The 144,179-nt window shown below is 43.2% G+C and overlaps 3 protein-coding genes, 1 long non-coding RNA gene and 1 pseudogene across 4 annotated transcripts; 3 read left to right on the top strand and 2 right to left on the bottom strand.

Annotated features, from left to right (window-relative positions):
- Nucleotides 1–13,884, bottom strand: part of LOC120716283 — a 14,758-nt pseudogene extending 874 nt beyond the window's left edge.
- A 6,463-nt stretch (nucleotides 13,885–20,347) lies between these two features.
- On the top strand, nucleotides 20,348–21,234 carry LOC120716249. The gene is made up of 2 exons (XM_040003702.1): nucleotides 20,348–20,558; nucleotides 20,648–21,234. Exons 1-2 carry the CDS (start codon nucleotides 20,373–20,375, stop codon nucleotides 21,191–21,193), a joined length of 732 nt encoding a protein of 243 aa, XP_039859636.1. The 5' UTR covers nucleotides 20,348–20,372; the 3' UTR covers nucleotides 21,194–21,234.
- An 11,810-nt stretch (nucleotides 21,235–33,044) lies between these two features.
- Nucleotides 33,045–75,353, bottom strand: LOC120716250 (voltage-gated potassium channel subunit beta-2-like). Its single transcript, XM_040003704.1, has 4 exons — nucleotides 74,687–75,353; nucleotides 68,384–68,504; nucleotides 68,058–68,146; nucleotides 33,045–34,052 (listed from the first exon to the last, which is right to left on the bottom strand). Exons 1-4 carry the CDS (start codon nucleotides 74,768–74,770, stop codon nucleotides 33,978–33,980), a joined length of 369 nt encoding a protein of 122 aa, XP_039859638.1. The 5' UTR covers nucleotides 74,771–75,353; the 3' UTR covers nucleotides 33,045–33,977.
- On the top strand, nucleotides 39,594–57,646 carry LOC120716251. Its single transcript, XR_005691851.1, has 3 exons — nucleotides 39,594–39,648; nucleotides 43,584–43,753; nucleotides 57,636–57,646. It is a non-coding gene; the product is annotated as an uncharacterized LOC120716251 (long non-coding RNA).
- Nucleotides 75,354–82,946: 7,593 nt separating the features above from the next.
- LOC120716282 lies at nucleotides 82,947–92,066 on the top strand. The gene is made up of 5 exons (XM_040003751.1): nucleotides 82,947–83,409; nucleotides 90,407–90,597; nucleotides 90,697–90,852; nucleotides 91,306–91,395; nucleotides 91,791–92,066. The coding sequence occupies exons 2-5, from the start codon at nucleotides 90,496–90,498 to the stop codon at nucleotides 92,064–92,066; spliced, it is 624 nt and encodes a 207-aa protein (XP_039859685.1). The 5' UTR covers nucleotides 82,947–83,409; nucleotides 90,407–90,495.
- Nucleotides 92,067–144,179: the final 52,113 nt, after the last annotated feature.

The following is a 144,179-nucleotide window of genomic DNA, read 5'->3' as shown; positions in this document are numbered from 1 at the left end:
GGTTCCACACAAGAACATCTATAGGAGGAGGATAAATAGATTCAATTTTCTTGAGTAAACACAACAGGCCAAGATAAATATACTCTATCTGCAGTTCATTAGCGGTGGCTGTGTATTTTGTGTATTTGTATTTAATATGTTCTGGCGCCACCTAGCAGAGAAGGCCATGATTTCTTCTTAAAAAAAAAAGAGCCTTTCTAGACCTTAAAGTCAACTAAAGGATTGAATGAAATTAATCTTTAGTCGCTTTTATATGACGTAGCAAAGCAAATGTAGAATACGACATTAATATCAATGTACAGCTTAAAATGGCTGAGATGTAACTGTACACATCCAAGCATACACAAATTATTTCCTATTGCCCAGCCCTCCACCACTGACCCTTGACCTAATATTAAAACGCATCAAACCCGTTGAATTTTTTAACTAAATGTGGTCATAAGTTACAAAATGAATATCATTCTCTATTAAAGACCTGAAACTAGAAAACCAAGAAAAGTGTTTACAGGTATCATAAATTCATTTAGAATAGATGTTTTCTTTGTACAGACTTCTACATATCTTAATGACCTTGTAGTACCATATCACCCCATTAGAACACTTCACTCTCAAACTGCAGCTTACTTGTTGTTCCTAGTGTATTTAAAAGTAGAATGGGAGGCAGAGCCTTCAGTTTTCAGGCCTCTCTTGTGTGGAACCAGCTTCCAGTTTGGATTCAGGAGACAGACACTATCTCTACTTTCAAGATTAGGCTTCAAACTTTCCTTTTTGCTAAAGCATATAGTTAGGGCTGGACCAGGTGACCCTGAATCCTCCCTTAGTTATGCTGCAATAGGTGTAGCAGCTGGGGGATTCCTATGAAGCATTGAGTATTTCCTCTTCAGTCACATTTCTCACTCACTATGTATTAATAGACCTCTCTGCACCAAATCATACTTGTCATTAATCTCTGTCTCTCTTCCACAGCATGTCTTTATCCTGTCTTCCCTTCTCTCACCCCAACGATTACAGCAGATGGCTGCCCATCCCTGAGCCTGGTTCTGCTGGAGGTTTCTTCCTGTTAAAGGGAGTTTTAACAGAAAAAGTGCTTGCTCATGATTGTTGGGTTTTTCTCTGTATGTATTATTGTAGGATCTACCTTACAATATGAAGTTACTTGAGGTGACCGTTGTTGTGATTTAGGGCTGTATAAATAAAATAAAACTGAAACTGAAAAGTGAAGCCATTTCAATTTCAAATGAAATTGAAATGGCTTCACTTTTCATACCTGGAACCTGGTTCATCTTTTAAATGATTCATCACATTAAATAAACTGTCTTCTAAGTCTAAAACTTGGTGAGATTGGTTCCTTGGATTTGTTATGTTTTTGTGATTGTTAGTGTTACACTAGAGTTTCTCAAGGTTAAAATGCTTAAGCCTCACTGAATGCTTGTTTCACTCATAATATGTCGTAAAAACACTGTGTGGAGTTGTTGGTAACATTTTTCTGAGCTTAACTCATTCTGCTGGCATTTATCGAAACTAAATGTCAGCCTACCCTGCTGTCCACTACACCAGAATAGAAACTCACAGAAGGAGCTTTTGGCCTGACATAGCCACTAGCCAGCTTAAAGCACGATGATCCATCCTGACACACACTCAACATGGGATTATTCATCATAAAGCACAATCCATGTCTGAAAAAAATGAACAGCATGCCCGAAACAGTGCTGTACCATCTGCCGTTTCTTGACACAGCAAAAGACTTGAGCACATGTGCTGAGTTAAGCACACCGTGCATGAGCTGTAACTAAAATGTACGTACGAGTACAACGTGAGTTTCTGAAGGTTGTTGTTCTTGTTGATGGGGTAATGCACCCCCAGGTGAAGTAGCTTCTCCAGGGCCTCATAGATGAAGATAATGCAGATCAGTGCAGCAAAAGCTTCCTCGGTGAAGCGTGTGATGTAACAGACAAGCGAGCTGGCATCCGTGGCTACCAGCAGCAGACAGAAGAAGGCTGTCCACAGGCCAATACAGGTCCTCAGGGAGAGGTAGGAGAGGCCGTATTCCCTGACGGACACAAAAAACACAGAAAAACATAGCAGTGGCAGAAAAGCAGGATACATAATTCAATATGACATTTCAACTGAAGCATAAAACACACACACACCTATCAAATAAACAGAAACATAATATATAAAAAAAGCACAAAGGTGTAGTGAATAGCCTACTTGCAGAACTTAAAGAGGATCTTCTCAAAGACAAGAACAGGCCCTGTGCTGCCCAGGATGGTGAGAGGCTGCCCAGCAAAAAGAGAGTAGGCTATTCCAGTCATGGAAGCCCCGAATAAGGATTCAATAGCACTCTGGAAACACACGCAATAATGCTCTGATTCATTTAGTCAAACACATGTTGTATTTGGAGTGTTCTAGTTTAAATCAGCATTTACTATCATATAAGCTATAACGCTAACTTTATCCTGTTCACACATGCAAGGAGCCAACAGGAAGTCAGACAACATAAGTGAGGCTTGCCTGGGGAAAAAAAGCCAAAGAGCTTTGTCAGTGCCTGTGTCCAATAAAAACCTTTGCTACACAGAAGCATCAGTAAAAGTCATCTTTAGAAACTGTTTTGAAACTGCTTTGGATATGTGTTAAAAATACATCTCACTGCATATAAAGAACATCTGTAGCTGTGCGCTTTTGGCCGGAAGCACCAATAAACTGGTCATTTATCCAATCTGACTATGGATAAATGGACTACCAGCACATAGCTGGAGATGCATGAATGTGATCTGGAGGATCCAACTGTCTCTCAAGGTAATATCATTTTTGTCATAAAACTAAATAAAGGAGGACATGTGAGCTTTGACCTGGTGATGGTGCTTAAAGAAAATTTTTGATGAGATCAAATCCTTCAAATTCCTTCATTCATCTACTGGTTTCAAAGGCTTTGAGTTTGATGCGGTGTGCAGATGATTGTGTATATTGTTCTTGAATGTAAAGAGATGCTTTTGGGGCGTGTTTATAAAGGCTTGAGAAAAAAATAACAATGATCTTACCACACGCCCCTCTGTAGCCTCACCCAAGAGTCCTCCAAAGGTGATCACAGGGGACATGCAGGCACAGTAGAGGAAGAGAAATGAGGCTAGACACTGCAGACTGACAGCGTCTGTGTAGTCAGAAAGGTAGTGAGAAGCCTTTCTTTTGACATCCAACATCAACCCACCACAAAACCTGTGGAGAAAATGGGATTTTATGAAAGAGCTGCACATACGCATAAAGGTAACAAAGAGCAACTTATCTTACATCTTATTGTAAGATATTGTAAGATTCATAAGAACATCAACATGCCTTTAAACAAGTTATTTTCAGGGCACCAACACTAAAATTACTGTAACTCCGTGCATCCATATGAGTGATTGTGTTGACTCATGGCTCTATCTTTGTATACTTTCAATCACAATGAGCAGGCTCTACTGCTGCTGTGGACTGGGATGGTGGGGAACAATCTGGAGGTGGTTGGTGTGGCAAGCGCGCAAGTTGGTGGGCTGTTGTTCTTATTTCAGGCTAAGCAGCCAGATAGCTGAGCCTGGGTTTCCAGCCAATCTTAGTTGGCATAAGAGTCTGTACCGCAGTATACCGCAGCTAAGCAGACGTACATCACTCACTCTTCTGCCGCTAAACCCTTCCTGGGTGCTGCACTCTCACTTATTCTTTCAAGCTTGGGTTAAAAAAATCCCTGATGGCAATAAATTGAATCATTTATTGTCATCAGGGATTTTTTCTGGGGCGATAACAAGATGATAATCTTCATTTTTAATCCCTTCTTTAAATCTCATCTAATCTCAAAAACAGTTTTGAAGGCATATGAAAGTAAAAACTAAATTCATATTTTGAGATCTCATGCTTATATTATCAGGTGTTCATTGCTGAGACTTCAGACTCATTAAAAAACTATTAATAAAATAAGGTAAATAAATAAAGCATGGGCCCTTGGCGGCTTGATTGCTGAAACTGGCTTTAGTTAGATGAAACATCATCCCTCTGGTGAGGAAGGAGTCCAAGGTATTGGCTACGTACAGTCGGCCTCTCCAGGATTCAGTGCCTATATGTTAGTCTTATCCCCAGGGGATGAGAGGTTTGCTTCCCTGAATTCTTGCATCAGTGCTTATACGTCCCATCTGATTTGACCTACAAGGATGTGACTGGGAGGATTGGCCTGCCCAACCTGAACCCAAATGGCCTTTTGTTGTTGGATTTCTACTAAACATAAGGGTTTCCAAAAGTGCACCAACACACTCTAAGACAAAATTGTAAGATGGACACATCCAGGAAGGAGTGCAGAAAGATGGACACATCCAGAAAGGACTACAGAAAGATGGACACATCCAGGAAGGAGTGCAGAAAGATGGACACAACTAGAAACGTATACAGAAAGATGGACACATCCAGGAAGGACTACAGAAAGATGGACACATCCAGGAAGGAGTGCAGAAAGATGGACACATCTAGGAAGGACTGCAGAAAGATGGACACATCCAGGAAGGACTACAGAAAGATGGACACATCCAGGAATAATTACAGAAAGATGGACACATCCAGGAAGGACTACAGAAAGATGGACACATCCAGGAAGGAGTGCAGAAAGGTGCAGGAAGCTTCCAATCTTCTTAAACAGCAGATGAAGAATTTTCTTTTGGTGGTGGTGGTCAAAGTCACAGCACACTATTTGTATGAGCTGATAATGAATTAGAACCTAAACAAAAGGTCTCAGTGTGGAATTGATGTATGAGGAATAATAGGCAAGTAGGGCACTGCCTCTTAAGAGAACTAAATTTACAGTTTGAGGACTGGAAGGAGGCTCACAGGCGACAGGAAGGTTCCAGGCACAAAAAGCAGTTTTGAGAGATCAGGGCTCTCAAAACACAGCAAATCATGATCTTTCTCTCTGACACTTACTTCCCAGTGCGCTGGAGCTCTGGGCCACCATGCCCTCCGTGCTCCCCAGACTCTCCAAGATCTGTCACTTCCGTTGGGAACTGGGGGAATCTTCCGCTTTTCCTGTGTGTTTAAGATCACTGTCAGTCAGCTGTCTGCTGCCCACATCACTATAACTCTTAGTTGGAATCAAATCTCCACCAAATAGACTGCATTTGGTACAATATAATTTTAAAAAGTCAAATAATTAAATTCTTATGGATCATATTCTGAGCTCATCAGTATAACAATCTAATTGCTCAGTGGTCTGTCATTAATCCACTGCAGGAGCCTAATGATAAAGAGAAATGGAAAACAATACCTGAAACAACATCTGTATTTTTTCAAAATGTTTCTTCTGTATGACTAAAAATTTCCCTTCAAGATGGCCTCTCTCTTTTCAGAGTAGACCAGAATAACTAATGGAGGGAAATAACTAATGCTTTGGAGAGGATTGAGAACAGAACCCTGGGGAGTCGCATCAACGCGCAGAGTACAACGCAGTAGAGATTAGAGGAGAACACAGATGTTTAAAAATTCTTGTCAGGCAGTAGGTCACAGAAGGGACTCACGGATATTTGTGAAAAAAAATCATTATGTGCACACAGACTTTAAAACTCTGCATAGGTGCTCGGATTAAAGTCCCAAAAAACTGTCATTTTTACTCACTGTTTACCTGGGAGGGCACATTTTTAGGGGGCTCTATTCTGATGGAGGGGTCCCACTCTCCTGGGGGTAACACTGTCACCTGATCCAGAAACTCGTCAATGCCTGCCACCAAGTCATTCCTGTCTTTGGCCTTGTAAGCAACATCATGGAAAATCTGCGGAGAGGCAGATTAAATATAACCTAATGAAATGTAAACTCATATAGCATACCAGCAATACAGTCAGCAAATTATTATTTATAACCTAACTTCATTCACAACAACAGCATCCAGTGAATCTACAGAGGAATAAGACACATTCATGCTCCAATTTCTGTTGTCTAATGTTTATTTTTTTTATCCAAAGAATATATGAAAAACAGTATCATTCTTGTTTGCACTGGCACGAAAGCAAATTATAGTGACACATTCAATCCATTTCCATATATGATGTAGGTTAACATCTCTGCCTTCTGTTTTCATGCATCCCAAAGGACTGCTGCCAACAGACAAGGGGAAAAAAGAGATAACATCTGGCTCAGATGATGGCATGTAACATTAGCTCATAGCTACACTGTGGGAAATCTCCTGTCAAGGTTTTCATGTCATAGTTTACTGATTCCCAAAGGCTTTTTGTTGTTGATGTTTTTCCTTGCTTTTTTGACATAAGTCAAAGGTCAGGCTCAGATATAGAAAAGCAACGCTGAAGTGGGTAGTTGGGCTTTATTTATTGAAGCTTCTCAACTCCCCAAGCTACACTAATATCACGTATAAGAACAGAAAGCAAATCTCACGTTGATTTTTCTAGGTTCAGGATACAAATGTGAGTATTTGACCCAGAATAACTAAGAAACCACCCAAGGATCATGGTATGTGTTAAGGCAGATTTGGAAAAAGACACTTACTCCATTACTGAGAACAACTTTAAGATGCTTTAGTTAACACTTTCCATTCCAATGACTTTAATCTTGACATCTTAAACTTGCAATGCATGATTTTCTAGAAAATGGATGGATGGATGGATGGATGGATGGATGCTTTTGTAAAATTATCCATGTAAAAAGCTTCTCCTACAGAGTGGTGAGCCTCAGCCCATCAAATATGTGATTCCTTGACTTAAAAGGCATGACAGTATGACAGCTAAAAACAAAAGACAAATGTGTGTATTATAAACATATTTGTAAAATGTTACAAAAAATGTTTGGAACAAAGCTTCCCACAAAATGCTCACAATGCAGTTTAGACGAATTGAAGTTTTAGAACACACAGCCATTTTTCCTCAGTCTGGCTGAACTTACACATTTATAATGTACATCAGACTCTTCAAAGAATTGTCTGAGACCTGAACCATTATAACTTGTTGTCAAAGGAGCTTGGAAAGAAAAGCGTCTGGACTTCTTTAAGTTGCTTGAAGACGTTTCACCTCTCATCCGAGAAGCTTCTTTTCATGAATGAAGCTTCTTCAGTTCTGAACTGAAGAAGCTCTCAGATGAGAGGTGAAACGTCTTCAAGCTATTTAAAGAAGTCCAGACGCTTTTCTTTCCAAGCTCTTGACTACGATGACCTGGATGACTGAGAACCTGTTTGATTTGAGAAATTGTTTATATCAATCAAAAATGAGCTAATGTTTTTCATTAGAGAGTAAGATGTTAAAATGTTGTAGTTTATGCAATTTTTGTTTTCTATTTTTTAACTGTAAAAAATAAAAATTGGTTCATGAGATTTGTAAACCATTTCATTCTGTTTTTATTCACATTTTACATAATATTCCAACTTTTTAGAATTGGGACTATCCTGATTGCAGTTTGCGTTCCTATTCCTACTCTACTGTATTTGATCAACTAAGGAGATAATGTTTATGATAATTAAATTAAACATTATTTCACATACACAAGCAATTCCACTTTAATAGTAAAAACCTATAATCTAGAAAGCTTTTTGCGTTTTATCTCACTGTGCCTAGAATCACTGCATGAGGAAAAATATCCTAAAACACAGCATTAAACACCTGCTACTTTCTTCAGATTCTTGCCTCACCTCATCAGTCATCAGTGTAGCAATAGACCGGCCAATTTCATGATACTGTGGACCTTTCCCCAGAGGGCCAAGCAAGATGAAAAGAAACCTGCACAAGACAAAGAACAAAAGGTTTTTGGTAAAAGTCAAATCCTTTTTTAATGAGAAATTCAAAGGTTAACCGGCTCATCTATCCAGCCTTCACACAGAATAAAGGAAGAAGGAGACAGAGGCAAGTTAAGGGCTTTGCCAACAATTTGTTTATTACCTGGTGGTGATGGGAACTTCAGCCAGGCCATTTAGCAGTACAGCAGGAGCTAGGCGGACAAAGGCCACCACAGGGCGCTCTAGGAATTCCAGCTCCCCTACCAGCACATTGGATGCCTCAGCACCAGGTGGGATTTCTTCATGAAGTGGAGGTCAATCTGTAAAAGAAAAAGAAAACCACCACATTATTATAAGTAAAAATGTTTATTGGTCTGCTTTAAAAACACAGTGATGTAGATGCAGTCGTACTGAACATCTTATAAATGAGAATCAACAACACAGCAAGAATCAGGCTCTGAGAAGAAAGAAGTACTCCTGTTAAATTCCACTCAGTTTCCCAGGGTAAGAAGGTTGTGATTTCGTATGTAACCCAGGCTTGGTTAAATATACAGCACTACTTATGTGTCCAGCTATCAATGCCCGTAGATAAACAGCAGGATCAGTGGTGGGTCTGGTAGCTAACCTTGCTGAAGTCAACAGTGCTGTTTTCTCGGCTGACGTCCTGTTTGCCCTCATTGTTGGCTGGCTGGGACTGAGGTGAGACTGTTTGCCCTGTCAGGTAGAGCAGGAAACCAACATCAGTTTTCACAGGGGCTCATCCTATCCCAATACCTCTTTCCCACACAAAGACAGAGATTTCCAGGGAGTGACTACAGGGTACAGTTACATTCTCTGAAAAAGGGTTACAGCACTGGTCCCTTTTGTTGTAGGTGCTGAGTCTTTATTGAGGACAAAAGGTTTGGCCCCAGTGATGAAACAAATAATATTGTACCCATTTTCAGAGTGTACCTGGTGAGTTAAAGCTCAATATATAAATTGTTGCTAGACCATTTAAAGAGAGTTTAAAATAAGGTGCAATCTTTAACTTCCAGTTCAGATTTATGTGCATCAGTTAACCAGTGCTCATTTAAAGCACCTTATTCGTTTTGTTTTATTTAAGTCAAAGATTTCACCTTGCAACTGTGGGCATTAATGAAAACAGTTAAAGAAAAAAGCTAAAAATATGCCTTGCTCAGAATGTCAACTCTTTAAGTGAGTGTGCTATGGTGCTGCTTTTAAAGGAGTTCCAGCAATGAAATGTATATCTGTTCGATACGACACTATAGCTAAGAAACTGTAGCTTTAATATGGAAACTAGTGTGGCTCACAGCTGGCTCCTGGCCTACAACACTCCCATCACCACATTTTGATAAAGCCCATTGATTAATGCGCTATACAATATTTATTTAATCTACAATTAACATATTAATTTGTAACATTTATAATCCAAGTTGTTTCACTGTTTCCAGCCTTTCCGACAAGGGAAGATAACAGCCTGTGGGCTTTGGACTCATTTTTAATAGACAGAAGTAACAATGATATTATGCTGAACTCCTCCTTTAAAGGAATCATTTTAGCATATCATTTATTCAAAAGCAGTGTCCGTGTTTTATTCAGTTGCCAAAAAGGAGCACAAGTGTATTTCCCAGCTTTTATAAAGAAATGTTTGAACATTTCTTTATAAAAGCTGATCCCCAAAAGCAGCAAAATAAAGACTAGTGAGCATTTACTGCAGTTAGTCATTACTGACTGTTTTTTAGAGTTGCTCTACAAGTTCTTATGGTTTCTGTTTAAGAAACATATTGATGACAGTGACAAGGAGGGGAGAGTATTATAGAAACTTTTGTGATTCTGCAGTTCAATTAAGTCTATTCCCAGATGTGGAAAAACTCACAAAACCGCAACAACGTAAACATTTCAACTCTTTATATTGCTTCACTTTGAAGCCTCAACAGTAGAAAAGCTGGAAGAACATTTTGACAGTGAGCCTTGGACAGGGAGAAAACTGCTTGAACTGAAGAATGTTGAGCTTTTCTTTTCTTTTTGTCATGATTATTAACCAGCCATATCCAACCAATCACAATGTTACTCTCCTATCCTTAGCACGTTCTTTTTATACCACTACTACTGTCTACAGACTTTCTAATCAGCCTACAGGATATCTTGTTGCCCGTGCAGATTTCCTGATGTGTGTCTTCCAGTAAGATGGGGCAGTAGCCTTGTGCAACTGCCTAAAGGACACTAAGACATGTGGTTTTGTTTTCACCAAAGACCATGTCTGGAGTCATGTGATCAAAGCCCCTGCTGGAGCTCAAAGGTGAAGAAGGAGTGGACAAGCATAACACACAAGAAACACGCTGCCTACAAGCCCTATAAGAAAAGGCCTTTCTGGGTGAAGTGCTCGTCAGGAGTGTTTTTTCAGGTGAACATTTAGGAGATTTTAAAGTGTGATAACAGAGGCCATTTACTGGGTAAGTTAAATATACGCATGCACACATGCATGCAAAATACAGCAGACAGGAAGAAAGACATACACAAACATGGAGAAACACAAACAAGAGGAGAAAATGAGATATCAAACAGCAGTAAAACAGCATGTCGAGAGGGATAATTATTGGATCGTCATGCAAAGGATAATAGCATTAAACAGAAACATACTGCATATATTTGTTTACAACATCAACACGTGAGTAGCTGAGGACATTACAGAGTACAGAAAAGCTTGCAGTCTCATCTACAGACAGGTGTATGTGTGGGTGTCCTGTACATGTTCTGTGCTCACCATTCTTGTCCATGGAGTGAGGCTCAGACTGCTTCTTGCCAATATCAGCAAAGGAGCGTACAATAGGGATGCGGTTGGCCAGTTTTTTGTGGTTTTGGTGATGGTGTTGTTTGAGAAGAGCCTCACGGATCTTTCTCCTGGCATCTTCACCTACAGGGCCAGATGCCTCATACTGATCCAGAACCATGTCTAGGGAAGAAAACACACACAAACGCCATTGTGTTTAACGCAATACCCCTTAAAATGGTTGAATTCACAAAGGCTACTGGTGTCCGGTGCTGTGTGGCAGCCAGCAATACTAAGCTGATTATTCCAACAAAAAATGACCTGATTTAATCGCACCAAACCAGGTTACATACAATAGATTTGTGCAGCAGAACAGTTTTTACCACAATCAGATAAAGCATTCAGTTTGAAGACCTCTAAATCTAAAACACGGTTTGAAGCAGATCAAATGGTCCTCTGTATTGTCCTTGTGGATGAACTTCTTCTGGCATATTATGGTGCATGCTAACCTGGACTCCACCCCAATAAAACCCATTAAATCGGTGATTTTAATAATTAAGAGACCCTAACCTTAATATACAAAAACAGGAAATGATGCAAAGATCACAAATTAATAAGCAGTTGCAAAATAAAATGTATAAAAGCCAATGGCAAATAGAAATTAAAATTATTTGCTTGAGTATAGGTTTAGAACTGAGAGTTGGATCAGTAAGCAGACTACAGTGAGGAGTTGTACCATGAAGGCCTGCTAAAAAAGAGTGTAATTGCTACACAACAACTTAAACTCAATTGGAGGTCATATCATGGTTATACAGCAACCTGTCATCTGGTTGGTTAAAAAGATGACAATCCATTTCCTAATCTTATCAATGTAGGAAAAATCCTAAAATTCCATTCAATTTTATTTATACAGCGTCAATTCACAACGACAACAGCGCTTTGTCGTTGTGGTAGACCCCACAATAATACATACATTAACCCAACAATAATATGACCCCCTATGAGCAAGCACTTTAGCAACAGTAGGAAGGAAAAACTCCCTTTTAATAAAAAGAAACCTCCGGCAGAACCAGGCTCAGGGAGGGGCGGCCATCTGCCAGGACCAAAACAGAGTAGTGCTGCTGGTGTAAATATCCCAAAGAGAATGAGATCAACAGATCATCAAAACGTCAAACCACTGAATGAACATTATATTACAACATATGGCATCTACAGCAGTATACCGTAAGCTACAATTAAAATTAAGGAAAGTTTCTTCATCCTTCATCCTGAGTAACCTCTGAACTGTGATGTGTTTGGTTACTGTAGATTTAAAGGTGCTGGTCAATGTGAAATGGAACGTGCCAGCTAGTCAAGCATTGTACAGTATAAATACTCCATCATTCTGTTTGCGCACAATGTGGGTAAACTGTTAGAGTGAGGATCAAGTCAAGCAGGCGGTTTCTATTGAGATGATTTAATGAATTTGCAGCTCAGTGCACCGCTCTCTCTGTTGATATGAATCAATGGAGCTCACTCAATAGTCTCTTTCTTGGTTTCATTTTTTTTTCAACAATCATTCAAAGAAGACAATATTTATTTAATTACACTTTGGATCTCTGTGCTTTAGCAAATAATGCTTTAGCAATTAACAGCTAAAATAATAAAAAAAAAATACATGTGATATGCTGTGAACAGTTGGGTTATGATCTTAGATTTAAATTATGTAATAGAGTTTAGCTGGCAGAGGTAAAGTGGTAGTAAGTTTCAGAGAGGTGTGGAGCAACAAAAGCTTTGGTACACAATTCTGAAACAAGGGACAGTCAGAAGAGCAAGTGAGGCTAAGCCTAGAGCATGTGGAGCATCTGGATCAGGAAAGGGTGGATTTGGTACTTAATCATGGATAGTGGCAGTGGCTGACATCAAGACATTCTATTGGTGGATGGAAAAGGCTAGCATGAAGCACAGCACAGAAGCAGAAGTCTGTGCAGGCATAGTAGCAGGAAGTAATATGCAAGCTGGGACAGCATATGCTGAGAGGCATAACCAAGTCACTGGGATATTGTACAGGAACATCTTTGCTGCATATGGATTAGAAATCCCCATGTCCCAATGGGACATGCCATCAAAAGTGGCTGAGAACACCAACACAAAGTTCCCGTGGGACTTCTAGTTCCAGACAGGAGCCAGCAACCAGACACAGAGGTGGCTGTCAAGGAGCAGAAGAGGGCAACTGTGTGGAAATCCCAATTGACAAGCAACATCAGAAAGAAGGAACATGAGAAAACTGTTGTACCAGAGACTGACAAAGTGTGGTCCAAAAATAGAGCTTGACACTGGGAGAGTGGCTCGAGTATATTAAGTACTTGAGCAAAGAAGCTTTCAAGAGAAACACCACGAAGAGCTTCACAACAAAAGCCAACATAAAAACAAAAAGTTAACCAAACACGAGTCTAAAGATGAGGTTTTAGCTGGGATTGTTTTTTTTTATTATGTTTTTATTATGTTTTTATTTTGAACAAATGTGCCTGCTGCATGTTTTTGTGCCATGAAGGTCGCATAAACCCTTTTAAAAATCACTTCATCTAGTGTTTACCTGCAATCTCTTCCAGTGAGTTTGCCCTCATATCCAGCATCACAGTGCCATTCATGATGCAGCTTCGAAGTTCAAAGAGACTGTGTAGAGACAGAGTGGCTACATAGGGTTTACTCCACCGCTCACCACCATCCTCAACGTCTTCCTCAAACTTAAGCCACCTGCAACCAAAAGAAAACACACAAAAAAATTCCTTGATTTTGCCTTGTATTTTCTTTTTAGTTTTGATGTGTACGTTATGTTTTATCACATTGCTAACTCATAGTCGTCTGGTCACATCATTTAATAAGCTTTTATTTAGATAGAAACAATTCAAAGTCTCAAGCACAACAGGGGAGAAAAAATACAAAGGCGCACCTTGCTGTCTCCTTCCATTCAGCATCCTCACCCTCCCTGAGGCAGATTTCGTCCAGCTCAGTGAACAGGGCGTGGGGGATGTGTTCCTCATCGCCATCCTCAGTCCCCAACAGAAACTGCACCCTCTGAGCTGGTGTGTCTGCTGCAGCAAGTTTGATAGGTGGAAGACAAGCACAGAAAAGAAGAAAAATGCCAAAGAAATTAAGAATTTGAGTACCACTGGAAGACATGGATTAGAAGCACATAACCCAGGTTCTGTAAAAATGTGTAATCTAAATCAGCATTTTAGAACCAAAACCTACTGTGTGATGGGGATTCTCTTCCATCCTCAGCTGTGGAATCCCTCTCTTTGGACCTCTTCCTGTGTCTGTGTCCATGGTGACGATGTCGTCGGTGCGACCTCCTGCCTAGAGGAACGTGAACCCCAATGTAGAGAGTGCGGTGACCTAGACAAAAGATGGAAAAAGATGAAGATTAGCTGTGTCCATCCATCCATCCATCTTCATCCGCTTTATCCGAGGCCGGGTCGCGGGGGCAGCAGCCTAAGCAAAGAGGCCCAGACCTCCCTCTCCCCAGCCACCTCCTCCAGCTTATCCGGGGGAACACCAAGGCGTTCCCAGGCCAGCCGAGAGATATAATCTCTCCAGCGTGTCCTGGGTCTGCCCCGGGGCCTCCTCCCGGTGGGACATGCCTGGAACACCTCACCCAGGAGGCGCCCAGGGGGCATCCTTGTCAGATGCCCGAACCACCTCAGCTGGCTCCTTTCAATGTGGAGCAGCAGCTGCTCTACTCTGAGCCCCTCCCGGATGGCCGAACTTCTCACCCTATCTCTAAGGGAGAGGCCAGCCACCCTTCGGAGGAAGCTCATTTCTGCCGCTTGTATCCGCGATCTCGTTCTTTCGGTCACTACCCACAGCTCGTGGCCATAGGTGAGGGTAGGGACGTAGATCGACCGGTAAATTGAGAGCTTCGCTTTTACACTCAGCTCCCTCTTCACCACGACGGACCGGTGCAGCGTCTGCATTACTGCAGCTGCAGCCCCAATCCGTCTGTCGATCTCCGGCTCCCTTCTCCCATCACTCGCGAACAAGACCCCGAGATACTTGAACTCCTCCACTTGGGGCAGGAACTCATCCCCGACCCGGAGTGGGCACTCCACCCTTTTCCAGCTGAGAACCATGGCCTCAGATTTGGAGGTGCTGATCCTCATTCCCGCTGCTTCACACTTGGCTGCGAACCGTTCCAGTGCGAGCTGGAGGCCCTCACCCGATGAAGCCAACAGAACCACATCATCCGCAAAAATCAGAGATGAGATTCTGAGGCCACCAAAGCGAAAGCCCTCCGCCACTTGGCTGCGCCTAGAAATCCTGTCCATAAAAATTATGAACAGAACCGGAGACAAAGGGCAGCCCTGGCGGAGCCCATCACCCACCGGGAACGAGTCCGACTTATTGCCGGCAATGCGAACCAAGCTCTTACAACGGTTGTATAGGGATCGAATGGCCCGTAGCAATGGGCCAGACGAATGGGCCATACTCCCGCAACACCTCCCACAGGACACCCCGAGGGACACGGTCGAATGCCTTCTCCAAGTCCACAAAACACATGTAGACTGGTTGGGCAAACTCCCATGCACCCTCAAGTATCCTCGAGAGGATAAAGAGCTGGTCCAGCGTTTCGCGACCAGGACGAAAACCGCATTGTTCCTCCTGTATCCGAGGTTCGACTAGCGGACAAACTCTCCTTTCCAGCACCCTGGCATAGACTTTCCCAGGGAGGCTGAGGAGTGTGATCCCCCTGTAGTTGGAACACACCCTCCGGTCCCCCTTCTTAAAGATGGGGACCACCACCCTGGTCTGCCAGTCCACAGGTACTACCCCTGATCTCCACGCAACATTGCAGAGGCGTGTCAACCAGGACAGCCCTACAACGTCCAGAGCCTTCAGGAACTCGGGGCGGACCTCATCAACACCAGGGGCTCTGCCACCAAGGAGTTGTTTAACTGCCTCAGTGACCTCGCCCCCGGAAATTGGCGGGTCATTCCCCTCATCCCCAGACTCTGCTTCCTCCTCGGAAGACGTGTCAGTGGGATTAAGGAGGTCCTCGAAGTATTCCTTCCACCGCCTGACAATTTTCTCAGTCGACGTCAGCAGCGCTCCGCCAGCACTATACACAGTGCAGGTAGAGCATCCTGAGATGCCTGACGGTTTGCCAGAATCTCTTCGAGGCAGTCCGAAAGTCTTTTTCCATGGCCTCTCCGAACTCCTCCCACACCCGAGTTTTTGCTTCAGCCACTGCCCGAGCCGCATTCCGCTTGGCCTGTCGATACCTGTCGGCTGCCTCCGGAGTCCCACAGGCTAACAAAGCCCGATAGGACTCCTTCTTCAGCATGATGGCTCCCTTCACCTCTGGTGTCCACCATTTGGTTCGGGGATTACCACCAGGCACCAACCACCTTGCGGCCGCAGCTCAATGCAGCAGCTTCGGCAATGGAGACGCTGAACATGGTCCATTCGAACTCAATGTCCCCAGTCTCCCTCGGAATGCTGTTGAAGCTCTGCCGGAAGTGTGCGTTGAAGATCTCGCGGACTGGGGCCTCTGCTAGACGTTCCCAGCACACCCTCACTACGCGTTTAGGTGCACCAGGTCTGTTCAGCGTCCTCCCCCGCCACCTGATCCAACTCACCACCAGGTGGTGATCAGTTGACAGCTCAGCCCCTCTCTTTACCCGAGTGTCCAGAACATATGGTCGCAGGTCTGGTGATACGATTACAAAATCGATCATCGACCTACGGCCTAGAGCGTCCCGGTGCCACGTGCACTTATGGACACTCTTATGTTCGAACAGAAGTCCAATAGCAAAGCACTGTTCGGGTTCAGATCAGGGAGGCCGTTCCTCCCAATCACGCCCCTCCAGGTCTCCAGGTGGAGCACCCCCCCCACCCCCCCACCCCCCAGGGACTCTAAGAAGGCTGGGTACTCCGAACTGCCACTCGGCGCATAAGCGCAGATGACAGTCAGGACCCGTTCCCCGACCCTAAGGCGCAGGGAACAAACCCTCTCATCCACCGGGAAAAACCCCAACGTACTGGCAGCAAGCCGAGGGGATATTAAAATACCCACCCCAGCCCGCCGCCTCTCACCAGGGGCAACTCCAGACTGAGACAGAGTCCAGCCCCTCTCCAGGAGACTGGTTCCAGAGCCCAAGCCATGCGTAGAGGTGAGCCTGACTATATCTAGCCGGTACCTCAACCTCACGCACTAACTCAGGCTCCTTCCCCACCAGAGAGGTGACATTCCATGTCCCTATTGCCAGTCTTGGCAGCCGGGGGTCAGTCCGCCAGGGCCTCCGCTCCTGGCCGCCACCCGGCCACACAATGCACCCGACCCCTATGTCGCCTCCTGCGGGTGGTGGGCCTGCGGGAGGATGGGCCCATGTCTCCTCTTCGGGCTGGCCGGGCCCCAAGATTAGCTGTGTCATTGATCTAAAATTTTACAGACCTAATTGGTGAGTCACTCACCAGTGACTCATACGCAGGAATACTGCCAATGTGGGATGTGGCAAGATTAAGAAGTAGCTCAGTAAAAGCCCAAAATGTCACAAGTTAATTCTTAGAGACAAACTTTTATTTATCAAGAAATGTCCTGATTATTTCAGTGAATGTTTTTAATTATTCATGTAAAATCTGTATTATCTTTTCAAAATCAAAATGCAAAATAAAACAGCTGGGTTGCATTGTGCAGTCTTACATTACTCTATAACTGCCTAACCAAACACTTTTACCATCTGGGTAAACTAATTATTATATATTATATTATATTTAAACGTGGCAGAAATTTTATTAATGTTGTTAGATCCCTGGCACAAACTGGGGGTACGTACCTCCTGTGGAAATAAGCTAGTATCATTAGCATGATAACTGGTGACAGAGGTCACCCATACAGATAAATAAAACAAAAGACCTGGTGTAGAAATACAAAGAAATGGGACTGAGCACAATCCGTTGTGGTACTCCAGTGAAAAAGAAACATCCTTTAGCCTTTAGGCCACCCGTATTTCGAGTCATTTGCTGTAAACTTTGTGGAAAACCTGTAAATATTATGTTACCTAAACTTTTTCTACAGGTGAAACACGTTGCTACTGTGTTAGAACACTTAAACCCCCGCGGAGCCATCATTTTGCGTTTCTACCTATAAAACCCGGAGAGCAGTCAAATGGTGTAAGTGGAAGCTAAACTGGCTAGTCATTCATATGTATATTAGGCTGTTAAGTAGGAATTCTGGAGGGAGGGGAGTGGGGGAGTGGAGTGTTACAGTTTGCCATCTTAGGGAGAAATCAACACACATGGGTGTAGGTCCTTTGTTGCTGACATTTATTGATAAAAACAGTACAGTACAAAAAACCAACCATTTGTACACATATGTACAAATAATAATAAAAAGTGAGTGAGTGAGTACATTTCTACATTTTCAAGCAATCACTCACAGTCCTGGCACTGCATGGTATCTGTCGTCTGCATTTACCACATGTATATCTGTAGCAGTGAACACATTGCAAAGTGGCCTGATTTCTCTTGCATTTGTGTTTGACCTGACACGTGGCTCGTTGTTTTGTTGTAAAGGGTGGCAGTGCTTGGCTTCCTTTTGGTAGTGGAGCATTGACCAGTCGTCCATTGTGGCATCAATGTGATCACACCTTGTTTTGTTGTAAAGGGTGGCAGGGCTTGGCTTCCTTTTGGTAGTGGAGCATTGACCAGTCGTCCATTTGTGCATCAATGTGATCACACCTTGTTTTTTTGTAAAGGGTGGCAGGGCTTGGCTTCCTTTTGGTAGTGGAGCATTGACCAGTCGTCCATTGTGGCATCAATGTGATCACACCTTGTTTTTGTTGTAAAGGGTGGCAGGGCTTGGCTTCCTTTTGGTAGTGGAGCATTGACCGTCGTCCATTGTGGCATCAATGGGATCAACACCTGTGTTTTGTTGTAAAGGGTGGCACAGGGCTGTTGGCCATGGAGCCAGTCGTCCGTGGCATCAATGGTGGCCGGGCTTGGCTTCCTTTTGTAGTGAGAGCATTGAAGTCGTCCATGGGCATCAATGTGATCACACCTTGTTTTGTTGTAAAGGGTGGCAGGGCTTGGCTTCCTTTGTAGTGAGCATGCACCAATCCATGTGGCATCGACACAACCTGTTTTGTGTAAAGGGTGGCGAGTGGCATTGACCAGCTCCATTTTGGATCGTGTTGTGAAAGGGGGCAGGGCTTGCTTCCTTTTGGATGGAGCATGACCAGTCGTCCATTGTGGCAATCAATTGTGATCACACCTTGTTTTGTTGTAAAGGGTGGCAGGGCTTGGCTTCCTTTTGGTAGTGGAGCATTGACCAGTCGTCCATTGTGGCATCAATGTGATCACACGTGTTTTGTTGTAAAGGGTGGCAGGCTTGGCCCTTGTGGTGGAGCATGACAATCGTGCCATTGGCACCCCCTTGTTTTGTTGTAAAGGGGGCAGCTGGCTTCTTTTGGGAGTGGAGCATGACCAGTCGTCCATTGGGCATCATGTGATCACACCTTTTGTTGTAAAGGGTGGCAGGGCTTTGGCTTCCTTTTGGTATGGAGCATTGACCAGTCGTCCATCAATGTGAGCACCCATGTTTTTTTGAAGGGTGGCAGGCTTGAGTTGACCACGTCCATTGTGGCATCATGTGATCGTTTTTGTTGTAAAGGGTGGCAGGGCTTGGCTTCCTTTTGGTAGCTGAGCATTGATCACGGAAGCCAAGCCCTATATATATGATACAATCTCACTGCACTTCGCCTAATCCTTCATTGCCCTGAAGAATTCTGTGGTGTACGGACCTCCTCTCCAAGGAAAGAAAATGCAGAGAAGACTCACCACTCAGCAGGCCTTGGAAATGATCCTGAGGGAAGTCGACCCTTGTGACTCAGATGGTGAAGACTTACAAGTTCAGCCAGATTCGGACTCAGAGCTGTCTGATCAGTCTTCCGGTTAGTTTCATTTCATGTTATTTCCTTTTTCATTTCAAACAAGTAAGTGGATGTAGTTAGTAAGTAAGATATTTCAGACATTATTCTGATACAGAGGAGGAGATACTGGAATTATAATTAGTATCTATGCATGCATTTGTGATTTTGTTTGACCTTCCCATTTTGCTCACAATTTGAATTTGTTCACACTGCAGATGAGGAGACTGCTTCTCCACCGAAAAAGAGACCTTGTTTGGGGACTGAGACAGCGAAAGATGGCACAGTGTGGCGTGACGAACATGTGGGGACCTGTCTCCCTTTCACCCCAATAGAAGTGTACGCTGCAGATGGAGAGCCAACGGCTAAGGCCAGGAGAAGTATCTCGAGTCGCCTTCAGAGCTTCCTGTGTTTCATCACTCTTGACATGCTTCGTAGCATTCAAGAATGGACTATTCAACATGCACAGCAAACGGAGCATGTTCATTGGTTCATGGACCTCCCTGAACTAATGGCATTTATTGCAATTGTGATCTTGCGGGGGGTTTACAGGGTTCCATCTGTAAATGACTGCTGGTCAGCAAACCTGGGAAACCCAGAGATAATTGGAACTATGGCACGAAACCGCTTCCAAAACATCATGCAACACCTACGCTTTGATGACAAGTCCACCCGCTGTGATCGAGCAAAGACTGACAAGTTTGCTGCAATTTCCAGTGTGTGGGGATCATTTGTCACCAACTGCATCACGTGTTACAACCCTGGTCTACATATCACCGTTGATGAACAGCTTTTCCCATCAAAGACTCGGTGCTGTTTCCTGCAGTATATTGCAAGTAAACCTGACAAGTTTGGGATCAAATTTTGGGTGGCTTGCGACCTAAAATCCAAGTACATTTGCAATGTCTTCCCATATCTTGGCAAGGACCCCAATCGTCCCACTGGGGAGAGACTTTCTGAAAATGTAGTAATGAGGCTGATGGAACCATTCCTAGACAAGGGCAGAAATGTTACCACGGACAATTTTTTCACATCGCTTTCACTTGCACAAAAACTTCTTAGACGGAAAACCACCATCCTCGGCACAGTCAACAGGATTCGCAGGGAAATTCCTCAATCCACTAGACAGACAGATCGCAATGAATTCACCACTCAGGTATGTTACAGGTCTTTTGTGGTTCTATGTTTATGTGTTTCATTGTGTGTAAAAGGGCTATGGAAATAACAATTTATCTTATTTCTTAGGTGTTTTCAACCTCTGCTGCCACGCTGACGGCGTATGCGGCCAAACGGAAGAAGACAGTCTATATTCTTAGCAGCATGCACAGCGTGGTTCAGACTGATAACACCACCAAAAGGAAGCCAAACACTGTCACCCTTTACAACAAAACAAAGTGTGGCGTGGATGTGATGGACCAGATGGTTCGGGAGTACACTGTCCGCAAAGGAACACGGCGCTGGCCAGTCGCCGTGTTTTATAACATGATTGACATGGCAGCACTGAATGCACATGTGCTGTATCAAGCATGCACCGGGACGAAGGAAAGACGGGTGGACTTCCTGGTGGCGCTTGCAACAGAGTTGGCTAACTCTCATGTAGCTGGGAAGAAGGCAAGAAAAGAACAGTTGCTTCAGGCACAACCCTCCAAACCTAGCCCTGGGAAAAGAGCCACGTGTCAGGTCAAACACAAATGCAAGAGAAATCAGGCCACTGAGCGATGTGTTCGCTGCTACAGATACACATGTGGTAAATGCAGACTACAGATATGGCAGTGCCAGGATTGTGAGTGATTGCTGAAAATGTTGAATTGTTTGTACTCACTCACTTTTTATTATTATTTGTAAATATGTGTACAAATGGTTGGTTTTTTGTACTTTTTATCAATAAATCTCAGCAACAAAGGACCTACACCCATGTGTGTTGATTTCTCCCTAAGATGGCAAACGGAAACACTCCAAGTTGGTGACTTTTGGAGATTTATTTCCCTGGATGATTGAGAATGCATCAAGAAGTTCACAGCTTTTAGCAGCTCCCCCACCCCCTCAATCACACACCCCCACTCCCCTCCCTCCAGAATTCCTACTTAACAGCCTAATATACATATGAATGACTAGCCAGTTTAGCTTCCACTTCCACCATTTGACTGTCTCTCCGGGTTTTATAGGTAGAAACGCAAAATAATGTTGCGTGGGGGTTTAGGTAGGTAGGTAGAAGCCTGGGGATGCCAGTGGTATCTGCTCCGCGAGTGCGCACTGAGCTGCCTGCGCATCCGCATCTGGCGGGATGTACACAGCGGCCAGGATGAATGAAGCAAACTCCCGCGGAGAATAAAACGGTTTGCAGTGAATAAAAAGGTATTCCAGAGAGGAAGAGCAGTGCTGAGCAATCACTGTTACATCTGTGCACCAGCCACTATTAATGTAGAAGCAGACACCTCCACCTTTGGTCTTACCAGAGAGAGAGGCCTGCCGGTCCGCGCACAGCAGCATGCTACTTGATAATGAATATGCTAGGTCCATATATGGATCCACAGCCTCCAGAGTTACTGCACCCAGCTGTCACAATTCTAACCATCTCTCAGAGTCACCTAGCATTTCAGCTATGAGGGCGGAAGCGGCTGCTCAGCTGGCTGCAAAGAGAGCCGAAATTGATATGGAAGCTGCCATCGAAGCGCAACGTCAGCAGTTGAGAAAACTTGAAAATCAGAGGGACATTGATGTAATTCAGGCAAAGCTAAATGTCTACACTGAAGAAGAGGGAAGGGATGGGACACGCAGTCCTCCATTCAGCAAAGTGAGTGATGCACACCCCTTCGCTCACCACATCCCAGATCAAGAACGGCAGGTTGTGCAAAACGAGACATCATTGGTCCAATCGCTACAAGAGTCATTAGCTCTCACTCGCTTGCCAACTCCAGAACCTTCTGTATTCTCGGGCGATCCTCTGAAGTTTACAGAATGGAGCATAAGCTTCAAAGCCCTCATAGAGACGATGCTCTGACCCTGCAGACAGGCTATTCTACCTGCAAAATTACATAGCAGGTGAGGCAAAATCCTCTCTTGAAGGCAGCTTCTACAGAAAAGATGAAGAAGCCTATCAACAAGCATGGGATAGGTTAAATGCTAGATATGGCCATACCTTTGTAGTGCAGCGGGCTTTCAGAGATAAGCTAAATGTGTGGCCGAAGATTGGTGGAAAGGAATATCTCAAGTTAAGAGAGTTCAGTGATTTCCTCCAAACATGTAGTAATGCCATGCCTCACGTAAAGGGCTTACAGGTTCTTAACGACTGTGAGGATAATCAGAAAATACTAGTCAAGCTTCCTGATTGGGTGACATCTAGATGGAACCGTTATATCACAGAGCAGCTAGATTGGGTCAACGACTATCCAAGCTTTCATGAGTTTGCTTCCTTTATCTCTAAGGAGTCACGCATCGCATGCAATCCAGTGTCATCCTTACATGCCTTAAGGCACTCTGCAGAGGCACCACCAAGAGAGATGAAGCGTTCAAAAGCAAACACGTTTGCCACAAATGTGAAACCCCCAATTCCATCAAGCTCCACCGCCAAATCTGACCCTGGTGAAATCAAGTTGGGAGATGCAGGGAAACCAAAGAAATGGACCACACCAACACAAAATTCCAATAATGGCCAGTGCATTTGCTGTAGTGAGAACCATTCCATACATAAATGCAAGAGGCTTATGGACATGTCTGTAGAGGATAAGAAAAAATGCATACTTGAAAATAAGTTGTGTTTTGCATGTCTAAGAAGGGGTCACAATTCTAAAGACTGTAGGAACAGGGCCATGTGTGGCATATGCAGAAAGAGTCACCCAAAGCCATTGCATGAAGATCGTTCTACAGCAGCATCAACACAAGGCACAGTTGAAGAAAGTACGTCGTCATTATCATGTTGTGTGAGTGGAGGTGAAGGTGGGAGTACATCAATGATAGTCCCAGTGTGGATCTCAACACTTAGTGCTCCGGACACTGAAACCCTAGTGTATGCACTATTGGACACTCAAAGCAGTCACACATTTGTTGATCAGGAGGTGTGCGAAAAGCTACAAGCAACAATGGAACCAGTGAAACTTAAACTTTCCACCATGATGGGGAGAGACTCAGTCGTGAAGAGTCAAAGAGTATGCAAGCTCAAAGTTAGAGGATTTTCCTCTAATGTTTCCATCAGTTTGCCTCCAGCCTACACAAGGGACTTCATTCCTCTTGACCGCACACATATTCCCACTTGCCAGACAGCCAACAAATGGAAACACCTTGTAAGCATGGCCCAGGAGATACCCCCGTTGATGGACTGTGGTGCTGGATTGTTGATTGGATACGACTGCTCCAGAGCGTTAATTCCAAGAAGGGTCGTCACTGGGGATGACTATGAGCCTTATGCTATTGAGACGGATCTTGGTTGGAGCATTGTGGGAAGCGCACCACAGCGTGTGCAGGCTAAAGATGTGACTGGTTTTTGCCATCGAGTGTCTGTCAGAGAGGTGCCACCCATAACACCATTTGCTGTCATCAAGGCCCTGGAGTCTGATTTTGCAGACACAAAACCTGGTGACAGAAGCATATCTCAAGAAGATATTTGCTTCCTGCAGATCTTGAAAGACAGAATCCAACAAAATAAGGATGGTCACCTGGAGATGCCTCTCCCTTTCAAAGCACGTCCGCATCTCCCAGACAACAAAAGGCTGGCGTTAGTACGGCTGAAGCATCTAAAGAGGAAGCTGGACAGAGATCCCAAATTCAAAATAGATTACGTGAGATTTATGGAAGGTGTCTTCAAGGATGGAGATACTGAGAAAGTGGAAAACCAAGCAGAGCTGGGGAAAGTCTGGTATATCCCACATCAAGGAGTTTACCACCCCAGAAAACCAGGCAAAATCAGAGTGGTTTTCGACTGCTCTGCAAGGTATGAAGGCACCTTCTTAAACGACAATCTGCTAACAGGACCTGACCTCACAAATAGCTTCCGTAAATATCCCATCGCAGTCATGTGTGATGTGGAGAAAATGTTCCACAGGTTTCATGTGAGCGAGAATGATAGAGACTACCTGCGGTTTCTCTGGTGGGAAAATGGAGACACAAACTCTGAACCCAGAGAGTACCGCATGAAGGTTCACCTGTTTGGAGCATCATCCTCCCCTGGCTGCGCCAATTATGGCATGAAACACCTTGCCAGCCAATGTGAGAAAGAGTACCCCTCCGCAGACAGCTTCATCCAGAAACATTTCTATGTCGACGATGGTCTCATAAGTGTAGAGTCGGTGGGTAAGGCAATTGAACTGGTCAAAGAAGCCCAAGCCGTGTGTGCCAAAGGAAAGCTGCACCTTCACAAATTTCTCTCCAACAGCCGAGAGGTCCTTGACTCTGTCGATGTTGCAGAGCGTGCTACGGAGGTAAAGAATGTTGATCTTAATCACGATGATTTACCAGTTCAAAGAGTGCTAGGTATAAGGTGGAACATTGAAAATGATAGCTTCTCCTTCAAGGTGTCACTTGAGGAGAAACCAGCAACGCGCCGAGTGATTCTCTCAATTGTGGCCTCCTTGTATGACCCTTTGGGGTTTCTAGCCCCAGTCATTCTTGAAGGGAAAAGAGTGCTGCAGGAGATGTGTCAGAGAGGCACAGGGTGGGATGAGCCACTACCCAAAGGCTTGAAGTTAAGGTGGGAGACTTGGATGAAGGATCTGGAGAACCTGGAAAGAATTGAAATTCAAAGATGCTTCATACCTGACAGCCTTGGCGAGATTCAAAGAGCCGAGCTTCATCATTTCTCTGATGCAAGCAGTCAAGGGTATGGCCAGTGCTCTTACATCAGAGTGGTAAGCAGAGAAAGGGTATGCTGCTCCTTGGTCATGGGCAAGGCGAGGGTTGCACCAACCAAAATAGTTACCATACCGAGACTTGAGTTAACTGCAGCAGTAACCTCGGCATCTGTGAGCAGCATGTTAAGAGAGGAGCTAGAACTCAAGATTGATGACGAATATTTTTGGACAGACTCAAAGGTAGTGCTTGGTTACATCAATAATGAAGCAAGAAGGTTCCATGTGTTCGTGGCAAACCGCGTGCAGAGAATTCGAGAAACCACCGATGCACGGAAATGGTACTATGTTGATACAGGAGAAAACCCTGCTGATCATGCCTCGAGAGGCCTCAAAGTAGCTGACCTCATCAAGTCAAATTGGTTCTCTGGTCCCAGCTTTCTATGGGAAAGAGAGATAGCCACAAAACAGGCTACTTCAGATTTGCTGGTGGGAGACCCAGAGGTGAGGACTACTCAGGTGTTGAAGATTGATGTAGCAAGGCAGTTTGACATCCAGAAGCATCTGCTGCGGTTGTCAAGATGGACTACAGCTGTCAACATCATTGCTCGTATCCAGCGGCTGGCAAAGAGGATCAGGACCGCTGAGCCTTTAAGCGTGGAAGAGAGAAAGAAAGCTGCACAGACTCTCGTCAAGCTTGCACAACAAGATGCTTTTCAAGAGGAGTTAAACACACTCAGCCAGAAACTAGGAAGGCTGCCTTGCAACCACCAACTCTTTCAGCTTGACCCATTCCTCCAAGATGGCATAATGAGAGTAGGAGGAAGACTGAGGAAGGCATCTGTGCCTCTCGAGTTAAGACACCCAGTGATCCTTCCTAAAGATGGTGCTGTTACAAACCTCATCATTGCACACCATCATACCAAGATACAACACCAAGGCAGAGGACAAACCCTCAATGCACTGAGAGCCAATGGTTACTGGATCGCTGGTGGAAGTAAGGCTGTAGCCCAATACATCAGGCAGTGCGTACAGTGCAGGAGAGCCCGCGCGCCACCAGAGGAGCAACGGATGGCAGATCTACCTAGTGACCGTGTTGATCCCACACCACCATTCACTTATTGTGGTATGGACTGCTTTGGTCCTTTTCACACCAAACAAGGTCGCAAAGATCAAAAACGGTACGGCCTTCTCTTCACATGTTTTTGCTCAAGGGCAGTGCATATAGAGATGTTGGAGGATTTGACGACTGACGCGTTCATCAATGCTTTGCGCTGCTTCATTGCCCTTCGTGGAGCTGTTAGGCACATTAGGTCCGATCAGGGAACTAACTTTATGGGGGCAAGAAACGAGATGGCAAAGGCTCTGAAAGAACTTGATAAGGAAAGAGTGACTGCATACCTAGCAGAAAATCAGTGCGACTTCCAGATGAATACGCCCCATAGAATACGCATGGGAGCGTCAAATCCGGACAGTGAGAAGCGTACTGAGCACGGTCCTTGCCTGCAGTGTGGGAAGGTTGGATGATGCTTCATTGAGGACATTCCTTTATGAAGCTATGTGCATCGTGAATAACCGCCCAGTCACTGTTGATAACATCAATGACCCCAAAAGCTTGGAGCCACTCACACCGAACCACTTGATCACCATGAAATCCTCAGTCCCACTTCCACCTCCAGGTAAATTTGTCAAGGAGGACCTGTATGCTAAGAAACGGTGGAGAAGGATCCAGTATCTGACTGAGCAATTTTGGCACAGATGGAGAAAGGAATACCTGGCCAATATTGCTCTGAGACAGCGATGGCATACACCAAGACGTAATGTGGAGGTGGGTGACATTGTGATTCTCAAAGAGGAAAATGTTCCTCGCAATGAATGGAAACTCGCTAGGGTCGTGGAAGCACATGAGGATGATGATGGACTTGTACGGAAGGTGACAATCCAGACTGGTGATCGGAAGTTAGGAAAGGGAGGCGAACGCCTCGTCCAACCCTCAATCATTCAGGGACCCATTCAGAAATTAGTGGTCCTGGTGAAAAACAGCTAAAATGGGGAAAATGTCATTCATTGATTAGATTTCCCTTCTAAAATAGAAGTTGTCATTATGCTGTACTTCATGCACATGTTATGGAGATGTAAAATCTACTGTTCATATTGTTGAATTCATTTGTTGAGAAAAGAATATTGTTTATGTCAATGCAAGAATGTTTCAAAACAACAACATGGTGCTTGGGAATTACCATTGATATAATGAGCAATGCAAGTGTATTTACGTTTACAATTGTAATAATCAAAGGTAATTGGTGGGAGTGTAGCTGACGCTGAAATGTTTGTGTGGGTTGCCATGACAACACCAAAGTGAATCTGAGATCGTTATTGTTTTCTATTTGTTTTCTTTATTTGTTTCTCATGCTTGTGTACATTTGCAGTAGGAAAGATAATCTATGAATCCAGTGATATATCCTTCTTATAAGAAATGTTTCTGTTAAAATATTATTGTGAAGTAGTCACTTCCTGTGAGTTGCAGGAACCGGAAGTTGTGCGCGGGAGAGACAAGACAGAACGGTAACACGGCGGACTTTTCAGAATGTACAACTTTTCTACTGCTGGTTTTACAAGGCGTACACGGTAAAAATCATTATGCTGTTATTTGTTTAACACTTGTGCACTTTATGAAAGGAAATAAGTGGCTGAGATGAATATCATATGTGCTTGCAAAGAAAAGCGTCTGGACTTCTTTAAGTTGCTTGAAGACGTTTCACCTCTCATCCGAGAAGCTTCTTCAGTTCTAAGGTCAAATGGTGGAGAGTCCCAGATATAACCTAGTGGGAGTAACCCCCCACAGAGGGACAAAAGGACCCCCTGATGATCCTCTAATTGCCTGAGCCAAGGTGTGAAACTGGGTGTGGGTCCCAATCAGCCAGAGTTTCGGGTGTGTTCATTGTGAAACCTGGCCCCACCTTATCATGCGAATTCCTGAGGTCAGATGGCCCAGGATGTGAGTGGGCGTTAAGGCGTCTGGGAAGGGATCTCAAAACTGGATTATAGATCTATAATCCAGTTTTGAGATCCCTTCCATTCAAATGAATTGAAAGCGCAAGAAACGCACTGTCTTGACGAAATAAAGCGTTTTTGTACAACTTCATATAAATAGCTGTAACTTTTGATAGAAGACTCAGAAACACATATTTATGGCTTTATCTTATAGACTTCAATATCCCCGTGCTGGGCAAACAGGTTTTGCAGCTGTTTGAGCTAAGATTTTAAAGTTATTCACATAATGAAAACCTATACTTTGTTTCGGGCGAGTTCCCCATTCAAATGCATGTAATCGCAAGAAACGCACTGTCTAGACGAAATAAAGCGTTTTTGTACAACTTGTGGTGAAATGTAGACGGCCTCAGTCAGTAGCACAGGCCCTGTTTTAATGTGGATGGCCTCATCTAACAACACTGTCCATGGCATCACAGGGAGCACTGGCCGTGGTGAAATGTGGATGCATCAGCAACTAGCAGAGGCCCTTGTGTATTGTGGATCGCATCAGCTATCAACACAAGCCCTGGTGAAATGTGGATGGCATCAGCCAGCAACGCAGGCTCTGGTGAAATGTAGATGGCCTGAGCCAACAGCACATGTCCCGGTTAAATTTAGCTGGCCTCAAAGGAAGCAATGGCCCTGCTGTAATGTGGATGGTATAAGCCAGCATCACAGGCCCTGGTGTGGTGAAGATGGCCTCACATGGAGCACTGGCTGTGGTGAAATGTGGATCGTATTGGTCAGCACCACAGGCCCTGGTGTAATGTGGATGGTATCAGCCAGCAGCACATGGCCTGGTGTGCCGTAGATGGCCTTAGATACAGTGGGGCAAAAAAGTATTTAGTCAGCCACCGATTGTGCAAGTTCCCCCACTTAAAATGATGACAGAGGTCAGTAATTTGCACCAGAGGTACACTTCAACTGTGAGAGACAGAATGTGAAAAAAAAATCCATGAATTCACATAGTAGGATTTGTAAAGAATTTATTCGTAAATTAGGGTGGAAAATAAGTATTTGGTCACCTCAAACAAGGAAAATCTCTGGCTCTCACAGACCTGTAACGTCTTCTGTAAGAAGCTTTTCTGTCCCCCACTCGTTACCTGTATGAATGGCACCTGTTTGAACTCATCATCTGTATAAAAGACACCTGTCCACAGCTTCAAACAGTCAGACTCCAAACGCCGCCATGGCCAAGACCAAAGAGCTTTCGAAGGACACCAGGAAAAGTATTGTAGACCTGCACCAGACTGGGAAGAGTGAAACTACAATAGGCAAGCAGCTTGGTGTGAAAAAATCAACCGTGGGAGCAATCATCAGAAAATGGAAGACATACAAGACCACTGATAATCTCCCTCGATCTGGGGCTCCACGCAAGATCTCATCCCGTGGGGTCAAAATGATCATGAGAACGGTGAGCAAAGATCCCAGAACCACACGGGGGGACCTGGTGAATGACCTGCAGAGAGCTGGGACCAAAGTAACAAAGGTCACCATCAGTAACACACTACAACGGCAGGGAATCAAATCCCGCAGTGCCAGACGTGTTCCGCTGCTGAAGCCAGTGCATGTCCAGGCCCGTCTGAAGTTTGCCAGAGAGCACATGGATGATACAGCAGAGGATTGGGAGAATGTCATGTGGTCAGATGAAACCAAAGTAGAACTTTTTGGTATGAACTCAACTCGTCGTGTTTGGAGGAAGACGAATACTGAGTTGCATCCCAAGAACACCATACCTACTGTGAAGCATGGGGGTGGAAACATCATGCTATGGGGCTGTTTTTCTGCCAAGGGGACAGGACGACTAATCCGTGTTAAGGACAGAATGAATGGGGCCATGTATCGTGAGATTTTGAGCCAAAACCTCCTTCCATCAGTGAGAACTTTGAAGATGAAACGAGGCTGGGTCTTCCAACATGACAATGATCCAAAACAAACCGCCCGGGCAACAAAGGAGTGGCTCCGTAAGAAGCATTTGAAAGTCCTGGAGTGGCCTAGCCAGTCTCCAGACCTCAACCCCATAGAAAATCTGTGGCGGGAGTTGAAAGTCCGTGTTGCTCGGCGACAGCCCCAAAACATCACTGCTCTCGAGAAGATCTGCATGGAGGAATGGGCCAAAATACCAGCTACTGTGTGTGCAAACCTGGTAAAGACCTATAGTAAACGTTTGACCTCTGTTATTGCCAACAAAGGTTATGTTACAAAGTATTGAGTTGTATTTTTGTTATTGACCAAATACTTATTTTCCACCCTGATTTACGAATAAATTCTTTACAAATCCTACCATGTGGATTCATGGATTTTTTTTTTCACATTCTGTCTCTCACAGTTGAAGTGTACCTCTGGTACAAATTACTGACCTCTGTCATCATTTTAGGTGGGGGAACTTGCACAATCGGTGGCTGACTAAATACTTTTTTGCCCTACTGTAGCAGCACAGGCCCTGGTGTAATGTACATGGCCTCAGCCAGCATCACACACCCTGGTGTGATGTAGAGGGCCTAGGAAAGCAGCACAGTCCCTGTTGCAATGTTGATGGCCTTAGCTAGCATCAAAGGCCCTTATGCAATGTAGATGGCCTAAGCAAGCAGCACAGGCCCTGATGATGTGTAGATGGCCTCAGCGAGCAGCACAGGCCCTGGTGTGATGTTGATGGTCTTCGCTAGCAGCACAGGCCCTCATGTAATGTAGATGACCTAAGCAAGCATCACAGGCCCTGATGTTGTGTAGATGGCCTCAGCCAGCATCACACACCCTGGTGTAATGTAGATGGCCTTGGCTATCAGCACAGGCCCTGCTATGATGTTGATGGCCTTAGCTAGCATCACCGGCCCTGCTGTAATGTATGTGGCCTCAGCCATGAGCATAGGCCCTGGTGTAATGTAGATGGCATCAGCCTGCAGCACAGGCCCTAATGTAATGTAGATGGCCTTACCTAGCAACAAAGGCCCTGGTGTGATGTTGATGGTCTTAGCTAGCAGCACAGGCCCTGCTGTAATGCAGATGGCCTCAGCAAGCAGCACATGCCCTGGTGTGCTCTAGATGGCCTAAGATAGCAGCACAGGCCCTGGTGTAATGTAGATGGCCTCAGCCAGCATCACACACCCTGGTGTGCTCTAGATGGCCTTGGCTATCAGCACAGGCCCTGCTATGATGTTGATGGCCTAAGGCAGCAGCACAAGACCTGTTGCAATGTTGATTGCCTTAGCTAGTAGCACAGGCTCTGGTGTGCTGTTTATGGCATCAGTCATCAACACAGCTCCTGGTGCAATTAAGATGGCCTCAACCAGCAGCACAGGCCCTGATGTTGTGTAGATGGCCTCAGCCAGCAGCACATGCCCTGGTGTGATGCAGATGGCTTCTACCAACAGAAGCTCAGGCCCTGGTGTGATTTAAATGGCCTAAGAAAGCACCACAGGCCCTGTTGCAATGTTGATGGTCTTAGCACAGGCCCTGATGTTTTGTAGATGGCCTCAGCCAGCAGCACAGGCCCTGTTGTGCTGTAGATGGCCTCTACCAACAGAAACCCAGCCCCTGATGTTGTGAAGAATGCCTCAAGCAGCAGCACAGGCCATGGTGTAATGTAGATGGCCTCAGCCAGCACCACAGGACCTGGTATAATTTAGAAGGCTTCATTTAAGAAACACCAGGAAGACTGAAGCTTACCGCATTGATCAAGCAGGACTCTTGATCTTCACCAGCAGCTCCCTCACACAGAAATCTTCAGAGCTCCATCGTAGGCCCAGCTCAGAAGATGGATAAAGCCAGCATTTCATGAACACTGTGATGAGACCTTTGGTTTGTGTAATGTTATAAATACTCAGATACTCCCCAGAGGCTGTTACATAAAGATATTATATTCAGTCCTGTAGAAAGTTATATATTTAAAAATATATTATCCTCTCTGGTTACTCTGGTATGAATACCTCTGAATCATCAAACTGTGAAAGAATTCCAGATCACAAGTTTGTAGTTCGACATACAAGTGACGACCTTTGACTTTCATCAGGTTTTATTTAATTGTGTCAGAGAAAATCAAATGTGCTCTTCATGCAGCTGAGTACATCAAGTGTTTAAAACGGAAGCTTTGCAGGTCTGACATCAGCAGCTCTCTGAAACACCATACTCAGGTCTTGTTAATGCTGGCATATAGTGACACAGTTACATGGGTGATTAATCCTTTTGACTTTTTGTCTTTAACTTTATCAATAAAACAGCTGCAGCTTTCACTGACAGCACATGTGGTACTTTGTGCTGTTTTCATCAGTTAATTTTCTGAGGGATTAATAAATAAATCTAATCTAATAACTTTAATTGCAGCGAAACCAATGTACTCATGAACAAATAAAACATTGAAAAAAGTCAAACAATAACATTTTTAAGTTATCTGAGTGACTTATATATTACGTTAAACCTGAGTAGCGAAAGACTGTGGGGGGTTGAAAACGATGTGACGGGACTTTGCTCTTCTCCCCTGCTCAGATATTTGAAGTTTACATAGCTACATTCTCGCCTGAAAACAAGTTTATTTTGCGACTCAGAAAGAGTAATAAGTGTAATATTAAAACTTAGATGCCACCATTGTTGGAAACTGGAATTGGCTGGTCCGCGCTATGAATTCTGGCATATGGTCTTTCAATTTTGTTGTTCAGGTGGAAAATCAGGAGAAATTCGGGAAAATGGTGTCTCCGGGATATTTTTGGGAGGGACACTGAAATTTGGGATTCTCCCGGAAATATCGGGAGGGTTGGCATGTATGGTAAATGGCCTGCATTTGTATAGCGCTTTTCTAGTCCTTAAGGACCCCAAAGCGCTTTACACTACATTCACACACTGGCGATGGCAAGCTACATTGTAGCCACAGCTGCCCTGGGACGCGCTGACAGAGGCGAGGCTGCCGGACACTGGCGCCACCGTATGCTGTCAGTGGATCATGCGGGGGAATCATTGTGTTACTTTTCTAATCCTAACTCTCAGCCACCCAAGCTATTAAGATGGCTAAAAAAGATAACTCACATGTAAAATTTCGGTTCAGTTCAAGTTTCATAATTAATCAAATTGAATGTAATTACAAAAGAGACTTTAAAAGCTGGTAAAGTTAAAGGTTTTATTAAACAGAAAATCTTAACAACTACATTAAACATGAATTACTATAAGTAGAAAACTGTAATATTTAGTTAGCGTGAACTCAATTTATGAATTGCGTCAGAAATCCATCAGGCCCATATTAAACCTCACTCATCTTAATATCATTAAGATGAGTATCAAGTAATATCAACTAATATCAATAAATTGGAATTCAAATGTGAGTGGGAACTAGTCAAAGGAATCATGCCAATAAACAGTCATTACATGTATTGTGCTCAGTTTCTTTTCAGGCAAGGAGTTTATGTTTTTGATACAAATGTAATCCATTTTGCAAATTAAACAATTTTTTGTACATGCTCAGTTAGATGATGACATTTAAAACAGTTCCTTAGTACGAATCAACCCGAACTTACATTGCAGGTGATTTTTTTCATGTATTAGTGTCTTAGTTCAAAACAGTGTATCTGTTTTAGTAGGCATTCCATACTGCTCAAGTTCATTTTATTAAGTGGAAACAAGTGCAAATAGTGATTAAGTTGGCACAACATTTTACTTGCTTATATCTTTTTGAAAACAGTTTCCAGATTTATTTATTTTTTAATATTATTGCCAGCTCTTTCAACATGTGAGTATAACTTTTCAGTTTATCTCAGGGACTTCTAGGACCTCAGTTCCTATTTATTATATGGCTTGTTTCCCAAGATGCAATCCATCTTAGACACGATGGAAAGGGTCATCTTTGGAAGAACCTGTAAAACAAACACAAAGCATTACCATGACTTAAAATCTTTTATTATTTTTTATTAGCTTTTTAAATAAAGAGCTTTGGCAAAATTAGGTGGTAAAATTTTGTATTGTGATATAAATACAGTACAATAATAGCAAGAACTCCAACACTCAAATCACTACCACTCGGCAACTAAGAAATTAGGAATAGTAGGAAAGAAACACTTGCTTTTAAGGGGACAAAACATAAACATCTGGCAGAACTAGGCTCAGGAAGGGGCAGCCATCTGTCTGGAGTGTTTGGAAATGAGGGAGTTAATACTTAGTTGATCTATTCCTTCTTTGTACACTGTAAAATCTAATGTTGTGTTTAATTAAAAATATTAAGTAGACTGAACTCAGTTTTTATTAATTTGTTAAGTAAGTTAAGAGTTTTTTATTTAAAAAAAAAACAAAACACGAATTATCTCAGTTTATTTGAGTTGTCTTAAAAAAGAAAAACTAAGCTGCAAATTTTGCTTCTTTTGCTTCTCTTCTTTAATCCATATAAACTTTTATGACCTGTATATTCTTAACCCCTGTATTTTTAAAAAAAAAAAACTTTAATGCTTAATGGTAGCTTTTTTAATGCTTTTAATCGTAGCTTTTTTTTTATGCTTTATGATAGTTTCAGTGCATCTGTGGCATCTATTAATGTCAAATCTAGCCTTTCTTCAGCAACATAGGTAAACTGCTTTTATATTTAATGAAGATTTCTCTTTAATTACATTGTAATATTAATATTATTAACAATAGTATTTGTTTTGTTAAAAAATGTGTTTAGACACAAGTTTTGTTGTGAAAGTCCAGAGCCATAAACCAGATTAGTGGCCTGTTAAATGGTTAAAGTCTATGTTGGCTTTATAGTTTTAATTCCACAGTTGAGTCATCAGAAACATTTTGCGGTTACATAAAAACACTGCCATATGTTTTATCTGGTCATTGTACTTAGAAACTTTATATATTTGAAGTTAGCTTTTAACAAGCATGTAATGATTATATTTAAATTAGGTTGTTTAAGAAAAACAAACACTACACATTTAGACACAGTAGTAGATGGTGTTTTTAAATGACTTTTTAAAAACATTAATAAGTACTATATAAGCTAGTCTAATTTGGTTGCATGAGGTCTACATTGACCTTTTGTGTTATAAGTTGTAACAGTTGCACAGCCATTAAGAATCAAATCAGCTTCTAAATAATTTTAGAGTTTTTTCTCCCTCTGCTTGCTTCTTACTGTCTTTGAGGCTTGGGACCAGCACTCCCCACATTGCATCCTTACAAGTCTAGAAAAGGAACTGTTGGACAGAAAAACATCAACTGAGTGATATGTATTTTGGTTTTCCAATATATTAGTAATTGTCATTTATATTAATCAGGAAAGTTGTTTCTTTACTGATCTTTTCCTGTCTTCTGTTATTAGACTTGAGTTACGACTGTTCTATGCTGTTGCTGATGACTCCAGCTAATTCTACAGGCATGCTGTTTAAGTAAATACAAACAACAACAGTTTGGGTCTGCATCACTTGAAAGATCATATCCCACAAATTTAGTTTAGAGAGTCCACATTGTCTACACTGTATAAAGTGAAGTCTGCAAGTTTTTAAACAATGAAATTTGTTTTGTGCCCAAATTATCCTGAATCATCAAAATGAAAAGTTATTGGCCATGTTTGCATAGCCCATTTTAATAATATCCAGTCATGACATTATTGTGTGTCGGGTGGTGGTAAGGGCTATCCAGACTGACTTTGTGACATTGAATGTCACCTCTCCAGTGGGGAGGGAGCCTGCGATTGTCTAAATTGGGGTCTTGTCAAGGTTTTGGGTCATTTTGACTCAGCATTTTAAGTTTCTTGTATTTTGGTATTTTTCGGTGTCATAATTTATGTTCAGATTCTTTAGTTGCGCTGTTTTGATTATTATTATTCTTTCAGTCTGTCTCTCAGTGTCAAGTCTGCGTCTTTGTAAATTGTTTCTTGTTTCCTGTTTTACTTTGAAGGTCCATGTCTTATGTCAGTGTATTCAGTGTTACTTCCCTCTGTCTTGTTAGCCCTAATTTCTCCCAGGTGTGTTTCCCTCCTGTTTCCCATTTTCTGATTACTCAACTGTGTATTTAAGCCCCTTGCTTGCCTTTGCCCTCTGTTGTGTTGTTAATGTTTGCTACCCTCTGGCGACAGTGGGAAGGAAAAACTCCCTTTTAACAGGAAGAAACCTCCAGCAGAACCAAAGTGCTTGCTCATAGGGGGTCATATGATTGTTGGGTTTTTCTCTGTATCTACTATTATACGATCTACTGTACAATATAAAATGCCTTGAGGCAACTGTTGTTGTGATTTGGCGCTATATAGATAAAACTGAATTGAATTGAACTGACTGATTTTAATGCCTTACAAGAAGTGTTGTTAATTATTCTTTTTGAATCATACTTGCAAACAAACTACACCCTTTTTGGCTGCTACCTCAAAGAACACTGTGCGCTGTCGATCTTACGTGCTGCATAATAATATTTAATATTTAGTTTTTACTGTTATATTCACATAGATCATCGCGATGATGTTGTTTATTGTATTGCTCTCTTTTTCTTTGTTTGTTTTCTCTTTTTTCCTTCTCAACAGGTGATCCAGGTGATTGATATATGTATTTTTTGTTTGTTTGTTTTGTTGGTTTTTGGTTTTTGCTCTTTATCACTGTCCCTCTTCCCCGCTCTTTTTCTTTCCCTCTTTCTTTCTCCCTTTTCTTTTCCCCAGTCAAGTCTGTCCCGTGTTCAGCAAATGAAAATAAAATAAACAATAAAAGCAAAGGTGAATCAAGTAGACCAATACGGCAAGGCTGGGATGGTCCATTTGGTAAAGTAAATCCGTTGGGCATCTTTCTTTGCCTTTAGACAACAATTCTAATGGCAAAAGAACCAAACGGGACAGGCAAAAAAAAAAAAAGAAGAAGAATCATACTTGTATATATTAATATAACATTATAATATATAATTTTTATTTCACTTTTCCTCTGACATACAGGAGCACATATCCAGTACAGTAAAGCTGAACTGCTTGTGGTTCTAAACCACAGAAAACTGTTCACCCTTGCTGACAAAGACCAGGACTCAATGCCCCCTAACATCCAGAGGAACACGGACTCCATCTTCATTATACCACCGCTGAAGTGGCGTAGGCCAGCGGTCCCCAACCCCCGGGCCTCGGACCGGTACCGGTCCGTGAGTCATTTGGTACCGGGCCGTGTGAAATGTATAGTTTTCAGGGGTTTTATCGGTTTTCAGCATTATTTTGTTATCGTTTTTATCGTTTACTCAGTTTTCCTGGGTCTTTTCACGTGTGTTATGAATAAATTTTCTTTTTTTCGGTACCGGTACTAGTTTTATTTTGTTGTATTTATCCGCGACACCTTAAAGGCGTGAAAATATTGTCGGGCAAAAAAGGTTGGGAACCGCTGGCGTAGGCGACAGAGGCACAAGAAACAGAAGAGGGGGAAGAGAGCAGGGGCTGAGGACTAAGCTGAGAGCTAACTCACACAGACTGACTATTCTGACTCTCTTCCTCACCAATTCACGGTCACTATACAACAACTGCGGATCACCTCACACCGTTGGGATTACTGTGTTATGATCATCACAGAGACTTGGCTGGACTCTTTTACCCCAGACACTGCGATTGAATTAGACGGCCACGCTACGCTCAGAGAGGACAGGAACAAAGAGTAAGAAGCACAGAGGAGGTCTGCTGGTGTATGTGAACAATATCAACACCACAGTTAAAGTTGTCCACTGCTGTCTGAACAGAGAATATATGATGGTACAGTGTAGAGCCTTCTAGTTGCCAAGAGAGCTCACAGTGATAACAATAATAGCAGTTTAAGTGCCATTGCACGCTAATGCTAAAGTTAGCCATGGAGCTAATTCAGCGCTACATTAATCATGACCCCAGATCAGAGAGAAAACCCACAGAATAGAAATAGAATAGTGTCCTATTCCATTATTCCTAGCGGAGGTACTCAGCTGAACGGGCCTGCTTTGAACACTAAATTTTCCAGAGTAAGCGATTTGGACCCCACGGGACACTCAACCAAGAGCACCGAGGTGGCAGGGGCTGGGACAGATGTGGCAGACCGTCAGCTCATTCCCAAGATCCAACTACGAGCTTTTTAACTGCAGCAACTTTAAGATACACCATTAGAGCTGCAATTACCGCGGCTACTGGCACCAGATTGCCCTCCAGTGGATCCTTGTTAAAGGATTTAAAGTGTACTCATTCCAATTACAGGCCTTGAAATAGTCCTGTATTGTTATTTTTCGTCACTACATCCCCAAGTCGGGAGTGGGTAATTTGCACTCTGCTGCCTTCCTTGGATGTGGTAGCTGTTTTTCAGGCTCCCTCTTCGGAATTGAACCCTGATTCCCCGTTACCCGTGGTCACCATTAAAGGCACATAAAGTACCACTTGCTAGGGCAGACATTCAAATGAATGTCTCATTTGAACACTCTAATTCAAATGAGTGGAGGGCCAGCAATTTGCTCCAGGTTATCTAGAGCAGGATGTGTCGAACTCCAGGCCTCGAGGGCCGGTGTCCTGCAGGTTTTAGATCTCACCCTGGGTTAACACACCTGAATCAAATGATTAGTACATTACCAGGCCTCTGGAGAACTGGAAGTAATTTAGCCATTTAAATCAGCTGTGTTGGATCAAGGACACATCTAAAACCTGCAGGACACTGGCCTTCGAGGCCCGGAGTTCGACACCTGTGATCTAGAGTAAACAAAGCGGCCGGGGTGCCCCAGAGGGGATCACCACCCCCTCCAACCGTTGTGCTGGACCCCCTGACCGGCGCTAGAGGCAAGCCTGCGGACCGTTGGAATGGACTGCCGAAGGCACCGGCACCAGTGCACTGGGGACGGCCCTCCGATGGCAGGCCACGTTTGCCAGTCAATCTGAGTGGGAGGGAAGGCCGGTAGGGAGGTAGGCTGGAAGAGGAGGCTGCCGTGGCAGCCTGTCGCTCTCCCCTTGCCATCCCAGTGCCATCGAAACCCGGCTACGGGTGTATGCTGACTTACGCCTTTCCAGACACCCGCCTCCCATAAATGATGGGGGCCACCTTTGCTAGTCCTTACCCTTAAACTGCTCATCCAGAGAGGGGAGAAAAAAAGGCCATAACCAAGGCAGCGATTTGGCTTCCTGTTTACAGCGTCTGTTCATAGTTACAGTCTACTCCTAGTTCACTTCATAAGCCCTTCATTGCCTACTTCTTCGCCAGGTGCCAGTCATAGTAGTTCCAGCTGTCAGTGTGTGTATCAGCCCCACCCTTTGTATATACTGTTTTAATCAGTCCAAGTGTACTTGTGTAGATATCCCCACGTCATAATCACTGCCTTCACTTAGCCACTGAACTAGTGTGTATTGAGGTTTTTCACTTGCTGTAATAAATGGTAAATGGACTGGTTCTGATATAGCGCTTTTCTACTTTTCTACTCTTTTTCTACTCTGTCCGAGCACTCAAAGCGCTTTATACAGCTAATTCATTCACCCAATCACACCCATTCACACAAGCACTTCTAAGCTTAAGTGCTAAGGTCAAGGGAGCTTGCAAAGAAAAGCGTCTGGATTTCTTTAAGTTACTTGAAGACGTTTCACCTCTCATCCGAGAAGCTTCTTCAGTTCTAAGGTCAAATGGTGGGGAGTCCCAGATTTAAACCTAGTGGGAGTATCCCCCCACATAGGGACAAAAGGACCCCCTGATGATCCTCTAATCGCCTGAGCCAAGGTGTGAAACTGGGTGTGGGTCCCAATCAGCCAGAGTTTCGGGTGAGCTCATTGTGAAACCTGGCCCAGGATGTGAGTGGGCGTTAAGGTGTCTGGGGAGGGAACTCAAAACTGGATTATAGATGGCAGACAGTTGGAGTCGTAAACCACCGCCTCTGTTCAAAGATGGTCGCTCACAGTGGACATAGATGGCTTCTTTCACTCCTCTTCCAAACCATCTGTCCTCTCTGTCAAAAATGTGAACACTGGCATCCTTGAAAGAGTGTTAAGATGCAGATGGACTGCTGAGTCTTGTCCTGTGGAGGTGGCTCTTCTGTGTTGTGCCATGCGCTTGTGAAGTGGCTGTTTGGTCTCTCCAATGTAGAGGTCTGGGCATTCCTCGCTGCACTGTGCAGCATACACCACATTGTTAAGTCTGTGTTTTGGAGTTTTGTCTTTCGGGTGAACCAGTTTTTGTCTGAGCGTGTTGCTGGGTCTGAAATGCTTGGAGAAAACTCTCCTGAGTTTTTCTGATACACCGGCTACATAGGGGATGACAATGTTGTTGCGTCTGTCTTTCTTGTCCTCCCTCGCTGGTAGGGATGGGTATCGTTTAGGTTTTATCCGATACCGGTGCCAAACCGGTACTTTTGAAACGGTGCCGGTGCTTAAACGGTGCTCAAACCGGTGCTTAAAGAATGGAGAACACAAAATTGGTCGAAAAACCTCTCACGTTCAGCTGTTTTTTTTGTAAAAAAATAACAATGTTAGCCTTTTCTGCAGCTATAGGGCATATGTGGTATCACTCTTGGCTGGAAGCAGTGCTTAAACAATGGAAAAAACACAAACTTTGTCCAAAAACCTCTCATGTTTAACTGTTTTCCACTTTTTCTTTGGTCATTTTAGCCTTTTTGGCCAAGGTGAAGGGAGTATCTGCCATCAAACAAGAAGACAGCTGCATGTACAGTGGGGCAAAAAAGTATTTAGTCAGCCACCGATTGTGCAAGTTCCCCCACCTAAAATGATGACAGAGGTCAGTAATTTGCACCAGAGGTACACTTCAACTGTGAGAGACAGAATGTGAAAAAAAAATCCATGAATTCACATGGTAGGATTTGTAAAGAATTTATTCGTAAATCAGGGTGGAAAATAAGTATTTGGTCACCTCAAACAAGGAAAATCTCTGGCTCTCACAGACCTGTAACGTCTTCTGTAAGAAGCTTTTCTGTCCCCCACTCGTTACCTGTATGAATGGCACCTGTTTGAACTCATCATCTGTATAAAAGACACCTGTCCACAGCCTCAAACAGTCAGACTCCAAACTCCGCCATGGCCAAGACCAAAGAGCTTTCGAAGGACACCAGGAAAAGTATTGTAGATCTGCACCAGACTGGGAAGAGTGAATCTACAATAGGCAAGCAGCTTGGTGTGAAAAAATCAACTGTGGGAGCAATCATCAGAAAATGGAAGACATACAAGACCACTGATAATCTCCCTCGATCTGGGGCTCCACGCAAGATCTCATCCCGTGGGGTCAAAATGATCATGAGAACGGTGAGCAAAGATCCCAGAACCACACGGGGGGACCTGGTGAATGACCTGCAGAGAGCTGGGACCAAAGTAACAAAGGTCACCATCAGTAACACACTACAACGGCAGGGAATCAAATCCCGCAGTGCCAGACGTGTTCCGCTGCTGAAGCCAGTGCATGTCCAGGCCCGTCTGAAGTTTTCCAGAGAGCACATGGATGATACAGCAGAGGATTGGGAGAATGTCATGTGGTCAGATGAAACCAAAGTAGAACTTTTTGGTATAAACTCAACTCGTCGTGTTTGGAGGAAGACGAATACTGAGTTGCATCCCAAGAACACCATACCTACTGTGAAGCATGGGGGTGGAAACATCATGCTATGGGGCTGTTTTTCTGCCAAGGGGACAGGACGACTGATCCGTGTTAAGGACAGAATGAATGGGGCCATGTATCGTGAGATTTTGAGCCAAAACCTCCTTCCATCAGTGAGAACTTTGAAGATGAAACGAGGCTGGGTCTTCCAACATGACAATGATCCAAAACACACCGCCCGGGCAACAAAGGAGTGGCTCCGTAAGAAGCATTTGAAAGTCCTGGAGTAGCCTAGCCAGTCTCCAGACCTCAACCCCATAGAAAATCTGTGGCGGGAGTTGAAAGTCTGTGTTGCTCGGCGACAGCCCCAAAACATCACTGCTCTCGAGAAGATCTGCATGGAGGAATGGGCCAAAATACCAGCTACTGTATGTGCAAACCTGGTAAAGACCTACAGTAAACGTTTGACCTCTGTTATTGCCAACAAAGGTTATGTTACAAAGTATTGAGTTGTATTTTTGTTATTGACCAAATACTTATTTTCTACCCTAATTTACGAATAAATTCTTTACAAATCCTACCATGTGGATTCATGGATTTTTTTTTCACATTCTGTCTCTCACAGTTGAAGTGTACCTCTGGTGCAAATTACTGACCTCTGTCATCATTTTAGGTGGGGGAACTTGCACAATCGGTGGCTGACTAAATACTTTTTTGCCCCACTGTAACTATGACGGTGTTTGCTAGGTCACCTTACATGCATTAATTTAATACCGTGGTTAGCCTACTCACCGTAAATTACACACGAACAACATTAAGCTACTCACGCAGAGAAGAACGGCTGCTGCTGCCATCATCATCCATCATCATTTCTGCTACACTGGCAGGGCTAGGGGCTAGGACTCTACTCTTCGGGTTTTTGGGGGATGTTGCTAACTCCGGGTCCGATAACAGGCACCACACCCGCAGTAGATGTGCTCGGTGTGAGGTCTTGCAGCAAGCTATCAAATACGGCGCATTTTTTGGCTTTACAAAAAAAAAAAAGCTATGTGTCGCCAGGTGTTTCATCAGATTCTAGGTGTTACCTCCTTTGCACAGTATCACCTTAAAACACTTGTTGCAGGCTGATGAGTTTGCATATTTTGCTGTGAAGTACAGCCAGAGTTTTGACCGCTTCGCCTTGGGCATTTTTAATCTGTAGCTCTGCTCTAAAAGAACGTACGTACCTGGACCCACCTACTATCCTCGGAAACGTAAAATGATTGGCTAGAATTCAAAGTATGTGACATCTGAGGAAAAAAAAGCACCGAAATAAAGCACCGAAATGTGCGTTGCTTTTCGGTCTGGTTACTACCGTTTATGTCAGAACCGGTGCCATCATGGCACCGGATACCGGTACCCATCCCTACTCTGATCTTCTTTTCTGTGCCTCTTTGCTGACTTTAAGAACGCCCATTTAGGATAGCCGCACGTTTTGAGTGTTTCCTTTACATGTGTGTGTTCCTTCTTTTTTCCTTCAGGCTTAGAGGGAACATGTTCTGCCCGGTGTTGTAGGGTCCTAATTTTGAGTTCCCTCCCCAGACGCCTTAACGCCCACTCACATCCTGACACAATCTGACCTCAGGAATTCACATGGTTTCATAATGAGCTCACCTGAAACTCTGGCTGATTGGGACCCACACCCAGTTTCACACCTTGGCTCAGGCGATTAGAGGATCATCAGGGGGTCCATTTGTCCCTCTGTGGGGGGATACTCCCACTAGGTTTAAATCTGGGACTCCCCACCATTTGACCTTAGAACTGAAGAAGCTTCTCGGATGAGAGGTGAAACGTCTTCAAGTAACTTAAAGAAATCCAGACGCTTTTCTTTGCAAGCTCCTTTGACTACGATGACCGAGAACCTTCGCAGACTTAAGTGCTAAGTATCTAGTACACATTCACACTCCAATGGATGCATCGGAGAGCAACATTGGATTAGTATCTTGCCCAAGGATATTTGGCATGCAGACTGGAGCAGCCTGGGATCGAACCTACGACTTTCTGGTTAGTGGCTGATCCGTTCTGCCACCTGAGCTACAGCCACCCTTAGTAACGTTCATTTGTTGTTGTTTTTTATCCAAAATCTTTTTTATTGGTTTTCTTATTAACATCAAACATACATAAAACATAAGTATCATTACATAAACAATCACAGAACAGAACAGAACAGAACAGTACAATATATGTACAAGTTTAGAGCAGATATGGGAGATATAGGAGGAGGCCATCTCTCCCAGATTACTTATTAATCTATTGTCACAGCTGCCGGGGCGAGCTGCGTGGTGTTGGAGGAAAAGGACCCAAAATACAGGCAATGACTGAGATCATACGAAACGGGGTTAGGGGCAGAGAGACGCAGACTAAGGAACAGAACACCATGAAACGCAGACGAGCCGACAAGGAACGCAGACCGACACCCACTATATATACACACACACAAGGAGACCAGGTAATGACACACAGGTGGGAAGCACAGCTGATCCTAATACACAAGACAACCGGAGGATACAAGCCGAACACAGTGACAACAGACACAGACCTTCAAAGTAAAACATGAAATCCACAACACGAACTCAGGGACACAAACAGGGCACAGGGAGGACACAGAATACCAAAAACAGAATAAACTAGAACAGAAGACAATCATCATACTAAACAGAAAACGCTGGGTCAACGACCCAGGACCGTGACATAGTAGGGGTGCAACAATACTCGTATCGGTATTGAACCGTTCGATACAGTGCTTTCGGTTCGGTACGCATATGTATCGAACAATACAAAATTTTTAATTTATTTTATCAACTTTTCTTCTGACGATGCTGTCTGTGTTGACAGCTCAGTGGATATGCGTTCGACTACTCCGCCTAGGCTGCACTGTCGAGCGCAGATCCACTGAGCGCAGCGCAAGCTAGCGAGACAGAAGTTAAGCTCGTTGCAACATGGCAACTGCCTCAACGCTAGCCGAAATTCAACCTCCCCCACCCTCATTCAGATCTGGTGTTTGGAACTATTTTGGTTTTCATGTGAAGTATGACCCTGATGGTAAGCGCATGGACAAAAGTAAAACAGTATGTCGGATGTGCCACGCAATGCTCAATTACATTGGTGGGAACTAGTGCGTTAGCGCAGTTAGCTCGTTAATGTGTTGACGCCGTCCAGCCCCACACACGGGACGGTAACTCGTTAACGGAGATTTGCAGCGTTATGGCGTTAATGTCATTTTAACAGGATTAACGCTGACAACACTAGTGGGAACACAATGAATAGGACTGCACATTTACGCCGACATCATCCTAGTGCAAAGACAAGTGGAAGCAGACAAAAACAACAAGCACGCATGCTACAAACTTTACCTGAGTCATTTAGACAGCCGTTAGCACATGATTCTCCTCATGGGGACCTGATATGTTTAATATGCTGCTGAGAATATAGCCCAGAAGAAGGGTATAGTAGAGCTTTTATTTTGGAAAGAGCCATTTCTCTGTAATAAACTCTCTTTTCCAAAGATGAGTGATTTCTCAATCAGAAACTGTACTTTGGAGTTAAATATATATATTTATATTTTTAATAAATGACAAATTAAAAAGGCATGAACATTTTTTTGTATCGAAAAAATATCGAACCGTGACACCAAAGTATTGAACCAAACCGAACCGTGATTCATAACAATGCAAGCAATGTTATGAACCTCAAAACATGAATTTGTTTGTTATTTAAGTCTATAACTGTAGTTACACCAAAAAGTGCCATTACTGGGTCCGGGAGAGCTGTTTTTTAGAAATATCAGACAATGTTTTAAATATTCTGGACCAGTAGGTGGCGATGTTGGGGCATGTCCAAAACATATGTGACAATGAGGCAGAATTCCGGCCACATCGATCACAGCTTCAGTCCGCCCCTTGGAACATCCTTGAGATCTTCAGTTTGGACAAGTGGACCCTATGCAGGACCTTAAATTGTAATAGTCTGTGTCTGCAGCAGTGAACCAGCTCTTGTGCTTTAGTCCATTGATCTTCAGTGATATCAATACCCAGTTCCTCGCTCCAAGCATTCCTCAAATGTTCCAATGTAGTTGTGTTTTCGATTTGTGAAAATTGATTGTAGATCTTGGAAATTTTTACATTTATGCTTACCCAGATCTGAATTTGAATGAACCAACGATTTAAGAGTATTAGGGAAAAAAGTCATACTTTCCATCCGTTCCCAATCAGGTCCATGTTCTCCCACCCAAAAAACAATGTATGTTACAGGCCCAATGATAGAGCTGAAAGCAGGGCAACCCCATACCTCCTACAATATTGGGTCTTTGGAGAAATGTCTTTTTTATTCTGTGCATCTTCCTGTTCCAGGTAAACTGAGAAATTAATTGGTCTAATTTCTTAAAAAATGTTTTTGTGATCAATATTGGGATGCATTGAAACAGAAATAAAACTTTGGGTAAAGTGTCGATCCTAATGACATTTATTCGGCCAGCAAGCGAGATGGGCAATTTAGACAGTCTCTCAAAGTTCTCCTCAGTTTGATGGTACAAATGAATGAAATTATGTTTGAAGAGGCCAGAGAATTCACGGGTTATCGTTACTCCAAGATATAAGTATTTGAGGTAGTAAAAGGAAACAAAGTCAGTGTAGTGCTATCTAACTTTTCTGAAGAACAATTAGGAAACAATATGCTTTTTGTTAGGTTGATTTTGTATCCAGAGATTTTTCCAAATTCTGCTAAAATTGTCATAATTTTTGGCAATGATTTAGTAGGTTCCGTGATATATAGCAACAAATTGTCTGCATAGAGAGAGACACCTTATGTTCTACACCAAATCTCCTTATTCCTTTATATAGGAAGCATAATTGAATGGCAAGAGGTTTTATAACAAGTGCAAATAAGCAATGGGGACAGAAGGCACCCTTGTCTCGTAGAGCGATGGAGGGAGGAAAGGACTAGAAATTATATTATTTGTGTTAACCGGGGCTTTGTATAAAGCAGCTTAACAAGTGAGATATAATTAAGGCCTATGCCAAACTTTGACAGAGGAAATCCCACTCGACCCTGTCAAAGGCCTTCTCCGCATCTAGTGAGAGTAGTATTTCAGATTGATCGTAAGTATTATGTGTGTATATAACATTAAACAGCCTTCTAATATTAAAAAATAACTGTCTATTTTTAACAAATCCCGTTTGGTCCTGCGACACAACTGTTGGGAGAACTATCTCCAATCACATAGCCAAACTTTTTGCCAATATTTTGTTATCTACATTCAATAGACTTATTGGTCTATACCAGGGGTCGGCAACCCTAGGCACGCGTGCCACAGTTGGCACGCGGAGGGTTAACTGATGGCACGACCATAGCTGGACTGGCCATCCGACATACTGGGCCTTTGTTGGGTGGCCCGGTGACTTTTTTTTTCCTTCTTTGTAACGGTATAAACAATGAAAGGCGGTGGATTGGCCAGATGCTGGTCAGTGTGTAAAAATAACTCAGTTGTTTGGTAAATGGACTGATTCTTATATAGCGCTTTTCTACTCTCTCGGAGTACTCAAAGCGCTCTATACAACATGCCACATTCACCCAATCACACCCATTCTCACAAGCACTTCATCTATACTTAGTGCTTTCTAACTACATTCTCCGAGGGACGCATCGGAGAGCAACTTGGGGTTAGTATCTTGCCCAAGGATACTTGACATGCAGACTGGAGGAGCCAAGGATCAAACCACCAACCTTCCGATCAGTAGGTGACCTGCTCTACCTCCTGAGCTACAGCCACTATGGTGGCTATGGTGGTGCTTCCTCAGATTCAGTAAAATTAGCAAGGGGTGGAGGCCAGCAGGTGGATGAGAGAGGCAGGAGGAGAGCCCCAAGGCAGCCGCCAGTCCGAGTGTCAGGTGAACTGAACTTCAGGTAAGAAGTTATGACCTGCAGTCTATCTGGGTCAGATATAAACCAAGTTTAGGTGTAGTTTATTTTCGTTGTGCTGACTTTTTACAGTCAGTTACAATAACTCGTACTGCGTACTAGCTAGAATGACGGAGTTTCTATACAGCTGGGTGGGTGCATTGATGTTACTGATGTTGAACTTTATTTAATTCACAAGGTTAGTTAGTAGAGTTGCCAACCATCCCGTAAAAAGATGGAATCGTCCTGCATTGAGAGAAAATATTACGCATTGAGAGAAAATATTATGCGTTTCGTGTTGAGGTGAAAAGGGACAGTTTGTCCCGTACTTCAGCTAGAATGGAAAAAGACACAAAGCTGGAGTTATTCTGTCGTTGCTGCACAGCTGCCTCTTCTTCTCTCATTCTCTCCCCCTCCCTCTCCTGTTTCTTCTTCAATCATGAAACGGATCAATGATCAGCTGATCAGCTTTTCTCTCTTGTTTGTTTATCTCCCACTTTGCGCCAGAAAGAGGAAACCGGCGGATGTCGCGCTAAACAACAGCAGCTCATTTAATCTTGATTAGCTGTTGTTAGAATGTATTTAATATTACTTTCTAGTATTAGCTGATGTTTGCTGGAGCTACAGCTGTAAAAGCTGCTGGTCATGATATCGGTTTGTATATCTGGTGAGAGGGAAACATGAAGATGGAACGAGTAGATGTCCTTACTGAATCATCAGAGCTGAACAGGTGATGGAGAAACAGGTTTACCTTTTAAGTGAATGAGTTGAATGGAAGTTAAGAACTGTTTTTGAGAGACAAATAACACCAGGATCCTTTTTTTTATGTAGCTGACAGCTGGTAACTATGCAGGGGCGGGTCTAGCAAAGTTTTGCCAGGGGGCCAGGTAGGGGACACAAAGAAATACTTTCTTATTCTCATTTAAAATGTCTCGCTTTTATTAAATAATTATCTGAATCTTACAACCAAAGTTTTTATCTGGCGTAAAATGTATAGAAATCATACATATAACATCGAAGCAGCTGGAATCCATAGCTGTGCGTGTTCATAGAGCGTGCATTTTCAACTGCTGGACATCACTACCTGACAAGTTTGACTGTCCTCAGAACATTGCAGAGGCCTTATTGACAGTATTTGGCTCTACATATCTGTGTGAGCAGATTTTCTCTCACATGAATGTCCTCAGGTAGCCATCTGAATGCTGGACACTTGGAGACCTATGTCTCTGAGTGGGAGACCAGAGATCAGAGTGTATTAACAAACATGCCATATTGGCCCAGTTTATTTTTCTTATCATTGTTGTGAGGACACCATAAATAGCATTTGCATTTTCTGTTGTACAGTTCATTTGCTGTTATGGAGTTCTTGTTTTGGATAAAAAGTGTCTTTTTTTTTGTTTCAAAATAGCTGATAATTATTTGTTGATAGCTGCCAACATCTGCGAACAAATATAATTCTATAAAGTGGTTCTATATAGTGTGTAACCGTTAATATAGAGCGTTATTAAATTTATTGCTAATGCAATCATATGGCACACTGACTTCTGAGGAAACTTTAAATGGCACTCCTCATCAGAAAGGTTGCCTTCTATATTGATAGATGGAACTTGGATTGAATCGAAAAAACTTTCAATTATGTCTGGATCTTTTTGTGAGTCTGAGGAGTAAAGTGCTGCGTAATATTCTCGGAATATATCATTAATTATCTTTGGATCAGTTGTTATTTGCCCTGTACTAGTTCTTATTTCTGTGATCAATCTGGATACTGTAACTTCTTTAATTTTCCTTGCTAGTAAACTACCTGTTTTTTCTCCGTGTTCATAGTGCTTATGACAAAATTGTGTAAGTAATAATGGATTGCATTTATATAGCGCTTTTCAAGGCACCCAAAGCGCTTTACAATTCCACTATTCATTCACTCTCACATTCACACACTGGTGGAGGCAACACTTGTACACTTGTAGCCACAGCTGCCCTGGGGCAGACTGACAGAAGCGAGGTTGCCATATCGCGCCATCGGCCCCTCTGACCAACACCAGTAGGCGGTAGGGTAAAGTGTAATCTTGTTGTGTCGTTTGTCTAAAGCAATTTAAGTTCTGTCTGCAGTGAGACCTTTTTTATAAAGTTTGGAGATGGCATATTCTTGATCTATTTCTAAAAGTTCCATTGTTATGTTTGACTCTCTTTCTTTTCATTGCTAGTGTCTATGACAACTCAGTGAGATGATTTGACCTCTCAAGTAGGCTTTTAATGTGTCCCATGGTGTGGATCTCGTAATTTCAGGTATATCATTTATTGAAATAAATAGTTTGATTTGATCCTTTATTTCATTTACCAAAATATTATCTGACAGCAAAACATTATTAAATCGCTATTTTGGTATATTAGCTCTATCTCCTATTGCTAATTGTAGCAATACTGGACTATGGTCAGATAAAACTTTTGCCTTATAGTCCCAACTTTGGGTCTGTGCAAGAAATCTATTATCTATTAAGAAAAAGTCTATTCTAGAACAAGTGTGATGAACAGAAGAGAAGTATAAAAATTCCTTAGAGTTAGGGGAAAAAGCTCTAAATGGATCCATCACTTTATATGTCTTCATAAACTCCTGAATGACTTTCGCAGATTTTGATTTTGACCTAGATGCCAATCTTTGCTCAAGTTCAAGTTCTTTTAGTCTTGCATAGTTATACAAATATAACACACAGTGAAATCTAACCTGACACGCTCCTCGACTTGTGCAAAAAAAAAAAAGGGGAGGGGGGAGGAACAGCATTATATATTATATACATTAGGTGAAGTAGCATTGTATGCAGCAAGCAGGGGAATTCTGTACATTAAGCGAATTAAATAAGAATAGACGATCTGAACATTTTACATAATAGACAATATGAACATATTTAAAATTAAAGGAGTTTGAAATGCACATTGTGCTGGTGGGTTTAGAGTGTCTAGAATAGAGTCCTGTCTCAGTCACTTATGGATGATGTGAGAGGGCGTGTGTGTGTTTGTGTGTAGGGGATGGGGGGGGGGGGTTTAGGGCCCGGATGGCTTGGGGATAGAAGTTCCTCTTGAGTCTCTCTGTCCTTGCCTGGATGATGCGGAACCTTCTACCGGATTGCAGAAGTTCGAACAGTTTGTTGCCAGGATGGGACGGGTCCTTCAGTATCTGCGCTGCTCTAGTCTGGCATCTCCTGGTGTAAGGTGTCCTGAAGCGGGGGGAGAGCAATCCTGTAGCAACGTTCTGCTGTACGGATCACCCTCTGAAGAGCTTTTTGGTCCTTAACACAGCTGCTCCCAAACCAGGACGTGATGTTCTGTGTGAGGATGCTCTCCACAGCACCTGTATAGAAAGTCCTGAGGATCTCTGGAGATACCCTGAACTTCCTCAGTTGTCGTAGGTGGTACAGGCGCTGCCTAGCCTTTTTGGTCTGCACCTGAATGTGGGAAGACCATGTCAGGTCTGAGGAGATGTGGACACTGACGGATACTTGAAGGACTGCACCCTCTCCACTGGAGCGCCATTGATGATAATGGGCTTCTAGTCTCTGTGCTGACTCCTTCTGAAGTCCACCACCAGCTCCTTGGTCTTGCCAGCGTTTAGTTGGAGATGGTTATCATGGCACCATGATGCCAGATTCTTCACTAGAAAAATCTGGCATGCCATCACTAGTGTGTGAATGTGTGTGTGGATGGGTGGATGACTGAACGTGTAAAGCACTTTGGAGTCCTATGTAAAGCGCGATACAAATACAGGCCATTTACTATTTACTTCATCCATGTAGGCCGTCTCATCATTGTTGGAGATGGCACCCAACACCACTGTGTTGTCAGCAGTCTGAAGTGTAGAGGGAGTAGAGCAGTGGCGAGAGGACATCCCTGTGGTGCTGTTAGAGGCGTATCTACCCACCCTCACCTCCTGAGATCTGCCAGTGAGGAAGTCCAACACCCATGCACACAGACGGGTGTTGAGTCCTAGATCCATCAGCTTTGTGAACAGTCTGCTGGGCACTATTGTGTTAAATGCTGAAATGTAATCAACAAACAGCATTCTCACATAGTTACCCTGTTTCGTGTCCACGTGGCTGAGGGTGGTGTGCCGGACGTGAGCGATGGTGTCCTCTGTGGATCTGTTGGGTCAGTAGGCAAACTGGAGCAGATCTTTGGTGTCTGGGATGGAGGAGGAGAAGATGGCGGCGCACACAGACGCAGCGGCTCACTGCTCCTCATGTTCGGTGTTTTGTTTTTTACTTCTTCTACGTGTATCTGTGTGGATGGGTGTATTTTTTATTATTATACATTGAGTAGAGTCCATCTACAGTCGTCAGGACCTTCTGAGTTTGGGATTACGCTGTGCAAGGAGCATTACGTCGGACTACCACCACTTTCACAGCATTCCGGAGGACATAATAAGAGCTCCAGGGTCTCCATGGTTGGTTCTTCCCAGCAGCAAGACAAAGAGGAAACGTAAACAAAGGAGGCCAAAACGCGGTTGCAGGGCGGGCCCACTAGCACGGCTAAAGAAACAGCCATTTAAGCTACCGCTTCCGAGGATTTTCCTCTCCAACATCAGGTCCATTACCAACAAAATCGACGAACTGAGATTACAAATTGCATTCAACGAGTGTGTAAGGGACAGCAGCATTATATATATAATATTACTCACAGAGACTTGGCTGCAGCCATCAATTCCGGACTCGGCTATCCGATTGTTAAGTGATGACGTGACAAATCCTACTTCCGGGCCTAAAGTAGTCTGCGTTTAATATGGCTTTTGTGTTGTTAACATGTTTAATGTTATGTATTTTCTTCTATTTAATCTCAAAAAGCTCCTAAAACAGTCAGTGATCACTGTTGACCTCCGTCGGCTTTTATTACCGCTAATCATTTATTTAAGCTCAGTTTTTAAAACCTTAGGATGTAACTACAGCCCAGCCCATGCAGCAGTATATGAATGACTAACCTCATATTGTGGATGGATTATCTCAGTTGTTCTCCTGGCTGAAGTTTGGGCCTTTTACAGCATCCTGCCATGCGATTACATTTGTTCCTGACCACCAAGAACCCTCACGTTAACTTTTATCGAGTGGAAAAAAGTTAGCTTATTTATATTATGCTAACATAGCTGTGTCGCTAGCGGTCACGTAGCACATCATTATATACCCAGCTAGCCAAACTTCAGTAACCCTACAAATGTCACTGCTGTTTAGTTTTCTGTCTTCATTGATGTTGGAAGTGATAACAGAGCTGTACGTTTTAATTTGTTTCCAAAACCCCGCAGTCAGGACATGCTATATTGTATTTAGATAGAAGCTAGCGAGCTAACTCCCTGCTAACTTTTAACTCCGTTAAATGTCATAAATTCCATTTTCATGGATGCCTGGATGTTAAACTCAATTGTTACACCTGGTAGAGCAGAACGCTGATCATTTTATTAAAGATGAAAGACTTTAGACAGTTTTTCAACTCTCAGTAATGCCATAGTGATCGTTTGATATATGGACCTGCAGCGGAGTTTAGGTCCAGACATGGCTAGTGACGTCAGACTGAACAACCGGATTGAGCTAGCAGGCCGCATGGTCCATCGTCACGACACTAACCCGATGCTAATGCTAACTCGGCCATGGAGGAGCTGCACAAGACAATAAGCAATCAGCAGAATTCCCATCCAAACGCAGTGCACATTATAGCTGGGGACTTCAACCATGTTGATTTAAGGTCAGTATTCCCCAGATTTGAACAGCATATTAAATGTGCAATGAGGGGGAAACACACACTGGATAAAGCCTACAGCAACATCCAAAAAGGCTACAGAGCAACCCCTCTACCACATCTAGATTTGTCAGACCACATGTCCGTGCTGCTGATCCCTGCATACAGTCCCATTAGGAGAAGAGCCCACCAGTCACAAAAACTGTGACAACCTGGCCAGAAGGTGCATCACATCAGCTGCAGGACTGTTTTGAAAACACCGACTGGAGCGTGTTCGAACATCAGGACCTTGAAGAGCACACAACATCAGTGCTCTCATATATTAACTTCTGTCACTGTGGACAAACGTCTCTGGGTGTATTCCAACCAGAAACCCTGGATGACTAAAGAGGTCCAGGTCCTGCTGAGGCAACGTGACACCGCTTTTAGATCCGGTGATGGTATGCATTACAGTGCAGCCAGATCTGAGTTGAAAAGAGGCATCAGAGAAGCCAAGGCAGCATACAAGAAAAGAATCGAAGACCACTACAGCAACAACTCACAACAGGTATGGCAGGGAGTTCAGCACTTAACCAACTACAAACCTTGCAATACCACGCTGACTGAGGGTAACGCGGTGCATAAGGAGGAGCTGAACCACTTCTTCGCACGCTTTGAGGTGAAGGGACCAGAGGCGGCAGCAGCAAAAACATCGGACAGCAGCAGCAGCAGCCCAAGCCTCATGGTGCAGGAATATGAGGTGAGGCGCACACTGAGGGCAGTGAACCCCAGGAAGGCCGCCGGACCAGATGGGGTAACCGCAAGGGTCCTAAAAGAGTGTGCAGACCAGCTGGCTGGGGTCTTCACTAAAATCTTCAACACTTCACTGTCCCAGTCCTGCATTCCGCCGTGCCTAAAGTAAGCCACAATTGTCCCACTGCCAACATTAGCAGCCTCAACGACTACCGACCAGTTGCTCTAACACCTGTTATAATGAATTGCTTCGAGAAACTGGTCCGACGTCAGATCATGTCCTGCCTGCCACCCACACTCGACCCGCTCCAGTTCGCATACAGAGCTAACAGATCAACTGAAGATGCCATTGCTCCACACCACCATCTCTCGCCGTTATGCCAGGCTGCTCTTTGTTGACTAATAGTTAAACTGCTGGAAATCGGACTTCCTTCTACCACCTGCCGCTGGATCAGAGACTTCCTCTCAGACCGTGTACAAAGAGTTAGAGTGGGGCCTCATCTTTCCTCAGCCGGCCCTCAGCCTTAACACCGGCTCTCCACAAGGCTGTGTACTGAGTCCCCTACTGTACACTCTGTACACACATGACTGTGTTAGTACCCACCCAGACAATGCAGTCATCAAGTTTGCAGATGATACCACCGTGGTGGGGCTCATCTCTAGGGGAGATGAGACGGTGTACAGAGCTGAAGTTCAGAAGCTGTCAGATTGGTGTGTAGATAACAACCTGGACCTCAATACCCCCAAAACAAAAGAACTGGTAGTTGACTTCAGAAGAAGGAAGTCTGAGCTGCAGCCTGTCAGCATCAACGGGGAGTGTGTGGAAAGGGTCTCCAGTTTCAAGTTTCTGGGTGTGCACATAGACACAGACCTCCAATGGAGCTCTAACATCTCTGCGGTTTTAAAGAAGGCCCAACAGCTTCTCCACTTTCTGAGAATCCTCAGAAAAATAGACCTGAAGAAGGAGCTGCTGACCATCTACCGCTGCTCCATTGAAAGTGTGCTGACATATTGCATTGGTGTGTGGTTCTCCAGCTGCACCACAGCACACAGAAAGGCACTCCAGAGGGTCATCAAAATGGCACCAGGTGTTTAAGCTGCTGCCGTCTGCTTCTTTGTTCTATGCCTCAGGTGAGCGGCCCGTCCTTTGTCGTTATTCGTGCCGCGTAGTATGTCTGGCGGCCAGGACGGCTCGGGTTTAAAATATCCAAGATTAAATGTGCAACCTTGTCACCAATGTTTACAAGTGATCTGCTGTCGTAGACTTTGCTGCGGCCTCGGCCAGGCCACGCCTCATTTTGGTTTTAAATTCAAAATGAATTTAAAATCTCCACCATATCAGGTAAAGAGGATATAAAAGATTATATAAAGCCTGCATCATCAACATTAGGGGCGTAAATATTTGCTAGTATAACCTGCTTATTATAAAGTTTCCCTGTAACTATGATATAACGTCCTTGAGGGTCCGATAACACTTTTGGCGCTGTAAAAGAGATCTCTTTTCTGATAATAATGGCTGCACCTCTATTCTTAGCTGTGAAGTTAGAGTGAAACACCTGCTTGATCCATCTGCCCCGCAACTTCTGGTGATTTCTCAAATGAGTTTCCTGCAAGTACCTGTGGAGCAGGGAAATTATTTTACTGCTATTGTTAAATAATCATCATTATTACCATTGCATTAATAATAGAATTTGCAGCATTGATATTGTATTCAGAGGTTTAAACAGTGTGTGTGTTTTAGAAAGACTAAGTGCAGCAGGCTGACAGGAAGTTGCAGAGAGTTTGCAGGAGAGTTTGCAGAAGCGAAAGCAGAAGTGAAACCAGAGTCTAAGTATTCTGAGGAGCAGGTTAGACGAGGCTATTTGAATTACTAGGTTATTCAAATTGATCATTGCTTTAACAATGTAACAGATAGCTTTACGAAGGCCTTAAGGTTTTATGCATACAGGTATTATATTAACCTTGTATTCCAGATGCAGTGAATCAGGTCATTTTTATATTAAGCTCTTAGTAGAGGTTCTTGATTAAAACATTTATTCAACATAGTACATGTAGTTTCAGTCAGGTTATTGTACCTAAGGATGAGCCTCTGTTCTGGTGAAAGGTCAGAAGTGCAACAGGTGAATTGAGAAAGAGCATTTAAGGACAAGACACAGACAGTTAGTAGGTGAGAGGTGATATAGAGGCTGAGTGAGGTCAACACACACACACATTAGTTAGATTTATTTATAGGAAAGAGGTTAGTCATGTCTGGTTGTAACTGCGAGAGTGTCTCTGTAAACGAGGAACCGTTCCTTGTTGTCTCGGCAAGAAAGAGGAACAATTTACTTTAAGACAAGAACAGAAAGGTAGACAGGAAGTACCGGCGATGATGATCTTCTTTTAAACTGTGTTAAAAGTCATTGTGGTTGATTTGACGTCTATATATATTTTGTTGGTGACGCACGAAGGGGCGTCGTTAAATCAAACCCTGATGCTATAAAAATCTGTGTATGCTTTGATTAAGTCGAAGATCAATTGCTGTCTGCGTACAGAGTTGTTCTTCCCACACGTGTGTATTCATTAAAATCATTGTTTGACCAAGATCTTCTGGACCATGGTTGTTTGTACTCTCCTTCCTCAATATTTTGAACCTTAACATACCCTATATCTGTTCCCAGTTTTTAAGTTGTACTAGAATGTTACCCTGCTTAACAGCACCATTGAGCCCTTTACAATTCCATGAGACAAAATTTACTGGGTTTTTATACTTATCAATAACCATTACTTAACTTATGGATAAAGATTTGCAACCCATGGAATTTTTTCTCTTTTCTTTTCTCTCCTCTCCCCGCCCTCCTCCCCTTTCCTAAAAAATGGGCTCTTGTGCGTTGGTGAACGTGTACCTGGAACCGTTTGCTGTGATCACCAGTTTGGCTGGACAATACAGGCTGTCAACTGATCACCACCTGGTGGTGAGTTGGATCAGGTGGCGGGGGAGGACGCTGGACAGACCTGGTGCACCTAAACGCGTAGTGAGGGTGTGCTGGGAACGTCTAGCAGAGGCCCCAGTCCGCAAGATCTTCAACGCACACCTCCGGCAGAGCTTCAACAGCATTCCGAGGGAGACTGGGGACATTGAGTCCGAATGCTCCATGTTCAGCATCTCCATTGCCGAAGCTGCTGCATTGAGCTGCGGCCGCAAGGTGGTTGGTGCCTGCCGTGGTGGTAATCCCCGAACCAAATGGTGGACACCAGAGGTGAAGGGAGCCACCAGGCTGAAGAAGGAGTCCTATCGGGCTTGGTTAGCCTGTGCGACTCCGGAGGCAGCCGACAGGTATCGACAGGCCAAGCGGAATGCGGCTCGGGCAGTGGCTGAAGCAAAAACTCGGGTGTGGGAGGAGTTCGGAGAGGCCATGGAAAAAGACTTTCGGACTGCCTCGAAGAGATTCTGGCAAACCGTCAGGCGTCTCAGGAGGGGAAAGTGGTGCTCTACCTGCACTGTGTATAGTGCTTGCGGAGCGCTGCTGACGTCGACTGAGAAAATTGTCAGGCGGTGGAAGGAATACTTCGAGGACCTCCTTAATCCCACTGACACGTCTTCCGAGGAGGAAGCAGAGTCTGGGGATGAGGGGAATGACCCGCCAATTTCCGGGGGCGAGGTCACTGAGGCAGTTAAACAACTCCTTGGTGGCAGAGCCCCTGGTGTTGATGAGGTCCGCCCCGAGTTCCTGAAGGCTCTGGACGTTGTAGGGCTGTCCTGGTTGACACGCCTCTGCAATGTTGCGTGGAGATCAGGGGCAGTACCTGTGGACTGGCAGACCGGGGTGGTGGTCCCCATCTTTAAGAAGGGGGACCGGAGGGTGTGTTCCAACTACAGGGGGATCACACTCCTCAGCCTCCCTGGGAAAGTCTATGCCAGGGTGCTGGAAAGGAGAGTTCGTCCGCTAGTCGAACCTCGGATACAGGAGGAACAATGCGGTTTTCGTCCTGGTCGCGGAACACTGGACCAGCTCTTTATCCTCTCGAGGATACTTGAGGGTGCATGGGAGTTTGCCCAACCAGTCTACATGTGTTTTGTGGACTTGGAGAAGGCATTCGACCGTGTCCCTTGGGGTGTCCTGTGGGAGGTGTTGCGGGAGTATGGGGTGTCTGGCCCATTGCTACGGGCCATTCGATCCCTATACAACCGTTGCAAGAGCTTGGTTCGCATTGCCGGCAATAAGTCGGACTCGTTCCCGGTGGGTGATGGGCTCCGCCAGGGCTGCCCTTTGTCTCCGGTTCTGTTCATAATTTTTATGGACAGGATTTCTAGGCGCAGCCAAGTGGCGGAGGGCTTTCGCTTTGGTGGCCTCAGAATCTCATCTCTGATTTTTGCGGATGATGTGGTTCTGTTGGCTTCATCGGGTGAGGGCCTCCAGCTCGCACTCGAACGGTTCGCAGCCGAGTGTGAAGCAGCGGGAATGAGGATCAGCACCTCCAAATCTGAGGCCATGGTTCTCAGCCGGAAAAGGGTGGAGTGCCCACTCCGGGTCGGGGATGAGTTCCTGCCCCAAGTGGAGGAGTTCAAGTATCTCGGGGTCTTGTTCGCGAGTGATGGGAGAAGGGAGCCGGAGATCGACAGACGGATTGGGGCTGCAGCTGCAGTAATGCAGACGCTGCACCGGTCCGTCGTGGTGAAGAGGGAGCTGAGTGTAAAAGCGAAGCTCTCAATTTACCGGTCGATCTACGTCCCTACCCTCACCTATGGCCACGAGCTGTGGGTAGTGACCGAAAGAACGAGATCGCGGATACAAGCGGCAGAAATGAGCTTCCTCCGAAGGGTGGCTGGCCTCTCCCTTAGAGATAGGGTGAGAAGTTCGGCCATCCGGGAGGGGCTCAGAGTAGAGCAGCTGCTGCTCCACATCGAAAGGAGCCAGCTGAGGTGGTTCGGGCATCTGACAAGGATGCCCCCTGGGCGCCTCCTGGGTGAGGTGTTCCAGGCATGTCCCACCGGGAGGCGGCCCCGGGGCAGACCCAGGACACGCTGGAGAGATTATATCTCTCGGCTGGCCTGGGAACGCCTTGGCATTCCCCCGGATAAGCTGGAGGAGGTGGCTGGGGAGAGGGAGGTCTGGGCCTCTTTGCTTAGGCTGCTGCCCCCGCGACCCGGCCTCGGATAAAGCGGATGAAGATGGATGGATGGAATACAGGCTGTATTGGATGCCGGCGCTACGGAGTTTCTGCTTTAGTGAGCTCGATCGATAACAATGGGGGAGTCAAAGTTCTTGTTAGGTTTATATTGTGGATTGCCATTTATGCTTAGAAATATATACTCATATATGCTTAGAGTTTTATAATCGATTGCATATTGATAGGTTGTCTGATCCTTAGCAGTCTGCAAAGACTCTGTGTGCCTCTCAGAGCACTTTGGCATACACACACATCTTAAGGTCATGAGAGAGGTCGTATCTTCTCTTACTGATTTATGGTATAGGAGGACACCTACTCTGTATCTGCTTAAGTATAAGTGCCTTTTGTTTAGGTGGACCGCTGGACTCCTGGTACCAGCTTTGGGCAGTCGTTCACAGGGTCACATCTTGACCCTACACACACACACACACACACACACACACACACACACACACACACACACACACACAGACAAGGTACTCTTTGTTCACATGTATGCCTATGTAAGATGTCATGTTAATAAACTTATGCAAATTCATGTAACCAAAATAAAGAGCAGTGCTACGAGGGAGCAGAGGAGAGCGACTAGGGTTCGAGCGGAAGGAGCGGTGCTCGTCACAGTTCTCTCCCTCGTGCACATCATGCCCTGCTCTAGTCCCTCAGTAGCCTGCCCTCTTGCACTTGCCCTCCACCACACGATCGAAAAACTTTGCCACGCGCCCTGTCTACAGACTCCTTGTGGATATAGGTACAACAACTGCTGTTTTGGCCCTGGAACGCCCCTGGTACTCCAGACAAAAAGCGTGAGTGAGTGATGCACCTTTCCAGGAGAGTCAAGGTGGCAGACACTGCCCTGCAAAAACCCACACTGTGTGATGTGCGAGGCGCACACAGATGGAGCTCCGTCAGGTGGGCCATTCACCGTGCTTCCGGCAGCTGAGAAAGGAGTACGATGGAGCGACTGCTCCCCAAGCCACGCTTCGCACCCCAGCCCGACTGATCAGCCCTTAGAGGCAATCCTTTTCCCAAAGTTATGCATCTGACTTGTTGACTTCCCGTAGCTGCCTGGTTCTAACATGCCTGCTGTGGATATGGGTACGGTATGGCATGAGACTTACACCTTCTCCCTTGGATTTTCAAGGGCCAGTAAAAGCTTACCGGACGTTGCCGAAACCGCGACGCTATCAGGGCATGGACCCTAAATATAAAAACCTGGAGATCTGGATTACCTTTGATTTCCTGCTTCTAATTTCTAATAAAACTGAGGTTATTGTACTTGGTCCTAAAAACCTTAGAAACAATGTTGTTGTAAAGATTCTTATTCTATTTACCCTTTTCCTCAATCTCCCTCACCTCACCAGACTTACCTTGTTTCCTATTTTACTTTCTCATCACTGATTGGCTCAGGAGTTTGTTCCTTAATTGAACTTACGTGGCACACATTATATAAGGACTGCACTCAGCGTCAGCTCACTATTTTCACTGCCACATTGGGTGGCAGCTGAGGTGAGTTTGATTTGTTCTTCTGAGTTTAAACCTTTATTCTGAAGTTAGTGACTTACAGTCCAACCTTGTTTTCTCTTTCAGAGTTTAGCAATGTGTGCCTTCCTTTAAGTTATCACTGATTACAATCAAATAAGATAAGAGATAAGATGAAACTTTATTAATCCCTCGGGTGGGTTCCTCTGGGAAATTCGGTTTCCAAAAGCACAGCACCGACAGAAGTTACAGAATATTATCTATCTATCTATCTATCTATATCTATATATATATCTCTATATATCTATATCTATATCTATATATATATCTATATCTATATCTATCTATATATATATCTATATCTATCTATCTATATATCTATATATCTATCTATATATCTATATATCTATCTATATATCTATATATCTATCTATATATCTATATATCTATCTATATATCTATATATCTATCTATATATCTATATCTATATCTATATCTATATATATATATATACACACACACACACACACACACACACATATATACACACACACACACACACACACACACACACACACACACACACACACACACATATAAATACAGAGACAAGTATAAATAAAATATACGATAAATAGAATAAATAGGAATAAAAATAAAAATACAAGTGAATTGCACATTTCAAGTATTGAGATCTATTGGACCATTGACTATTAACAAAAGTACAAAAGGTATTGCACAGTGAAGGGAAGAGGCACTACAGCTTAGTTGTTCCCCCCTCCTTTGTCCTCCTGTTTCCCCTCCCTCTCCCCTCCAGAGAGGAGTTAAACAGTTTGATGGCGTGTGGGACAAAGGAGTTTTTAAGTCTGTTAGTTCTTGTCTTGGGGAGAAGCAACCTGTCACTGAACAGACTCTTCTGGTTGTTAATAGCCATGTGCAGAGGATGCCCAGCATTGTCCATAATGTCCAGCAGTTTTTTTAGTGTCCTTTTCTCTGCCACTGTCACCAGAGTGTCCAGCTTCATGCCGACCACAGAGCTAGCCTTCCTGATCAGTTTCTCCAGCCTGGATGAGTCCTTCTTTGCTGTGCTGCTCCCCCAGCACACCACAGCATAGAAAAGTACTCCAGCAACCACTGACTGGTAAAACATCCTCAGAGATAAACCGAGATAGACCACAACTAATTGATGGTTGTTTCTTTGCATTGAACCTCCTAATTAACATTGCGGTAAAAAAGATATTTTTAAGATTAGGCTTAAAACTTTCCTTTTTGATAAAGCATATAGTTAGGGCTGGATCACATGAACTCTCCCTTATGCTGTAGTAGGCTTAGGCTTCCCATTATGCACTGAATATTCTTCACTTACTTTTTTCATTCACTATGTGTTCATACACAACCATAATCATTAGTTATTGTTAATCTTTTTCTCTCTTCCACACATCACCCCCAACTGCTCATGGCAGATGGCTTTTCCTCCCTGAGCCTGACTTAGGGTCCATCTAGCTGTAATGCAATCCTGAGAGGTTGCGCTCACCACACATCACAGAGCTATGTGATGTGTGTTGTTAGGGCTGGGAAGAAACAAGTATAGATGACAAAAACCCACGAAGGCACAGAAAAATGTGAAATCTATAGACAAAGGCACTGACACTATCTTCACAACCATTTTTTTCCCAACAATGTCTTTATTTATTTTGAACATAGCAGTGTACACATCTATGAAGCGTAACAAAATAAGTAGCTGAACTTAGATAAACTACAAGATAGACATACTGCCTTTATACACATACACCATATAGGAAAGGATGAGAAAAAAAACAGCAACGACAAAACAACAAAAACAACACACAAAAGCAAAACAAACAAACAAGGACAAAAAAAGGGAAAATGGGGGAACAACTGTGTGCATCTCCCACAAATTATGCACCCTCACAGGTATATGTCAAATGTAAATTAGAAAGTAGTTGTTCAATGTCAAGCAATAAACATATTCCCAAGTGGACTGCAGAGGGCCACCTATGAATCGTCCCCAAAAATTTCCACCAAGTGGGGCAAGTTTTTATTAGCAAGGAAGTTTTTGAAGGGGCCCCAGATGCTATCAAAGCATTGCTGCTTACCCCTGATTGCGTAGGTGATCTTTTCTAAGGGCAGGGTAGATGTTAACTCTGAAATCCATTTACTTCTCCTCGGTCTATCCACCTCTTTCCAAGTAATGGCAATCACTCTCTTAGCCATCAGCAGCCCTATGTCTAAAAATAAGCGATGTTTCCTTGTTGTATTACAGTTAGCTGGATTGATGCCCAGCAAAAAACGTTTGGTTCTAAATGCAGTTTTATTTCTAATATTTCTTCAGTACATTGTTTCACTTCTTCCCAGAATTTCCTAATTTCAGGACACTGCCACAAACAATGGAGAAGGGTTCCCTTTTCCTCGTCACATTTTATACAAACATCCGGGATGGTACTGTAGAAAGCATTAAGTTTGACTGGAGTCATATATGTACGCATTAACCAGTTGTACTGCAAGAGATTTAAATGAGTGTTCACTGTTTGTGATTGTGCCCTGGCGCAAGCCCTCTCCCACTCTTCAAGGGAGATATTCTCCTGTAAGTCTTCTCTCCAGGATTCAAGCTTCTTTACGGACGTTTTTGTAGAGGCGGCCACCAGTTTATTATAGATTTTAGAAATCAAGCCCCTTCCCTGGCAATCTTTCACCATCATTTCTTCAAGGGTTGATAGGCCAGGAATGGACAAGGACTGGTTTTGCTGTATTCTAATAAAGTCTCTCAGCTGTAAATAGCTAAAGAACTGGCTGCAGGCTATGTCATGCTTGACAACCATTTCATCAAAGGACAGTAAGTGTTTATTATCTGGGTTGTAAAGATCTACTATTTTTTGTAACCCCCTTTCGGCCCATATTTTAAATCCCCCTTCACCCTGTCCTGGGGGAAATGATCATTCCCCCATATCGGGCTGAATACTGAGAGTGAATTAACTTCATTGAGGTGAGTCTTAACTTGATGTCGTAAGGCAGATACAAGAGAGATAGGCGCAGCATGAGGCATCTGTTCTTCCATAAAAATTTGATGAAGAGTGTCCTCAGTTGAGAAAATAAATTGCTTGGTGGTGGCAGAGGCAAGTTTTGAAATAAACACAACAGTTTAGGGAGTATATTTATTTTAAGAGTATTTATTTTCCCCATTAATGACATTGGTAGAGCAGTCCATCTATCCAGAGAGTTTGAGACATCTTGAATAACTGAATTACAGTTGATTTCTATGATATCCTTAAGCAAAGGAACAATTTGGATGCCGAAATAGGTGAAGCTATTAACAACCTAAATTGAGTAACAACAGAGGTTGGGTTTTCCATATCTAATTGGTTTATTAACATAATTGATGTTTTAGACATATTGATCTTGTATCCAGAAATTCCTTAAACTCCTTAATCAATTCTAGCAGAGCCGGGTGTCACAGCGAGTGAGATGAGCCGTGTGGAAAATAAAGGAGGATCCAAACGCAGGCACTTGTAAAGGTGTGATGGTGGTTTATTAAACACAAAATAAAAATGGACAAAAGGCGAACCGAACAAGGACTAAACTAGACTGGGAACAAACTGACTACAGAACACGAACCTGAACCTGAACATGAATGAAAGCGAGCAGAAACACTTGGCGGTTGACAGCAGGGAAACACACAGATGAAGCAGGGTGGAATACACAGACGGACCAGCAACTACAATGACAGAGGACACGACTTAAATACACACAGAGAAACACAGGGGAATTACACACAGGTGGTGGACACAGCTGGGAATAATCAACAAGACGAGACAGAGGTAAAACTGAACACACTCACATGAGACGCAGACCTTCCCAATAAAACAGGAAACGAGAACACTGCACCAAGACGCAGACCTGACACTGAGACAGACAGACAGAATGACACATGGAACCTGAACTAAACTAAACGTGAGATACAACCGAGAACAAATCCTTAAACATGAATAAACAGAAACATAGAATTCTAATAATAATACTCATAGTGCCCAAAACCACAACAAACATTCAAAAATAAACTAATCAATCAAAACTCAAAATACTGGGTCGAAACTGACCCAGAACCGTGACACCGGGATAGATTTGTTAATATTTTTAAGAAAAATAATTAAATCATCTGCATGAAAGGCTAAGCGATGTTCTGTCTGTCCTATTGTTACACCAGAAATAATATCATACTATCATCTCGCTGCAATAGCCAAAGGCTCAATTGCCATAATATATGATCAATCAATCAATCAATCAATCAATCAATCAATCAATCAATAATGAACAACGGTGGGGACAAAACGTCCCCTTTTCTAAACCATCAATTTATTTTTATGCTTTTTGAGATATTATTGTTAGTCAAGTTTTGTGCATATGATTCCTTATAAAGTAATCTTATCCAATAACAAAAATCCTCTCCCAGACCAAAGCGCGCCAGAGTCTCAAACAAATAAAGGCCATTCCACTCTGTCGAATGCCTTTTCAGTGTCAAGTGACAGTAAAGCAGTGTCAAGAGCCCCCCTTTTGGTCATAAAGAATGTTCAGAATCCTTCGGACATTGTGGAATCCTTGTCTGCCCCTAATGAATCCATTCTGATCCCTCCCAATTATTTTAGGTAGTATTTCTTCGATTCTCTTGGCTAAGATTTTACAAAGTATTTTTAAATCTGCATTAAGCAGACTGATGGGTCTCCAGTTTTCACATTTATTGTGTGGTTTACCAGCCTTTGGGAGCAGACTAACTAGTGCTCCTTTCAAGGACTGTGGTAAGGTGCCCTTTTGAAAGGATTCTGTTAACATTTCTAAAATTGGAAGTCAACAGTTTATATTTAAACTTTTTATAAATTTCAATTGGGAGGCCATCGGGTCCGGGGGTTTTCCCCAATTTAATACTATCGATTGCAGCAGATAATTCCTCGACAGTGATATCTTTCTCCAAAATAGCCCTAAGGTCTTCTGGTATATTGGGTATATTTATCTTATCTAAAAACTTTTTTAGTTCTGAGTGGTCATTAGATATTTCTGAACTGTAAAGATCTTCATAATATTTCCTGAAGGCTCCTGCCGGATCCACAATAATTTCTCCTAGCTCATTTTTGCAGTGAGATAATAACCCTTTCACTCTGGAGCTGCTTGAGACGTCATGCAAGAACCTTCCCAGGTTTTTCACCCTGATTGTAGAAGGACTGTTTAAGTTGCAGCAGACTGGCCAAAGCTTTTGAGGCAGAAAGTTCATTCCATTGGGCCCAAAGCAGCAATACATTTTGGTGTATTTCAGGGACCTTGTGTGATAGTATTCATTGTCTAATTCCTTTATGTTTGTCTCTAACTTTTTTGCCTTTTGGATTGGATTGGATCTAATTATTTGGCCCCTAATAAAAGCCTTAAAAGCCTCCCATCTTATGCTTGCAAAAGTTTCTGTTTTATTCATTTCAAAATAGAGGCTAATTTGTTCATCCAAAAGCGAGACAAAACCAGGGTCCGCCAACCATTTTTGTTTGCAACGCCAAATCCTAGCATCTTTCACAAGTCCTGATATACCAATGAATTGGGAGCATGATCTGAGATTAGAATAGCCTCATTGGAGCATTCCTTGATTTTAGTCTCAACTCTGCAGATATCAAAAATAAGTAAATTCTTGAATAGAACTTGTGTGCACCAGAATAACATGAGAACGTTAGAAAGTCCGGATTTTCTTCCCTCCAGATAGCTATTAAGTTCAATTCCTTCATAAAGCGCTGTATAGTGTGGGATTATAATATTATTTTATGCCATGTTAGACCCTTAATTAAAGATTGTGAATTATTATGTAGTTTTAGTTTGCATTATTCTCCTGAATTAGAAGAAGGTGATAACTATTGCATTTGTTAAACTGATTTGCATTACATTAGACTGCTGATTGATTGTGAATGAATGATATTGTTTTATGATGCATTATACTGCTGAGTTATAAGAAATACTGTTCGCAGAAAGTCATCGCCTTATTTGTCTGATTAGAAGAGAACAGAACATACTGGAGTTTTCTGCCCCATCTCAGCAGGAGCAGATAAACAGGGAGCCAAGGTCGTAGCTTAGGCGCTGTGTGAGAGAAAGAATGTGAATGTTTAGGCTTTTATGATTAGGTGGGGGCCACTAGAGGCTATAAGAGTTTGATCAATGCTCCACCATTTTGAGATCTGATGCTGTCTGCGTACGGTGTCCATCTCCCACGCGTGTGATCATTAAAATCATCGTTTGACTCAACCCGGCCGGACCAGTGTTGTTATTGTGGTTTTTCTTCTTGTATCCATCCCCAATATTTGAATCCGTAACAATAGTTACCCTACTACGGGTGTGAGACACTTCGGTTCCCGAGTTCTTATCTTTCACCGGATCTAGTACACAGTTAAAATTGCCTGCCAGCACACATTTACCAGGAAAAGAGGACAACATAAGGAATAAGTTTTGAAAAAAGATAGGGCCGTCTGTATTAGGTGCATAGATAATTTGTTCATTTAGTAAGTTCCCTTGAATGACAAGGTAACGTCCAAATTTATCTTTGGTGACTTTGTTTACCTGGAGTGGTATGGATTTATGCACCCCTCTCGCTTGAGAGTTAAACGATGCAGACCAGATCCTGCCTCTCCACCTCCTCTTAATTTTCAAGTCCTCATTATGCATCAGATGTGTTTCCTGAAGAAACACAATGTTAGACTGCAAAAATTTTATTCTGTTCATGACTTGTTTAACTTTCTTCAGATTTCGTAACCCTCTGCTGCCCCACGTCATGGCCGACGTGACACCGGCATAACCCTAAGTTTATTTGTCGAAATAGGGGTGATTCACTTACTCCAGTGCCCAGCAGCCTCGTCTCTGTCAGTGCGCCCCAGGGCAGCTGTGGCTACAGTGTAGCTTGCCATCACCAATGTGTGAATGTGTGTGAGAATGGGTGAATGACTGAATGTAGTGTAAAGCGCTTTGGGGTCCTTAAGGACTAAGTAAAGCGCTATACAAATACAGGCTATTTATCATTTACCATACAACAGTAATCAAATGATAAATGGTGACAATAGTGTTTTCATTATAGAACCTTTCTAGTCTTAGTCCTCATAACAGACGCAAATGATACAGGTCTCTGATCTATGAACTTTAACCACTTTCATTACACACAAACTCTCTCACACACAATGATGGATGGTTTGGGGATAATTTGTTTATCAACAGCAGTGAATACACCAGGGGCACTGCCACAGAGGATACTCAGAAATTATGTAAAGCACTCCAAACACTGAATGGAACATGTTTGGTATTATTTTATGTTGAGAACAATTATAGTTCTGTGTACTAACTGATAGATATTTATACCTGTATTGCTCTGATATTCTCCATCAGTTGGTCAGTTCTGGAAGCTCCCAACAGGACAGAATTTACCCTTTCATTTCTAAGGCACCAGGCTGTGGGGGTTTACAGCACAGAGAGAAAATGTTAATGTCAATGATATCAAATCAAGTTAAATACAATGTTTTCTAGAAAACTGCATTGTATTTTCACAGGACAAATGTGTTTTGTATTATGTTTATTATGTTTTTTCTTTTACTTCTACAGTCATTTGCAGAGAATATAACATACAACAATATTTAATGTAGGGAAGCCAGTGTATTATTATACATATAGTAATGTTATTCATTTACCAATAGCCAGTTGGGGAAGAGTGCAGTCTATTCTTTCAGCAACTGCCTGCAACTCCTTTAGCTTCACCTGCTGGCGGTGCCCCTCCTCGTTTAGGATCTTGTCTTTTAGCCATTGATAACCCTGTTACAGATAGTTAAACAGACTGTGAGAAAATCTGATTGTTAACTAGTTTACCAAAATTACAAAGAGAAGAATAAGCTAAAAATAAAAAACTAAGCACTGCCATTCTCTTAGAGATTTCACCCAAGAAGTCCTCTTGGGATGAGATGAATCACTCTGATTCATTGGCAGCTGTAGAGTTGTGTCTTTTTAAATCTGTGACCAGAGTAAATCAGCTCACTGTCTGCCTGCTGGCCACATGTGTCCATTGATGGTCCCAGGACAGCCGTGGTCCTACATCACCATTGATTTCATTACTGGCTCTATCAGTGGGTAATAACTCTATACTAACATCTATAGACAGTTCTCCAAGGCTATGCACTCTGTCACCTTCCACAACTCCCTTAAGCTTCAGAAATGGCTCAGTTCCTCAGGAACCATGTTTTTTGGCTCTATTACCAGACATTGTCTCGGAGTGTGGACCTCAGTACACCTCTCGAGTTTGGGATGTCACAAAACAGCTGTGTGCAGGCAGAATAGGACCTAAATGCAGACTTCACGGAGGCGAAAATGTAAACTTAAAAAGCAGCTTTATTGCTGGCAGTGAAAACTTTAGAAAAACTACACTGGGAAAATATAAATTAAACACATGGAGAGACACATAGGGAAACACACAGCCATGTATGAGGAGATTACGACACGTGACTGAGGGATACACTGACATAAATACACAGAGGGATACAGGGCAAAGAAGAATCAGCTGGAAGGCACGGCAGGCACAAAATACACAGATGAGACAGGGAAGGGCAAGCTGATGGGAGACTATCAAAGTAAAACAAGAAGTACATAGAGGCACAGACTGGAGAGAGAGAAGGAACTGGGGAACATAGATAAACATAACAGAATAAAACACGACGGGAAAAATGGCACAAGAACTCATACCACAATATTAACACAGACACACGGAGGGAGACACAGGGGGTAAAGACACAAGGGGAAATCTAATAACTAAACCTAATCAAAACAACCCAGGTAATATGGAATGATCCTTAGAAACAACAAACTAGACTTAACAAAGTACAAAAATGACAAAAAAACACAATAAACTCAAACCACTGGATCACCCAGGACTGTGACAGCCAAGGTTAGAATCTCTTCTGGATTTCACAGACATAAAAATGGCAGAGAGGTCTAACCAGGAGCTGGAGGCTGCTCTTCGTTGCATGGTCCAATCTCAGTCAACCTGAAGCTTGCATTTGGCTTGAGCTGAGTACACCCACAACTCCTTGACCTCCTCTGCTGCCAGTTTGTCCCCATTTGAAGTCTTATTGGGGTATTAACCATGCCTGTTCCCCATTCAGGAAAATGAACTGTCGGTCTCCTCAGTTCAATACCACCTTCATCGCCAGTGTCAGATATGGTGAACGGCCAAGGTGTCTCTCCTCAAGAGGCCAGACGAAAACAAGAGATGGGAAGATCGTCACTGGACCCTGACCCCTAATTGCGCTCTGGGTCAGAAAGTTTAGCTGTCTTAGAAAAATACTCAATTACAAACTAAATTGGAAAACCTATAATGGCCCTTTTGTAATAGAAATTTAAAAAACAGAAAAATTACAACCTTACAACCTTGCTTGTGTCCAGGATACACCTCCCAGCTTAACACTCCTAGACAATTGAATTTTATGATTTACTTTTATCTTATATATATATATATATATATTAGGGGTGCAACAATACACAAAATTCACGGTTCGATTCGGTTCGATACTTTGGTGTCACGGTTCGATATTTTTTCGATACAAAAACAAATGTTCATGCCTTTTTAATTTATCATTTATTAAAATTATAAATATATATTTTAACTCAAAAGTACAGTTTTTAAATTTAATGTTGCTGAATCAACAAAATAAAAAAAATAAATCTATCTAATCGAGAAATCACTTATCTTTGGAAAAGAGAATTTATTACAGAGAAATGGCTCTTTCCAAAATAAAAGCTATACTATACGCTTCTTCTGAGGTATACTCTCTGCAGCATATTAAACGTATCAGGTAAGGAGAATCATGTGCTAACGGCTGTCTAAATGACTCGGGTAAAGTGTGTAGCATGCGTGCTTGTTGTTTTTGTCTGCTTCCACTTGTCTTTGCACTAGGATGATGTCGGCGTAAATGTGCAGTCATATTTGTTGTGTTCCCACCAGTGTTGTCAGCGTTAATCTCGTTAAAATGACATTATGCAGCCTAGGCGGAGTAATCGAACGCAGATTCACTGAGCGCTCAACACAGACAGCATCGTCAGAAGGGAAGTTGATAAAATAAATTACAAATTTTGTATTGTTCGATACATATGCGTACCGAACCGAAAGCACTGTATCGAACGGTTCAATATCGATACGAATATCGTTGCACCCCTAATATATATATATATATATATATATATATATATATATATATATATATATATATATATATATATATATATATATTGCACACTTTCTGTAAATCCGATAAACTTCATTCCACTTCTCAAATATTACTGTGTGTGTCTCCTATACAGTGTTGGGTAAGTTACTTTAAAATAGTAACTTAGTTACATTACTAGTTACTTCTCTCAAAAGTAACTCAGTTACTTCAAGTTACTCGTTACTTTCAAAGTAACTAGTTACTAGGGAAAGTAACTTTGGTTTTACTCAGAATTCTCTTGTTAATGTGTTGCTTCCATAACTTTGCCAGTCTTCTAGCTTGCTTACTTGCCACAAGTGCACTGTGCCACCTACCAATAGAAAGGAAAAGATAATGTGCATATTTCCACGAGAGAAATCCCACACCTGGACTGTCATTGACTGCTGCCATGATTCTAGCCTACGTCACAGCGTCATGTGCGCCTTTTACATCCAACACAAAAACTGCAGTCGTGGTGCTTTCGATTGTACTCAGAACTCAGAAATTCTGCCTTCTGAATAGGAAGATGTAGGCAACACCAGACTGCAGATGAGCTGCATACATGGCTGGACTGGGACAGAAAATTGGCCTGGGCATTTTGACTAGAGACTGGCCCACCATTATAGGAAAAATCATAAAGCCTTTGAATGAAAATAAACACTGTTGTGACAGTGATGTACACTGTTCTGATGGTATATATGCATCAATCTATCAATCGTTTGTTGTAAGATTCAGATAATTATTTTTTAAAAGCTAGAGATTTTAAATGAGAATAAGAAAGAAAAGTATTTCTTTGTGCCCCCCTTTCCCTGTTAATGCCCTACATGCCCCCCTGGCAACACTTTGCTAGATCCGCACCTGCACAGTTACCAGCTGTGTTAGGATGCCTGGGTCGTTGACCCAGGGGTTTTGAGTTTATTATATTATTTATACTTTCTAGTTTTTGGTTTCTTTGAGTTCTGTCTTATGGTTTATGTCTCTGTCTTCTTTAGTTGCTGTCTCCCCTATCACCTGTATCCCCTTGTCTAGTTCGCGTCTCTGTGTATCCTTAGTTCCCATATCCCCGTGTTCAGTCAGTGTTTGTGTCTGCCCTGGTCCCACATCTCTGTTCCCTCTGTAGTGCCTGCATGTGAGTCTGTGTTATGTGTTTCCTGTTTTACTTTGAAGGTCTGTGTCTTATCTCAGTGTGTTTCAGTTTACGCTTCTTTGGTCTCGTCAGTTCTGATTTGCCCCAGCTGTGTTTCCCTCCTGTTACTCATTCCCTGATTGCTCCTTTTGTGTATTTAAGTCCTGTGTTTCTCTGTGTCTGTGTCGCGATCTACCGTTTTCCTAGCTGTGTGTTCTGTCATTCCTCCAGTTTAAGTTTGTTTTGAGTTTTTTCAGTTATGTTATATTTTGAGTACCAAATTAAAGCCTTTTTGAGTTCACAACTGTCTCCGGAGTCTGCACCTTGGGTCCTATTCCTGTCTGCACACAGCCACACCTAACAAGCTGTCAGCTACCTAAAAAAGGATCCTGGTGTTATTTGTCTCTCAGAAACAGTTCATAACTTATCTTCAACTCATTCATGTCACCTAAAGGGTAAACCTGTTTCTCCATCACTTGTTCAGCTCTGATGATCCAGTAAGGACATCTCCTGGTTTCATCTTCATGTTTCCCTCTCACCAGATAACCAAACCATATCATGACCAGCAGCTTTTTTGCAGCTGTGGCTCCAGCAAACATCAGCTGATACTAAAAATTAATATTAAATAAATTCTAACAACAGCTGATCAAGCTTAAACGTGCTGCTGTTGTTTAGTGCGACATCCGCTGGTTTCCTCTTTCGGCGCAAAGTGAGCGATAAACAAACAAGAGAGAAAAGACGATCAGCTGATCATTGATCAGTTTTCATGATTGAAGTAGCAACAGGAGAGGGAGGGTGAGAGGATGAGAGAAGAAGAAGCAGCTGTGCAGCAAAGACAGAATAACTCCAGCTTTGTGTCTTTTTCATTGTAGCTGAATTACGGGACAAACTGTTCCTTTTCACCTCAATAAGAAACGCGTAATATTTTCTCTGAATACCAGACGGGACGGTTGGCAACTCTAATAACTTATGAACAAAATAAAGTTCAACATCATTAACTTCATAGCACCCACCCAGCTGTATAGAAACTCCGTCATGCTAGCTAGCACGCAGTACGGAAAAAGTCAGAATAACGAAAATAAACTCCACCTAAACTTGGTTCATATCTGACCCAGAGAGACTGCAGGTCATAACTTCTTACCTGAAGTTCAGTTCACACTTGGACCGGCGGCCGCCTCGGGTCTCTTTTCCTTCTGCGTCCCTTTTCCTTCATCCACCTGCTGGCCTCCACCACTTGCTAATGTTACTGAATCTGTGGAAGCTCCGCGATAGCCACCACACGAAGTAACGACCCTATCTAAATCCCAGTAACGACTAACACGTTCCTGATTTTGGCATAATAACTAGTTACCGTGCTCGTTACCACAATAATAACGTAGTTACTGTAACGCGTTACTTAATAACGCGTTAGTCCCAACACTGCTCCTATATGATATATTTAACTGACATTTTTTATCGTAACAACCAACGATTTATACAGGAAAATAATGACTTCTAACAAGGTTGCCCAAACTTTTGCATCCCACTGTATACACACACACACACACACACACACACACACACATACATACATACACACATACATATATATATATATATATATATATATATATATATATATATATATATATATATATATATATATATATATATATATATAGGACTAAACGCACGCATGAGGCAATCAGGGAAAGTGGAGACACAGGAGGGCACAGCTCTGACTACAATGAAACAATGACAACACAGGGGAGAGTAAGACTAAATACAATGAGCAAAGAAACAGAAGGACTTTTATTAGAGTGAATTGTTAAATGTTGTCATTTCTATGCTTGCCAACTCTGATGAAAGAAATTCCACTGTCCTTACCCCCAGATTCTCGAGGTTCTGGTGGGGGGCTGTAATGTTTTATTGCAGATACATCCTATCTGGAAGATCTGCTTCTTTTGATGTAAGCTTCCTGCGTTTACGACCCTTTGGTCAGCAGGAGGTCTGACACACACACACACACACACACACACACACACACACACACACACACACACACATTCTTACAGAAGTTCACACATATACATACAATGCTTTGTCTTAGAACTAAGGGGGCGTGGCTTTGTTCTGACGTGTTTTGTGTGAACTGTCTCTCAATAAAAGGTAGCAGGAGGAGGTCAGATCTGAGGGTCATTTTCGTGGTGGACACAGACGAGGCCTCCCTTGCGCAAATAATCGATCGACTGTCTTGTTTTCTTCATGATGAATAAGTCTCTAGAATTAGCGGGGCTTGTGGAAACACAGACCCAACAACTTTCAACATAAAACAGGTAGCATGACGGAACACAGACGTGACCCGAACAACATAAACCACGCAGGCATAACATAAGAGGTAAGACACACACAACAACAAGGGGAACTTCAACACAAGGGAAGATGACATAAGGAGTCTAAATGAATAAAGAGCTGAAACTAGGCAACCTTGGAACAGGTAGCATGACGGAACACAGACTCAAAAAAGACTCAATGAGCCAAAACATAAACAATGAATATCAAAATACAATGAAACACAAAAAACTGGGTCAAACAACCCAGGACCATTACAGTTCCTTTGTTTAATACCAGATGGATATTAAATATTGGGATATTACCTTAAGTGAAGCACGTGAATAAGGAGGGATTCCATTGTTATATTTCCCTGAGATGATCCCACAAGCCAGTGGACACCATGTCATAGCTCCAATGCCTGCATGTCCAAAAGGAATACATACAGAATATTTAAAAAAATTATTTCTTTAATTTCCAGATTATGAATCGGTGTTCAGAAGGCCACTTAACACATTGTAACCTTGGTTCTCTGAGTGAGATAATATCTCTCCACTCCATTACATATTCCATATGTATGGGGTATGACCCAGAGAACAAAGGTTACAATGTAACCTTACATTCTCTATCATATCGAGACTCTCCAGTTTGCTATATATTCCATATGTACGGGGTAACTCTGTAAGACACCCCACGAGAAGACAGTGCAACCAAATCCCAGAATGTATTAACGAACTATTTACAAATGTACATATACATATGCCACCCCGGTCAGGGCTTCGCCAGACGCAAGACTGGCCTGAACTGGTCCCAAAAGACGTAAGGACTGCAACTGAGCGGCCACTCTAGGTCAGCCCACAAGATGCTAGGCTGACCGGGGAACGATGGCTACCGCCAATGGGCACCCAGCATCTACTCTCAAGAGATGAGCAGGCTGCCACGTTCAAGCAGAAAATTTGCGTAAAGGTGGTGGCCGAGGACAAAGTCATCAATGTACAAGCGCCCCTCCATATGGCCCAAGAAGTCCACCCTGCAGGTCAAGTGGGCCTGAACACCTGAGGGAAGAGGAGCTCCTACTGAGGCATAAGCCTGCAGGATTAACTGGGACTTAGACCACTAGTCCATTGTCCAAAGTGACGGGGTACGTGCAACATACAGAACCAGAGCTCGGATAGGTCACAGAGCCTGCAGACACAGAGCTGCCTCTCACTCCAACCCTTCAGTGGGAGCTGAGTGCTGCTCAACCGTCTGAGAAAAGTAAAAGTCCGAGAGGACTTGTGGCAAGAAGGCAAGAAGGCAGGGTTGGGTCCGAGGACCACCCCCTTCCCATCAAGCAGTCACTGTGGCCGACAGTGCATGGAGCTCACTTATTCTTCTGGTGGAAGTTATGGCCAGAAGGCGGTCTTAAGCGATAGCCACTTCAACTTAGCATCTTCCAGGGGCTCAAATGGAGGGCACTGGAGGGCACTAAGGACCAGTTCCAGGTCCCAAGGGGAAACCGAGCTGTTAGGTCCTGGACACCCCTAGCAACCGCGAAATCAAAGCAGCGTTAGCGCAACGCTAACGCTGCTTTGATTTCGCGGTTGGCTGTTCACCTTGGTCGCTCAGTGCTCAGTTGCTGAGCACTGAGCGACCAAGGTGAACAGCCTTAATCACAGCCACTAACCCATGAAGGATAACAGCAGCTCTGCCTGCCTCTAGCTGGGACTGCAGGATGGTATTGACTGTGGCACCTTGGGTGTCCAGTCCATGGACCACCATGGCATCAACTGTCACACCATGGGGTCCAGCCTGTGGACCACGCACCAGGAAGCAAACACTCCCCAGTGATAGCAGTAGGAAGCCCTCGTGGATGGTGCACAAGTTTCCTGCATGGTGTTCACAACAGGGGCAGGAAGTCGTAAGGAGCGCAGCCTCTCCTCCTCAGGGGCCAGGCCATCAGCCGCAGCCTTGCGGGGAAAGGATGGAAGAGTGACCCTCCGGCCTGGGGCAGGAGGTCCCAGGGCATGCCATCCAGGAGGGGTGGGATTACTTAAAACCAGGGCGGAGGACCGAGTGGAGGAGGGAGAAAGGGGGGAAGGTGTAAAGGAGTGCCTGGGGCCAGGGACGCACAAGGGCACCTCACCCTAGAGGGGTGTCGTCGGACTTCAGGGAGAAGTACAGAGGGCAAGTGTGTCAATTTCCTGGAGGCAAAGAAGTCAACCTCTGCCCTTAACTCCCCTGGGCATGGACTGCCCCTGGACATAATGTCTGCTGCCATGTTCAGGGAACTTGGCACATGAACTGCCCAGAGGGAGAGGAATTGGCAGTGAGCCCACTGCCACAGCTGGGCGGCCAGTTTGCAGAGGGGAGGAGAGCCCAGCCCCTCCTGCTGGTTGATATAGGCTGCGGCAACTGTGCTGTCTGTCTAGACAACCACGCAATCGAGACAGGACGTGCCGAAGTGCCAGGAACATGGCCAGTACTATGGGCAGACCTTTGTGCCATCAGAAACTGAATTTGAAGTTAATTCATTTGCTTTGAAACTGTATTTTGTCCTTTAAAAATGTAGCTCTTGAATAATTTCAGTTTAATTTATCACCATTCAGTTTCAGTTGGAATTTCAGTTCCAAAATTCTTTTTTTTTGTTACTTGCATCCAGTTCCGCTTCCAGGGTAATTGAGCGCAGATTAATAGAACTACATTTTATCAGCGGAACGAAAGTGTTACTGATGGGAATCTACATTATCTTGAGCTGGAGCTGGATTAAGACTTCAAAAGTCAGCAGATAAACTCTCTGGTTGGTAATAAATGTATCACATGTATAAGAACAAGCGTCATGTTAAAAAATGATATTTGTACAGTAACTTTTATGCTTATGATTTGGCGTAGTTTGCCCTTGGTTCAGCTTTGACAAACAAATATGATTGACTGTTTCTTATAGAATTCCACAGTTGTCATATTGTACCCTCTCAGAGCCCCCTACAGTAGGGAAATATACAAATGAATGTCCAAAACATTGTATTTTAGGTTTATTAATGTCTTGCACAACATCCCAACACAACTCTTTAGCTAACTTAATAACGTTAGCTAAATTGAATAGTTTAATTCATTAGTGTAGCATTACTGGATCACCTCTGTTTGAAGTCATTTAATATGGTATACAACTATTATTGAAACAGCAAAGTTTGTAAAAAGAAACTTTAACAAACAAAAAAAACCCCCAAGACTTCTCATTCTCTAAACGTTTGGCCACAGCTGTAGATTACACTATGAGTGCTTGTTGACTCTTGTCAATAATTACATTTTACACAACCCACGCACACAGTCACATAGTACCACAGGTAGGGATGGGTACCGATATCTGGTGCCATTATGGCACCCAGTGCATTTTGGTGCTTTATTTCGGTGCTTTTTTTCCTCAGATGTCATACATTTTCGATTCTAGCCAATCATTTTACCTTTCCAGGGATAGTAGGCAGGCCCAGGTATGTGCGTTCTTTTAGAGCAGAGCTACAGATTAAAAATGCCCAAGGCAAAGTGGTCAAAAGTCTGGCTGTACTTCACAGCAAAAGATGCAAACTCAGCAGCCTAAGGTGATACTGTGCAAAGGAGGGAACACTTCGAATCTGATGAAACACGCATAGCGTTTTTTTAAAACCCGAGAAGAGCACCATATTTGATAGCTCAAATACCTCACACCAAGCACATATACTGCGGGTGTGGTGCCTGTTATCGAACCTGGAGTTAGCAACATCCCCCAAGAACCCAAATAGGAGAGTCCTAGCCCTAGCCACCGGTTCCAACCAAAGGAGGTATGTTGTATCAACAGAAAAGGCTAACTTGGTTATCATTTTGCAGAAAAAAAGAGACTGCTAAAAATAAAAACATAAGAGGTTTTTGGACAAAGTTTGTGTTCGCATTTCTCTAAGCTCCGGTTCGAGCACCGTTTAAGCACCGGCACCATTTCAAAAGTACCAGTTTGGCACCAGTATCGGATAAAACCTAAACGATACCCATCCCTAACCACAGGTAGTGTGAGTACAAGAAAATAATTATTATAATATGATGTGTTAAATTTGTTTAGATCAGAGGAATAAGGAAGGATTTGTCTGTGTTTTAGTTTGGCTTAGTTGTAGGCCTGAGAGTGTGTGTAATTGTTTAGAGGGAAAGGAATTTATGGACACTGGCACTGCCATAAAAGGAGACAGGAAGCTACAGTTGGGGGTTGCTTATGCTGATGCTTGTACCTTTAATAAAACTCATAATTGTTATAACTTAGAAGTAGGTTTGCAGGAGACTCTCCACCTTATCTGTAAATGTAAGACAACAAGAGGCCAATGGCCCAGTGGATGCAGAGTGGAGGTCTCAGTGTTTGTAATATGTTAACTCTGTTTTCTATGTTGTATAGAGGAATTTGGTGTAGCTTGGGTGAGATTACTTTTATGACCCCCAGGAAGCAGGGCTGGACTGGGACAAAAAATCGGCCCGGGCATTTTGACTAGAGACCGGCCCACCAAAAATGTGACGTCATTCAGGGGTAAAACCGCAAAGGATTCTGGGAACTTGTGGCAAGAGGTACTAGCGCATGCAGGCTTTCAATTGAACTAAGTTACACAGCGATAAAAAGAAACACAAAAAATGGCAAGGAGCTGTTGTATTATTAACTGCAATAGCCGGTGTTGTGCCAAAAAGTGATTGTCTGCCAAAAACTGATTTCCGGTATTTGCCAAAAACTGATTGCTCGTATTTAAATTGCTATAAGTAACTTGTTGGGCTATAATATGTGAAACATATGTCAAATGCATCCCTCATGGATGACATAAAGGCATCTCTCCATCTTTCTCTCTCTCTCCTGCTCTTTTATTTCTCTCTCTTGCTCCATCTCTCTCTGCTGCTCTTCTGTCTCCTCTGTCACAGACTTATCCACTTTTGATGATAAATCAGCCTGGTGCAACATGTAAGGCTTGGCGCAATTTGTTAAGATTTTGAGGAGTTTGAGAAACTAACCTTAAGCATAAAATAAAATTTACTATCAGTAACTTCATAGCACCCGCCCAGCAGTATATAAACTCCGTCATGCTAGCTAGTACGCAGTACCAGTTATTCTAAGCGACTGTAAAAAGTCAGCACAACGAAAACAAACTCCAACTAAACTTGGTTTATATCTGACACAGATAGACAGCAGGTCATAACTTCTTACCTGAAGTTCAGTTCCTCTGCCACTATGACCGACGGCCGCCTCGGGTCTCTCCTCCTCTTGCCTCCCCTTTCCCTTATCCACCTGCTGGCCTCCACCACTTGCTGATGTTGCTAAATCTGTGGAAGCTATGCCATAGCTACCGCCAAACAATTCAGTTATTTTTTACACATTTGGCAGCGTCTGCCTGAAGGGCTTGTTTCTTTTTGGCCCTAATTTTTTCTGCACCTCCTTTCCTTTTTTTTGTTCTCCATTTTCTTTAGTTCGTCTATAAGATTGCTAAACAAGGGGGAGGGTGCATCCGGCCTCCTCGGCTGTAACTGGTCCAGCCCAGAGTCGATCATGACCAATTGGCCAATCCAACACCTTTCATTATTTATACCCTTCCAAAAAAAAAAAAAAAAAAAAAAAAATCGATCGGCCCATAAAAACAAAAGATCGCCAGCGGCCCACCGGGCAAATGCCCGGTATGCCCGATAGCCAGTCCAGCTATGCCAGGAAGTCACGTACGCAGAGACACACACACGGTGCTTAAACTGTTACACTCACACACCCACACGCACATTCACTCACGTGCACTCACACATACACACAGGTACGCGCACATTCACTCACGTGCACTCACATAGACATACGGGTACGCGCACACACAGGCACTCACGTGCTCGTGCATACACACAGACACAGAGTTTGCAGCACACCATGGGGGTTTTATGATGGGGTCACTTCTACAAAACTGTGTTTCACAGACAGAGGAGTAGAAGATTTGCAGAGGGACATAGGCCTTGCACATCTTCCCTTCTAGAAGATGCATGCTTAAATGAAGATGAATGAAGATGAATAAAGGTTTTTGTGAAAATGATTAATGAGTTCCGGTGCCGTCTCTGGATGCCCAAGGAATAAAAGAACCTGGGTGTAACTGATTTCACAACAGTAGGCAGTGTTGGGGAGAAACGGAATACATATACCGTGTTATGTATTTAAAATACAAAATATGAGTAACTGTATTCCATTACAGTTACCGTTTAAAAGGTAGTATTCAGAATACAGTTACTGTAGGAGCCATTCTTGTGTTAATACCTTATGTGGTCGCTAGATGTCACCTTTTTCTGTTTTGATCATGTAAAGGTATTTAAGGTAGATGCAAATAATCGGCATCAGGTATGTCATTAATTGTAAGAAGGCAAACAGTTTGTGACCGTTGCGCTGTTATGTTAATTTGATACGGAATAAAGACCAAAAAGGACAAGATACATACTGCTGGATTTATTGGACTGTTTACTTAATTCATGCATATCAGTGACATCGCGTCACCCCCATTAACGACCACCTCAGTGGCTTCAAGCGTAGGCTTAGCCTCTACATTAGAGTCACAAACTTGCTTTTCTTTGGGGAAAAGTTTGTGCCAACTTTTTGGGGACTCGGCGCAAACAGGACAATTAAAGTCTGAGTGATCGATCGCCACGGAGAGCTGAATGGTGTTTGGAAAAAGTTACCGTGGAGGGTTCACAAGGAGTGGACAGCTGGACTATCGGTCTGTCAGCTGACGACGTGGAATGCTTGGCGACTGTTCCGTGGATGTTGGAGAGGACTCAGAATTCTTCATCGGAATCAGTATGGCACCCAACGCAAGGTATGAGTAGCGCTACTAATAAATGGCCATTTATAAAAGTGTGCACACTTATTTAAGAAGACGTAATTCCAATGCATTGGTGGTCAAACATAATAAATCTGATTTATAAACAAACTTTCGCAACCCTCAATACTTGATAAATATTTGAGTTTTGGAACATTTGAACTATGGACACAAATAAAGCTGCTGACAGGCTCCCGGAGCCTGCTGCAGAATCAGCTGTGCAAAGTCGGAACGCCAGCAAGGCTGGGACACATCCAGAAAAGGAAAAACGAGTGGTGAAATTGACTGCTAAGGCACTTGCAGAGAGACTAGACAGACTGCAACGTGATAGAAAAGCTAAATTAAATAAAGCTAATAATTTAAAAGAGAGTATAAGGGTCTCAATGGAAAAAAATGAAACTTCTATGGTTCAAGCATCATTCAATGATTTTGTTGGTTTGTGTAATGAAGCAAAAACAGTTCATGGTTCATTGATGTGTTTGTTACCAGATGATGAAAAAGAAAAGCATGAAACATGGTTTAAAGCAAAAACAATGCATTATGATGAGTTCACTTATGAAGTGAAAGAATGGTTATCAGGTTGCGAACATTTACATTTAAAGGGTGATATGTCATCTAGTGGTAAAGTGAGCACAACTTCTTCTGCCAAAATCAAAGCAAAAGCAGAAAAGGCAGCATTACTCGCTCGTATGGCAGCCCTAAAAGAGAAGCATGCTTTGGAGGAGCAAGAGCTTAAGCTAAGGAGGAAATGTGAACAGCTTGAGCTTGAAGCGTTGCTTTCTGCCTCTTCTGCAAAGTTAGCTGTTTTCCAAGCTGCTGAAGTTCAAAGTATATCTAACATATCGTCCAATGCTATGAATTCATATTATGAAAGGGAAATCAGGAAAACAGCTGCTTCAGCCGCAGTCAAGCCTAGTACACCAGTCAATGAAGATAAACCTGCAATGCAAATAGTACAGACTGAAAGCAACATATCTGCAATGATCCCGCCAGGAACGGAAATTGAAAGTGAGCCACAAGCTCAAACGGTCATCACAACGCAATTTCACAATGTGGATCCTCCATCGCCCAGGTCAATTCCTACAGCGGGAGAAAGACGGTCGGAGGACATTTGTACCATTTTACAAAGACAAAATGAAATAACTGCAACCCTTGTTCACCATCAGCGTTCATCGTCATTACCATCCAGGAAAATACCTGTATTCGATGGTGATCCTCTTCAGTACATCTCTTTCATTAATGCGTTTGAACAAGGAGTGGAAGAAAAGGCCAATAAGAGGGACTGCTTGTATTATTTGGAGCAGTTTACAACAGGACAGCCGAGAGAGCTGGTACGCAGTTGTCAACATATGGCTGCAGGACAAGGCTATATACAAGCAAAGCAACTGCTCAAAGAACACTTCGGAAATGAATATAAAATTGCATCTGCTTACATTGACAAGGCATTATCTTGGCCTGCAATTAAAAATGAAGATGTGAAATCATTGCAAGCGTATTCTCTTTTCTTACGTGGGAGTTGTAATGTCATGAAAACATTGCAACATATGCAGGAACTGGACATGCCAGTAAACATGAAAATCATTTTGTGCAAGTTGCCATATAAAATGAGAGAGAAATGGGGAGCCTTTGCATATGATATGGTAAATGGCCTGTATTTTTATAGCGCTTTACTTGTCCCTAAGGACCCCAAAGCGCTTTACATATCCAGTCATCCACCCATTCACACACTGGTGATGGCAAGCTACAGTGGGGCAAAAAAGTATTTAGTCAGCCACCGATTGTGCAAGTTCCCCCACTTAAAATGATGACAGAGGTCAGTAATTTGCACCAGAGGTACACTTCAACTGCACTCTAAAAAATGATTCATGGGGTTAGTAAGTAAAGCTTAAAATCAATAGCTTTTTCTGCATAAAAAATTAAGTTTGTTGCATGTACACATTGTAATCAGTTGATAACTTAATTTAATGAGTTGGTCGAAATGAAAATAAAGAAAACAGTCTTAGCTCAGTAATATATCGATTTTGAACAGACATTTCTGTGTTAACTTAACATGAAAGTGTATTCAGTTAATACAACTTAAAAATCTCGTAAGCGTCCTTTAAAAGCTGAGTACAAGGCTGACTTGCCCGGACATGTTGTGCTCTCAGACCACTGATCGAAAGAAACGGAGGCAAAGAGAGAAAGCGGAGAAGCGCCATTTTGTACGGAACGTTATCAAACGTTAAAGCTTTGTGGTGAGTACAATTTTTTGCCTTGTTTTATTCACAGCAGCTAATAACTCTAACTTTAACTCTATCAACACGCACTGCAAGAAATCCTTTTTACACAACACTAAACTCTTCCTCGGCGAGTGGTGGTGATAAGCTAGTAACGTTACACTTCTGGCTAACTTGTGAAGTAATTCGACCGTAACATTAGTCTTTGTTAAGTTTTGTTTTACGGTGGCAGCCAAATGATGTTAATTGACACTGAGCTTCTGTAGCAGTAGTTTTAACTCTGCAAAGACAGGGTAATACATGTTTTTCTTCTTTCTACTTTGAAATCGTTGCAGCGTTGATGAAGGTTTGACCAGCAAACGGCTGGGCCGTTTTACATTCATGACTAAACAAATGTAGGTTACTGAGTATACATTCGGTTTAACATCGATGCATTTTGATGTTTAAGTCCTAGAGTTATTTTTATGTGAGATTGAAGTTTGTTAATTGAGCCCTAGCTGAAGAACAGCCTGTGTCAAAGTTCAGTCAAAAAACGCGGGCGAGGAAGCGAACGCCATGTTGTAGAAACGCCACAGGAAAGATCTTAAGTAACATTCATAAACTAGTTGTTTTAATGACATTACATTGAGTGTGCATTAGCACATAAAATATAATTTTGCTCTTTTGGGTGTTAACTGCAGATACATAAGCGCAGTTGTATCACTTAAGAAAAAATATCTTTGATTTGGAAACATAAAGCAACTTTTAGGAGAAACTCAACACTAAAAATAATATACATAGTTTTAACTTTTAATGTCATAAGGATTTCCTGTGAGATAATGATTAGACTAAAGACTATAGTTAAAAAAGCGTGAATATTGATTGCGTGTAGTTTGCCCATTTCTTTGCAGTAGTTTACAAGCATTTTTCTTGTTTTTCATCTTGAATATTCAAAAACAATGAATTAAAATTTACTGTAATGCTGATGTAGCACAAGTTGTTTGTACTACAGCCTTCTGAATCACCCAAGTTAAAGTAATTTAAAACTGTTTGTTTTTAAAATGAAGTGGATCTGTAAAATTTGCAAATTTTGGCAAAAAAAAGTGTTATGACCCAGGGTCATTATTTGCGGTACGGTGTTGTTATTGTTTGTATTTGTATTCAGTGATGCTTGTTTCCAGGTGGAGGCCGCCCATTGGTGGAGGAAGGAAAGAGGCCAGCTACAAAGGGGGTTGGACTGGGCCGGCGAGGAGACTTCCTGGTTTCCCGTGAGCTGTGTGTCTGGGGGACCGTCGTGGTGTGTGACTGCACGGGGCTGCGACATAAATGTTGACAAAGAGTGTACCTGGGCTTGGTAGCTGTAGGGGTGGGAAGCCGTTTTCTTTCATTCCCCTCTTTTCTCCTGTTTCGGGTAGGGAGACAGGTTAGAGAATTGTATTTTGTTTTGGAATCGTGGGAGGTAAGTTAGCTTTGTTTTTCTTTCTAGTGTGTTTTGTTTGTTGTTTTGGCATTGCCCACCCTGAAGCTCGCTACCTGTTCAGTAAATAAATTAACTATTTCTCGTCAAAGCTGCCGCGGTGTGATTTATTTTGTCGTTATTATGTGTAGGGTTTATCTTTTTGTTGTGTTGCACCCCGGCCTCGGGCCGGTGTGTAACATAAATGGGGGCTCGTTCGTTTGAGGGCTTTCGGGGTTCGCGTGGGTGTGTGGGGTTGTTCTTTTGTGTTTTTGGGGGTTGTTTGTGTGGTTGGCCGCGGATGGAGTTTGATGTGGATAAGTTTGCTGAGGCGCCTTCTTTGCAGCAGTTGAGTCGGTGTCGGAGGGAGGATTTGCTGCTTGTTGCGGGCCGTTTTGATGTGCGTGCGCCGGCGGGGGTGAGGAAGGATGATTTGCGACGGCTTGTCACGGAGGCTTTGTGTGAGCGGGGTTTGCTGGCGAGCGTGCCGCTTGTTGGTGGGACGGGCGGGGCGGCTATGGAGCCGTTGGCTCCGTTGCCTGTTCCTCCTGTGGCCGCTCCCTCTGTGGCTCCTCCTGCTGCGGTGGTGGGGACGTCGGCGGAGGAGCTCCAGTTATTGCTCCGCATCAAGGAGGTGGAGTTGAGTAGTCACCGGTTGGAGGTGGAAGCGATGCATCTGAGGGTGAGGGCGTTGGAGTTGGAGCGCGGGCCGCCGCCGCGTGTTCCTGACTCTACGCCGCCCACGCCTGCGCCCTCTGTGCTCCCTGCGCCGCCGGCGCCTGGTCCCGCCCCGTCAGGATTTTGATATTGGGAGGCACATCAAGTTGGTGCCGCCCTTTTGTGAGTCAGAGGTGGAGTCGTTTTTTCCTGCTTTTGAGCGTGTGGCGGCCGCGTTAAAGTGGCCGGAGGAGGTCTGGGTTTTGCTGTTGCAGTGCCGGCTGGTGGGTAGGGCTCAGGAGGTCTGGGCTAGCCTGTCGGCAGCTGAGAGCTTAGATTATGGTGTGGTTAAGGCTGCCGTATTGCGTGCTTTTGAGTTGGTGCCGGAAGCGTACCCCCAGAAGTTTCGGCAGTGTGTGAGGGGGGGGGATCAGACTTATGTGGAGTTTGCGTGCGAGAAAGGTTTGCTTTTTGATCGGTGGTGCCAGGCTAGTGAGGTTAAGGAGTTTGCACAGTTGAGGGAATTAGTGTTATTGGAGGATTTCAAGGGGTGGTTGTTTATTTGAACGAACAAAAGGTCGTTTCCCTCGCGAAAGCGGCGGTTTTGGCAGATGAGTTTGCTTTGACGCATAAGAGGGGTTTTTCCCCTCCGTTGCGTCGGGGTTCTAGAGTTTTGCCGGGGGTGGGGGTGGGGTGTTCTCCCCCGCCCTCGCGGCGTAGCCCTACGGTGGCCGCTGGGGACCGCCGATGTTTTTTTTGTCATGAGCTCGGTCATCTCGTTGCTTCTTGTCCCGTGCTGAGGGCGAAGGAGGGGGCGCGGGCCAACATGTCAGGGGGGGCCGTGCAGTGTTGTTCTGCGGTACCCCGCCCTAGCTTAATGCCGGTCGGCGTCGTTCCGTGTGGGATAGACGAGGTGTTTCGACCATTTGTTTCGACTGGGTTTTTATCGTTGTCTGGTGATGCGGGGGACCGGGTTCCGATCACCATCTTGAGGGATACGGGGGCGAAGCATTCTGTGGCGCGACGTGGAGTCGTGCCTTTTTCTCAGCAGTCGCACTGTGGTTCTGATTTGCTGGTGTGGGGAATCAAGATGAGTATTTTACGCATGCCACTCCATACGGTTACTTTGACCTCGTCCTTCGTATCGGGCGCTGTGCGGGTGGGGGTTCGAGATCAGCTGCCAATTGAAGGCATTGATCTTATTTTGGGAAATGACTTGGCCGGGGGAAAAGTGTTTCCGGTTACTCCGGAAGTTACTGAGTGTCCTACTTCGGATCGTTTATGCCAATTCCCGTCGGAGCTGGGCGACTCCACAGTTTTTCCGGCATGTGTGGTTACTCGTGCTCAAGCTCGTCGCTTGGGTGGTGTGGTGGACATATCCGAAATGTTTCCGGACGGTTCTGAGCCGCATGATAGTTCTGTTCCGGGGGTAGATGGTGAGACAGCGAAGGTTTTTAGTGTGGTGTCGGAGGATTTGTGCCTGGCGGTAAACAGGGAGCAGCTCATTGCGGCTCAACAGGCTGATGATACGTTGTCTGCCTGTCGAGCTGCTGCCCTGCAGCCAGGGGCGTCGCCTGGTCCTGCATCTTATGAAGTTGACCACGGGGTTCTGTTACGCAATTGGGCTCCGGTGGGTGGGTTGTGGGGTGAGGTGGTCACTCAGGTGGTGGTGCCGACGGAGTACCGACCCCAGGTTTTGAGTCTGGCCCATGAGCATCATCTGTCGGGCCACCTGGGGATTAAAAAAACATATGACCGAGTGCTTCGTTATTTTTTTTGGCCGGGGCTTAAGTCTGATGTGGCGTGTTATTGTCAGTCCTGCCATGTGTGCCAGGTGTCGGGTAAGCCCAATCAGGTCATTCCACCCGCCCCGTTACACCCAATTCCTGCAATAGGGGAGCCTTTCGAGCATGTTATTGTGGACTGTGTAGGGCCTTTACCGAAAACTAAGGCGGGTTACCAGTATGTACTTACCATAATGTGTGCGGCCACACGGTTTCCAGAAGCCATTCCCCTGCGATCGCTCAGGGCTAAGGCCGTGGTGAAGGCCTTAGTGCAGTTCTTTTCTACATTTGGGTTACCGAAGTACATTCAGACCGATCAGGGCTCTAATTTCCTGTCGGGGGTTTTTGCTCAGGTGATGACGGAGTTGTCAGTTAAGCACCGGGTGTCTAGTGCTTATCACCCAGAAATGCAGGGGGCATTGGAGCGATTCCATCAAACCCTGAAGGCCATGTTACGGAAGTACTGCTTCGAAACTGATTCCGAATGGGATGTGGGCCTGCCGTTATTGCTGTTTGCCATTCGTGAGACCACACAAGAGTCTCTGGGTTTTAGCCCGGCGGAGTTGGTTTTTGGGCACACCGTGCGTGGACCCCTACGTCTGCTCCAGGAGGGGTGGCTCGCGCAGCCCGACCAGCCGCGGCCCGTGCACAATGTGCTTGATTATGTAAGTTCGTTTAGGGAGAGGCTGCACGCTGCATGTGAGTTGGCGCGCAGGTCGCTTTCCGGTGCTCAGGAGAAGATGAAAGAGAGGTATGATAGGAAGACCCTCAAGTGCACCTTTTCGCCTGGTGAGCGTGTTTTAGTTTTCCTACCCGTTGTGGGTTCATGTCTTCAAGCTCGTTTTAGTGGTCCTTATGAGATCGAGCGCCAAGTTAGTGACACAGATTACCTGATCAAAACCCCAGATAGGCGGAAGAAGTCCCGGGTGTGTCACGTTAACATGCTCAAGAAATATGTGGACCGGAACCAGAGTCAGACTAACATGGTTTCCCCTGTGGTGACGGTGGGTTCACCCTCCTACCAACCGGAGGTGGATGGGTTGCGTGAACATCAGGGACCCAGCTCAGGGGCCCGCTTGGAGAATTCTAAGATCTTGGAGGACCTTGAGGCTCATTTGCTTTATTTGGATGAGCCCCACAGGCAGGACATTCACAATTTGATCTGTGGCCATATTGTGCTCTTTAGTGACAAGCCGACCCAAACCACTATGCTTGAGCATGATATAGATGTTGGCGACCACCGGCCCATTAAGCAGCATGCCTATCGGGTAAATCCCGGAAAGCGGGCGATCATGGAAAAGGAGGTGGAATACCTGTTGGAGAATGGTTTTGCGGTGCCCAGCTTCAGTCCATGGAGCTCTCCTACCCTCTTGGTGCCTAAATCTGATCAAACCCCACGTTTTTGTAATGATTATCGCAAAGTAAATGCCATCACTAAACCAGACTCTTTTCCGCTCCCCCGTATGGATGACTGTGTTGATAGGGTGGGTTCAGCCAAATTTGTCACCAAGCTAGATCTTTTGAAAGGTTATTGGCAGGTGCCCCTGTCGCAACGGGCGGCAGAAATTTCAGCTTTTGTGACACCAGACCATTTCCTGCAATACACGGTGATGCCGTTTGGGTTGAGAAATGCTCCTGCCACGTTTCAAAGGCTGATGAACACGGTGCTACTGGGTGTTCATGGATGCGAGGTCTACTTGGATGATATTGTGGTTTACTCGCTGACCTGGTTAGAGCACATGGAGATGCTACGGGAGGTTTTTGCCCGGTTGAAGGGTGCCCGTTTGACAGTCAATCTTGCCAAATGCGAGTTTGGCAAAGCTGTGGTTACCTACCTAGGGAAGCAGGTGGGACAGGGGCAGGTACGCCCTCTCATGGCCAAAGTCCAGGCCGTTTTGGATTTCCCTGTACCAACTACGCGGCGTCAGCTTCGCCGTTTCTTGGGAATGTGTGGCTACTATCGAGGGTTCTGCAAAAATTTCGCCACCGTGGTTATTCCCCTGACGGCCCTGACAAGTCCGTCGCGCCTGTTTTTGTGGAACTCTGATTGTCAGGATGCCTTTGACTCAGCCAAAGCCCTGTTATGCAGTGCCCCAGTGTTAGGTGCCCCTGACTTCACTCGTGTGTTTAAGTTAGAGGTGGATGCCAGTGCGCATGGTGCGGGTGCTGTACTTCTGCAGGAGGATGACAGGGTATTGATCACCCAGTGTGTTACTTCTCGAGAAAATTCAATAAACATCAGATGAATTATAGTACCATCGAGAAGGAAACTTTAGCGTTACTCTTGGCCCTCCAACATTTTGAGGTGTATGTCAGTTCCAGCCCCGCCCCAACCATTGTTTATACAGACCACAACCCCTTGGTTTTCCTTTCTCGCATGAGGAATGACAACCAGCGCCTCATGCGTTGGTCTTTGTTACTGCAGGATTTTAACATTGACATCCATCATCTCCGAGGGGCCGATAATATTGTGGCCGATGCCCTATCCCGGGTGGAGACCTAGATCCAGCATCTCTCTAAAGAGATGCTTGATTTTAGGTGGGGGGGTGTTATGACCCAGGGTCATTATTTGCGGTACGGTGTTGTTATTGTTTGTATTTGTATTCAGTGATGCTTGTTTCCAGGTGGAGGCCGCCCATTGGTGGAGGAAGGAAAGAGGCCAGCTACAAAGGGGGTTGGACTGGGCCGGCGAGGAGACTTCCTGGTTTCCCGTGAGCTGTGTGTCTGGGGGACCGTCGTGGTGTGTGACTGCACGGGGCTGCGACATAAATGTTGACAAAGAGTGTACCTGGGCTTGGTAGCTGTAGGGGTGGGAAGCCGTTTTCTTTCATTCCCCTCTTTTCTCCTGTTTCGGGTAGGGAGACAGGTTAGAGAATTGTATTTTGTTTTGGAATCGTGGGAGGTAAGTTAGCTTTGTTTTTCTTTCTAGTGTGTTTTGTTTGTTGTTTTGGCATTGCCCACCCTGAAGCTCGCTACCTGTTCAGTAAATAAATTAACTATTTCTCGTCAAAGCTGCCGCGGTGTGATTTATTTCGTCGTTATTATGTGTAGGGTTTATCTTTTTGTTGTGTTGCACCCCGGCCTCGGGCCGGTGTGTAACAAAAGTCAGAAGTGAACTATTTACCTCCTCACCCACAAGGAGAAACGGAAGAAAGTTTGGAATATGGAAGAGTGGAGCTCCTCAGTGAAGTGAGGAAGAGGGACAACTGTCAGATCATCAGTGACAAAATGCCGAAGACATTCTCCATTCGCAGGCAGGAAGTTGTCAATCAAGCACCAAAAATCAATGACCTGAAAGAAAGATGGCCTGCTCTTTTTGATGCAGTTCAGGTAAATATTTTTCCATAAGATAATTTGCAGTATGTATTCTTTTAAAGTAAATTGTATACATTAACATGTTGTGCCTATTTGTGCCTTTTTTTTATACAGATAAACCAAGAATTCAGAAAGATCACCACTGTTAACCTGGAGACAACATTCATGGCAAAGCTGGACCAGTACTCTCAGAAAATAATGTCCTTGCTGTCCTCAAGAGGAGGGGCTGCAAAAATGCGCATTCGGCGCATCCAGAACATGCTGCTAGAGGTATGAATGAATGAAATGTAGTTTATTTCAAATAGGATAATCCACTTTTTTTTTCCAATAGGTGATATTGAGTCTTAAAAGGTAGCTGTTTACAACTCAACTATGTCAAATTATTGTTTAGAGCTTGAGGCACAAATATCAATTAAAACTATAAATACTTAATAATAAAACAAATTATAGGTGATGTGGATCATGATTGGCAGAGTAATTTGCAAGATTTTGCAGTTTTTCTATTTGTTACCTGGATTTTTCAAGTTCATGAATTGATCATTTCAGAGAAATGGCTCTTTGAAATGATCAATTCATTATTTTGATTATCACTGGAAATCTATAATTGGTACAGTTCAGGCCATATAAAGTCAATCCTTTTTTTTTTTTTTTTTTTTTTGGATGTAATTATCAAAAACCCATCCTCCTCGAAGAGCAGTTCGACATTCTTTTTCTTATTCACAGGACGATTCTGTGGAGAGAAGGCGAGAGGTCGCTATCCGTGGCTTAGTGGTGTATCTCAGGGAAAAGGAGGAGGATCTCTTCAAAGAGCAGGTAAATCAGACATGACTATACTTTGTATTAGAGCTACGATCTAATCTATTATTAATTGATTTCTAAATTAATCGGCAACTATTTTGATAATTGATTGATCGGTTTGAGTAATTATTTTAGAAAAAGAAGTCCAAATTCTCTGGTTTCAGCTTCATAAATGTGAATGGTTTCTGGTTTCTTTACTCCTCTATGACAGCAAACTGAATATGTTTCACATTTGAGGTCATCATATTGGGCTCTGAGAAACATTGACATTTTTCACCATTTTCTGACATTTTCTGGACCAAACAACTAATCAGATAATCGGGAAAATTGTTAGTTGCAGCCCTATTTTGTGTTACTCTCATGTATAAGTATGATTACTTAAAACATTTATATTGATTCTGACCTACCAGGATGGTGGCGGGGATATTACCAATGAAGTGATGAAGATTGTAACCAGAGGTGCCACAACGTCTGATCCAGCCAGCGCAAGGATCATACTTGAAGGAACAGAAGTCCTAGCAGACCTGGATGTACCCAGAGCCTGTGCCTTGCTAATGGGGCTGATATATGCACTCAACCTCAGCTACCCAAAAGAACTGAAAAACACTTTTGAAGTGTTTCAAAAGATATTCCTCGAGCTGGATGATCTGAAAGCCAGTCCTAAGGTAATGTCACTGTTGTACTAAAAAATGTGAAGAGTGAGGCTATCCTCAAATTAAACGGGAAATGTTCCACTGTTGTTTGCAATGTGTTGTGTTACATACTGTACAGTAGGCAGTAGGTGTAAAGTTGAGCGTTGAGCATTAAGTACACCTAGTTCAAAATAATGCACTTTAAAAGGATAGCTCGGGTCTTTTGAAGTGAGGCTGTATGAGGTACATATGTATAGTGAGTGTATTACACACAGTAGATGGCAGTCAGTAAGCTCCACCTACGGAGAAGCAGACGGGGCCACCGGCACGCAAGATGAGCCTCCATCCTAATAAAACTGATGTCAGTTTAAATGTACATTATATCAAGAATATGTTTACTGCTTTATTTTGCTATCAGACAGCCTTTTCTGTGAGGAAAGAGAAGTTCTACTGCTTGTTGTTTCAATCGCTCTGGCCCACCAGCGTCCATGGACAAAAACAGCAATTTTACCTGACAGCACACAGGAGTTGCTGGTCTCCTGCTGCCTTGATCAGTAAGTGTAATTGTGTTATTTGGTGACTTTGGTGTTAGTTCGGGTTAGTTCAGATTTACCAAAGTCACACAAACAAACTGAGCCTACCGTGCGTGTCGGTGGCAGGAATGTGCTGACTGCTGTCTACTGTGTGTAATACACTCACAATGTACTTCATACTTAAAAAAACCTAAACTATCACTTTAACACAAACAAACTTGAATCAGAGCATGACTGTCAAAATGTTCAGTCTTTTTGAGACAGATTTACAGGGGTGTTTTATGTCATTTATTTTATGGAGGCAACAATTTTGTCTGCTATTGAAATGTCAATGAGTCTGGAATGGTGGACTGGTGTTCTAATAAACAGTTTGATCATAAAACTGGAATTTCAATGTGTAATTTATTGTATAATTGTAAGTTATAAGTTATTGTAAGTTATTAGTACTCAAAAAAATTAAGGTAACAATTTGCATGGATATTTCTGAGTAGAATAAAAGTAAAAAAAAAAGTTTTAATAACTAAATGGAGTAATTTTTAAACAATTAAAATTAAGTTGGTTCAACTTAATTAAGCTTGTAGAGGACAAAGAAAATCATGTTGTTTGTACGTAAGGAATAGAGTTTGCCTAACTAGAGAACTCTTGTGGCATTTACGCTATAGTGGCTAAGCTGAAGTAACTTAAAAAGATCCATGCAAATTGTTACCTTAATTTTTTTACGTTAAGCCAGCAGATCTTTTTTTTAGAGTGTGTGAGAGACAGAATGTGAAAAAAAAATCCATGAATTCACATGGTAGGATTTGTAAAGAATTTATTCGTAAATTAGGGTGGAAAATAAGTATTTGGTCACCTCAAACAAGGAAAATCTCTGGCTCTCACAGACCTGTAACGTCTTCTGTAAGAAGCTTTTCTGTCCCCCACTCGTTACCTGTATGAATGGCACCTGTTTGAACTCATCATCTGTATAAAAGACACCTGTCCACAGCCTCAAACAGTCAGACTCCAAACTCCGCCATGGCCAAGACCAAAGAGCTTTCGAAGGACACCAGGAAAAGTATTGTAGACCTGCACCAGACTGGGAAGAGTGAATCTACAATAGGCAAGCAGCTTGGTGTGAAAAAATCAACTGTGGGAGCAATCATCAGAAAATGGAAGACATACAAGACCACTGATAATCTCCCTCGATCTGGGGCTCCACGCAAGATCTCATCCCGTGGGGTCAAAATGATCATGAGAACGGTGAGCAAAGATCCCAGAACCACACGGGGGGACCTGGTGAATGACCTGCAGAGAGCTGGGACCAAAGTAACAAAGGTCACCATCAGTAACACACTACAACGGCAGGGAATCAAATCCCGCAGTGCCAGACGTGTTCCGCTGCTGAAGCCAGTGCATGTCCAGGCCCGTCTGAAGTTTGCCAGAGAGCACATGGATGATACAGCAGAGGATTGGGAGAATGTCATGTGGTCAGATGAAACCAAAGTAGAACTTTTTGGTATAAACTCAACTCGTCGTGTTTGGAGGAAGAAGAATACTGAGTTGCATCCCAAGAACACCATACCTACTGTGAAGCATGGGGGTGGAAACATCATGCTATGGGGCTGTTTTTCTGCCAAGGGGACAGGACGACTGATCCGTGTTAAGGACAGAATGAATGGGGCCATGTATCGTGGGATTTTGAGCCAAAACCTCCTTCCATCAGTGAGAACTTTGAAGATGAAACGAGGCTGGGTCTTCCAACATGACAATGATCCAAAACACACCGCCCGGGCAACAAAGGAGTGGCTCCGTAAGAAGCATTTGAAAGTCCTGGAGTGGCCTAGCCAGTCTCCAGACCTCAACCCCATAGAAAATCTGTGGCGGGAGTTGAAAGTCCGTGTTGCTCGGCGACAGCCCCAAAACATCACTGCTCTCGAGAAGATCTGCATGGAGGAATGGGCCAAAATACCAGCTACTGTGTGTGCAAACCTGGTAAAGACCTATAGTAAACGTTTGACCTCTGTTATTGCCAACAAAGGTTATGTTACAAAGTATTGAGTTGTATTTTTGCTATTGACCAAATACTTATTTTCCACCCTCATTTACAAATAAATTCTTTACAAATCCTACCATGTGAATTCATGGATTTTTTCTTCACATTCTGTCTCTCACAGTTGAAGTGTACCTCTGGTGCAAATTACTGACCTCTGTCATCATTTTAGGTGGGGGAACTTGCACAATCAGTGGCTGACTAAATACTTTTTTGCCCCACTGTACATTGTAGCCACAGCCACCCTGGGGCACACTGACAGAGGCGAGGCTGCCGGACACTGGCGCCACCGGGCCCTCTGACCACCACCAGTAGGCAACGGGTGAAGTGTCTTGCCCAAGGACACAACGGCTGAGACTGTCCAAGCTGGGGCTTGAACCGGCAACCTTCCGATTACAAGGCGAACTCCCAACTCTTGAGCCACGCTCGCCCGCAATATATATATTGGAAACCTCTAAACATAGAGCTCGGTTTCAAGATTTGGTTTCATTTATTGAAAAGCAGGTGAAAATTCTTTCGGATCCTTTATTTGGGGACATTCAGAATGTAACGTCAACAATCCCTGTCTCAAAGGTTGACAACAGACTGAAGTCGCAACCAAGCAAACAAATTAAAGGGAACAGCTTTGCTGCTACAGTCACACCCATGAACATGAATAAAACCTACAGCACAGAAAGGCTGATTACTACAACAAGCCATGACTTTACAGTAAAGCCATCTTGTGTCTGCTGTACTCAACGACACACACTGGAGAAGTGTCAACAGTTTCAGCGGAAGAAGCACAGAGACAAAATGCTTTTTCTAAAGGAGAAAGGGCTGTGTTTTGGTTGCTTAGGTGCTGGGCACATAAGCAAGGACTGTGCTAAGCGTTTGATATGTAGAATGTGTGGTAAAGGTCATCCCACTGTCCTCCATATTGATAACAATGGTGTAAGCCCTGAATGCTATGGAGAGCCCTCCTCTTCAAAGAATGTAACTCCTATGAAAACTTGTGGTCATACAGGGGCCGGAAGAGAAAGCGGTTTGCTTTCCATTCTGCCAGTTCAAATAAAGTCTGTTAAAGGTAGTCATGTCATACAGACATATGCTTTTTTAGATCCTGGCAGTTCAGCTAGCTTCTGTTCAGAGCACCTCATGCAAAAGCTAAATCTTGTGGGCAAAAGAACTCACTTCCTGTTACAAACGATGGGTCAAGAAAAGGTCGTCTCTGCCCACTCACGTACTGGTCTTGAAGTTTCTGGTTTAGGCAGCAATGCCTTCTATGAACTTCCAGAAATCCTAACACAGGAAAGGATGCCTGTCACAAAGGATTACTTTGTAAAGGAAGAAGATCTGATCAGATGGCCATATCTGTCAAAGGTTCAAATTCCCCACATAATGGCTAATGTGGACTTGTTGATTGGATGCAACGCTCCCAAGTTATTGGAACCATGGGAGGTCATTCATAGCCAGGGAAATGGCCCATATGCTATAAGAACAGCATTGGGTTGGGTCATAAATGGGCCCATGGAAGATGGTAAAAGCAACTTGGACAGCGAGCACCCACCAACAGTTGTAAATAGGATATCTGTTTGTAAGCTGGAGGAAATGTTGAAAAGTCAATATAACTATGACTTTAATGAAAGGGTTACAGAGGAAAGGGGTTTGTCAAGGGAGGACCTTAAGTTCATGAAGATCATGGAAAAATCTGCAACAATGGAAAATGGACACTACTGTTTAAAGTTACCTTTTAAAAAGGATAACATAAAGATGCCAAACAATTTCTCCATAGTTAAACAAAAATTGCAAAGTCTACAACGAAAACTTCTCAACAATGAACAGTTGCATAAAGAATATAAAAATTTTATGGACGAGATGATAAGTAATGGATATGCAGAGCAAATACCTTCACAGCAGCTGTCTTGCGAAAATGGAAAGAAGTGGTACATTCCTCATCATGCAGTTTACCATCCCAGAAAACGATCTATAAGAATTGTATTTGACTGTGGGGCAAGTGGGTCAATAACAATCGCACCCTGTTGCAAAGTATCTTAGAGGATCAAAGGGCTAAAGACTTGAAAGAATTAAATCTTGACAGAGACAAACTTCCGGTAGAAAGAGCTCTGGGCTTGCAGTGGTGTGTGGAAACTGATACATTCAACTTCAAAATGGATGTTCCTCAAAAATCCTGTACTAGGCGTGGAATGTTATCAATATCAAGTTCTATTTGCGATCCATGGGATTTCTTGCACCAGTCCTGCTGCCTGCCAAAGGAATGCAGCAGGAGCTTTGCAAAAGGAAACTGAGATGGGATGAACCAATACCCCAAACCATGTTGCAAAAGTGGAAAAGTTGGCTCAGTGATTTGCAAATGCTTTCCCATTTCAAGGTTAAAAGGTGTATACAACCAAGAGAGTTTGGACCTCTCTCACATGCACAGCTACACCATTTTTCAGATGCTGGTGAATCTGGATATGGAACTGTGTCTTATCTGCGCATGCAAGACAATAGGAAATCCATCCACGTAGCATTCTTGATGGGCAAGGCAAGAGTAACACCTCTAAAACCTGTCACTATTGGCCTGCAGTAGGCTCTGCAGGCCTACTTGTTGTTCCTAGAGTATTTAAAAGTAGAATGGGAGGGAGAGCCTTCAGTTTTCAGGCCCCTCTTCTGTGGAACCAGCTTCCAGTTTGGATTCAGGAGACAGACACTATCTCTACTTTCAAGATTAGGCTTAAAACTTTCCTTTTTGCTAAAGCATATAGTTAGGGCTGGACCAGGTGACCCTGAATCCTCCCTTAGTTATGCTGCAATAGACATAGGCTGCCGGGGGATTCCCATGATGCACTGAGTTTTTCCTTTCCAGTCACCTTTCTCGCTCACTATGTATTAACAGACCTCTCTGCATTGAATCATATCTGTTATTAACCTCTGTCTCTCTTCCACAGCATGTCTTTTATCCTGTCTTCCTTCTCTCACCCCAACCGGTCGCAGCAGATGGCCGCCCCTCCCTGAGCCTGGTTCTGCCGGAGGTTTCTTCCTGTTAAAAGGGAGTTTTTCCTTCCCACTGTTGCCAAAGTGCTTGCTCATAGGGGGTCATATGATTGTTGGGTTTTTCTCTGTATCTATGAAGCGCCTTGAGGCGACTTATGTTGTGATTTGGCGCTATGTAAATAAAATTGAATTGAATTGAATTCCACGTCTGGAACTAACAGCTGCTGTAGTTGCCGTCCGAGTGGATCTCATGTTAAGGGCTCAGTTGAGAATGAAACTCGAGCAATCTGTATTTTGGACAGACAGTACATCTGTACTCAAATATATAATGAATGAGGATAAACGATTCCTTACCTTTGTGGCAAACAGAGTCTCATTCATTACAACTGCAACTAAACAATCACAATGGAGATATGTAAGCTCAAAGGAAAATCCAGCAGATGATGCTACAAGAGGGCTCAAGGCTGGAAACGTTGTTCATAGCAGCCGCTGGATCGAAGGACCAAGCTTTCTGCAGAAGCCAGAAAGTGATTGGCCAACCAATCTAATGGAATGCTCCTTAGAACCAGAGGACCCTGAAGTCAAAGGTGAGGCCACGGTAAATGTTACACAAGTAAAAGACTTGCTTGATGCTACATGTCAATTGATGGTGTACTTCTCAGACTGGAGAAGGCTCAAGATTGCTGTTGCTTTTTTCCTTAGACTGAAGGCAATCCTTCGTTCAATGAGAGATAAGAAAAGAAGACCGCAACCTTACTCAGATAACCCAATTTTTAAGGGTACTACAAAGGAGAAAGTAAAGAAAATGCAACTGTACAGACTATCTTCAAAGGATCTTCTGGAAGCTGAGCTTGCCATTATTAGATTTTGCCAGCAACAAAGATTTGGAGAGGAGATTGCTACGTTGTCAAGTGGGAAAGGTTCTGTGAGCAGGCACAGCTCAATTTATAGATTAGATCCTTATCTTGACGATGAAGGCCTCTTAAGAGTTGGGGGACGACTGACAAAGGGCTCCTTACCAGAAGAAATGAAGCATCCCTTTGTTCTTGCAAAGGATCAACATGTAGCAAGTCTCATCCTAAAGCACATTCATCAACAGCTTGGTCATAGTGGTCGTAACCACACCTTATCCACACTAAGGAGAAAATACTGGATCACAAAGGCCAACTCAGCTGTAAGGAAGGTTATCGCAGAATGTAATTTTTGCAGAAAATATCATGGAAAAGCCTTGGAGCAAAAGATGGCAGATTTACCCAAGGAAAGAATTTTTCCAGATAACCCACCATTCACCAATGTCGGAGTTGATTACTTCGGACCTATTGAAGTGAAAAGAGGACGAGGTACAGCTAAACGCTATGGAGTCATTTTCACCTGTTTAGCCAGCCGAGCAGTGCACTTGGAAGTGGCTAGCTCTCTAAGCACAGATGCCTACATTAATGCTTTGCGCCGTTTTGTGAGTCGAAGAGGTCAAGTCGCTCACATCCAATCGGACAATGGAACCAACTTTGTCGGAGCAGACAGAGAGTTAAGGGAGGCTCTTGAATTGCTGAAACATACCCAAATAGCGGATGCTTTGCGACACATTGGAATAGGATGGAGTTTTAATCCGCCTGGAGCATCACATCATGGTGGAATTTGGGAACGGATAATTCGTATGATCAGAAAGATTCTGAGATCCGTTCTTCAGCAACAACAGTTGAACGACAATGGATTAAATACGGTTCTATGTGAAATTGAAGCAATTTTAAATGACAGACCCATCACAAAGCTTTCTGATGATCCAAAAGACCTAGAGCCACTTACACCAAATCACATCCTCCTGATGAAAGGAAAACCATCTTTACCACCCGGACTATTTGACCCTCAGGATATGTATCTGAAGAGAAGATGGAAACACGCTCAGTACATCTCAGATCTTTTTGGAAACGATGGATACGCGAATACCTGCCTTTGTTACAGGAGAGACAAAAATGGAACCAAAAGAAGAAGAATCTAAAACCTGGAGATATAGTCATTATAATGGATTCTTTTGCACCACGTGGTTCCTGGCCACTTGGAAGAGTTCTGGAAACCATTCGTGACAAAAAAGGACTTGTGCGATCTGCACGTTTAAAAACAAAGACTAATATTCTGGAAAGACCTGTAACTAAACTTTGCTTGTTACATGAGACTGTAATCTAAAAGTGTGTTTAAGTGCTCTATTGCTTATGTTTATTTATGTGAATGTATAGGTCTAAAGTAGACTATATTAGTGGCTCCTTATTTACTTTGTGATTAGAATTGCCATGTCTGATAGCCATTGCAATTAGGGGCCGGGGTGTAGGAGCCATTCTTGGGTTAATACCTTATGTGGTCGCTAGATGTCACCTTTTTCTGTTTTGATCATGTAAAGGTATTTAAGGTAGACGCACGTAATCGGCGTCAGGAGTGTCATTAAAAGAGGAAGAGGATGAGCAGTGGCAGAGCGGAGGTAAGTGACGGACAAGGTAAGCGACTCATGTTGTAACTGACGTCAGACGCCGGAGATTTTGGTGGAAAATTAAAGCAAATGGTAGTTTAGATTTGAACAAATTCATTTAAGCTTCAGTATTACCAAATACACTTATCAATTGTCTTATAACTAACAATATTTGTCTAAATAATCTCCAACACCCTGGAGAACTACGGGGAGAGTTTAGAGACTCTCCAAGATTATATTGATCAGTGCTTTCAGGATCTTGTTATGAAGAAGGCCCAGTGTGCAGCTTCCCCGGCCAAACCTGAGACGCCGTCGTCGAAAAAACAACACCCGGCAGATTTGCCAGCCGGCAAAGATATTGCCGACATACTGGAGTCAATCGACAAGTGATTGTCCAGTTTCGACGCAAGGCTGTCCTTGGTGGAGATTCTTCACCGAGAATTTAAATGCTTGCGAGAATCCCTGGAGTTCAGCCAGCAGCAGGTGGAAACGCTCGCTGCTGAAAATGCCACGCTAAGGGAGTCGGTGAAATGTCTCACAGAAAATGTTACCCAGCTCAATAGAGAAAATAAAAAAATAAAAGAAACAGTTATTGATCTACAAGCTCGTAGCATGCGTGATAATCTGGTATTTTCTGGTATTCCAGAAGCCGCTGGAGAGGACGCGGAGACCACGGTAAAAAGCTTCATCAAAACCCACCTGAAGCTGCCGGAGGACACTGTGAAGAACATCGTCTTCGATCGGGTACATCGCCTCGGCCCTATTCGGGCTACGGCCGGGAGACCACGTCCTATCGTGGCCAAATTCGGCCACTTCAAATAAAAGCAACATGTGAAAAGCCGCGGCAGGGAATTAAAAGGAACGGACTTCAGCGTGAACGACCAGTTCCCCAAAGAGATCTTGGAACGACGCAGGGTCCTCTTCCCAATCCGACGCGGCTTCATCCAGAAGGGCTCCCGCGCTGTCATCGCTGTGGACCGGCTGTACGTGGACGGACAGCTCCACCGCGACCCCAACATCACTCCGTGGCTGTATTAACCTCACACCAGATAAGAATCAGCTACACCTTTTCCCTATCCACTCACACTAACTTGCATTAACATCTGTTTAACTTACCGGTATCAAATCGCATCTTAAAGTGTGATTTCATAGCAGAATTAACACCGTCACTTTCCGTCAGTGATTTAATTGGAATGTTTACATTTTGTTTTTGTTTTTTTTCTTCTCGTTTTTTTTTTCCCTCTCTTTTCCCCCTCTTGGTTTTATGCTGCTCACCCCTGCCTTTGGTTTCTTTCTTTATTCCTTTCACTGCCTCGATCACCTGCTTCGACACTCACCCACAAACATCCTTTATTTCGACACATACGCACCATGCGCTCAACGGCAGCACATTTACTTCAGTCAGACAGCGCACACAGTCGTTTAGGATACACACACTTAAGCCAAGCCTACTCATATTAGTAAATATGCATACACATAGTCAGACTCAGGGAGCATCTCGCCACACATTTTTTCTCTCTCTCCTTCTCTTTATTTATGAACAAGTGACGTATTCTCTCCACCTGTCTAAGCGACGCACACAGCATACATCCCTAGTTATACACAAACATCTATAAGTACACTGAGGTTCATTACATGGAATATAAATGGAGCTGGCTCCAGAGAAAAGAGGTTAAAAATATTTAACCAACTCAAAAAACTACAGGCAGATGTTGTCCTTTTACAAGAGACCCACAGACCTCTTAGAGGTTCGAATGAACTTAAAACACCTGAGTTTCCTAATGTGTTCTCAGCTTGTTATAATTCTAAACAAAGGGGAGTAGCAATTTTAATACATAAAAATATTAATTTCACAGTACTCGATACAGTTATAGATCCAGAGGGCAGATTCTTAATCATTAAACTATCTGTACTTGATAAAAAGCTATGTATTGCAAGTGTATATGGTTCAAATGTTGATGATCCCTCATTCTTTCACGGTTTTTTCAGTGCACTCTCTGAATAGAATAGAATTTAGAATAGAATTCAACTTTATTGTCATTGCACATGCACAGGTACAGGGCAACGAAATGCAGTTTGCATCCATCCAGAAGTGCTTTAGTGATATAGATATATTACAATATATATTAGCAATAATATAGATATGTGAGTATATTACAGAAATGGGTCTATTATGGAATGTTATAATGTACACGGTATGAAGTTCCTATAATCCTATATAGTTATAGTTATAGTTATAGTTATAGTTCCTATAATAGGTTCCTATAATCCACTAGTTTCTGCATCTTAAGGATAAAGGACACTCTTTCGAGGATGCCAATGTTCACATTTTGGACAGAGAGGACAGATGGTTTGAAAGAGGAGTGAAAGAAGCCATCTATGTCCACTGTGAGCGACCATCTTTGAACAGAGGCGGGGGTTTACGACACCAACTCTCTGCCATCTATAATCCAGTTTTGAGATCCCTTCCCAGACGCCTTAACGCCCACTCACATCCTGGGCCATCTGACCTCAGGAATTCGCATGATAAGGTGGGGCCAGGTTTCACAATGAACTCACCCGAAACTCTGGCTGATTGGGACCCACACCCAGTTTCACACCTTGGCTCATGCAATTAGAGGATCATCATGGGGTCCTTTTGTCCCTCTGTGGGGGGATACTCCCACTAGGTTTATATCTGGGACTCTCCACCATTTGACCTTAGAACTGAAGAAGCTTCTCGGATGAGAGGTGAAACGTCTTCAAGTAACTTAAAGAAGTCCAGACGCTTTTCTTTGCAAGCTCCTTTAACCCCCCTCTTAATTCATCCTGACCAAACTGGTTTCATAAAAGTTAGGCACTCATCAACAAATACTCGTAGATTACTTAATTTGATAGACTACTCATACAGTAAAAACCTAGAAACTACAATATTCTCTTTAGACGCAGAAAAAGCATTTGACAGAGTTAACTGGAAATTTCTATTTGCAACTTTACACAAATTTGGTTGTGGATCCTCTTTCATAAACTGGTTAAAAATATTATATAATTCCCCAACAGCTTGTGTCAGAACAAATGACCAGACATCCTCCAGCTCAAACATCCAACGACATGAATGCTTTAAAAGCATCAACATCAGCTCTTCTCTGACAGCATGGTGGGAGTTTCTAAAATTGACGGCGTCTTCATTAATCCCATGCAAACATACACCTATCTGGAACAACCCTGACATATTACAAAACAATAATATGATAAACTTTTCAGATTGGAGTGGTAAAGGAATCAAATATTTAGAACATATACTAGAAGGAATAGAATTTATTTCATTTGACGGACTAGTTACACAATATGGGATCAACAAGAAAAGATTTTTAGAATATCAACAAATTAAATCCATAGTAAAAAAGAAATTTAAACCGGGTCAAGTTGAACTACAAACACCACCAAGTGTGGTTCAATTTCTTACTCTTAAAACCCCCAAATTACTATCCAAAATATACAGAATGCTTTCTAAAACAGATGAATCAATATCACTTCCTATTGCAAAATGGGAAGCGGATTTATCAGTTAACTTAGACCTAAACTTCTGGTCTCAGATTTGCTTAAAAACCTTTCATCTAATTTCACTGCCCTATGCATAGCCAAGAAAACAGTCCTCATGAACTGGAAAAATAAAAATAATCTTAATTCTAACCAATATAGAAATTATCTATTAGATTACATTAGTCTTGATACAGCCTCTGCCACCACATCAGATCAATTGCTCTGGGCTCCTTTGATCAGTTTCATCACCTAGTGGGGGTGGGGGGGTCATAGTTTGGTCCCGCCTTCACTGTTGTGATTGGTGTGGGGGTAGGGACAGGATTAGGGCGTCAGGGGGTTCCCCGGAGGCATCTTCCTTGGGGGGCTCAACCCGGGGTAGCGGTCATGTCCGGTTAGGGGCTCTGTTGGCTCTCAGGTGACTGTTTCCTCGTGGCTGCGTGCAGCGGGGCTAGGGGAGGGTCTGTGCTGACGGATGTGGGTTACTGACCTGGTAGCCTGGCTGCCCCTGGGTGGGTCCGGGATGGGCGTGAGGTTCTGGGGGCGCTCCGTCTCTGGGCTGGGGCCCTCGCCGGGCCTCGGGGGCTTGGGTCCTGGTTGGTGTGTTGCCGGGGTTGTGGGCGGGTGGGTGCATGGGGGCCCAGCCCTGGCGCAGGGTGCCGCCGGTGCGTCGAGCCACCTGGGGGGCTCTTCAACTGGTGGGGGAGATTGTCACATCATGCAGGAGCTTTCCTCTCTTCAGGAACTCTCTCTGCAGGAGGGGGAGATACAGGAGAGGTGGAGGAAGATCTCAGCCTGGGTGTCTATTGTCTTATGTAGTCTGGAAGATGAGTGGATGGTGGGGTGGGTGCAGTTTTCTCTGTGGTGGGGTTGGGTGGACTGTCCCGGGCTCTGTGGGGCCGGGAGGCGCTGCTGCACTGGGCCCCGGTCTGGATGGGCCTGGGCCCCCTTTCCCTGGCGGGTCGCGGAGTATGGGGATGCCTACTGGGGTCAGCGGGGGAGCTGGCCCCAGGGAGGGGTCACTTGCCCCTCCCTTCCTTCCCTCCCCATCTCCAGCTGCCTCCCTCTTCCCGCTCCACCACAACCACCCACACATGCAGGGCCTTGGAGTAGGGGTATGTCACCAGGGTGCAGAGGAGGCTACCCCCCCCCCCCCCCTCTGTCCCCTTCTGGCTGCCTCTGCCTCAATTTTATCCCACAACTTAGACATTCACATTACTCACACTCTCATTACACATACATATAGGATCTTGGGGGTGGGCACGATACACGGAATCCAAATTACCATCAGGGTGTACACCTCACCCCTGGCATCGTTGCCCACCTCTCAATTTTAAATACACGTAGACATTGAGGGCTAACAGGAGGGACTATGCGCTTACCTGCTGCTCTCTGGCAGGTAGCTCCATGCCCTCCTGGGTTTTAAATGCACCTTAGAACACACATGCATCAACACTACAATGAGCGGGTGGAGGGAGGTTTGAAGTCTTCTCTCACCCCCATTCTCTGCGGCCTGCTGGAGCGGGGGGGCTAGGAGGAGGAGTTGGCCGTCCGACTGCGGTCTGGAGTGTGGGGCCTCCCTGCTGCTGCGGAGTCGGGGCGGTCTGCCTCTCCCCACCGCAGGGAAAAGGGTAACACCACCTGGGTCTGGGTGCAGTTCCCCCCTCCAGGGCAAGGGTACCTAGACCCGGTTCGTAGAGTACGCTTGGGGAGTGTGATCGTGTGTACAGCGTCTCTTTATGTCTGTCTCCACGTTGGTTGAGTGTGGAGTAAGTGCATATGAGAGCATGAGGGTGGGAATGGATGTTTGTATCTGTGTGTGCCTGTATGTCTGTGTCTACAGGGAGTGCAGAATTATTAGGCAAAGGAGTATTTTGTCCACATCATCCTCTTCATGCATGTTGTCTTACTCCAAGCTGTATAGGCTCGAAAGCCTACTACCAATTAAGCATATTAGGTGATGTGCATCTCTGTAATGAGAAGGGGTGTGGTCTAATGACATCAACACCCTATATCAGGTGTGCATAATTATTAGGCAACGTCCTTTCCTTTGGCAAAATGGGTCAAAAGAAGGACTTGACAGGCTCAGAAAAGTCTAAAATAGTGAGATATCTTGCAGAGGGATGCAGCAGACCACCACTGAACAAGACACACAAGCTGAAACGTCAAGACTGGGCCAAGAAATATCTCAAGACTGATTTTTCAAGGTTTTATGGACTGATGAAATGAGAGTGAGTCTTGATGGGCCAGATGGATGGGCCTGTGGCTGGATTGGTAAAGGGCAGAGAGCTCCAGTCCGACTCAGACACCAGCAAGGTGGAGGTGGAGTACTGGTTTGGGCTGGTATCATCAAAGATGAGCTTGTGGGGCCTTTTCGGGTTGAGGATGGAGTCAAGCTCAACTCCCAGTCCTACTGCCAGTTTCTGGAAGACACCTTCTTCAAGCAGTGGTACAGGAAGAAGTCTGCATCCTTCAAGAAAAACATGATTTTCATGCAGGACAATGCTCCATCACTCGCGTCCAAGTACTCCACAGCGTGCCTGGCAAGAAAGGGTATAAAAGAAGAAAAACTAATGACATGGCCACCTTGTTCACCTGATCTGAACCCCATTGAGAACCCGTGGTCCATCATCAAATGTGATATTTACAAGGAGGGAAAACAGTACACCTCTCTGAACAGTGTCTGGGAGGCTGTGGTTGCTGCTGCACGCAATGTTGATGGTGAACAGATCAAAACACTGACAGAATCCATGGATGGCAGGCTTTTGAGTGTCCTTGCAAAGAAAGGTGGCTATATTGGTTGCTGATTTGTTTTTGTTTTGTTTTTGAATGTCAGAAATGTATATTTGTGAATGTGGAGATGTTATATTGGTTTGACTGGTAAAAAATAAATAATTCAAATGGGTATATTTTTGTTAAGTTGCTTAATAATTATGCACAGTAATAGTCACCTGCACACACAGATATCCCCCTAAAATAGCTAAAACTAAAAACAAACTAAAAACTACTTCCAAAAACATTCAGCTTTGATATTAATGAGTTTTTTGGGTTCATTGAGAACATGGTTGTTGTTCAATAATAAAATAATTCTGCACTCCCTGTATATGTCAGATTGGGTATCAGACGCCACCTCTCTGGGGACATCTCAGGCCCGCCAAGGTTTGGAGGCCTATCTCCCCCCACCACCACTTCCCCTGCCAGTGGCGGACTCCCTCAGACATCGGTGCGTTGGTGGTTCTTTGTGTCTGGGGATGGGCGTCCAGGTACACACCGGCTCACTCCTTGGCAGCCGCTTATCGGGGCCTGGAGCCTGGGGCTCGCTCGGGCCACTTCGGAGGTGGGGTGCCCCCGGCCTCTTGGCCTGGGGCTCGGTCACTCAGGCACAGCTGGCTGCCGGCGGAGCTCACGGGCGCGTCACTGCAACTCCCCCTGGCTTCTGCTCCGCGGCTGCTGAGTGAGCCCTCATCTGGGACTCTCCTCAGCTCTTTCTGGGACAGTGGCACGGCTGCCCCTCTGTTAGTCTACCTTGGTCTCTTGTGTTCTGGGGGCCTCTGGATGTCTGGAGTTTTGATCTCCTCCATACCTGCTTCATGCCCTGGAGGACGGGGCTGTGGCCCCCCCACACCCTCTAGCAGATCATTACATGAAGGAACCTTTTAAAAAAACAAGCGCGTCCATGCTCACAGGTGTACACACGGGTGATCGCACCCACAAACTACACCCTTTTTGGCTTCTACCTCAAAGCACACTGTGTTCTGTTGATCTTATGTGCTGCACAATAATGTTTAATATTTAGTATTTACTATCATATTCCCATATATCATTGTGATGTTGTTTATTCTATTACTCTTGTTCTCTTCTGCTTGTTTTCTTTTTTCTTTCTCAACAGGTGATCCAGGTGATCGACATATGCATTTTCTTTTTCTTTTTTTTTTTCCTGCCCATTCTGTTGGTTTTTGTTTTTTGCCCTTCTCCCCCGTCCCTCTTCTCAGCTGTTTCTCTTTCCCTCTTTCTTTCTCCCCTTCTTTCCCCCAGTCAAGTCTGTCCCATATTCAGCAAGTGAAAATAAAATAAACAATAAAAGGTGAATCAAATGGACCATTATGGCAAGGCTGGGATGGTCAATTTGGTAAAGTAAATCCGTTGGGCATCTTTCTTTGCCTTTAGACAATAATTCTGATGGCAAAAGAGCCAAACGGGACAGGCAAAAAAAAAAAAAAAAAAAAAAAGGAGTGTCATTAATTGTAAGAAGGCAAACAGTTTGTGACCGTTGCGCTGTTATGTTAAGTTGATACGGAATAAAGACCAAAAAGGACAAGATACATACTGCTGGATTTATTGGACTGTTTACTTAATTCATGCATACCAATGACATCGCGTCACCCCTGTTAGCGACCACCTCAGTGGCTTCAAGCGTAGGCTTAGCCTCTACAGTTACTTTGTTGAAATAAATGGATTACATGGCGGTCTTTTCCTGTTTCATATGTTAGGCTTTGCTCTCTCTGTTTTTGGTAATTCCACACTGGTGGAATCCCAAACAAAACACGCATTAAGAGGCTCTAATGCCTGTGTGTCAATTTCGCGGTCCATGTCACCCCTACTTGTGGCCCACATGAAGAAATATTGTTTAAAATTATTATTCAAAAAGTTATTTAATATGAAAGTGATATGAGCAGAGTGTTCCAAGCATTGCCCTATACCCGTTATGTGCAAAAATAGGAGAGTTGAAAAGTATGAGTTATCACTGAGCAGAGACGGGAGATGGAAGCATGTAAATATAATAACAACCACTGCAGCCAAAAAGACTTGACTGTACACTGTGTTCGTGTTTTCCTCCGAAACAATAAGCAGCCTTTCAATGCCTCTCTCTGTCTCTCGCTAGCAAAGTTGTCCCAGACAAGTGCTAACGAAGAAGCTGTCTTTGTTTTGTAATGAGCTTTTGTAATCTTTCGGCTACAAGGTCGACACGGAACCAGACGTATTAGCCAGAGGTCCCTTTACTACGGTTCGGAGCAACAGACCTGTTTTATATATGTGCTGAATAATTTTCTATATAAGATCACTGCAAAAAATCGCAGCCTTACCTAATGTCCACCCTACTGTTACTCATTTGATATTAAGATTTAAAGATCTAGTTGGTATTGGTATGGTGAGTAACCCTCAGTAATAGTAATAAATCACATAGCAATAGTAGATCCATGTAGTTGTAAAAAGCTTGATAATATATTAAGTAATCCAAAGTATTCAGAATACATTATTCTCATTGAGTAAAGTTACGGAATACACTACAAAATACATTTAGAGGCATGTATTCTGTAATCTGTAATAGAATACATTTTAAAAGTAACCTTCCCGACACTTCACATAGGTACATTCCTCCACACATGCTCAACACAAGTGGAGATAGTTTTGATGTAATAGAGAACATTTGGATAAACAAGGATCAGATATTAGCATTGCTGATTGAATATCTTAGAAAATGCATTAACATACTAATTAAATTTAGAACACCAAGGTCAGGTAATTTTTCTCCATGTGCAAGTAATATTGATAGGATTACAAACTCCATTAAGTGTTCTAGAGTTAAGAATGAACAGTCATAATTTTTGGGACATGATGCTGTACACATCAGTGGTGGCTTGCTTACCTATCTTGTGGAAGAGTTCAGGAAGGTGCACTTCAACCTTTTCTCTTTGGAACATGTGGTACTCTGCCTGTTCACAAATTGGAGGGATCATGTTGAACTGTCGTGCCACAGAGTATGCCTCCTACAAATAATAGAGGAAAAAGCACCAAACATTTTTATTGGTCCATGATTTTCACCAAGAAACTGACCCTGTTTCAGTAAGTACTGAGTAATCCAATCCATTTAAGTGGAAGCATGTAATGTAGGCACAACCTTGTTTCTCGATTTTTTAAATTAATTAATTAATTAATTTTTAAGTTTTTGCAGATGGGACACATATGACTGGGGGACAAGAAAGAAAGAAAGAAAGAAAGAAAGAAAGAAAGAAAGAAAGAAAGAAAGAAAGAGACAGTGAGAGAAAACATTTTTTTAAAAAAAGTAAAAATCCCCTGATCACCTGTTGAGAGAAAAGCAAAAACGAAAAAAGAGAAAAAAAAGCAAAAAAAGAGCAATACAATAAACACAACAACATTGCAAGTACGTAGATAATTGTAAGCAACAGTAAATACTAAATATTGAATGTATTGTGCAGCATGCAAGACCACACAAGCACACAATGTGCTTTGAGGTAGCAGCCAAGGAAGATATAGTTTGTGTCTGTGAGGACCACAGGACACCTGTGTGAACACATGACCACACTTGTATTCAAAAGGTTTCTCCATGTAATGATCTGCTAGAGGGCTGTGGGAAGCCATAGCCATGTCCCCGGCGCATGAAACAGGCATGGAGGAGATCCAGGCCCAGACATCCAGAGGTTCCCAGAGCATAAAAGCCCAAGAAGGACCATCAGAAGGGCAACGGTGCCACCCTCAGGGAAAGAGCTGAAAGGAGCCTTAGGTGTGGGGTCAGCCAGCAGTCACCATGCAGAAGCCACAGGGAGCTGCAGTGACATGCCTGTGGGCTCTGCCAGCAGCTAGCCGTGCCAAAGTGGACCGAGCCCCAGGCCCAGAGGCCCAAGGTCCAAGGGCCCCCCCCCCCCCCAGAAGGAGTCAAATGTGATGGACTTACAATTTAAAACACACATAAATGTTGTATTTTACATGTGATTGCCCTAAGGCCTTATGAGGTCCTCCACACTATGCACTTGAGCATATAAAAGTGTTGATCACCTCTTTCATTGAAGTTTGAGTGTTTTAACCCTTTCATGCATAGTAGTCACTATGGTGGACAGCTATTCAAAGGCTGTTTTCTTGTATTTGTGTCAGTGTTAATGGTATGTTTGCACATAAACCACTACACTGGATACTGTTGTGTCACTCCATACTGTGCAACCCACTGGTCATTTAATGTTACTATAGATGTACTATAGATAACAGTATGTTTGCACTGAAGCACCGCAGCAATTTCCTAATGTTGTAAACCCGCTCAACATATGGCAATAAAACCCTTTCTGATTCTGATTTCTGATTCTGATTCTGATTCTGATTCTGATGCATGCAGTGTTGGGGAGTAACGGAATACATGTACCGGAATGTACTGGAATACAATTTTAAATAAATTTCTTCATTTAGTGACAATCATTTTCAAACCAGTACATTGGATTTCAAATTAGGCTAATTCAAATTCAATTTTAGAATTTGAGTTCAATTTTATTTTTTCAATTTTATTTGAGTTGAGCAATTGAGATTCAATCTGAGCAATTCAAATTCGAATTTAACTTACAGTGGTTCCTCACTATTGATGCCTGTCTGAGAAAAGTGTATAAAGTGTGTAGTGAGGGGTTTTACAGCCTTAAAACATCTATAATTATTGTACAAAATAAAGTTCCAAAGTCACCTCAACAGTCAGTGCAGCGCATACACTACATGCTGCTAAAGGTCGTAAACATGCAATTATTAAACCTAGGCGAAACTGTCCCCAGATATAACATATAGTTATAGTTAGTCAGGCATGTACTAACTATAGCCTTTACACTATGCATTTTGCCCTTGTATTTTATTTGCAGCAGAACTATGGGATATATGTGTACATCCCCATGCACAACTTAATTTTTCTTCCAACAATGCCCTGGGCCAAACAAGGGTTTGCTGGACCAGGATCTGCATCCACCATAGCCTGGTGTATACCCCCTCAGCACCTTAGAGAGACATACAGTGTATCATTAAGAGGGAAGGTGTTGGAGGGCCTGCGACACAGAACACCAGTCCCACTACCTGGGACCTGTGGAGCAACAGCAGAGCGAAGGAGGTTCGTGGCCAATTGCGACTGCTGCCGGTTGTTTGCCTATGCCAGGTGAAAAGCCAGTCCTCTGGCTCCATCCAGCCCTCCTGGAAATGATAATCTTTTGGCGTGAGACCTAGGGCAAGGGCAAGCTGAGAGGCGCTGCCTGGGCTTCGTTGGACCTCAGTGGGAGCAACCTCAGTGCCCACTCCTCCTCCAATGGCATGGCTCTGCCATGACCTGAAAGACCTCCTGGTGGCAGTGTCAGCAGGGAACCAGCCCAAGCAATCAGACTCTCTAACACCTTTATCCAGGGTTCAGACTGATCCTGCCACTGTTACAACTGGCGGTAAAACACCACTGCCTGCTCCTGTTGCATGGCCGCCAGCTCACCCACCATATGGGCCAGGACCTCAGCTGGCTGGATCTGTCACAGGTCCATATTACTGGCGGCTTGGGTTGGGACCCACACAGTTTGTTTTATTTGCATTCCCTGCAAAAGCTTTCCAGATGTCCTCATCTGGGTTCACACCATGCACAGATCTCCTCTCCGGTCCCAGCAACATCCTCAAAAGGGGGGACATGATTGTATGATCGATATCAAGTGTGTGAGTTAGCCTTCCAACACACCCAGAACCCACTGTTCCATCCATCCTCTGCAGCTGAGCCACAAACCACACCCAGCCACACAGAGATTAATTAATACTTTGAATTATAACTGATGATGCTTAGATTAGACTGAATTCCACCTTTATACCAATTGTATACTGTCCGGTATAAAGATAGTGTTAACACTATACTGTCAGTGTAAAGAATGAAAATAGATACGAAACATCTGCTTACATCTTGCTGAATTCAGCTGTGTAAATTCACAAAGAATAGAATAGAATAGAACAGAATAGAACAGAATAATCATGATCCTGGGTCTGTTGACCCAGCGTTTTGTGCTTTCTATTATTGTGATGTATTTTGGTTCTGGTTTTCTTGCTCTTTGGTTTTTGGTTCTGTTCTTCTTCAGTTTAGTGTTTAGTCATTTCTGCATGTGTATTCCTCTGTGTAAAGTCAGTGTTTCTAAGTCTGTGTCTTTGCATGTGTGAGTTCCTGTTTTACTTTGAAGGTCCGTGGCTGATGTTAGTGTGTTTAGTTTTTGTTTCCCCTGTCCCGTCATGTCTAATTACTCCCAACTGTGCCCTCCTTCTATGTTTCATTCCCTTGGTATCCTTCTGTGTATTTAAGCCTTGTGTCTGCCTCTGTTAGTTGCTGGTTTGTCTGCGTTATATGGTGTTTAGCTCTGTGGACAAATTAATTAATTTGTTATTGGAGCATGAGGGGAAAGAATTTCGCTAAGCTGTGGCTAACCGGCTACAGCGATTGGTTTCTGGTCTCCCCTGGCTCACTTCACCTGCTCGCACCGAATTTCTTCTGATCAAGCTTCACCTTCACCCCCGGCTGCTACCACCCACCCAGCAACTAATGCTTCGCTGCCCGGCCCATCGGCCCAGCCTTTGGAAGGGAAATGGTGCTTACGCCGTCGACGCCCCTGACCACAGTCGGACCTCGGGATATCAGAGCGGCCGACTGTGGTGATTAAAGAGGACAATATTACTGGTTTGACCTTTGGGACTTTTTCTTCTGGGGTTGTTCGGGGTGTGTTGATGAGAGCTAATATGCGTAGCTTATCTACCTTCATAGTATGTGACCTCTCCCAGGTTGGTATTTTTAAGACTTCTGAGAAAACAAAGGGCTGTGTTTCTTCTGCTTCTTCTGAGCCTGGATTAACTCTCTCTGAGTCTGTTAACCCCGTATCAGTTATCCCAGAGTCTGCTAAAGCTGTGGCTTTCACCCCAGAGACAATTAACCCCAACTCTGATGATTCTAAGACTGTTTTATTTTCCAAGCTGCCACCTCAAGAGACTGTTCAGTGTGCACCCGAATGTTTCATTTCTTGGACTACTGACACTCATTCAAAGACATTAAGTGGTAATGTTGCAGTAATTGAAATGTTCTCCAGGGCCTCCCCAGAGGCTGAGTTTCCTCCCTCAGTTGCCTGTGGACCCCTAGAGACTAAAAAGTCAGCATTGCCCGAGTCACCTGCCCAGCTGCCACTAGCTCAGTCTCCAGTGTCCCGCTACCTGTAGCTCAGTCTCCAGTGTCCCCACTACCTGTAGCTCAGTCTCCAGTGTCCCCGCTACCTGTAGCTCAGTCTCCAGTGTCCCCGCTACCTGTAGCTCAGTCTTTGGTTCTGTCAGCCACTTAACAATCCATTATCTCTATTCAGGGAGATAATCTCATTCCCAACCAGGGTGTTTCTCGTAACTTAGCTGCTTTAGGTGCAGTTATTCACTCCAGGGTCTCCCCAGAGGCTAGGTCTCAGTCCCCAGCTGATTCTGGCCTCCTGAAGGTTAAGCAGTCCCCTAAGAACTGCACCATGTCAGCGCTGCCTGGGCTGAGCCAGGCCCCTGCGCAGCTCAAGTTACCTTTGTGTCAGCCAGAGGTCCCCGCACCTGCTGGTTCTGATCTGTCTTTGATAGGGGTCTCTGCGCCTGCTAGTTCTCATCCGTCCCCGCTAGAGGTCTCTGTGCCTGCTGGTCCTGTGTCTGTCTTTGCTGGAGGGTCCAGGGGCCCGTTCAGCAGTCTGTCTCAGCTGGAGGGTCCCAGGGGCCGCTGCGGTTGCTACACCACCGTCTGATCCAGCTCGGCCTGTACCACCTCGCCTTCACCGGCCGTTTTCCTGGCCTCTAGCTGGACGTGATCGCCATCGAGGCCGGCCCCCTGAAGGAGCCTTCCGTGTGGCCGGCCTCTGGACGTGCTCTGTCGCCACATCTGCCTTCCGTGTGGCCGGCCTCCGGACGTGCTCTGTCGCCATCACTGCCGCGCGTTCGGAATAGAATAGAATAGCTCTTTATTGTCATTGTTACAAAAACAATGGAAAGCAGTTTGGCATCTGTGTGTGTGTGTGAAGTACACAATAGCATAAGTATTTACACAATAACACAAACAAATTTACATTTACACAAGAAAGATATGTACAAGTTATACATACACCTGTATATATACAGATACACCCATGCATACATACATATATAAATATATACATACATATATGCATGCGTACACACACACATATTTCCACATACACGCTTGCATATATATACACACACATCAGTGATATTGCATATTGAGTGTGTGTGTGTGTGTGGGGGGGGGGGTTGATATTGCACATTGTTGCAACTATAATAAATAGTGTTATAATAAATACAGTTTAATGCAACCAACATTCCTACCTCCTTAAAGTATACATAGAAATACAGTTTATAAATAGGGTTTAATGTCCATGGGTGTTGGCAGTGCAGTTATCCTCCAATCAGGGTTGAGGTAGGGCATGTTTGAAAGCCTGTGGGTAAAAACTTCTATTAAGTCTGTTTGTCTTCGTCTTGATGGACCTGTAGCGTTTACCAGAGGGAAGGGGGGGAAAAGTGAGTGTCCAGGGTGCGAGGGGTCCTTGATGATGATGCTGGCTTTTTGTTGAAGTCTGCCAGTATAAATGTCTTTGAGGGGGGTTTAGTGAGTTGCCCGCCCTGCTGCCCTCACCACCCGCTGCAGTTTCCTCTTGTGCCTCTGCCGTGCAGCAGTTCAACCAGAGAGTGCAGCAGTAAGTCAGGCTCTCGATGGTGGAGGGGTAGAAGTTTACTAGCAGTCTCTGGGGTAACAGCCTTTGTTGTGCTTTCCCTACCTGGTGGAAATGTTTGTGGACCAGGTAAGGTCAGCCGAGATGTGGACTCTGAGGAACTTAAAGCTTTCTACCCTTTCTACCTCCTCCCCACCAATGTAGAGGGTAGACCAATAAACCTCAGAGCTCTACTTAGGTTTGGAGGTCAAAAGCAGTTTTTGTATCACCATGCACTAATTTATTTCATTATATTAATACAGGTCCTGCTTTTTACTTTCTTTCTTTGAATGCTTTTCTGAGCCTGTACGTTCACTTTTATTTGAGTCAATAGGTTCAATAAGTACTTTTACTTTTACCTGAGTATTTTTAACAAGTATCTGGTGTTCTATGTCAGTAAACAGTGTCTATACTTTTGCCACCTGCACTGATTTCATGATTTATTTCATGTATTTATGAAATGAACACTAAGAACTTGTTCTATTTAGTCCTAATTCAGACCAACACTAGCCACATGAAAACAACAATAAATCTACAGTATTCACATAATTCAGATTATGGATAGATTCACAGCTAAGTTTAAAACTTACCATGATCTCCATTGAGGTCCATCGTGATGTACCCCAGTACATGGACATGCCTTGGTTGATCACATAGGTCATTGCTCTTACTGTCTCTACCAAAACAAAAATATGTAAAGTTTCAACAACAAACTTTAAGATTGCTTTTTGAAGAAAACAGAGCCAACAAAGCTCAGGTAAGATGAAATAGTATTTATGCTCGTCCTTGTCTATATTTATTAAGGCCTAGGATTTAGTAAGCTGCTACATCAACCTACTGACATACCAGGCTAGATTGTTTACTTATCCAGCACTTATTCATATCAAATAGAAAATTATACTCGAGGCATTTTTCAGGATTCAGTATCTTGCGAAAGGACACTTTGACATGTAGACAAGCAGAGGACTGAGCCAACAACCATCCAATTCACTCTACCTCTGGAACCACAGCTGCCCAAGTATAAAATAGATCATTCTACTGGATAAACCCAGGTGGAGCAAAACAATTTTTCAAATTTCTCCTACCCACTTACTCCCCAAGGTATAAAGCAACATTCAATAAAATCACAAAGCTGTATCCTATCACAAGAACAATCAATCCATAGTCAGAAATGATGATGATGATGATGATAATAATAATAATAATAATAATAATAATAATAATAATAATATCTCCAAAAGTTGATTCTGTTCATCTGGACGTAGCGTTTCGTGGGAGAAACGTTTCGTCACTCATCCAAGTGACTTCTTCAGTCTCAGCTGACTGCAGGTTTCCCCAAATCTTATAAACAGTAAATTTGCATAATGACTGAAACGAGCCCACTGAAAGAACAATGGACTGGGAGGTCAGTTCCTTAATCATAATTATGAAAATTCTCATGACCATTGATCAACAACCACTGACCAAAACCCACTGATCAAAGACCACTGATCAATGGCCATGAGTACCATCCACAGAGAGTTGGGGAATGGCTGCAATCACAGCATTGTAAGATGGCGAAAGATGTACCCTTAGGCCCCCTCCTCGATTCAGAGATGGTCTTTCCCTTTTCACGTAAATGAAAAGTTTCTGGCTTCAATCCTCAACCCGCTGGTGGGCAGCTCTGAACACCACATCCAGAACACCCTGGATTTTGTTGAGAAGGTGAGAGATGTCATTATGGAGGCAGATGAAACCATGGTCTCATACGACGTTACATCTCTCTTCACTTGCATCCCAGTCACAGAAGCGTTGGAGGTAGTCCGTAAGAGATTACAGGATGACACCAACCTCAGCAACAGGACCACTCTCAGCATCGACCAAGTGTATTTGCTTTTGGAACTGTGTCTTCATTCCACCTACTTCACATACAATGGTCAGTTCTACAGGCAGAAACATGGGTGTGCCATGGGCTCCCCAGTTTCACAATTTACTTTCCTGGATGATTGAGAATGCATCAAGAAATAATAATAATAATAATAATAATAATAATAATAATAATAATGAAGTTTAATACATTAAGGCTTCATTAAAACACATTCAACATGTGTTTAAGACACAATCAACATTCAGTAATATTTTGATATTAAACAGTGGTTGTAAATATTTCGCATTCTTTCATTTTTTTTTTCTGTAGTAAACTAATAGAATTTACACTGATAGGTCTTTGGGGCTAGTCTCTTTGTCCCTGTTATTCTTTATAATTACGGTTTGACACCTGTGGGCCATGAGGGCCACGAGGCACATCATAGATTATTATTGAAGACACCAGGGACTACTGTTATCGATGTAAATCTCAGTTACAATACAGCTTCCCACCACTTGGTAGGAGTTGTTTTATCAGCCTCAATACGCAAACAGAAGAAGACACTCTGCCTGCTGGTTGCAGTTAGAAAAATATATGGAGTTCTTAAAATGCAAAAATGAAGATAAAAGGGACAACTTCCCCTCCCAAAAGTCAAAACTTTTTCCCAAGTACAACCCTGACTTCCTGAAGTATGGGTTTGTGAACAGAGGAAACGCGGCGTACCCATGAGCCCAATGTGTGGAGTGTAGACTAATGCTATCCAACAAAGCACTGAAGTCTTCAAAATTAAAACGGCATCTCAAAACCAAACATCCCACGCTCTCAAGAAAGCCAGTGGAATATTTCAAGAGAAAAGAAAATTCAACTAAATTCAGTTTCATTTATTTAGCGCCAAATCATAACAACAATCACCTCAAGGCACTTTATATTGTAAGGACTGCAGATACAGAAACGGTCTGTTGTGTCACTCACTCACTGCTTTAAAAGCTAGCTACCTCAAATCCAGACTTGTGGCACAGAGTAAAAAGTCTTTCATTATAGCAGAGGAGCTGATTTTGCCTGCTGCTGTACATATGTGTCGTAAGATGATCGGAGAGGCTGCTACAAAGAACCTATTGACCATCCCACTCTCAGACGACACTGTGAGCCACCATATCATGGACATGACCTTACCGAACGCGATGGAGGCGAATAGAGCGTCAGGTTTACACGTAAAGTCAATGGAAAAGCGCGATGACCCGCGATTGCGGCTCCCGTGAAAATTCGGAAGCAGATTTGCGTCGCGAAAACGCGAAAACGCCTGAAAAGCGCGTCAGTCTAGCGCGTTTGGAGCGTTTGACTCGCGGAAAAAAAAACAAGCGCATGAGTTTTTGTGTTGCATTTTGTGCATACGCGCATTACGCGTCTACCGCTCGAGTTGGGAAAATCTGAACTCCAGCGTCAAATCGCGCCGCGACAACCAATCAGGAGCCTGGTGACGTGGCTGTTACCTAGGTCAAAGGGGCAGATCCAGCCAAAGCCCGTGCCCATTCTTCAATGGAGGGAAGGCTAATCAACGCTGTAGCAAACAACCCGGAGCCGTACGACACCAGCTGCTTTCTATACCGAGTCAGGAATATAAAGGACGAGCTTGGAGGAAGATATGTAAAGAGATCGGGCAACCTGGTGAGTTCATTCATTTCTCTTTTGAAAGTTTTCGCTGACCCGGGGAAGCCGCACAAAAGCTAGCAAGCTACCGCTATTTTCCCACTGACGTACAAATACCGTTCTGCTTTTATGCATGTTATCATATAGGAATATATTTTGTTTATTAATAAACAGCACACAGTGGTCCCGCTGTTCATCCGTCACTGCTTCGCTTTTTCACTGATTTTCTTTTTCTTTTCTTTTTTTTGCACCGTACAGCATTGCATTCTGCAGCCTGATTGACAAATCTCCTCCGTGTCGTGTCTCCTGCGCTTGCCAAATTTATCATGTTTGGTTTTGATAACCATCACGTCCAATAGAAAAAACAGCACAAAAATACCCATAACTATCAGCCTCATTCGGAAATAGACACCTGCACCGCGAGGGAAAAAGGCGCACGAAAGTGGCAGGCAGATGAAGACAAACCGCGGCATAAAAATACTTTTACGTTTTGCAATCTACAGAGGTTTGCACTAGTGATGGGATTTCCGGCTCTTTTTAGAGATCCGGCTCTTTCGGTTCGGCTCACTAAAAAGAGCCGGCTCTTTCGGCTCCCAACCGGCTCTTCAGGTTGTTTTGTTGCTTTAATTAATTTATTAATAACAATAATATAAAATTATGCACAAAAGGAATTACTAACGTAAAAAAAAAGTGGTTTTATTTATATATGTTTATATATAAATATATGCGGTGGGCCCTAGAGACAAAACACGTACAAACTCCAAAACACATTTCTAGCATGAACTGAACCTCCAAAGCAGAGCTACTAGATCACTTAAATTACACAATTGAAAGCATGTGTGTATTGTTTGTGTATTTATACACAGGCACTCATATATATTCAAATCATTTTAAAAAAAAGTTCATTTACCTGTTACTACCACACACCAAATCCGGTCGTTGGTACTTGCTGGCTTGTGTAGCCACAAGATAACAAAAGCTCAACACTGCGCCCAGCATCCTGGAGCACTTCTGTTGTCTTTTGTACGTGTTTTGAGTTTTTATGTGCTTCTGAGTTTTTACGTGCTTCGGAGTTTGTACGTGTTTTTACGTGTTTTGGAGTTTGTACATACTTCAGAGTTCGTACGTGATTTGAAGTTTGTATGTGCTTTGTCTCTAGGGGCCACCGTAAATATACTTTTATTTATTCACTCCACATAAAATGTAATAAATAAATAAATCATATAATACAAAAATCAACTATTCACATTTCAACTTTTAACTATTTAAATTTTCAGCTTTTTCCTTTTACAAATTTAAAGTGAAAACAACACAAAACACTGCAAACCACAACACAATTAAATATAAATTATAATATGAAAACAAAAAGAACATGCATATTCTCTGTCATATGGGCCTGCGTGAATAAACTTTCTGAATCCTTTATCATCTGCAACTGAAAATAGTTGTGGATGATTACTATACCTTTCTAATGTGACGTTGTTGTCCCTGGCTCTCTTTCTCTCTCTCTCCTTCTGGCTCTGTTCGTGTGCTACTCAGTGTAACTACCGCCCCTCCCCCCTCTGCCCAGCGTAAAGCACAAGGCTTGCGTGCAGAGTAAAGCGGAAAAAAAAGTGCGAGAGAGGGTGAGAGAAAGAAAAAAAAAAAACCCACGTGACGGCTCGCGATAAGGAGCCGGCTCGCGTCGTTCACGTCAAAGAGTCGGCTCTAAGAGCCATTTCGTTCGCGAACGACCCATCACTAGTTTGCACTTTGAGAATCAATTGTGAGAACTGTGACCAATGTTCATGTGTGTGGGGAAAACAGTGTATAAAGTTCGTGACCAGGGGCTAGTTATTCTGAGAACCCCTGCTGCAATAAATGAGGGACCACTGTATACACTTTCTCTATGATTATTGTATTCAACCTGTTAACATTTAATACTGTATTGATAGAGCCAACTGATTCTGCAGCAGAGCAGTTGCTTCTCCTGGCTCCCTGAGCTCCTGCTGCTGCACCACAGGTATGTACAGCAAGCACTGATACCTTTTTAGTCGGTGGGATTCCCATGTGATCACCTTTACTAAATATCTACAACCAATCTGATTATATCCTGTTTTTGTTTTTGTTTTTCAATGTTGAAATTAAAATCTAGTAGCAGCCTTCTCATTTCTTTGTGTTTTGTGCTGTTTTACAGGCCCACAGAGGAGGACGGCTCCGAGGCAGATGAGGGACGGGTCCCAGGACGGTCCATCGGCAGTGGAGCTGGCCATCCTGGAGTCCCTGAAGAGGCCACACCAGTCTCCAATGGAGCATTTCCTCCTCAGCCTTGTTCCTGCTCTGGAGAGCAGCTGGGTCCTTTTTATTCCTGTCTCTCTGTAAATACTTATATTTTATATATTTACGTTTAATGTTTTTCTGTTTGAGAATGTTAATATTATTTCAAATAAATTTTTATAATGACTAATGTCTCAGTTCTACTACACAGCAAATGTTGGCACGCGACTTGACACATGTAGAATTTATTTCATATTATACTAATGACAAAATATACTAATACAGTGGGATGCAAAAGTTTGGGCAACCTTGTTAATAGACATTATTTTCCTGTATAAATCGTTGGTTGTTACAATAAAAAATGTCAGTTAAATATATCATACAGGAGACACACAGTGATATTTGAGAAGTGAAAAGAAGTTTACTGGATTTACAGAAAGTGTGCAATAATTGTTTAAACAAAATCAAGCAGGTGCATAAATTTGGGCACCACAAAAAAGAAATGAAATAAATATTTAGTGTATATCAATGTGTGTCTCCTATATGATATATGGGGTGCCTTTGTCTGGACGTGCTTCCCATCCAGAGCTGCACAGCACACAGGGAAGTTCCAGCGCTCCTGGAATCCCTCTGTGATGGACCACCAGTCTCCAGGTGATGGCACAGCCATGAAGTCGTCCACTAGACAGTCCCAGATGGCCGTCGCTACCTGGGGGGTGATCTGGGTCACCGTGGACACACCGACTCTGTAACTGAACGCTTGGTCCTGAAGGAGTCCCCGGTGACAAGGAACCTGGACAAAATTGTTCAAAATTAGTATTATGTGTACTGCAGTTACAAAATACATTATTCAAATTCCAAAATACTTTTGTGATGTCAGATTTAAATCACAAAACTTAAATCTTACATAAAACATTTTGTAATTATAAGGATAATTACAAAGTGTATATTAGATAATATCTAAAACAGTTGTGTTTTGTTTTAACTTTAACATATCATAATTTGATTGGTAGAAACTTTTACAACTACAGTGTGCCAATCACTCATAATTCCTAAACATGTCAATCAGGTAGGAATGAAGTAAGACATTAATAGAAATAAAGAGTTGTATGTTGACATGTAGCCCTTTCCTTGCTTAAATCATTAATATTTTTGAAAAATTAATCCGTGATAAGACATAGCTTATCAAGATAGAAACATGTAACTAAAGATGAACCAAACTGTTCAGTTTTATCTAACTCTGTTTTAATAAAGGCTGGTGACCCCTGTTATAGAGTCTGACAGCTGCAGGGATTATATACAAATATTCAACTATCCCAGAATTAAACCAGGTCTAAATAAAAAGGAGTGAGTATTACTACAAAGGTTAACTCAGTGGTCCTAATGCTACAGTTTGATATCAGCAAACACCGAGCGCATACATTGATAGGACACCACAGCCATGCTATCATTGCAAACACTGATAACAGCATAAATCGAATTAAATCAGCACTTGATGAGACCTTCTGAGTATCACTAGAAATATTATAAACAGTCGTCTCCGTACCACAGTTCGCTATCAGTAAACACAGACGGCATTCATTGATAGCATAGCACATCCATGTTAGCAGTCTATAAACGATAGTTTAGCATATTAGCACAGGTATCAATAAAGGACTACCGTATTAAACACTTTTACTAACCTCAGGCAGACGGACAGGTGCTCTGCAGGTGGGATTGAGCGCCTGTAGTTGGTGTCTAGGCAGGCGATGCTTGGACCAACGCGGGACAGCAGGTCCTCAAACTGGGCGAGGGAAAGTAAATAGAGAAGGGAGACTCTCTCTTCAAACGCTAGCTCGACAGCTGCCATCTAGCAAAGATACCGGTCTGGCACAACTTCCTCCCACATTTCCGGTTCACACGCGTCAAAATATGCAATTTTGAGGCGCGATTGGATTTTTCTTGGACACGCATAGAGGTGCGAATGTGCACGCGTCAAATTAGGGGCGTTTGGGGCGTTTTGTTCGCGTCCATCGCGTTCGGTGTGAACACACCGTTAGACATACAGCATTAGCTTCTGGAAAGAATAAAAAGTAGTCAATTTTTCAATTTTTTTCTCAATTTTTCCGAATGGTGCATTGCTGCTGGGAGTTTTTTCCTTATCGCTGGGAGAGCTGTTTTTTTGAGAGCTACCAACACGAGCTACGGCTCAGGAATGTTTCCGCTGCATTGACAACTACTTCTCTAAGAATGACCTGGACTGGCAGAACTGTGGTGGGCTGTCAGTAATGGTGCAGCTTCAATGACTGGCAGGCATCACGGCATCACAAGGCAGATTGGATTCGGGAGACAGACACTATCTCTACTTTTAAGATTAGGCTTTTAAGATTAGGCTTAAAACTATCTGTTATTAATCTCTGTCTGCATGTTTTTATCCTGTCTTCCTTCTCTCACCCCAACCAGTCGCAGCAGATGGCCGCCCCTCCCTGAGCCTGGTTCTGCCGGAGGTTTCTTCCTGTTAAAAGGGAGTGTTTCCTTCCCACTGTCACCAAAGTGCTTGCTCATAGGGGGTCATATGATTGTTGGGTTTGTCTCTGTATCTACTGTACAATATGAAGCGTCTTGAGGCGACCTTTGTTGTGATTTGGCACTATATAAATAAAATTGAATTGAATTGAATAGATTCTTGATATTGCACCAGAAGCTAAATGGACCCACTGTTTTCTCCACCGTGAAAGTAGGGCTGGGTATCGTCACTGATTTCTAGAATGGATTCAATTCCGATTCATATGGTCCCAAATTGATTTGATCCACGATTCGATTCAATTCTATTTGAATCAGGGAAATTTTGCCTCAGACAGTCAGAAGTATTATAATTCTAATCATGCATCAGTACATTTCCATATTTTTATATCTATAAAAAGAAAACTAACACTTGCAAGACTTTATCAAAGGTGTAAGCATCACAGCAGATGCCTTTGTGTCAAAGTAACTGAGGATAAAACACAGAAAAACATGAAGGAAATTTTCCTGGCCTGGGATTTTATAGCAGATAACCTTAAAAATATTCTGCAGTAGATCAAAAACGAAATAAAAACCATTAGTCAACATATGAACATTACCTGATGCTGCTGAAGTGCTGCAGATCAAAGTCACAGAGGTTTTATTAGAGACACAGCTAAGCGTTTTGCAATTTTGCATAATTTTAAAAAGTTTGAATTTGTTCAGTAGCCTATTGAACAGCAGAAATGAGGCTTTCTTTTGGAAGTAAGTGAAAGGAAAAAAACAGCGGCCGACAGCGCTGTAAACAACTTGTGCATAATAAGAAAGCGAATAATACAGAAAAAAGAGATTTTAGACGGGAAACTGTTCTTGAAGTACAGAGAGAGAGAGAGAGAGAGAGAGAGAGCTCTGCAAGAAGTGTGATTTTTATCGTGGTGAAAGCAACACAGCAAAAGTAAAAGGGAATTGATGATGATATTTATGTGAAGCGTAGTTTGGATCTTCTTTTGCTGCTGGTTCAGTCAATATTGTTTGGAGAGAGATAAAACCTGCAGCTTCAGAATCTAGTGCAAAAAGGATGTAAACACATAGCGCGGACCCGCCGAAACATCAGAATCATTGAGCTGTTGGCTTTCAGCCCTGACCCTGTCCGTGCCGTCGGGACAGAAAGGCGACATCTCACTGATTCTGATCCGTCGGCGGGTCCGCGTTTTGTGTTAACGTCTTTGTGCAGAATCCGTGTCTGCTCTCATTTACTGTTTTAGCTGTTTGGTGGTTGTTGAAATTTTGTGAGGTTTAACCTGAGATTCTGGCGTTTCGGGCAAAATAAATTTATATTAAAAAATCGATTCAGGATTTTAATGAATCGATATCATGTTATCCAAGCTAGAATCGATTTTAATCGATAAATCGATAATCAAAACCCACCCCTCGTAAAAGCCTTGCAGAAAAAAAGAAGATGTCACCAGAGTTGCATGAGGTGACGGATGAATTTTCTGTGGATCCCACTGAAAATTATGGAATTCCAGCTTCAGGAAGTTCCCACTGACAGCACTTTAAAGTTCCATTGGGGCAAACTAAACCTGGGCTCCTTCTGGATTGCTGTCTGAAAGAAGTACCTATGTCTGACACTGAGAGCTCATAAAACTTGTTTTTCCATTCACAACTACATATCTGTGTGAATCAAAATTTTTCATTGTGGCCACAACCAAGATCAAAGCCCGGAGCAGACTCAGAGTAACACTAGAAGGTACTCTGAGCTTCACCCAGACTAGATCTGATCGTTAGTGATGTGCGGATCGATCCTGAAATATTGATTCCTCTGATACCAATCATTTATGTTCTAGAATTGATTCTCACATTAAAATATCGATATTTTAGTAATTTAGGGTAAATTTGTAGTTTATCATTAACAGGAACACAGTGGAAAGAAACTATAACATTCAGATTGTCTACATTCAAAGGAACTACTTCTTCTTCCGCCTTTCATAGTCATGTGCGAAATACGGCTGTATAAAAGTCTCGCAGCCCCTTAGCGTGCACACTCACAACAATGGCTGAGCGTAATTGGAGTCATGTGCGGATGTATTTTACCTCCACAAACAGCTGAGACGTGGTTTGCAATACATGTGGCAAAAAAGTGAGGTGTTGTGGCCCTACTTGCCAACCTTGAGACCTCAGAATTAGGGAGACGTTCAAAATACATTTTACAGTGTTTATTTATCGGGTAAAATACGTTAAATGTCACCGTTATTATTGGCCGACCCGGAAACAGCGCAGGTGTCCAAATTCAGAGGCTGCTTCCACCTGATGACCCGGCCTTCGCGGTCTAAAGAAAGCCGGGTAGTACGTCACAAGCTCCCTCGGTGGAGTGAAACTCTGCCGTCTGCTCCTTGCTATCTAAAATATAACAGGGCGCTGACGTAAACTCTCGACCATCTCACACTTTCACGTTTAATTAGTTTTCTGTTTGACGTTTATTCAGCTGTGTGAAAACCTCGGAGGAACCCTCCTAAATTTATTAAATTAAATTTAATAAAGTTTAATTTAATTGAATCTAATCTAATACCGCAGCCAAACCGATTTACTCACGAACAAATAAAACACTGAAAAGGCCAAACAATAACATTTTGAAGTTATCAAAGTGACTTATATATCATGTTTAACCCGAGTAATGAAAGACCACGGGGGTTTGAAAACGATGTGTCGATCGTCTCAGATATTTGAAGTTTACACAGCTACATTCTCACTTGAAAATATGTTAAAAGTTTTTTTGCGACCCAGAAAGAGAAATAAGAGTAATATTAAAACTAAGTAGCTGCCGCCATTGGTGGAAACTGGAATTGGCTGGGCCGCGCTATGAATTCTGCAACATGGTTTTTCAACTTTGTTGTCCGGGTGGAAAATTGGGAGAAATTTGGGAGAATGGTGGCTCCGGGAGATTTTCGGGGGGACACTGAAATTCGGGATTCTCCTGGAAAAATCAGCAGGGTTGGCATGTATGGTTGTGGCAACATCACTAACCTTGTCAAACACCTCACAGTAAATCATATCACAGAATATGACGAGCGTATGTTGAGGCGAACTGAAGAGGAGGACAGGGACAGGTGCTGCTAGGGCGAGACAGACGTCTCTCACGGAGTTCTTTAGTGCTGCAGGCAGGCAAGGTGTTCAAAATGCGCACAACTTCCGTTTTTTTATTTCTATATGATGAACTCTGCATTATTAAGTGATAAGAACAAGTAATCTGATGTCCTGTAATCATTATGATGCTATAATTTGAGATACAATAAATAAAATTAGTTTTTGTACAAAGTATCGGTATCGGATCAGTATCGTCGATACCACCCTGAATATTACTTGGTATCGGAAAGGAAATCAGTGGTATCGCACATCACTACTTATCGTGTCTCAGAGGCAGGCTCAAATGTTTCTTTAGGAGGTGAATATTAAAGAGGAGTTACAGCTTGCCAAAAAATGGACTGTTGTGAATGTTTATTGTTGTTAATTTGTCTCAAATATAAAGAGTAACTTCTGGTTCTGCCAATGAAAAAAAGGTGTACTGCTGAAGCATCTTTTAGATTCACTCACAGATTATAAGGCTATAATTCATTTGCACTTTATTTACATTTTATAACAGTTTATTTATTCATTTACTTAGAAAATGATTTTGAATGTATTTATTTTATCAACACATTATTTATCCAATTTCTATTTTTGCCTTGTCTCTTTTAATGTATACTTCATTGATCCCCGTGGGTGAAGCACTGGCAGCCACTGGGCGCCCGGGGAGCAGTGTGTAGGGACGGTACCTTGCTCAAGGTAGCCAGTCAGTGGATTTGAACCCCCGACCTTCTGATCAAGGGGCCACCACTCTACCTACCGAGCTATCCCTGACCCTATAAAACTGGAGATGCTGGGGATTGAACCCAGGACCTCATACATGCAAAGCATGCGCTCTATATCTGAGCTTTGTAAGTGAATATCAAAAGAATGGTATAAAATGCTACATGGGCAAGCAGACAAACAATGATGACGTTTATTTAAATAAGGGCTATAACACTAGCCCTGTAGTGGGTAGGAGGATTAGTATCCACATACCTTCAATAGGTGTATTGGGATCTGGTCGATTCGCAAAAACGATGTCTACATACTCCAGCTGAAGCCTGTCAAGTGATGCTTTCAGACCTGTTTTATAAAGAGAAGTTTGTGTATATAAATGGTAAATGGCCTGTATTAGTATAGTGCTTTACTTAGTCCCTATGAACCCCAAAGCGCTTTACACTACATCCAGTCATCCACCCATTCACACACTGGTGATGGCAAGCTACATTGTAGCCACAGCTGCCTTGGGGCGCACTGACAGAGGCGAGGCTGTCGGTCCCTCTGACCACCACCAGTAGGCAAAGGGTGAAGTGTCTTGCCCAAGGACACAACGACCGAGACTGTCGGAGCCAGGGCTCGAACCAGCAACCTTCCGATTACAAGACGAACTGCCAACTCTTGAGCCACGATCAATAGCCTGGTTGCAATGACATTTTTTAACTGTATGTTTAAGCTTGTAACAGACATTCATGCAATATAATGAAGTAAATGCAGAATAAACACAATGAATGTATGCTTAAATTCAAAGAGAATTTGAATAGTTTTCTTCAGTCTTTTAACACAGGTTCTCTCCTGTGAAATACAAAACCTATATACTAATAGGTAAGTATACACTCATATATAATATACAGGGTGGGCCATTTATATGGAAACACCGTAATAACATGGGAATGGTTGGTGATATTAAAGTCCTGTTTGTGGCACATTAGTATATGTGAGGGGGAAAACTTCTCAAGATGGGTGGTGACCATGGTGGCCATTTAGAAGTCGGCCATCTTGGACATAACTTTTGTTTTTTCAATAGGAAGAGGGCCATGTGACACATCAAACTTATTGGTAATGTCACCAGAAAAACAATGGTGTGCTTGGTTTCAACATAACTTTATTCTTCCATGAGATATTTACAAGTTTCTCTTTGTTCACAGCCATTGACATGTCGAAGAGGATAAAATGTGAGGAGCGGATGGAAATTGTGTTGATATCTGGTGAACGCAGTAACTGGGTCATTGCAGCAGATTTCAATGCAAGCAGTGTTGGGTAAGTTATACATTTTTTTAAAGATGGAGACTCTACAGTATGCAGCAGTAGCATGTCTTCCACAATGTAGCCTGCAAACTTTTTCAAGATCACCTTCAGACGCTTTCTGTGCTGCTGAAGTAAAATCAAGTTTTGCCTGCTTTGCTAGAGTTGCCGCGGTGTTATCCATGGATGATGAACAAGGATCACTCAGAAGTGTTCGTCTATGCTCTCGTTTCAGAAAAGTGAAGAGACAGGAATATGTCAGTTTCATAAAACAGCCACACGCTTCAGCCGAGTCCGACATCTTCCGCTTTAGAATACAACTATGCAGCAAACTGGCGCGAAATGACGTGCACCTGCACTACAACGATGTTAAAGCGGCAGAGTTTACTTCTACGTTTAGAAGATAAATTATTGAAATTAAATAATGATATTCAGCAAGTTTAATTATTTTACAATGTAACGCAAGTACATTGTAAGTAAACTGTAATTAAAATACCTAAAAATGAACAGTAATTAGTTACTCTACTTTTTCAGTGAAAAAGTAATTTAATTACAGTAACGCATTACTTAGTAACGCATTACACCCAACACTGATGCAAGACACCCTACGAGACCACCCATCTTCCATGCTACAGTTAGCAAACTGCTTGCTAAGTTCCGTGAAACTGGTTCAGTGTTGGATTTGCCAAAATATGGACGCAAGAAAACTGTCACTAATGAAGAAACATCAGTGGCTGTCCTAGCGAGAGCCCACAGTGTAGCACTCGCCGCATGTCACTGGAGAGTGACAATAGTCGAACATCCCTTCGGCGGATATTAGCTACTCACAAATGGCACCCTTACAAACTCCAGCTACTGCAGCATCTCAACGAGGATGACCCAGATCGGCGCACAGAATTTGCAGAATGGGCAAAACAAAAATTGGAACAGGACCCTCAGTTCACACAGAATATTTTGTTCAGTGATGAGGCAAATGTTTATGTGAATGGTGAAGTTAACAAACAAAACCACCGCTATTGGTCTGACACTAACCCACATTGGATGGATCCCTCCAAGACTGTTGGAACAACAAAAGTGATGGTTTCGTGTGGTATATGGGGTACAATGATAGTGGGTCCATTCTTCATCAATGGAAACGTCAAGGCCACTGGATATTTGAAATTGCTACATGATGATGTGTTTCCCTCTTTATGCACTGAAGCTGGCACGTTCCCTGAGTTTTTCCAGTAAGATGGTGCACCACAACATTATGGGTGCCAGGTCCGAGCATTCCTAGATGAACAGTTTCCTGGAAAGTGGATTGGTCGTCGTGGGCCAGTTGAATGGCCTCCAAGGTCTCCCGATCTGACCCCCTTAGACATTTATCTTTGGGGTCATCTGAAGGCAATTGTCTATGGTGTGAAGATATGAGATGTGCAGCACCTGTTAGGAGCTGGTTGTGTGGTGTTTTTGTCTGTGTGTGTTTTTTGGTGCCTCCCTCTTTGTATAGGTAGGCGGGGCAGTGAGTCACTGAACCTGGCACACCTGTTACTCATCAGATGCATTCTTCAGAAGTGTTCTTTAGGAGCTACCTGACAGAAGACTAGTGTCGGAGTATTGACGTTTTTTGGAGAGTCTGTAATTCTGCCCCTGCCTGCTGGAGCCGTTGGATTATTTCTGGTGACTGTAAGGAGTTTTGTTTCCTCCCCAGGATTTCGCCTTGTCTGGTTTGTTTCCGTCAGGTTTTGGCAAAAAACAGTACCAAGTAAGCTCTCCAACTCTCTGTAAAGTCTACTTTAAGCTTTTCTCGGTTATTGGGCAAGACCCTCCTAATTCTCACGTCCCTCTCCTTTTAGATCGAGTGCACTTCCTTTGTGTGTTTTTGTCTCCTGCACGTCCTGGCTCCGCGTCCCCATTCATATGCTGTTGTACATTCTCTGTCCTTGTAAAACCTCCCCTTCACTGTAAATAAACTGTCTTCACCGCAACTCTGCCTCCGTGCGTTCTGCTCCCTGGTTCCATCTGCATTTGTCATAACAGCACCTGAAACTACGGATACTGGATGCCTGTGCTGGCATTTCTCCTGCGGTGTTGCTATCGGTGTGTGAAGAGTGGGAGAAGAGGGTTGCATTGACAATCCAACACAATGGGCAGCACATTGAACACATTTTATAAGTAGTCAGAAACTTGTAAATAACTCATGAAAGAATAAAGTTACGTTGAAACCAAGCACACTATTGTTTTTCTTGAGACATTACCAATAAGTTTGATGTGTCACATGGCCCTCTTCCTATTGAAAAAACAAAAGTTGTGTCCAAGATGGCCGACTTCTAAATGGCCAACATGGTCACCACCCATCTTGAAGAGTCTGCCCCCTCACATATACTAATGTGCCACAAACAGGACTTTAATATCACCAACCATTCCCATGTTATTACGGTGTATCCATATAAATGGCCCACCCTGTATATTAGTGCTATCAAACAATTAGAATGTTTAATTTTATTCATCACAGGGTTACTGTGGATTAATTTTGATTATTCACAATTAAATATCATTCACTTTTATTCTATATTAATCACATTTCATTTTGCATGAACAAACAGACTCGAGAAAAAAGGGAAAATATACGCACTTAGCATGTTTATTGAACATCTTGAACATTCATGCTAACAAAAAACTCTGTAAACATTTATCCACAATCTCTTTGTCATTCTTGGGGACGCACTTCAATTCCTTCAAATGAGGAACCAAAGCCATATACAGCACGTGAAAAAAGTAACAGTACACCTTGTGTCAAAATTTGATTGATGACCCTAGCCTTGACCTTTTGACCTTATCGGAAGTACTCCGGAAGTGACTAATCGAATCCAGATGTGTGACTAATTTGATCCATATGCGTGACGAACTGCATCCGGTCGGGGAAGTACTCCGGAAGTGACTAATTTGATGTGACGAATTCCATCCGACAAGAAAAAAACATTTATGTTTTGTCCAGAGAGGGAGGGGGTCGGTGGAGGGATGGTTGAGGAAAAGTTCAGGGACAATTCTGATCAGAGAGGGAGGGGGGTCATTCCAGGGGCATGAAAAGTTCAGGGGGGTAACACAGCAGATTTCTGATGAGTCAGTGGAGATCAGAGCGCATGCTGCATAGAGAGACAGAATGGTCGCAGCAGTTAGTTTTTCACAGACAAGAGTTGAACTCATAGTTTGAATTCTGTTTAGTACATTGTTTAAATGATTCAGTCTCTATTATTAGCATCAATATTATGGCAAAGATCTTGATAACCATTTTCACCTACAAATGTAACCACTTTCTTGGTAAAGACTGAGGGCTATTTCTTTTTACAATAGCGGCTTTAGATGTATTTTACTTTCTTATATTAACCTTATTACAGATGCAATAAAATATAAACCTTTCAGATTATCTGACTAATAATGGATTACATTTATATAGCGCCTCAAATTCATTCACTCTCACATCCACACACTGGTGGAGGCAAGCTACACCAGTGCTTGTAATGAAAAAAGAAGGACTTTCTATTGCTTGTAACCTACAGAGTACCGTGCAAAGAATTTCATAGAGACCTCCCACTCATCTCCTTGTATGTGTAAAAATAACCCTTAGTTAAAAAAAGCACCGCGCCCATATTCAGAACTCGATCCTATTTAGCATCCCAAATAATTTTATTGAAGCTATTTTACCCCTCTGTGGTAAAGAGTTTTCTTTTTTTTAGAGTCACTTTTACGACAGGTTTATTATTTTTTAAGAGATTGAGAGAAGGAGAGAGAGAGAGAATCGATCAAATTTTTCTACAACACGTTATACCACTCTGGGTCTGGAAGGGTGATATAGCATGGACCAGTCGGATGACTACGTCGGATGGAAGCATGACCAGAAGCGTGGCAGGGACTTTCCCAGTAACCGGAAGCGTACCGGGACTTTCCCTTTGACCTTCATCCTGCTCCATTATCAACCATTAAATGTTTCCTAAATATTGCTGTAATGTAACAACAAAGTTAGTTTGTTAAGATCAGACAATCCTTACACATTCCCGCAGACTTGAGTTGTCACCGAATTAGCTTCTGTGGGACAAATAAGCTTCAGGGACTGACTTGTTTTTTAGAGCTGACCTTTAGAGACCTTTGACACTTGGACCCAAAGAGAAATTTGACCCTCGGAAACTAATATCAGATAAAAACAAAACAAACAAACAAAAAAAAAACCCCACAATGCTGTTTAGTTGTGGCAAACAGTAACCACATACTTCAACTTTGACGTTTTTTTTTTCTCAGCCATTTATTCTGAAAAGAAATAAACATGTTACAAGGACAGATATGGACAGTTTCGAGACAATGCACATTGCAGAGTACATGAATGAGAAGTAGGAATTACTCCTCTCTATACTTACACTCCTTCCTAACAAATGCCAAGTCATCATCTCCATATTGTGTGTATGTGTGTGTGTGTATTTTTCCCACTTTTCGAGTTTCATTGGAGTGTACTCAAGTGCACAAGATGGAAAACAGTGTATTAGTTTTTTAAGCCATTCACCAAGTCCCCGGTCTAGCTACGTCAAGATGCCGTTCATTTAAGAGACTAATTTTTTTAATTTAAATTGTGCTAACTCACTTTGTTCAACACAGCCCGGAGTAACATTAAAAATAAAACATATTAGAACTCATTTTTGTTGGACACAAGAACAACTCGAGCATCTTTTTTGGGAGCCGAACTAGGGCTTACAAGTTTGCCGTGCAAGGGTCCAGACACTCCCACAGCGCAGACTTTGCTATCCGCACAGAGCATTTCTGGTGTGGCTTAGGCAAAAGAGACATTACAGCGTGTTTCTCTGCTCCCGGTAAGCATGTCTGTTATAGCCTGCGCTTTAAAATGCCTCTTTGATTATTCAAACAGTGTTTTAAAATGTGACTCATTTGTTATCCAAAATATTTTATCTATGTTACTGATTTAAAATATACATATACATATCTCTCTCTCTCCCTCTTTATATATATATATATATATATATATATATTAGGGGTGCAACGATATTCGTATTGATATTGAACCGTTCAATACAGTGCTGGTACGCATATCTATCGAACAATACAAAATTTTTTAATTTATTTTATCAACTTTTCTTCTGACGATGCTGTCTGTGTTGAGAGCTCAGTGGATCTGCGTTCGACTACTCCGCCTAGGCTGCACTGTCGAGCGCAGATCCACTGAGCACAGCGGAAGCTAGCAAGACAGAAGCTGAGCTCGTTGCAACATGGCAAATTTACCCTCCCCCACCCTCATTCAGATCTGGCCTTTGGAACTATTTTGGTCTTCATGTGAAGTATGACCCTGAAGGTAAGCACGTCATGTCGGATGTGCCACCCAATGCTCAATTACATGGGTGGGAACCAGTGGCGGTCCTAGCCTGTTTGGCGCCCTGGGCGAACACTCCCTCTGGCGCCCCCCCCCCTCCACACAAAAAGCATATTAAGGATTGTACATTAACATAAAACTCTTGTATACACACACAAACACACTAACACACACACACACAAAGAGAGAGAGATTATGCATAGTATGCAAAAGGCTATCAAACAGCCATCATAATTCGTCATACAATGAGAACAGGGAAGAATCAACAATTGACAATGACTAATTGATATTAAAATCTGTAACATAATGTATTGTTTGGAGTTTAGTCTGTTACTGTTGCTATTTTTACCATTTTTTCTTGGAGCAACTGTAATCCACATAATTTCCTTAGGGATTAATAAAGTATTCTGATTCTGATTGTTTCAGGATGACCTGCCATTATCCAATGACACATCTGCTTCACTTTGTCTAGGGTGCATTTCTGAGATTTTACACAACCCAATGAATACATAATGGGCTTGGATTTACAACATTATAAATGAAATGTGCTCTATTTGGAAGCAGCAGGGCCCCTCCCCTTTCGATGGCTTGTGTGTGAGACTTTAAATCATCAAACTGTAAATTTTAAATTGTTATCGATCCCTTTACCCCGAGTCCTAAAGTGTATATTTATTTTCTTACTCTTCTTATATTTATTGTTTGTTTACTTGCACTGCTGTAACTGGAGCCTCGTCGTCTCGTCTCTCTATATACTGGACTGTATGTAGCGGAGATGACAATAAAGTTTACTTTGACTTTAGCAGCGAGCAGGCGCACTGAGGGCTCTCGCGCTCACTTTTCGTGTACAGAATTTCGAAAAAACATCGGTGCAAATTATAAGTCTGTATTATAATGTCTGGTGTTTTCGTGTTTGTTGGTTTGTTTTTATTTTGTTTTACTTTGTGAGTTGGTTATTAGATGCTGCTCCAGCCGGTCAGAAAATCCCCCGCCGCCCCGCCCTCTCTTCTCTGCGCCGCAAGCAGCAGGCGCACCTCGCAAACGGAGGGCGCCCTCCAGCAAATGGGCGATAGAAAACCGATCGGTGCATATGCCATTCCCAATATGCGCTGTCATGACGTCGGGGCAGTTGGCCGTCCAGCCCCATGCACGGGGCGATCCGCGGTAGCTCGTTAACGGAGATTTGCCGTGTTGTGGCGTTAACGTCATTTCAGATTAACGCTGACAGCACTAGTGGGAACAAAATGAATATGACTGCACATTTACACCGACATCATCCTAGTGCAAAGACAAGTGGAAGCAGACAAAAACAACAAGCACGCATGCTACAAACTTTATCCGAGTCATTTAGACAGCCGTTAGCACATGATTGTCCTTATGGGGACCTGATATGTTTAATATGCTGCTGAGCGGATAGCCCAGAAGAAGCGTATAGTATAGCTTTTATTTTGGAAAGAGCCATTTCTCTGTAATAAACTCTCTTTTCCAAACATGAGTGATTTCTCGATCAGATATATTTATTATTTTATCCCTTTGTTGTTTCAGCAACATTAAATTTAAAAACTGTACGTTTGAGTTAAAATATATATTTATAATTTTAATAAATGACAAATTAAAAAAGCATGAACATTTTCTTGTATTGAAAAAATATCGAACCGTGACACCAAAGTATCGAACCGAATCGTGAATTTTGTGTATCGTTGCACCCCTAATATATATAATAATAATATATAACAACACACCCAGCACGCCCCTGCAGGCGGTTTTATCCTTCAAGCTCGGTTCCTCTACCAGAGGCCTGGGAGCTTCAGGGTCCTGCGCAGTATCTTAGCTGTTCCCAGGACTGCGCTCTTATGGACAGAGATCTCCGATGTTGTTCCCGGGATCTGTTGGAGCCACTCGCCTAGCTTGGGAGTCACCGCACCTAGTGCTCGTATTACCTTTGCAGGTGGCATCCAGATATATATATATATATATACATATATATTAGGGGTGCAACGATACACAAAATTCACGGTTCGGTTCGGTTCGATACTCTGGTGTCACGGTTCGATATTTTTTCGATACAAAAAAAAAATGTTCATGCCTTTTTAATTTGTCATTTATTATAATTTTCACGGCACATTCCGCACCACATCTCTGTGCGTTCATCATTTGTTTGAAGCCAGCTCACCTCCTGGAACTACTTTTCCGAGAATACGCACTTCTTTTGTGGTTCGGACTCCTTCTGACATTTCTTTGGAGGTGGAGGAACACCAAAGTAATTGCTTAAAGGAGCTTCTTCGACATCTTTAAGAGTTCTAAACAAATGTCTGTCCTCCTGAAAATCTTATGTACGCAAACACGCGTTGCAACTTCTTATCTTGTGCGCATTTTTTATTTTGACAGCGAATGCGCACCTGCGGACCACTTATGTGCAGCCCTGGTTATTTAGCTCGTCATATTGCAGCCACAGAAATTATTTTGTCCATGAAACCATAAAGCTGCACTTTCTTTTTGCCTTATAGTCTGATTTGTCATAACTTTTCCGTTTTGTGGTAAGCTTTTCTTTGGCTGTCACTTCTTCACCCTGACCTGTCTTATTTGGCTCAGCAGAACTAAAATATATATCCTGCTGCTTTTACACACGCACTCACATAATGCTCAGTGATCGTATGCGCGATCAACCTCTCACATGTTTAAGCTTGCTGCGGGAGATTTCACTTGTCATGTTTGCATAGTAAGCTAACGATTGATAAGACGATGTCAGAGGAATTGGTGCGCAAATGATCGTCACTCACCAATCAGTGCTGTCGCTCTCTATACACAGTTCACGCGATTGCAAAGTGAAAGCAAAAAACAAGCGCAAATTCAAACGCGATTTCAATATGTCACATATTGACAGTGGCTCACCGATGCCAATGACATAATTACCCAGCTACATTTCCGAAAGAATGCAAAAGCATTGACATATATTTTTCCTTCCTACGATAGGCCGACGGGCAGGGGAGAGATAGATTTTGGTAGCCCGACTGGAAACATTTTGCGAGCCCTGTATCTGATTGAGGAATCACTCATCTTTGGAAAAGAGAGTTTATTACAGAGAAATGTCCCTTTCCAAAATAAAAGCTATACTATACTATACGCTTCTTCTGAGCTATATTCTCAGCAGCATATTAAACATATCAGGTCCCCATAAGGAGAATCATGTGCTAACGGCTGTCTAAATGACTCGGGTAAAGTTTGTAGCATGCGTGCTTGTTGTTTTTGTCGGCTTCCACTTGTCTTTGCACTAGGATGATGTCGGAGTAAATGTGCAGTCATATTCGTTGTGTTCCCACTAGTGCTGTCAGCGTAAATCTCGTTGAAATGACGTTAACGCCACAACACGGCAAATCTCCGTTAACGAGCTACCGCGGATCGCCCTGAGCATGGGGCTGGACGGCCAACACGTTAACAAGCTAACTGTGCTAACACACTAGCTCCCACCCATGTAATTGAGCATTGCGTGGCACATCCAACATACTGTTTTACTTTAGTCCATGACGCGCTTACCTTCAGGGTCATACGTCACATGAAAACCAAAATAGTTCCAAACGCCAGATCTGAATGAGGATGGGGGAGGTTCAATTTGCCATGTTGCAAGGAGAGCTTAACTTCTGTCTAGCTAGCTTGCCCTACGCTCAGTGAATCTGCACTCGACTACTCCGCCTAGGCTGCACTGTCAGTGCAGCTTGCCCTGCGCTCAGTGAATCTGCACTCGACTGCTCCGCCTAGGCTGCACTGTCGAGTGCAGATCCACTGAGCGCTCAACACAGACAGCATCGTCAGAAGGAAAGTTGATAAAATAAATTAAAAATTTTGTATTGTCCGATACATATGCGTACCGAACCGAAAGCACTGTATCGAACGGTTCAATATCGATACGAATATCGTTGCACCCCTAATATATATACAAGCCCTGGAATCTCGGTTTTAAAAAAAAGAAACACTAACCACTACACATTACTTTTTTTATGTCTACTATACAGGAGTTGCTGCTCACACCCTGAGTTACACTACTAAGTCTGTCAGATGTCCCAAATGGAATGTCCAGCCGCACGCGTACTCATGCTGGACACCTCATGGTCCACTAGCCCACGACTCAGCTGCAAAGTGCTTACAATTAGTTACGGGGTCAGTTTATTTTTCATCAGAATTATCTGCCGTCATCCAGATATAAGTTGAGCAATGGTTTAACTAATTTTCCATGAAACCATAAAAGGAAGCCGGATTTAAATAGAACATAGGATATAAGTGAAAGAAATATAAGTTTAAGTTTGACTATGGAGCACATCTCCTTCAACGTTCACGATGACCCGAGTGGATTGCATTTCTCTCAATCAACTGGCTGACTGTTTGGGGGGGGGGGAGCAGCTAATAGTTATTTAGTTAGTGGGTTCTGTGTCTGTGGGTGTCTGTGGGTTGTTGTTTTTTAATCACACTAGGAGTGAATGAAAGCAGAAAAAACCCTGTAAAAGATGCAGACTGTGAAAGTCTGGTTTTTAAAATAAATCTTACCAGCTGTAACTGATATTAGAGTTTTTTTGTGTTTTAAGTCTTTTGTTATAAGGACATGTTAAGACCTCTGTCTCCCAGTAGCATTGCTGAAGTGACACTTCTTTCCTCCTTTTTTTGTTCCCTATTATTAAACTACGGTAATTAATAAAGATTTGTGATATTGCCCCCATAAAGCAATATGATTTTAATGCACTCATTGTGATGCAGAGATTTGGATTGTTGTGCATGCAATGTGCATGAAGTAGATAAAAAGTAATTTTGTCAAGACTTGATGTACTTCTATGTTTACAACTGCTCGGGAAGTCCTCAGTCCAAACTGACTTTATGGTTCATACGAGTCAACTCAGGAAACTCCTGTCGTGACCTCCCCTCTATGAGCGCGCACACACACACACACACACACACACACACACACACACACAGCAAGAGAGAAACAGAGAGATCATTAATGCAGAGGATTGCAGCAGCTCTTGGATTTTCTCTCTCTGTTGGATTTTAGGTGAACAGTCACATAAATTTCATTCCAGATTTGTTGCGTTTGCTTCAATTAAGATGTGTCTTTATATCTACGATACCTGTCTTGTTCAAATAGTTTATTCACATAGTAAAGAAGTAGCTAGGGAACTCAGTAAGTAGGAACAGCGATAGTTTAAAGACATTTTCTACAATAAAGAGGATTTCATCATCCGCAGTTTGTGAAAACTGCAGGTGTCACATTAAAAAACAAATCAGTAGATTGAAAAATGATGGATAAAGACTCTTTTCAGAGGTACACTTCATGTACTGATTAACATACAGTTCAAAGATGTGCATTAGGGTGCAGACTGGTTGTGCCATTGTGGATTTTGCTATATGAATATGCTCAAGAGTCTGTTTGAGCTAAAAACGTGAAATATATATATATACATATAAAAAAACTAACACCCAGCACGCCCCTGCGGGCGGTTTATCCTTCAAGCTCGGGTCCTCTACCAGAGGCCTGGGAGCTTGAGGGTCCTGCGCAGTATCTTAGCTGTTCCCAGGACTGCGCTCTTCTGGACAGAGATCTCCGATGTTATTCCCGGGATCTGCTGGAGCCACTCGCCTAGCTTGGGAGTCACCGCACCTAGTGCTCCGATTACCACGGGGACCACCATTACCTTCACCCTCCACATCCTCTCGAGCTCTTCTCTGAGCCCTTGGTATTTCTCTAGCTTCTCGTGTTCCTTCTTCCTGATATTGCTGTCATTCGGAACCGCTACATCGATCACTACGGCCGTCTTCTTCTGTTTGTCTACCACCACTATGTCCGGTTTGATTTTGTCCGTCTGTATCTGGAAGTCCCACAGGATCTTAGCTCGGTCATTCTCCACCACCCTTGGGGGCATCTCCCATTTTGACCTCGGGACTTCCAGGTTATACTCGGCACAGATGTTCCTGTACACTATGCCGGCCACTTGGTTATGGCGTTCCATGTATGCCTTGCCTGCTAGCATCTTGCACCCTGCTGTTATGTGCTGGATTGTCTCTGGGGCATCTTTACACAGCCTGCACCTGGGGTCTTGCCTGGTGTGATAGACCCCAGCCTCTATGGATCTTGTACTCAGAGCTTGTTCTTGTGCTGCCATGATTAGTGCCTCTGTGCTGTCTTTCAGTCCAGCTTTGTCCAGCCACTGGTAGGATTTCTGGATATCAGCCACCTCCTCTATCTGCCGGTGGTACATACCGTGCAGGGGCCTGTCCTTCCATGATGGTTCCTCGTCTCCCTCCTCTTTCTTGGGTTTCTGCTGCCTGAGGTATTCACTGAGCACTCGGTCAGTATATATCATATATATATATATATATATATATATATATATATATATATATATATATATATATATAAATATCTGGATGCTACCTGCAAAGGTAATACGAGCACTAGGTGCAGTGACTCCCAAGGTAGGCGAGTGGCTCCAGCAGATCCCGGGAACAACATCGGAGATCTCTGTCCAGAAGAGCGCAGTCCTGGGAACAGCTAAGATACTGCGCAGGACCCTGAAGCTCCCAGGCCTCTGGTAGAGGACCCGAGCTTGAAGGATAAAACCGCCCGCAGGGGCGTGCTGGGTGTGTTGTTATATATATATATTAGGGGTGCAACGATACACAAAATTCACGATTCGGTTTGATACTTTGGTGTCACGGTTCGATATTTTTTCAATACAAGAAAATGTTCATGCTTTTTTAATTTGTCATTTATCAAAATTATAAATATATATTTTAACTCAAACGTACAGTTTTTAAATTTAATGTTGCTGAAACAACTATGGAGTGCCAGGACTGCCATAATGAATTAATTAAATACACCATTAAATAATTAATTAAATGTGGCAATAATTAATTAAAATTGGAATTAATTAATTAAATAAATAGTTATGACACATGTAATTAATTAATTATTGACACATTTAATTAATTATTTATGTATTTCACATTTTAATTAATTATTGACACATTTTATTAATTATTTATGTATTTCACATTTTAATTAATTATTGACACATTTTATTAATTATTTAATGATATATTTATTTATTTCATTTTGGCAGTCCTGGCGCCTGGCTCTCATCATGAAATAATTTTATCTGTCAGCCTCACCCATCAAACTCAGGGGGCGGGGTTAACGCTGCCCATGCAGCTTCTCTAACATTTGATTGGTTGCCGTGCAAAGTAAGTCAAAACTGGTCGATCCTAGATAATCGATTGCTTGTGTAGACTTGGGGCAGCCAGGTATCCCAGAATGCAGATCAAATCACAGGCAGCAATGGTGGTGGTGTAGTTTTAAAATACCCAGTTTTTCTGTCACCAGCTACACTTTTAACAGTGTTAGGATGATGTCGGTGTAAATGTGCAGTCATATTCATTTTGTTCCCACTAGTGCTGTCAGCGTTAATCTGAAATGACGTTAACGCCACAACACGGCAAATCTCCGTTAACGAGCTACCGCGGATCGCCCCGTGCATGGGGCTGGACGGCCAACTGCCCCGACGTCATGACAGCGCATATTGGGAATGGCATATGCACCGATCGGTTTTCTATCGCCCATTTGCTGGAGGGCGCCCTCCGTTTGCGAGGTGCGCCTGCTGCTTGCGGCGCAGAGAAGAGAGGGCGGGGCGGCGGGGGATTTTCTGACCGGCTGGAGCAGCATCTAATAACCAACTCACAAAGTAAAACAAAATAAAAACAAACCAACAAACACGAAAACACCAGACATTATAATACAGACTTATAATTTGCACCGATGTTTTTTCGAAATTCTGTACACGAAAAGTGAGCGCGAGAGCCCTCAGTGCGCCTGCTCGCTGCTAAAGTCAAAGTAAACTTTATTGTCATCTCCGCTACATACAGTCCAGTATATAGAGAGACGAGACGACGAGGCTCCAGTTACAGCAGTGCAAGTAAACAAACAATAAATATAAGAAGAGTAAGAAAATAAATATACACTTTAGGACTCGGGGTAAAGGGATCGATAACAATTTAAAATTTACAGTTTGATGATTTAAAGTCTCACACACAAGCCATCGAAAGGGGAGGGGCCCTGCTGCTTCCAAATAGAGCACATTTCATTTATAATGTTGTAAATCCAAGCCCATTATGTATTCATTGGGTTGTGTAAAATCTCAGAAATGCACCCTAGACAAAGTGAAGCAGATGTGTCATTGGATAATGGCAGGTCATCCTGAAACAATCAGAATCAGAATACTTTATTAATCCCTAAGGAAATTATGTGGATTACAGTTGCTCCAAGAAAAAATGGTAAAAATAGCAACAGTAACAGACTAAACTCCAAACAATACATTATGTTACAGATTTTAATATCAATTAGTCATTGTCAATTGTTGATTCTTCCCTGTTCTCATTGTATGACGAATTATGATGGCTGTTTGATAGCCGTTTGCATACTATGCATAATCTCTCTCTCTTTGTGTGTGTGTGTGTTAGTGTGTTTGTGTGTGTATACAAGAGTTTTATGTTAATGTACAATCCTTAATATGCTTTTTGTGTGGAGGGGGGGGCGCCAGAGGGAGTGTTCGCCCAGGGCGCCAAACAGGCTAGGACCGCCACTGGTTCCCACCCATGTAATTGAGCATTGGGTGGCACATCCGACATGACGTGCTTACCTTCAGGGTCATACTTCACATGAAGACCAAAATAGTTCCAAAGGCCAGATCTGAATGAGGGTGGGGGAGGGTAAATTTGCCATGTTGCAACGAGCTCAGCTTCTGTCTTGCTAGCTTCCGCTGTGCTCAGTGGATCTGCGCTCGACAGTGCAGCCTAGGCGGAGTAGTCGAACGCAGATCCACTGAGCTCTCAACACAGACAGCATCGTCAGAAGAAAAGTTGATAAAATAAATTAAAAAATTTGTATTGTTCGATAGATATGCGTACCAGCACTGTATTGAACAGTTCAATATCAATACGAATATCGTTGCACCCCTAATATATATATATATATATATAGTTAAAGAGGGAGAGAGAGAGAGAGATGTATATGTATATTTTAAATCAGTAACATAGATAAAATATTTTGGATAACAAATGAGTCACATTTTAAAACACTGTTTGAATAATCAAAGAGGCATTTTAAAGCGCAGGCATAACAGACACGCTTACCGGGAGCAGAGAACCACGCTGTAATGTCTCTTTTGCCTAAGCCACACCAGAAATGCTCTGTGCGGATAGCAAAGTCTGCGCTGTGGGAGTGTCTGGACCCTTGCACGGCAAACTTGTAAGCCCTAGTTCGGCTCCCAAAAAAGATGCTCGAGTTGTTCTTGTGTCCAACAAAAATGAGTTCTAATATGTTTTATTTTTAATGTTACTCCGGGCTGTGTTGAACAAAGTGAGTTAGCACAATTTAAATTAAAAAAATTAGTCTCTTAAATGAACGGCATCTTGACGTAGCTAGACCGGGGACTTGGTGAATGGCTTAAAAAACTAATACACTGTTTTCCATCTTGTGCACTTGAGTACACTCCAATGAAACTCGAAAAGTGGGAAAAATACACACACACACATACACACAATATGGAGATGATGACTTGGCATTTGTTAGGAAGGAGTGTAAGTATAGAGAGGAGTAATTCCTACTTCTCATTCATGTACTCTGCAATGTGCATTGTCTCGAAACTGTCCATATCTGTCCTTGTAACATGTTTATTTCTTTTCAGAATAAATGGCTGAGAAAAAAAAAACGTCAAAGTTGAAGTATGTGGTTACTGTTTGCCACAACTAAACAGCATTGTGGGGTTTTTTTTTTGTTTGTTTGTTTTGTTTTTATCTGATATTAGTTTCCGAGGGTCAAATTTCTCTTTGGGTCCAAGTGTCAAAGGTCTCTAAAGGTCAGCTCTAAAAAACAAGTCAGTCCCTGAAGCTTATTTGTCCCACAGAAGCTAATTCGGTGACAACTCAAGTCTGCGGGAATGTGTAAGGATTGTCTGATCTTAACAAACTAACTTTGTTGTTACATTACAGCAATATTTAGGAAACATTTAATGGTTGATAATGGAGCAGGATGAAGGTCAAAGGGAAAGTCCCGGTACGCTTCCGGTTACTGGGAAAGTCCCTGCCACGCTTCTGGTCATGCTTCCATCCGACGTAGTCATCCGACTGGTCCATGCTATATCACCCTTCCAGACCCAGAGTGGTATAACGTGTTGTAGAAAAATTTGATCGATTCTCTCTCTCTCTCCTTCTCTCAATCTCTTAAAAAATAATAAACCTGTCGTAAAAGTGACTCTAAAAAAAAGAAAACTCTTTACCACAGAGGGGTAAAATAGCTTCAATAAAATTATTTGGGATGCTAAATAGGATCGAGTTCTGAATATGGGCGCGGTGCTTTTTTTAACTAAGGGTTATTTTTACACATACAAGGAGATGA

The sequence above is a fragment of the Simochromis diagramma genome, unplaced genomic scaffold, assembly GCF_900408965.1.
Source record: "Simochromis diagramma unplaced genomic scaffold, fSimDia1.1 OVJJ01000466.1, whole genome shotgun sequence".
Classification (NCBI taxonomy): domain Eukaryota; kingdom Metazoa; phylum Chordata; class Actinopteri; order Cichliformes; family Cichlidae; genus Simochromis; species Simochromis diagramma.
This window is presented reverse-complemented; position numbering and strand designations above follow the sequence as displayed.

Excerpts from the sequence above, each read along its gene's own strand:
- LOC120716249 (XM_040003702.1), top strand. The coding sequence starts at position 20,373 with ATGAGGCTGATGGAACCATTCCTAGACAAGGGCAGAAATGTTACCACG. Across the intron at positions 20,559-20,647 it reads GCAATGAATTCACCACTCAG|GTGTTTTCAACCTCTGCTGC; the intron begins GTATGTTACAGG and ends CTTATTTCTTAG.
- LOC120716250 (XM_040003704.1), bottom strand. The coding sequence starts at position 74,770 with ATGACATGGTGTCCACTGGCTTGTGGGATCATCTCAGGGAAATATAAC. Across the intron at positions 68,505-74,686 it reads ATTCACGTGCTTCACTTAAG|GGTTATCAATGGCTAAAAGA; the intron begins GTAATATCCCAA and ends TATCTGTAACAG. Across the intron at positions 34,053-68,057 it reads AGAATATCAGAGCAATACAG|GTTCTTCCAAAGATGACCCT; the intron begins GTATAAATATCT and ends TTTGTTTTACAG.
- LOC120716282 (XM_040003751.1), top strand. The coding sequence starts at position 90,496 with ATGCCGAAGACATTCTCCATTCGCAGGCAGGAAGTTGTCAATCAAGCA. Across the intron at positions 90,598-90,696 it reads CTCTTTTTGATGCAGTTCAG|ATAAACCAAGAATTCAGAAA; the intron begins GTAAATATTTTT and ends TTTTTTATACAG. Across the intron at positions 90,853-91,305 it reads TCCAGAACATGCTGCTAGAG|GACGATTCTGTGGAGAGAAG; the intron begins GTATGAATGAAT and ends TCTTATTCACAG.